This window comes from Salarias fasciatus, chromosome 11 (genome assembly GCF_902148845.1).
Source record: "Salarias fasciatus chromosome 11, fSalaFa1.1, whole genome shotgun sequence".
NCBI classification, from domain to species: Eukaryota; Metazoa; Chordata; class Actinopteri; order Blenniiformes; family Blenniidae; genus Salarias; species Salarias fasciatus.
In genome coordinates, this window is record NC_043755.1 from 3,328,295 (window position 1) to 3,472,473 (window position 144,179).

At 42.1% G+C, this 144,179-nt stretch overlaps 5 protein-coding genes across 7 annotated transcripts in view; 1 reads left to right on the top strand and 4 right to left on the bottom strand.

Annotated features, from left to right (window-relative positions):
• The window catches only part of LOC115396838 (transcriptional repressor scratch 1-like), a 25,713-nt gene extending 6,445 nt beyond the window's left edge, over positions 1–19,268 (bottom strand). The window contains exon 1 of the mRNA XM_030102897.1: positions 19,218–19,268. The gene's annotated coding sequence lies outside the window, so the exon portion shown is untranslated. The remainder of the gene's footprint in view (positions 1–19,217) is intronic.
• A 29,147-nt stretch (positions 19,269–48,415) lies between these two features.
• ino80c (INO80 complex subunit C) lies at positions 48,416–54,216 on the bottom strand. Its single transcript, XM_030102788.1, has 5 exons — positions 53,927–54,216; positions 51,449–51,568; positions 51,239–51,350; positions 49,295–49,362; positions 48,416–49,183 (listed from the first exon to the last, which is right to left on the bottom strand). Exons 1-5 carry the CDS (start codon positions 54,116–54,118, stop codon positions 49,052–49,054), a joined length of 624 nt encoding a protein of 207 aa, XP_029958648.1. The 5' UTR covers positions 54,119–54,216; the 3' UTR covers positions 48,416–49,051.
• Positions 54,217–62,533: 8,317 nt separating this feature from the next.
• Positions 62,534–107,875, top strand: galnt1 (UDP-N-acetyl-alpha-D-galactosamine:polypeptide N-acetylgalactosaminyltransferase 1). Of its 2 annotated transcripts, XM_030102077.1 has the most exons (15): positions 62,534–62,931; positions 79,916–80,028; positions 88,610–88,749; positions 88,903–89,071; positions 95,477–95,643; positions 96,257–96,384; positions 96,482–96,561; positions 96,919–97,089; positions 100,567–100,684; positions 101,043–101,223; positions 102,600–102,739; positions 104,429–104,527; positions 104,677–104,811; positions 105,795–105,949; positions 106,969–107,873. In XM_030102077.1, the coding sequence occupies exons 3-14, from the start codon at positions 88,611–88,613 to the stop codon at positions 105,939–105,941; spliced, it is 1,674 nt and encodes a 557-aa protein (XP_029957937.1). In that variant the 5' UTR covers positions 62,534–62,931; positions 79,916–80,028; position 88,610; the 3' UTR covers positions 105,942–105,949; positions 106,969–107,873. The 2 variants fall into 2 exon arrangements, with proteins under 2 accessions (XP_029957937.1, XP_029957936.1); XM_030102076.1 differs by having other exon boundaries at positions 105,795–107,875.
• A 3,326-nt stretch (positions 107,876–111,201) lies between these two features.
• On the bottom strand, positions 111,202–126,986 carry tmem245 (transmembrane protein 245). Of its 2 annotated transcripts, XM_030102075.1 has the most exons (18): positions 126,349–126,986; positions 123,839–123,956; positions 123,222–123,317; positions 122,609–122,716; positions 121,034–121,237; positions 120,775–120,944; positions 119,044–119,067; positions 116,771–116,875; positions 116,601–116,683; positions 116,417–116,507; positions 116,237–116,335; positions 115,883–116,014; positions 115,446–115,568; positions 115,142–115,287; positions 114,938–115,038; positions 114,676–114,850; positions 113,740–113,934; positions 111,202–113,641 (listed from the first exon to the last, which is right to left on the bottom strand). In XM_030102075.1, the coding sequence occupies exons 1-18, from the start codon at positions 126,946–126,948 to the stop codon at positions 113,596–113,598; spliced, it is 2,616 nt and encodes an 871-aa protein (XP_029957935.1). In that variant the 5' UTR covers positions 126,949–126,986; the 3' UTR covers positions 111,202–113,595. The 2 variants fall into 2 exon arrangements, with proteins under 2 accessions (XP_029957935.1, XP_029957934.1); XM_030102074.1 differs by lacking the exon at positions 119,044–119,067 and having other exon boundaries at positions 126,349–126,969.
• Positions 126,987–128,441: 1,455 nt separating this feature from the next.
• Positions 128,442–132,785, bottom strand: frrs1l (ferric-chelate reductase 1-like). Its single transcript, XM_030102364.1, has 5 exons — positions 132,578–132,785; positions 130,992–131,076; positions 130,601–130,739; positions 128,974–129,220; positions 128,442–128,882 (listed from the first exon to the last, which is right to left on the bottom strand). Exons 1-5 carry the CDS (start codon positions 132,783–132,785, stop codon positions 128,710–128,712), a joined length of 852 nt encoding a protein of 283 aa, XP_029958224.1. The 3' UTR covers positions 128,442–128,709.
• Between the last annotated feature and the right edge of the window lie 11,394 nt (positions 132,786–144,179).

A 144,179-nucleotide genomic window follows, 5' to 3' on the forward strand; every position in this document is an offset into this window, starting at 1 on the left:
CCCCTCCTCCTCCTCCTCCTCCCCCTTTCTCCATCTCTTCCTCCAAAGCATATTCTGTCTTTGCTTTTTTCCCGATGACATGAATTTTATGGGGGGATATTAACTAGCATGCTGGGAGCCTGGTAATTATCATTAATGTGGCCCCAAAGGCAAATGGGTGTAGACCAAATGGAGTGTTTTACCGGATTAATATGAAGGTAAAGTAATATGTGCTCCAGGGTCACACCGGGTTCACTGACGAGTTTTACTGCAAGATGTCTATATTATGCAATGCTAACAAAGATAATCTGAGAGATTAATGAATCACCTTCAGTTGGACTTTTTCCCGTATTCTCCCACTGAATTAATATACTGTAAACAGTTTATCCCTGTCCTGTGAATTTAAACAGAGTTGGAAAAATGTTGTGTGACAAATCATCACAGTACTCAAAAAAAAAAAAAAAAAAAAAAAAAAATCTTCATATGAGTAAGGCCCAGAAGTCAGGGCAGCGAGTTTTCAACTGGAAATCTGCAGGTTTTAAACTCACTGCAGCTCAACTCAGTTTGCATCAGGAGAGGCATCCAGCATAAACTCATACATAGTGATCATGTTTGACAAACAGAAAACGGAGCAGCTGAAGGAAACTTTGATACAAACTGCAGATTTGGACCTGTGAGCAGTGTTGCCAGATTGGGCAGGTTTCCGTCCTGTTTGGCTTCTTTTGAACCCACCGGGCTGGAAAAAGCACTGGGCGGGTTGATAAAATTTGGGGCTGGTTTTCACAATATGTGCCGGGGTTTTAGAATTTATTTAAACCCGTTTCCAAACCCCCGATGCACTACTCAGGGTGATATTTGAGTCATATTGAATGCCATGAGCCACCCTCCACTGTCTCTGATTGGCTGGAATTCATTACATTCACTGATGTGATTGGTTAGTTTCATGCGTGTGTAGGCATGCCTGTGGGTCAGCAAGAGAGAAAAGTTATAATCAGGCAGCCTGCATAGTTTTTAATCAATAATTTAACAGCAGTAAGTTCGATTTAGATATTTTGTTGCTTTCATGTCGGTATTGGATAACTTTTTTGCACTGTTTTTTGGGAAGCCTGTTTTACTGCCTGTTGTCTTTCTTTATTCACTGCAGCTACTTGCTCATGATGTGGTCTTTAAATAAGAATATTATGGTTTTAACATAAGTTTCGACAGCGATTGAGATTTGGGCTGGTTTTCGCTGCATTGGGTGGGTTTTACGCCATGTTTGGGCTGGAAACAGTGAGTCCAATCCGCCAACCCTGCCTGTGAGCAAATGAAGGCTGGTTTAGACAAGAACAGCAGTGTGTCGTCTGCAGACATTAGTTCCATTGCCAAAACTTTGGTTTATAACTTTTGATAAGGATTTAAAATAGAAAAGACACCCAGTCTTGTTACAATCCTAGATTGCTAATCCATGCATATATTTTATATATATATGCAACAGAAAAATCAGCTTTGAATTCTCCTTCACTCAATTTTTCCATTCCATTCCTACACTGATGATCTCTTTCAGTCTGACAGTCGATGGACACTGGAGATGTGACGCTTAAGAGGCAGCTTGAGGATGAGCTAAAGAGGGATGAACTCATTTTCAGTGGTGATGGGGAGGATGATAACGACGGGGACCAACACAACAGAGGTGTTAGTGTCGTTTAAACTTGATGCATGGATTTCCAGAGGCACATATAAATGAGGGTGTGAAGGTTCGAGGTAACACAGCATGAGTCAGTGTTTCAGTCTTTCTCTGATTGCAGGTCACGTGATCAACACAATGTTTTTGAAATCAGTGTGTGTGTGTGTGTGTGTGTGTATGTGTGTGCGTGTGTGTGTGTTTTGCTACCAGTCCATCTGTTGTCCTTAATCAGGGGAAGAGCAGATGAGTTCCGTCACCTGGAGACTGGCTCAGGGTGGTCCAATTAAACACACACAACTGACTTAACATGCACACACACACACACACACACACACACACACACACACGGTACACAACCACCTCTACAACAACTGTCAGTCGACTGAAATAACCTACAATATTAACAACATATTTCATCATCATTAGAGGCCGTGTGGGTACGCAGACACAGCCTAACACACACATAAGGACAGAAATAAACATGCACTCATGTACACACAAGCTTCACACTCGATATACAAAAGGACAGATCTCAGTTCAGGCAGACTACACACACACACACACACACACACACACAGAGTAATGTGTTCACACAGTATTCCACAAACTGATCTAAAGTCTCACATGTTCAGAATGACCTCAAGTGGATTTTTCCGAACGTGACGTACCAAAGTGACAGCGAGTCGCTCCTCGTGTCACTCTGGCAGACCGAGGATGTGAGAGTAATTTCCAAAGATAAAAGTGACAATATTTCACTGCAGCGCACGTGAGTGCGAATATCAACCAAAAGTAGAAAGCTCTAGGTGTTCACTGGATGGTGTCAGCCTCACACCTCGCTAACAGCTCCTCACTTTATTTTTGGCAGGAGAGAGAAAGTTTTCATTTTGTCAGGAAAGCTCATGAGAAAATTTCTTTCCTAGAATGATGTTAAGACACCAAAACAAGCTCATGTTTTCCACTCGGCCCATCAATTTTTTTGGTTATACTTTGATATTTGATTTGAATCAACTGTTATGTTCCTGTCCTGTTGTTGCTTACAGGATTTGTCGTGTGTGCTTTTGCATATAAGTAGACTATTCAAAAACTACTGGTCTTATTGGTGGATCTGGGACTTTCACTGAGTGACCATCCAATCACGGACGATACTCAGCAGCATCTCACAGTGTGTAAATTGAGCTTTGCAGCGCTTTCAGTTCAATAGTAAATAATTGTCAGAGATTGAAAGTTGGTGTTATTTATGATAAATGGGCAGTAATACTCACTCAATGCACATTTTCTTAAATAAGATCATCATTACAGTCATATCAGGATTGAAGAAGCTCTGTAACAAAAAAGTTCTCATACACGACACATTCTTGCACACATTCACAGAGAGAACATAGAAATTCCACAGAGAAAGGCCCAAATCTCGACTCAGATTAAACATCTTGTGATATTTTATCTGATTACAGTTATTTTAAAATTTCTGTGAGGATAAACTTAGTAACTGTTGTAATTGCTACCAAGCTCATGTCAAATTTTAAATATCAAATCAGTATAAAGGAGGAATATTTGCTGTCTTTTTTTTCGTGTCCAATCCAAACTTCAGGAATGAAACCCGTCTGACGAGGCAGATTTCTCAGACTACGTAGCTCCCAGGATGAATGTATCATCGTGCTTAAAAATGCATGAACGAAATGCAAAAGGAATTATGTAACCTCGGAAAATGTTTTATTTAACTAAAAAAAAAAAAAAAAAAAAAAATGAAGAAGAAAGTGAGTGAGTTCAGCCAATATGTACAGAACGAACCCTTCTCTGTAGTGTCCTCCTTTTTATTGGGTGGAGGCAGAAGCTGCAGGGCTCCAGAAAAAGCGACTTATTTTGATTGACGTAACACACGTGTGTGTGTGTGTGTGTGTGTGTGTGAGAGAAGTGTTGCAGGAACATATTTTTGGGACTGTGTGTGTGCGTGTGTGTGTGTGTGTGTATGTGTGTGTCGGGCCTGAGGTTAGTCGTGATAGATGTCCTGTTTGGTTTAATTGATGTGGCGTCACACGGAAGGCCGACACCTGTGTTGTACTCCAAACACAGAGCCGCTGCCCAGCTGCTCGCTCAACGCTTGCGAGAGCATGCGTGTAGGTGGATGTGGGTGCGTGTGCACGGTGCATGGTGGACGGGGGTGGGGGGGGGGCGTGTGATCACAGGAGGGGCAGCTGCTGCAGGTTCTGCCGTTTCCTTTTCCCCGGTTTCACACATGAACTCGCACATGCAAATGAACTGCATGTGACTGGAGTAAAATGTTAATGTTCCAGCGTTGTGACTGGTTTTCACACATCACTCTCTGAATCCAACCAGCTTGGTGAAACATTACAATTTTAAAACTGCAGCAGTTGTTTTCAGTTGTATTTTTTTTTTTTTTTAATCTCACGATAAAAATGTGAATTTAATGTGACATTGTCAATGCCCTTTGTGTATTTTATGTTATGAAAAAGCCTGTTAATATATTTTAATGAGTGTTAGTAGGGGTATATCAGTGGAGTTCCAGGGTTTGGTAGTTTAATTTCATCAAGATCATCAAAAGTCAAAATATATTTTGGTCTCTCTGTCTGTCTCTTTGCCTCTCATTTCGTCTTTTCTGAAGGTGAGCCTCTGTTCTGTCCTAAAGCTGTTCTGTCGCAGTAACGCTAAATATTGCTGAGCAGCTCTTCTCATCAGGCACACACACACACACACACACACACACACACACACACACACACACACACACACTTGCAGACACACGCAGAAGTGCTGGGCTAGGGGAGAAATGTGGCCTGTTTCTTTGCAGTTTTTGATGACTCCCGCTGTACTGGTGAAACAGAATGCAGCGTACATTAGCACAGGATAGAGTGTCCCAAAACAGAGCAGAGGAGAGTAACTCCAGTCTTCTTTTACAACATAATGATCTGTGTTCGTGACGTTTTTATTCGGGTTTTCTGTTCGAAGGTGAAGAATAATCATATGATCTATTGGGGGTACTTAGAGAGGCGAAACTACAACTGTAAATCAGTGTGTGTAAAACACAAAAAAAAGTATTCTTGTCTTAAGGATTTTTGACAGAAACACAAACCTTTCTTCGCTGTGGGTTCGACCACAGAGAAACAATTAATTTGTCCAAGCTAATGATATCTGCTTTTCAGGATCCCCCTAATTAACACTTCATATCTGGTTTGTTTAATCTGAAGCCAAACAAAAGCAAGTTGCTGCAGGGGTTATGTGTGGGACTATTTTTTTTTTTCTTTGATGCAGTTACTCAAATCTCTACAGACTGCCTTGCACCTGGCAAAGGAACAGAAATGATCAGAATTCCCCTGAAACTACTAATTTTTACATTTTTTTTTTTAAACACTGGTTTGTAAAAAATTAAGTAAACCGTACTTGCTAATTAATGACCTCTAAGGCACCTGAGGGATATGTTTTGTTTTTTGTTTTGTTTTTTAACCTTTGGATGAACACATACAAGTCGCTTTGCCCTCAGGTCTCTGTGTTCAAGTTAATTGGCTGCTCACTGGGAATTTTATGTAAACTTAAAAACAAAAGAGTTCTAATTGATTTTCTAAGAAGGAGAAAATGTGTATTTACTGTGATAAACATTCATTATTTCAAGAAAACCTATAATTGTATGCTTACCTGTGTCTGTGTCACGGTGCTGTAGCGGTGTGTGTTCATTAGTGAAGGGAAGGTCAGAAAAGTCCCAGGTTCCACTAAGAAAAACACATTTGATTGTGATCAAACAGTGAAATTTTCTACTGATTTTCATCAATATTGTTGACCAAGTAAGACTTTATTTCACAAAACAATTAGTTCCTGCATTTCTATGAAAAAAATAATTTTCGTTTACTCTTACAAATGAATGTTTTGAAGGTATGAGGCCTTTTTTCACTAAAACATGTCAGTGATACAACTATGAGAGGCTGAAGCTATTATCTCACTGTTCTACAGCATTCATGACAAGTTAAAGGAACTAAAACTTGAGAAAATTTCTGAACAAGATTCACATGACATTTGCGAGTTAGAAAAAAATGGCAGTTCTTGATAGAATTGACTGAAAAAAATAATTGATCTTACAAAGGATGCATAAATAGAGTAAAACAGATTCTTATGAATGCTGTTATATGCCGCCGTCCTGCTCCCTCAGCAGGTTGAACACCTGAGTGCAGTCTGTTGTCAGGTAGAGGAGTGTCTGAGGGGAGAGAGGGAGGAGGAGACACACACACACACACACCTGGGCTGTGCAAGGTTTGGCTTGTGGCCTGTTTTTCTTCTCTTTTTCTTTTTGCTTGTCTGTTGTTCACCTCTACCAGCTGCAAGTAGCCGACACTCCCATGTTCAGTTTAATTTGTGCTCCTGACATTACTTATTAGTTATTTGATTCACAGCAGAGACCTTGGACTCATTACTGGGGTGACCTCTCCACAACTTCCATTTGAATGTGTTTGGCCACTACCTACAGACATTTTAGATTTATTTGACTGGATTTTTAAAGTGTTTTGTTAAACTTTTGTTATGATCTCCAGCTCCAGAAACTGTAAGTGCTGTCATCGGTTGTCTCAGATAATTGAATGTAAGCTCACACATGGTTATCTTCTCAGTCATTGGTCATATTGGCTATATATTTACACTTATCAAGATGATGATGGACATAATATATGAGTTTATGTTTACTCGTAAATAAACAAATGATTTCACAGTTGTAAATGTGAAGGTTGGGATGATATCTGTGACATTTATTTCTCTGCGAGGAGCTAAAGAGCACATACAAACTGCCGGAGGACCGCTTCTTTCTCTGTGTATTTCCCTAAACTCCCACTGACCCACAATGCCACTGTGAGAGATATTTCTCTTCCTCTCTCTCGATCTTGGGGTAATTGTGTGAATCAGGGCAGATTGCATTTAGCCAGACAGCTGAGTGGCGAGCTGGCAGGGTAACAAATGGCCTGATAACCGGCACCACTCTGATACCGCTCAACGCAGAAATAAGAACAAAAAAAAAAAAAAAAATCATTACCTGCCCGCGACAGGCCCATCCTGCGATGTCACATGTGATCAGGAGATACATATTTCGGAAACACAGGGCAGGAAGTAGAGAAAGAAAAATGGAAGAATGGATGAAAATCACAATCATGGCCTAAGTAAAACAGCTATGACATTTTACGTAATGGTTTTATTTGTTGCAGTGATTTTTTTTTTTCCATTTGCTTAATGTTCTTGGGGCATAGAGCAGAGAGACGGTGAATGAAGTCAGATAAAACAACAGATCAGTGAACTCACGAGGTGACATACCCCCGTGTCTAATCTGTAAAACTGAGAAGAATCCCCGACAGTAAGATAGCAGAGGAGTTCTAAATGACACACTTCCCCTTTGTTTGTTATCCACTGATTGCACTATAATGAGAAGTTCAAGCACAGCAAGCAAATAATCAAATATCTGCAAATGAATTGCACCAGCAGACATAAAAGTCTCAATAGGGTGTGCAAATGCAAGGCTTGGCTTTGAAAGAGACATTACTTATTTAGCTTGTATCTATGTACAAATTCAAAGGCAGGCAGTGCAGTATCAGGTTGATGGTTTTAGGTTTTGTTTGTTCCAGGACGGACTCGCACAACAACAAAGCGCAAGTGTGTTTGTGCTGCAGCCAACAGTTTGTGTCAGAAGAGAGCCGATCTGTCGGCAGCTCAAGACTAATAACCAAAAAGAACTAAAAAATAGACTACAAACGAAACATATACTCAACTTAAAGTGACTATAACCTCTATTTGCTTTGTTAACCATGGATGAAAGGACCGTTTGTGCAATTCCACATGTAGATCTACAGTAAATGCTTCAGCTCAAGTACACCACTAGCATCAGAATCTACATGGATGAGACACAACTAAGTGGCAGGGATAGTGTACAGAAACATCTGTGCCCAGTCGGGACTCGAAGTACCCAAATCCTGGTGGGAAAACACCCCTGAAGGTGACTGAGAACAACGGGGCCAAGATCCTGTAGGACTTCAGCTCCCAGACTGACAAACAGCAGCTGGCTGACCGGGCGGACATCGCGGTGGTTGACAAACAACAGAAGAGGGCAACAGTGATAGATGTGGCAGTACCAGCTGACGGCAACATTACAAGGAAAGAAGGCAAAAGTACCAAGGGTAGAAGGAACAGCTGGAACAGATGTGGAGGGTTAAAACTGACGCGCGTCCCTTAGTAACAGGAGCGCTCGGGTCAGTAGACCCCCAAACGAGGAGCGTGGCTGCAGCAGATCCCAGACCAGCATCTGGAGCCAATTTCAGAATGACATTTTCAGCTAGTTTTTTTTTTTTTTTTTTTTTTTTTTTTTCGGTTTGACAATAGATTCATAGTTCTTTCAACTAAATGTGTTGTTTGCATCACATTATCTTATCAGTTGCTTATATACTGTATTTTTGAATCTGATTTGTACAATTGATGGAAAAATGCAGCAGTATTGCAGTTTTTCAAGCATGAAACACCACTGAGATTCCACTGACAAACAGGAGGTTTACTATAGCTAAACAGCCAAACACATAAATGTTTGTTTAAATATAAGAACTGATGAAAACGTGTGCATTTTTAGAATTTCTACTGTTTTGACCAACAATAACTGTCTCATTGTGTGGCCCAGAAAATGAAATGAGTCATGCTTTCAGAAGGCGTCCACAGCTGATTACTGTTAGTTTGATAAATGGCAGTGATAAAACATGACGCTATTTGTATTCCTCCCCCCCGTGCAATGAAACTATAAGTAGAAAAAAAAATAGAGAGTTTAGTGTTGCGGGTGATGAGAATCTGCGGTCGGTATGGTTTCTGGATGTTGCAGAGAGGGCTGAGGGACCCGGGTGTGTTTTACTATAGATTGCATGTAGATTGCAGTTGTACTTTTAGTCTGTTTTAACACTGCAGCAGGTGCTCTGGAAAACAAAAGGTGCTGAGTTTTCAGCAATCTCTCATCCCTCACCAGAGTTTGATGCAACAGGCTTACAAAGGTTTGACTGATATTTGTGATTTGTGTGATGGACAATGAGGAATAGTTTCAGTATTCTGCCGCATAATTTTTTGGGACTGTTTGCAAATATGTTTCCAAGATTAGATGTGTTTTCACAGCTTGTTTTCGCTGCTCCCCACTGGCCAACAAGATTGGTTCTTCCAGGTTTAACTAACAGGAGCTGAAAGCACTACTGAGAAAAACTCTCCAGTTTGTGAAAATGCTCTTCCGCTCCATCTTGCAGCGCCGTTTGTGACATGGATTAAAATATGTTTCTTTTTTTAAAGTAGAAATGGGGAAAAGAAGCCAGCATTGTACAGGAAACTCCTCGGTGGATTCATAAGCTCTTGTTCCCCTCGCTTCTCCTCCTCCACCTCTGAGTCTTTCCAATATTATCAGAGGTTTCATCCTTTTGTTCCATCCACACCAGCACCGCTTCTTACATTCTCTCTTCTTTTTTTTTTTTTTTCAGCTCTCTCACACACAGGCAATCTGGAACATGCACAACACACACACACACACATGCACATTCTGACAACTATACATGCTGACATGATTACAGATACACATAACCCCACACATGACTCAAATTCATGATTTTACACACACACACACACTCACACACTGAGAAGCGCTGTATAGATGTATCCCTGAGGCAGTGTGCAGTAGCATCAGGAGCTGCCTGATGTTTCATCAGCAGGACGGCACATTACTATTCGAACACACTACTGTTCAAATGTTATAATGTTTTGTCAATACTGCTAAATCAACTTTATTCGCCCCCAGAGGCCAAACGGTTTACAAACACACTTCCTATTATGAAGAAATGAAATGAACTTTGAATGAACCCATTACATGATGCTATGGTTTTATTCCCTTTTAATGTGTTTCAGAATGAGTATCAGGCCTTTGTCCATTTTCTGATATTATCCTTAAACTGTCTGTTTTATGAATGGGTGCAGACGGCCAGCTTGTGAGCGAGCCCGCTCTGTCAAGGCCCCTCAGTGTCACACTAACACTTAATAAGTTTGGCAATACGAAACAGGATGTTTAATCAAGTAATACCGATGTGGTTACAGTGTCAGCAGTTATAGGAGGAGATTTTGCAGTTGAGAAACCTAAAAGGAAGAAAAGCATTTGCATAAACGAGGTGGAGTAAGCTCGGAGAAGGTGAACTGTAAAGGTGAATGCTGAGTGAAGACTTGACTGTTTCTAATTCTGGGACGCGGGCTCTGAGGTTTGTCTCCAGGGTTTCCCCCTCAGTGTTTGGAGAGTGTTATGTGAAAATGTCGCCACTGTGGTGCGTTTTGTGTGGCAGTGACCTTTTATGGATCACAAGGATGCCAGAGCTCCGCTGCACAAAGGAGCTACACTGTGGTAAGCGAATTATGTTTAGGTTTATGCATTATATTACAAAGTGCTCGGTATATAGGTCATTCTATCAGGAGAATAAATGATGGCAATATCACCTGAAGGTGCGTTGTCTCTGTGCCAGCATCAGCTTTATGCCACACTTTAATCATTTACGTCCTTTGATGGTTTGTTATCTTTTTTAAATTAAAGAACAACTTGAAAAAGGCTGCCAGAGAGCAGATCAGTTACTTGTCTCCTCAAAACTTTCCTCTGCGACTCCCTTTCATTCTTTCATGTTCGTTCCTTTAAAGGATTATAACCTCACATCAGATCAAATGGGGAAGATTCATGTAGACAGTTTAGTAGCACTAACTACATCTTTAAAGGAAGTAGTTTTACTCTTTAAGTTGAACACAAACAACAAATGCGAACGGTATCTTTGTATCCATCCATCCATCCATCCATCAAAAAACAGTCCAACACACAAATTCACGCTTAAGACCAGTTCAGCCAACTAGATCCACAAGCATGTCTTTAAAGACAGAAAATGGACAAAAAAAGCCCAAAACATACACATTCCGAGCATAAAGGCCCGGTTGTCAGTCTGTGAGGTGAGCGTGCTAACCACTGCACCACTTTACCTAATATATGAAGGAACCTCTGCATGTTGCTTTAACTGAGATTCTGCTGATCTCAAGAGTCCATCCATCTATTGTCCATACCCCAGATATCTAAAACACAGGCACGCATAAGGATAACATGCAAACTGAAGGGCCCCATCCTCAAACTTGAATCGTTTTCCTGCAGTGAAGTGAGACTGCGAACCACTGCATCATAACGCTGCCCTGAGCAGATATCCATCCATTGATCCCTCTTTTCTTTGCTGCTTTGTCTCACTTTTAGTTGTGGAGGGCTTCAGCACACCCTGGCTCACATTGGGCAGAGGCGAGCTGCAGCCAGGACATCTCTCACAGAGAGACAGAAGTATATGCAGACAAAAGAATAAATGCATCTCAAAATTGGTCAAAATACATCAGAAATGCGTGTTTTAATTCATACTGCCACAACAAATGGCACATTTGTGAAGATTCTTAGAAAGAAGGATTAAAAAAATGTAAGTGAAACACGTATCTCTCAGTGTTTTTACCACCAAACCACAACACTGGAGTTCAGATGCCGATAAACTAAAGAATGACAGTCAGTGTAATTTCGAGATGCAGGATGGAGCAGCGGCTGGTCGGTTGGGTCAGAGACAGAAATGCAAACTGCTGGAAGGGCTGAACTACTCATTTTGTCTGACAAATGAACCAATTTAAAAAGATGCCTGAAAACTCCCTGAATGATGATGAGACCAAACACCAAACCCAGGATTGAAAGAGCTTTTCTCTTCAGATATTTCTCCTCCGACGTTTCCCGATTCACACCACTTTTCAAAAGTTATGTGTGATTCTTGCTTCATGCGAGTCTTGAGCTATTTTAAAATAGTGCTAATTATGAAATGACCATATGATCATCCATATGGCTCATTCTAATTGCAGCTCTTCTCATCTGTCATTACACACTGATAATAAGCTTCAGCCTTTCTCTGTGTTTATACCTGTTCTCTTTCAGTCAGCCCTCTCTGTGCTCATACCTCTGAGTTAACAGGAGAAACTGAGAAACAAATAAAAATATCACCTGGACGTGTTCCACCTTCCTCTCTTTGTCTCGCTCCTCATCTGTTTGCCAACTTCTCTTTTATTACCTCTCTTTTCATGCTCGTTTTTTTTTTTTTATTGTTGTTGTTGGTGTTTACTCATTTCTTTCCTTCTGCTCCTTCTCTCTGAAGATGCACCCGGTTTTCTGCCAAGACATCCGTGTCCTCCATAACATTGCCGTGTGCAAACGCCAGAAACCTGCGGAGATGAATTGAAAGTGTATCGTTTGCCAGTGGTCGTTGGTGTCAGGGCTGATTCTGCACAGCAAACTGTGTAGTTCAGGTTGTGTTGATGATAAGTTAGCTGTTTTATTGGCAGAGTCACTGAGACTGAAAATAGTAGAGATGGGAAAATATTCTGATTCTGTCTGCTTTTTCGCTCTCAATTAAGAAGCATTAATAATGTGCGCATAATATCGTTTTGTGTTGTAGCAGAGTGTGACACATTAGCAGAGGCGTCAGCAGTGTGTGGGGAAGTCTGATGATCAGCTCATTCTTTAAGGTCAGCTGAAGTTACATCAGATAGTTGGAAGAAAAACCATTGTTTTGGTCGGTTCGAGCTTTTCAGTCACAATGAAGACAAACACACGCATGAAATAATTACAACAAAGAATATGAGATTGTGGAAACATTAATAACTATAATGGTGATATATTTTTATGTGATGATAATCATTCGAGAGCACACCACTGCCATAAGTAATTTCTTGATAGTGGTACATAAAACATGTTCTTCCTAATACTGCTAGTTCATCATTTAACAGGGAAGCAACATGACAGCACACTGAGCAACAGCAACCTGTCCCCGTCTGTTTAGTTGTAAAAACCTTGTGTAAATTTAGGTTTACTGTCAACATGATCGGTACAAACGAGGTGGTGCACTCAGTTCTAAGATCTCGCGCCCGAGCGTGAGCTGCAGTGGCTAATAAATGCTAATACGTATCTCTCAAATAAAAGTTATAGCAGTGGGTCTAGAACAGAGGAAACATTTCATGTTTTAACTGCAGATAATGTATGTATTGCCCCTTCCGTCATTTTTAGCGAGACGCTCAGATTGCATTACAATGATGTTAACGACGCACTTACAAAGTGCTATTAATATCCATATCTTCTATAACACTTTACGAGCGCCGCTTGAAATGCAGCGGCTCCGTTTGAGGGAGACATTAGTAAGAAATGGCAGTTGGTGGCTGGGTGGGCAGTTGGTTTACACCACAGCATTACTATTAGCAGTAAAACAAAAAGCATGGCAATAAAAACCTCCTCTATCTCCCTATTTATTTAAGCTCCTCGGGCAGCGGCGAACTGTTGTCCTGTCAGCCACATCAACCAGTTGAAAAGCCCCGTTGTGTGCGTGCGTGCGTGCGTGCGTGCGTGCCTGCGTGCAGGTTGTTTGTAACCACAGCAGACAAGAAGAGCAGCTAATGCAGACCAGGGCAATAATAACTCTCTTCTACATCCTCCACTTCTCTCAGACCTCCCTCCGTAGGCATCGACTTTGTCCCTCTCTTTCTTCCGTGCTGTCATTCTCCTCTCACTCTCTCTCTCTGTTCCTCTCTCACTCCCCATCTGTCGCTCCCTCTCTCTTCCCTCCTCTCCCTGCACTCAGTCGGTGAAGATGGATCACTCTGTGTCTGTCAGCACTAGTATCACAGAATGAGAATGTATTGTCTGCTGTCTCAGATAATAAATGCTGCTATCTACGCCACTGTTCCCGGTCATAATAGATGGCCCATATCTACACAGCTACTGTTTATGAGATTATCACAGCCCTCTGCCGTCCCGCAAGCCCCCAACAGGAGAGATGGAGAAATTACTTTATCGCTAGGGGGCCCAAAAGTTATCATTTGTGAGGAATTCGTCGAGTGGGAGCTCTGTGAATTGGCACTTACTGCCAATTGTACTGCGGCGTCACACGCACCGAGAGTGTGAGCACAGAAGCAGGAGAGGTTAAATTGTTCTGTGATTGCTCTTTTATGCTGCTTGAATCTGTGATGTGTTATTGAGAGAGGCCACCTGAAGGAAGGAGAAAGAGATTAGCATCAAACAAGACTCTCTCCTCCCGTCTTGACGCTACATCACCATTTATCATGTTTTTATCTTGTTCTGATTTCTCTCAGCATGTACTTAGTTCATGCAGGTAATCACGTACAGCCCGCAACACACAGCAGAAGCACCGCTGAGCGCGCTTATTGAGATATTTGGAGCCCTTTCCAAATGGCTTTTCTGGCTGCTCATTCAGATCAGTACGAGTCATGTGATAAATGAAGGTCTGGGCAGCAGAAAGAATCAGTCACAGTCACTGGTCACTGTTGGACAAGGTTGCTGGTCATTAGAGAGGGTGTGTGCGCTCGCGCGTGTGTGTGTTCGTGACATTTATCGCTGCTGGTCACTGAGGGAGTCTGTTGACATTTGACCCCGGTCTTGACTGCGCGGCCCCGGCCTGACCTCTGTGTCTGGCTCGGACTGCAGAACAGAGGGTCTCAAGCTGCTGACTGATGGTTCCGCTCTCCTCTCTTGGCTAAAAGCCTCGACCTGCGCCTGTCCGCGACAGGACAGAGCAGGGTGAGCCAACGGGAGCAGGTCAACTTCACCACCGTGTTCAGGCGCTGTGCACCAGTACAGTGAAGACCGGTCCGCTCACAGCGCAGTGCACACCGAAGTAGAACAGGAATTACAAGGTAGACGAAGACCCACAAATAATCTGGAACGGAAAAGCAGCAGGCAGAAGCAGCCTGTGCTTCCTCTGCTCACCACCTGTGTGTAAAAACCTCCAGAGTATCCGTGTTTGGCTCAAACTATCATCTCACTTTGCAGCAGAGCTTAAATCACCACTGTTTACTGCAACGTACCAGGGAGGTTTATCCCAGAACGTGTTGTTCGGATCATCTGTTGCTATTTGTTTGCGTTCTGAATGCAGTTTTTACTATTTATTGATTTACTCTGAACTTCAGCTTTTAATGACTTCGAACAGATTTTTAAGATTCCTATAAAGTTTTATTCACTGTAAATCCGAGTTCCTGTAAAGCGTCTTGGACGCCCACGTGTCTGAATGGTGCAATAAAAATAGGCTTTCCTTACCTCAGTGGGAGTCTCCGATGTGTGAAGAGTAACTTTCGTGACTTGTTTAAACTTGAAGAGTGAAAGTCGTCAGTAAAAAAAGTTAAATCATGCAGTTTGCGCTATAATGACATTATTAATATTACACCTGCATTCAATCCTGTCTTCAAAACTGAACTTGCTCTGACTGACGCTTCATACTTTTCCACTGCTCTGACCATTGGATCTAATTGGCCGGAGACCTGAACAAGGGCTTTAATTGGCTGTTGGCCCTGTCCGTATGAGCAGAAGGGTCTGTTGGCTCTCAGCCACACCGCCTGCTCTGTTGCACATGGCTATTAATCTGAACTACTATCCAGTTTTCCGAAATTTCCTTTCCACACAAAGCCAAAATCATCCAGTTTAAGACATGTTTTGCACACACAACTTGTGCAATTCATATTCTAATAACATGACTAGTTTCAGTCCAAAGCAAGACAGAAGAGCAAAGACCCCTGATAATGAAGCTCATGAGAAGACAAACAGGCTAACTGACTCCGAGAGGAATATTTAGTGATATTGTTCCAGTTTGCTAATAACATGGGTGATCTGTGTGCACCCATTCACAGCATACAGCTCTGCCTTTTTGAGGGGAAACGCTGTGTCCACGTCTAGCGTTAAAAGTCTGATTATTGCCAAAAGCTTAAAGTTACATTGAAGTTTAACTTATAAAGGTCATCTGTGCTGCATCTGGCTTCCTGCCATGCAACTTCTGGAAGAAAGGGCCCTTATCTACTGTAGATAGCAAATGCAGGGAGGGAAATGGAAAAAATAAATAAATCAAAGTCGTATTCAGTGTTTTGATGCATGCAAATGTGATCTAATTAAATTTAGATGATTCAAGTGACATTGTTGCTGACAAGACTCCTACAATTTTTTTTATATGTTTCACAATTAACAACTTCTGTTTATACAATAAAGTATAATTCAGTATTTCATAAATATGAGATTCACTCTATAAAACTGTATCTTATCACAATCACATGAAATAATATGATGAATTATTATAGTACTTTAAATATTCTACTGAACTATTAATTCTTAAAGGAAATTTAACCTCCATCTTCCAACAGTTTAAAAGTGTGAACAAGTACAAATAAATACAAGTGATCAAACTGGTATTTAGTCTATTATTTTGCTTTTATTAAAACTGCACCTTAGGGAAAAACCATTGAGAACAATCAGCTGTTAATCTAAAACTTTATAGATTAGGTTTGCCGATTAGATTAGATTTTCAATGGTCTTTGTCCTGAAATGTTTAGTTTTTTTGGCAAAGTAACGTACCTAAATACAGCATACTTTGAAAGTCAAATCAAGTTTGAAAGGTGGTATGAGTGTGTAGCATTCATGCGATTTATGTTAAGTGTGCTCCGATCTCAGCGATAATATCATAGAAAACAGATGATGAAAATCCGAAACAGGCCTGAAAAACCTCATGTAAGTGCTGTTGGCATGCAAAGAGTTTTGATACATGCATGATGTGGACTCAGCAAAGCCTGTGACAATGGTTTACCATCAGACCCTGCAAAACGGTGAGACTGCACCTGATAAACAAATGGATAAATTGACCAAAACATTACATATATGTCATGTAGGAATTACAGAATCATGTTTAATGCACTCAAGGACCTGTCACCGACCACAAAGCCCAGTCTTTCTCAAATAAGTGTGGTATTCTTATATATACTGTACATTTAATTGAGAATATACTATATTTCAAGCTGAAAGCTAAATGAATGAATATTTTCTTCAATCATGGACAATATGGATTAACAGTGACCGTGTCACCAGTTCAATTCTGAGCTCAGAGCCCATTCTGTGTGGAGATTGCATGTTCTCCTTTTGCATGGATTTCATCCCATGGTTGATTAGTGACCATGAAGTTCACGCTGATGTGAACGTGACTCCAGCAGCTGTCATATAAAACAATACAGAACAAGGCTCTGAACATGTTAAGGAGGCGCAATATTTAAATGTGTAGCATTTTGGATCATATGGTCATTTCAGATGATCAGTTTTCTTCTTCTTTGTGTTAATTCTCTTTTCTGATTGAATTTAACACAGAGTATAAGATAAGATAATGAGCTTATTCAAACCAGTGAGTTAGCAGCAACATAGCTGTTTTCCATATGACGTCTCCAGATGGGTCCTTCATATGCAGAGTGAAAACATTCAGCAAGTTTAAGTCGGAGGGGCACTTTGTCACATCTTTGTGTCATGTCGCTGCACGCTTCACTGGTGGAAGGCTTCACACAAACTGCTGTTTTCCACTTTAATTGACTTTCTTTTGGGACAAAAATTAAAAATCCAGACGTACTGTTTATCAGGAAACCTAAAGGTGTTTGTTGAGTTGAGTTGAAAGCTACTTATTGCTGTATTAGTGTTGCTCAGCTCGTTTTGTTGCATCAGTTGAAATCAAGGTTACATGCGATGACTCTGCTTTTTAAGCCCCACTCTTAAAGAAATTAGCTTTTTCTTTTCCTCTCACCAAGTGATCTTCATTTCTTCCTTGCTTGAACGGTCTAGAAAAGGTCAGACTTTTCCGTTCTGAGGGTGATTCAGGATTTCTTAAAGCTTATAAGCTCACCGTCTGAAGAAGAAACCTGTGCCGATCTGATCTTCAGAAACGTGGGTCCTCAGTCGCTCGTCTCCGGCTCTCCTAGTGGGGAAGGAAAAAAAAACAAAAAAAACCAAAAAGAGCCAGCGCCTCGATTTGCAGACCTTGACAAATGTCAGGCCACACCAGGTTCAAGGCTGACAGTTGTACACTGTCATCTGCTGTATGTGTTTGTTTACATTGGAGAAAAGACAACAATGAATGTGCACCACATGCTCTGACACACGGTCAGTCAGCTCGGCTCGGCTCGCGCATGTTTTGACTGCGTGTGTAGTAATCAGCTGGTGTCTGAGGGGAACATCCATCTAGTTGTCACACTATATTCCTTAGGGAGAGACACTGGGACTAGACACGCACACACACACACACACGCACACACACACACCTTATCTCTGTCTGGCAGACCATTGGTTACTCATTAGATACAGGGGGTAAAGGGACAGGCTGCAGACAAAGAGCAGCTATGCTAATGCTCTTTGATTTTTGTCTCCTCTCTCTTTTATAAGCAGTTGTAAAATCTACTCTCTTTTTTTTCCCCCAATCTGTATCACTTTCTTATTTTTACATTCAGGATGTCGAGGTACAGACACTTAGTGCAGCAGACAAAATTTATCTGGCAAATAAACAAATGCATTTTATCATCCTGCAGACTAATAAAGCTCTGGTCCCATTCTTTGAGTTTCTATTAATAAAAACTGGCTTCTTGTCACTTGTTTTCACTGAGACAGTCCACCTTGTTTAAGCATGTGTTAATTTGAAAAAATGATAGCGAACCTTCAACTGTTCATTGTGGATGGAAGTGTGTTTTTCAGCACTTAGCTCTGTCCTTACATAATCGGTAACGTTTTCCCGTTCACAGCCATTCGCTGCAAAGTGCTCGCACATCACTGGAAGTAACTTGCTCAAGGACACTTCAACACACGGTCAGGATGTCAACCTCAGAATTGTGCTTTTTGAACTGCAGAAACTGTTGTTATTATGGTGAAAAACATCTGACATGACTGCAGTCATCACATGGAAGGCGGGGGCATCGTGTGTGTGCATTAACGTGTGTCGAGGTTAATTTCATGACACAGATACTCCGGGATCCGTGTCGGCACTCACACTACAAGCTTCAGGATGAGTTGAAGCTGTGAGGCAGATACATTGGAAAGAATGAGTGGCTGATTTGTTCAAAAAACAGGATGTTAGTAGTACGAGCAGCCATGTGTTTGACTGACAAGATCATTTAGTTTACAGCTGAAAACATGTTTGAGGAATCAGTCCTCCAGTAACGTCACGGTTTAAGTCTGCTGTAGCTCAGATTTGATGTGTGGAGGTGGAATATCTTATCTGATATTTAATAACATATTGAACCACAAACACTCTTCCTGGCCACAAACACCACCGCCTCGTCTCCACCCAACCACCCACCTTACATAGTACATGTGCATGAGACATTCAAAAATTACGGATCGTTATAATGCGTTTCACTTTGGCCCATAAGTGTGCTGTGAAGGTCACAGAACAAACTAAAAGTCTGCGTTCACAAAAACCTTATTAAACCTTGAATTATCAAGCTGTTCTTTGAAAACGCATAATAGGCTCACGTTGGATCCGCCGTCTTTGTTGCTTCATGTTGCTAAAAGACTACAATGAAAGACTTACTGTTTTATTACTATTATTATGTAATTTTTATTGTGTTTAAATGAGTGGATTGCTCCAGCAGAGTCAGTGATATAATTGAGGGGCTGCAGGGGGTCAAACACAATGGCAGGGCACACATCGCCTGTCTGCTCTCAACTATACGTGCGCACACGCACACACACACACACACACACACACACACACACACACACACACACACACACACACACTCTCTCACCACCCCATGTGGAGCTATAAGGAGGTTTGGTGAATGGATTGGTCGGATTAACAACTAAACAATAGCGTGGAGAAGCTACACAGACGCATTCACACATTAGCATGCACACACATACACACAAAACCACAAGCCCAGCAGCAGACACTTACAATGAAACCTATCTGTGTGTTATTTTCATGTAGATGAATGGCGAAAGAACCTTGATCTCACAAATACACTGTTTTTATGATCTGCTATCAATTATCAGTGATGTCAGGAGCCACATTTTGGTCGTTCCGCATTTGTGTGACTTTATGCCTCGGCGGAAATCCACACGCCGTGCACGACGATCTGCTGAACTGGCCTTCTGCATGTGGCTGCAGTCATCATTCTGAAGCCTCTTCCTCGTTGTACAGTGACGCCTTCACTTTCAGGCATCTGAAACATCCCAGCTGCAGCTCATTCTCCCCGAACTACCCCCAAAGAAGTCATTGGATTACTGTAATAAAATTACTGAGTGTGTTCACAGAGAAAAGCATACAAGGGAACCCTGGCCTCCAGGCTGCAGCTGGCTGCATGCGCTGGTGTTTCTCTGGGCCCCCTGAAAGATGCTCTTTCAAACATAAATCACACTTTCAAGCAATGATGAATTCTGAAGAGTTTCCCTGATCAAGGTTATTGTCCTCAAGTGTGTATGCTGCCTCCGACTGCATCGCTCTATATGCTAAGCCCTCCCTTGCCTTGGGACTTCACTAAATTAAAGGCATGCAGGCATCTCTTTCAAGACCTCAGGTCTCTGTGAACAAGCTTTCAGTTTGTGTACAGCTCCAGTGAATGTAAATTTTTCTCATGTTCATTCACATCCTGCAAGATAGCCTCTTTGTTTGTCTTTGAGCTTTCTGTTGAGGACATTAAATCTCAGACAATAACGTTAGAGATTTGACATTTTGGAACAATGGCCTAAAGCTGCTCTTCTGTTGCCCCGAAATTCATAAAAGAATGGCATAAAAAATAAGATTGTATCCACCCAATTTGTCACAAATCATCTAAAAGTACTGTCCACTAAATATAGATGTAATTTCAAGCCTACATGTGTAACCTGCTCCAGCGTTCAGAAACATACACAAAGAAAGGAAGTCTTACCTGCTCATCACCCCGGAACACCTACAGCTTCATACCAGGTAAATGAACTTACTTCCTGCTCCGACTGATAACTCGAGGTCAGTTTTCATTTACACCTGAAGTGACACATATTCCTGTTTTCTCCCTGCGGTGAACCAACACAGCATTAAATCTGAATACACAAGCACAGCTGTGCAGGACTGATGTTTTCAATCTCACACTGAGTAAATATGTATGTCAGGTTCTCTGTGGCTGCTGGACGATTGTTGGTGCCACAGATAAATAGAAAACCTCTTCAGCTGCTTGGATTGTAAATGCATTCGTCCAGTTTCATTAAAATAACTTCTAGTATGATAATTTTAATAAGTTGAATTCATTTAATGATACAAATTTCACAATAATGTGGCTGTTTAAAGTTTCAGCGCTGGTCTAAAGCCACGATCATAAGACTCCCCGTTTCTAAACCTTATTTGTACGTCATTCCTCGAGCTTAAATACAACATCTGTTCCTCAAAATATCAAGTAAAGGTCAAAGATGCATTCGTTGTGACTCATCTCATCTTTTCTTAGCAACACTATTTACATACAAACACACACACACACACACACCCGTGCACACTCGGCTCGGATCACGTAGCAGAGACAAGAACTCAGGTGTGAGATGTAGACTGTGGTAATGACTAGTAATGAACACATAAATCTGAGTGTGTGAACATGTCTGCGTATGTGTGTACATGCATTCATCTGCATGTGCACGTGTGTGTGTGTGTGTGTGTATATGTGTAGCAGCTTGAGGGGGGTGTTAGAATGTGTCTGTGTGTCTTCAGTGGACCCCCTCTGTGCTGCAACATGATCTTGCACACACTTCAATACTCCAGATGGTGTAGGTGACACACACACATACACACACATACACACACACACACACACACACACACACACACATATATACACACACACACTTGCTAGACAGTCTTATAGTAAGTAGCGGAGATGTAAATGATTACAGATTGGTGACAGGATTTGATTAATTACTCCTGATGCAGGGTGAGTGTGCGTTGATGTTCAGCAACATGCATAATGATCTGCTTTATATGAAAAGGCTCGCATACTTTTGCTGTTATGCAAATATTAAGCACACAAACCTTGCCAGAGAGCTGCTGTGAGGATGTTTCGGTGCATTAGGTGTGCTTTATGATACCGGCTCATTATATCTCCTGAGCAATGAGTGGCGAAATGAAGAAATGGAGAAGCAGAACAGAATGTAGATACAGTCACATTGTCAGATGATTAAAAAGAAAGAGGAAGACAAAGTAGAAAAGAGAAGAAAGGAACTTGCTACTTTTGAATATCATAATGAGAAAGAAAGGTTTTAGTGACTCTACTCAATAAATAGGTCAACATTTGGGAGAAAATATACCTAAGAGTTAGATATCATTCTCTACTCTGCAGGTTGGAGCTGGAGCCAGGAACCAATTAGGCAAGTTATTGGCATGAAGAGGGAGGAAACCACAAGAATGACTCTCTCCAAAGTTCAAAAATCCTCTGCCGAGTAATGATGTGTCTTTCTTTGTTTGATCCAAGCACAAACCGGCATGCAATAATGATTCTGGTCAATTTAACCATTTTTTGAAGAACCACAGTTTATTTACCACCACAGAACTTCCTCAATATTATCACCGTGACAGTTTTATTCAAGGAACACAACCAAAACCTCCAGAAAAACATTAATTTAGTGAGCTCTACAGACACTACCTGGGTGATCATCTTCTTGCTTTTCAGTTTATGCTATGATGTTAAGTTCTTCTTGGCTCTAGAGTCAGCCTCACTCATCCAGCTTTTGGAAACTCAGCCGATATAATGGTGCCATCACGAGTAAGTGCTCCTCTTTTAGAAAACTGCATCAGAACACATTACGACTGGGAGCTTTTCTTCGAGAAAGTGGCAGGACTTGGACAGCCCCAAGAAGTGGGTTCATCTTCAATCAGTACAGCAACAGTTTGGTGAAAGATGACAAATGTACCAGCTCTTTCCACAAATAAGTTGTTTTCATTTTGTTTTTGCTCACATTGGACAAAAGTAATGTTTCTCCCTCATGCCACTTCAGTGAAATAGACTTTCAATCACAGGGCAGCAGAGAAAGTCAAAGTCATATGCGGACTGTGGGAGGAAACCAGAGCACCTGGAGGAAAGAAACAAACCCATTCATGCACAGAGAGAACATGCAAACTCCACACAATAAGACCAGGCCCAAACTGGAATCCGCAACACTGCTTGAGATGCATGATGATCGAGCTTGTTTGCTTCCTTTCTGTCTTCTTACAGCAGCAATAAAGCAGCACCAGGAGGTGATATTTTCCCAACTGGTATCTCTCCCAGTTCTCAACAGTCGAATCATTCCATCAGTATTGAGCATGAAGGGAATATAAATCCTGAGCATAATTCACTTTATTCTTAGTGTTTAACTTCACTCAAGTCGAGTTAGAGGCTGTCAAAACACAGGACTGCGTCATTTGTTGCAAAATACTGGTACATCCCATTTGTTAAATGTGACATGAGACACAGTGTTTTCTTTGGGCAGCAGTTAATTTGTTGGCACAGAAATTCTTAGTCTTATTTTGACTGAACATTCCCCTCGTGTCATCGTGAGTAAAGATTGTGAAAGAAAACACTACCAGCTCACTTTGTTTTGATTTTCTTAATCTACCAAACTATCCACGGATCAATAGTTCCTTTTTACTTCCACTCCTTAGAATTAACAATCACTTGTACCTATCTGGAGCCAATGAGCTTCAGCCGTAAGAACTTCTTTCCGCAGTGTGCCCCCAGACTGATAGATTGAAAATGTCACTGTATCCCTTTTAACAAGGTAGATACAATCAAATTGCGCTCTTCCAGCCTGACAGACCAGACATTTGGGATTTCCGAGGATTACATGAAAGGTCTGCCGTGCAAAATATGAACCCAAATCAAGTCACTCCGCAAACTTCAAGGAGAAGTCTCCACAACTCGTTCTGTGGAAATCCGGCACAAAGACCGAATTTCTGTGCCCTTTATTTGTTGGAGTGAGTAAATGGGTCCCTTCAGACCGAGCTGTGTGACCATTGAGACAATGGGGTATTTTACAACTCCCTCCAGCCATTTAGACAGCAATTTCTAAAGCAGTTGCAGCCACTTTAACCGGGGTCCCACATGGTGCTGTGGGCGGATATGGATAGACAGGGCAATTACAATGGATTTATCATACACACACACACACACACACACACACACACACTCACCCACACACACATGAACACACATAGTTACATGCACTTTTAATAGCACTGTGATTCCAAGCACCTTGGGAGGTGACCGTGAGACACATGCACGACTGCCCTTTGTCTCAGCTGAAAGCCATCCTGTGTCATCTAATGCGATAATCTATGGCATCATTAACAGCAGTAATTAACATATGTTATCCATGAACATCTGATCCCAAAAATTACCAATCGGTATGTCTCTCTCTCTCCCTCTCTCTATCTCTTCTTTGTCTCTTCATCCCTCCATGTTGTGAGTCTCCTCTAATCATATCAGTGTACGGCTTTAGCGTCAGCATCAGCGGCCCACCTCTTCAGCAGCTCAACACCTCCACAGGAATATACAGTCTAATCTCAAAATTCATAAATCCTATTTCTACTGGAGGAAAATCTCAGATTGAGTGGTATGCCACTTAAAACATCGTGGCTAAAGATAGTGCTGTTGCTGGCAGGACCTTTCTCGGTGTGTATCTGTGGGTGGCTTCGAAGCTCCTTTGAACCCCTGCTGTTATTCTGTAAAGAACCGAACAGCCTGCAGCCCGATAATGACTCTGCTGAATAGCTGCATGATTATACCTCTTTCTGTGAAGTGTTTGTCTTTTTCCCCCTTCTGTATTTTGTCTCCGTCTCCCCTTTTTGTCTAGTCTTCCATCTTGTATTCTTTTTATTTTCTCCTTTTCTCGGTTGCTTCCGCCTCCCTTTTATTGTCTCCACTCCCACCTCTCTTCTTCCCCGTTGACCTCGCTAGAGTTCATTACCCTCAAACTTCACCAGTTGTTTCCATGTTTGTGGTATTTATCTGCTTTTCTTCAGCATTGTAGTACACATGGATGTTGGGAAAAACCAAGAGGGGTATTATTTATTATTTGTCCAAAATCTTATCTGTAAGACCTTCTTGAGGCTGAGGATATAAATTATAGCTGGTAGGAACACAGAACTGAGTAGAAACCTTACTAAAAAGCTATTAAACCATACACTGGATGCACATTTTTTTGACATATTCAAGCTGCAGTTGTGCTTTTGGTGGCTCATAGTAGTTTTGTATTGTATTTTGTATTTGTATTGTACGTTGATATGCGTTGGTCTCACACTTTTGTGTGTTTGATAAGTGATCTTGACTTTCTGTTCTGAAATGAAACAACGGCATGGACCTTTTTATCATGGAGACTAGAGTTGTATGTGTCAGCCTGGTGCTGCAGCCATTCCTCCATTACATATTCTACATATTCTTTGTTGTGTGACTCAATACCGATTGGTGCATCTTAGGTGACTTGCTGACATTGCAGACATGTCAGAAGCACATCATAACACGAAGACAGTGGCGTCAGGACTGTTGCTTTGTGTCTTTTGGTTCATCACATTTGATTATATTGATTGACTTTAAAATTTAAAGTATTGTTCCATCAAACATCTGTTTCTTATCCTAAAACAGGCACTTTTATCCAACTTCTCAATACCTCTGTAGTTTTTTGAAACACAGGAAATGATACAGCCTTGTCGATTCTTCATCAAACAGGGGATTCCTTAAAATTTCACATTTTTTTGGTCATCTTTCTTAGTATCAGTCAGTATATGATGTAAAAATACAAAGTCTTCATAATGCAGATTTACTCACTCGGTTTATGCTTTGACTTGATCACAAAAGGTCTTGAGCTTAAAGGCCTCTGCTTATGTTTGTTTTATTTACACTTCAAATGCAAAAGTCAGTGATTCCATCACAGTTTTTGCAATGTTGAAACACAAAAATACTCTTATCACCAAAACCTATCTTGGTTTTCTTGTAGTCAGACTTCACCGCAGCTCTCCGTGGGGCCGTCATAGTGATGTGCAACTTTCCAGTTTTTGTTCTGCTCTACTGTTTTATTTGACCTTCCATTGGTGTATGAAAAAAATGACACATCCTTGTGTGTGTGTGTGTGTGTGTGTGTGTGTGTGTGTGTGTGTGTGTGTGTGTGTGTGCGTGTGCGAATGTTGATAGCTGCATGAGTTTCCTGCTGCAACTAATGCATGCTGCTACACACTCTGCTAAACCCCTGTGCCAGTACAGCCTCCGTCGTCCCTCCTTCAGTGTCTCCAGTAACCTTCTATTGTCTCTCCATACATTTTCCATGATCTGGTAATGACACTTCCACACACACATGGGCCCTCGTCCTCATACTGTATCAGTGTCAGTACAGACACACATACACACACATGCACACAGAACAGAACAGACAACACATCCACAGTCAAACGCCTTATGTACACAGCGAACACTCACGCACAAACATTCATCATGCATGCAATGGTATTATAATAACTTAATGCTAATCTTACTGCATCGCATTATTAGCTTTTAATGTATTCTGGGACACTATTAGCTGTGAACACTAATGCTGGGGCACTATTAATGCTTAATGCTAATGCAGTAACAGTGAGAGTCCTGAGCCTGCCCGCCCATCTAGGATTATGTGGAGCTTTATAATCCCTTGTTAGCTAGTAGCGGAGGCATACATCACACCACCAAGGTAATCTGAGAGCTGTGTGACAGCTATACACCTCGCCTTGTCCTCATCTACTCCCATAATCTACTCCTTCTGGGGGAGTTGCTCTATCAGCTGCTGTGGCGATGATGTGCACACCCCACACTTGTTGAGAAAAGAGAGAGCCCTTCTTTTCAGGAAAAAGAAAACCGCAAAATTGCAATACAAACTTTCAAGTGTATATGTTGGTATTAGCCGTTATCTGCTCGCCAGAGGGGAGCCATTGTAGGCACAATACCCATTTTGTGTTATATTGTATAGCTTTCAAAGTTCCTGCGGTCTGTTAACGCCTTCGAAAATGGAAGCTCAGACAGTGTTTTTGTGAGTCAGCGGATGGATGTCTGTTGCCTGCTTTCTCGCTCAGTTCTGAGCCTTTGACATTTTTAGGTCAAACCTTGTATTTCCAATTGAAACAGCAGGTGATCTTTCTCTCTAAAGCTGTACCAGCCTGCATTAGTCCCATTTTCAAAGGGATCAGTGTTAAATGACAACTACTTGGTCTAATCTGTAACAAATATATAAAATAGAAAAGATCATTTTCACCTCACAGTCATCAACAAGTACCATGAACAGTAGAGGCTGCCTGATGTAGTCCTTCCTTAGACGTTTGTTTATTTGGAAACAACAAACACAAAAATATGGCATTTAGTAAAGTAAGAAATATATACTTTACAACCGTTTGTCTGATGCGAACTTCTTTTATTGCTGTTTCCACATTGCTGGTGTTATTTTCATTACAACCACCAGATGTCATCAAACACGGTTGTTGCTGTTGTCGTTGGTGTTGAGCAGAATACCTGTGATCGATTTCAAATTGCAAAGCATGAGCCATTCAATTGACCTGATAGAATTTGGACGATGATGCATAACTTATCACAATATTATTCAGATTGTCTAAATAAAGCATTCCAGTTAGCTGCCATGTGGCACCGATTGCATCTTAACTTTTCCAGACTCTGGTGCCCATTTAAACTCCAGTGAAATGAGAAGCATATAGTAAGTTAACAGTAGCCTGGATAACTTGTATTGCAGATGTGCTGGTAAATGTGGACTGTAGCTCAGCCTGTGAGACAAAGTGTCCTGATTTAATGCATCTTCGTGGCTAATCACACGAAAACCTCTTAATTCTGTTCTAAGGAAAATGATTGGAACGATGGAGAGAGTATCTGTGATTGGTAATAGTAAATTCTGACAAAGCTATTAGGTATTGTGGTTTTTAGTAATGGATATCTTCCATTTGATCTAAAATTGCATATGACCGATCATATATATTAAGTCACAGCAGTCAAAATTGACAAGTTTTTTTTTTTTTTTAACTCTCAGCAAACTTTGTCGGTGAAATTTGCTTTCATCAAAGTGTCCACCAATCAGCTCACAATGATGCTGATGATAAAGTTTCACCAGACAGTATTTTTTTTGCATCAACAGTCATTTCAAGAACAAGGGGAGAGCTCTCATGTTATTTGATCTATTTGAGGAAAGTTTGCTTTATTGTGTTCAATCTGAATATATTTCCTCAGACAGTCTTCCTTTTGAACAAATTCTGATAAAACTTGACAGGCGAGGCTTCGTCTCCGCTGTAGGCAATTAACACGCTCGTCCTTTTTCTATACCGAGCCACTCCAGCCGAGGGCACGGGGAGTCTCCATCCCGTCCCATCATCGGCCTGCGCTGAGCAGAAGCAGGGTACAGTCCGGTCATCGGGACGCTCCATCATGTGGATGTTCAGTACAAACCGGGGTCGAGTCAGTTCACTTGTGGCAAAGACAAATTTAAAACAAACATTTGCTCTTACAGCCTTCTGCTACCAAACTGTGTTTGGTTAAACATCTCTTCTAATCTCACCTGCTGGTCTGACCTTGCCGTATTGTGACTGCTATATTAACTAACTGTGAAGAGTGTCAGGCAAACAGCTGGACGGTGTATCTCGATAGCCATATGCTCAGGTGAGTTGAACATACATACTTAGTAATGCCCTTTTTCTCTCTTCCTTATCGTGCTTTGATAAGAAAACAGAGGATGGAAAGCTTAGAGGCTTGATAGGAGGGGACAAAGCAAGGGATGGGGAGGGCCGCAGAGAAGAGAGGAAGGAGGGGGCAAAGAAAGGCAACAGAGGGGAGAGAAAAGAGGTGAAAGAGGGGCGATAGGGATGAGAGGAGGAGCAGGAGGCAAAAAGAGGGGATGGGGGGCAGCAGAGGAGCGGGGAGATAATGTACTGTAGGCTGATTAATGTCAAAGGCGCTGAGTCCTGAATACTTATGAAGCAGATGTCAATGGAGCTTTACCCTGCAAGGTTACGCAGAGGGAGGGGTGGGATGACGGTTCGCAGGGGGGGAGTCCAACTCTGTGGCAGGAGATGGGGATGAGGAAATGAAGGTGAGAATGAAACAGAGGTAAGAGTTGAATGGAAAAGAAAAGAGAAACAAACAAAGCGGGGATTGTGACAAGCAGGGAGGTGATAGAGGCCATGTCTGTAATTTGAAAATGCCACTCCAAAGTTTCCCCCAATGAAGCACTTTTAGGATTTTCTCTCTCTGCTGGAAAAAAAAAACAAAAAAAACTAAAAAAACCTCTTCCTCCTTCTGCCATGTGCAGGCCACTTAAGCCAGCACCCATACAGGAACTGAATGCAAGCAGCTTCTTGCAGTTATTGAAGCTTTTATTCACTGTTTACAGAACATAAAGCTGAAAATGTGGCTGACAGCTGGTTCGTCGATGAAGTAGAGCCATCAGCCACGCGTTAACAACATTGATGCGTCAGTATTTTGGAAAAATTTGTGTCGCTGCCTGAAAGAAACAAGAACAGGAAGTGAGTGATCCAAGATGTGCACGCTGTGTACGACGTAAGTGTGTGTGTGTGTGTGTGTGTGTTTCTGAGATGACCAAGAAGCCTTAGAAGAAAGAAACCTGTGGGCAGAGTCTGTAAATTCTGTCTGTACAGTCTGAATGCGGCGCCATACATGTCTGGACTCCACAAGGTTAACATTCATCTAAAGTGAGTGTATTCAGCACCAAAAGGGCAGCTCACAGTGCAGCTGGAGCGCCTAATGTATTCAGCTTTTAATGCTGTCATACTCAAGGCAACAAAAAGAGAGCTGCACTGCTGATCTCGCTGTGTTCAGACCATCTCAAGACAACAAGAGACCTTTACAGTCCGTCTCTTATTGATGACAAAGCAAAGACCTTTCACCTATGACCTTTTAGGGGTGGCCTTGACCTCCCGGGGACGGTTGTAATGATACTGGGATACGTCTAATGACCCCTGGGTGGGAGAGAGGTCATTGAAGAAAGGTCAAGAGCAAAGGTCACACATCTTGGGTGACCTCAGGAAAGGAGCACGCCGGCTTATTAGCTGACTGGACAGTCGATCCAGGAGAGAGGGAGCGCAGCGAGTGAGGTCTGCTAACAAAGATTACAAATCAGAGCTATTCAGAGAGCTTTCAAAAGAGCCTCTCTGTGTGAAACATGAGCCAGAAAGTAGAGAAGCAGAGGGGGTGGAAAACAGCAATGGCAGAATCTCCTCTGTGGGATTAAATGTATCTGTTTTCGCAGTTTTTGACATTATTTCCCAGGAAACATGAGAGCAGAGTCAAGGATATTTCTGTGCAGATGAAAACCTAAAGAATGAATGTTCTGTGAACTGCATCAAGTTGTTGACAACTTTAAGAAGAGGCAGCATTCGTTTCTGATTTCTACATCAGATTTAGATGTAATTTTGTGTTGTGATTATCTATAAAGATCTCAAACAAAGGGATCAATGCACCATGTCTCTGAGAGGCAAGAAAGAAATTAAGTTCATGATTTTTTCTTGTTTGTATTTTCTTGCTGTTCTCTCTTTGTGCATGTGTTTTTATTTTCTTTTTCTTCAGAAAAAATCTGCTATTTGTATCCAAAGGAGGTGAGGTATTACAAAAAGGCATCATTGAAAGCATTAGTCACAAAAATAGCTGTACTATAGCTATACTTCTGAAAGTCATCTTCATGGTTCAAACAAAAACTCTTCAAACCAGATTACGTTTGTGAACTGGTCTTAATCTGTTCTGCCCAAATTGAACCATAATACATCCATCACTGGTGCTTTCACCTTACATTAATATGACCTGAGTTCGAATCTGGCAACTGGGAACTTTCTGTTGAATCCTCCCCGTGTCTGTTTTGCTTTATGTCTCTGTACTTCAAATCCTCCCCATGATCCAAAGACATGCCTGAACGGTAAGCTGGTGACTCTGAGGTGCCTGTAGGTGTGAATGAGGGTGATTGTCTGTCTCTTTGTGATGGACTAGTGCCTTGTCCTGCGTGTGCCATGCCGTTTATTGTCAACTGAGATAGCCTCGAGCTCCCCTGCGACCCTTGTCTGGATAAAGTGTGGACAGAAAATGGATTGACATCGTCCAGAAGGATGAAGATAAAGCTTGTTGTTCCGGTGTGGTTGTTTTGTGAAACCTCCAGTCGAGTCAAACTTACATCGACATTCACACCCACCATCTGTTTTCCTCCAGTTATTGTTACATTTCATCTTGTTTCGAGAGAATTGATTAGAACGCTCGCGAATTTGAAAGTTGTCATAGACAGATTTGAATGCATAGAATAAATGTTTAGCATAAATACTTCTCCATCCATGAGAATTGTAAATTTGTCTCAAGAAAACTCATACATGACAACAGTTCAGTTTGTGGGACACTGTGAACTAAAACCTAAATGTAGATAATTGTTGAATAGATGAAATGGTATTAAAAGATGGCCATCTCTGTGTGTTTAAGTCAATAATGAACACATACGGTTACAAATACATATAAATGTTCTCCATTTTCACTTCTCAGTGCTTCGATAAGTTTGACAGAGCAGCCACAGGTGTGACAGACAGAGCCTCCTCCCATTGTTCGGTCAGATCCGGGGGTAAAGTGCGGTGCTGCTGACATTACTATTCCTCTCTCATCTCCTCCTTCCTCTTCTCTTTCATATCTCTCCGCTACTATCCTCTTCTCCACTCCTCTAATCTCTCGCACTATTAGTAGTCTATTTACAGCATATTCAGTCTGGAGTCCGCCAACACTTACTGCTCTCCAGAGCTTTATCAAGCCACTGATAAACTACACACACACACACACAACACACACACACATTAACATACAGGCACCTGATTTTATGAAGTGATTTTATGGAGTGTGTGTGTCATGTCCACGAGCATGCCTCATGTGGATATTCCCGTTCGTCTAAAAACATGTCGGTGAACTCGCGCAGCTGGATGTAACGCAGAAAGTCTTAGTTTCCGAGTGTTGCGGTTAAGGATATGCATGTACACGTGTGTTTGTATGCATCGTTTTTTTTTTTTTTTGCGTGTGTCCGTGCTCGTGTGTATATGTTATCAGCAGTGTCCCAGTGTGCTCGCCGAGGGCCAGTCTATTTAGTGTTCATAACAAAGCCTTTTACTGAGGCTGCAATCAGGATTAAACCCTTATCAGCACACACAGACCACAGGACACAGCCAGGCTGTGTGTGCGTGTGTGTGTGTGTGTGTGTGTGTGTGTGTGTGTGTGTGTGTGCGTGTGTGTGAGGGAGAGAGAGAGAAAGAGAGACGTAGGGGTAGGGTAAAGGGGATTATTTGCACATGTGTATTGTATACTGTGTGTACCTCTGTTCTTGGGTGCGCATAAACTGTATATAGAAGCTCATGGGTAAGTGTGTCCTTGTGTGTGCACACTGTTTATCTTTTGTGTTTCTGTGCATGCATGTAGGTGTGTGTGTGTGTGTGTGTGTGTGTGTGTGTGTTGATGTGTGTCAGTACACTCAAGTGTTGCAATAAATATGAAACTGCATTAAATCCAGATTCAAAGAGCTGGCATCCCCCCTGTGGGTTTGATAATTATCTGTGCATGCATGTGTGTGTGCGTGTGTGTGTGTGTGTGCGTGTGTGTGTGTGTGTGTGTGTGTGTGTGTGTGTGTGTGTGTGTGTGTGTGTGTGTGTGTGTGTGTGTGTGTGCGCACGCGCGTGCGTGTCAGAAAGACAGAGACAAACCAATCTTACTGAGATTCAACCAACAATAACACAAGGTTAAAGAAACAGTGAAGTGAATGAAGATATGAAGATAATAGGAGGGAATTTGGGGAAAGAGAAAGATCAACAGATCAATAACAAAGTGGACAAAGGTGCAGAACTCTGCTGCTGAAATGAAAGAAGTTCCAAACACAAACAAAATCTAGCTCCTCTCTAATATCTTCTAAACTCAAACTGCTCTCCTTGCAGATGTTATATTGTTGTATCCAACATGTAAAAGAGTCTCACGCTGATGTTTACACAGCAGGGCTCGGCTCAAAGTCGACTTTACGTCCCGCATGCTGAAACAATAAAAGTTTTGCATGCGTCTCGTCAGATCCGAGGAGGGATCTTGGTGATACAGTCATCTTTGTTCTTTTCTAGGTCAAAGCTCAAAGATCTGATCTGAGGTCTAGGATCTTTTTAGAGATACGCTGTACTGTAGGCCTTTATTATTGTGATAACGCTGCATGTAATTATGTAGATTTGTATCATTAATATTCATGAGCCACGCTGCCGCCAGGGAGGAGCCTGCAACAGACACAACAATGAACCGGCAAAATAAACTGAATCCATGAATAAAAATCTCAGACCGCAGAGGATTATTTACACCCGTCTGTCTGCTTACTGTGCATACTGTACACAAAAAGGTGACCCACTGCTGAAAAAAGGCGAACGATAATAGTTAATGGAGTATCTTTTTAAGTTCCTTTAATAGATTGGTTGAATGAAGTTGATCAGATTGATTCTATCGATTAATTTTCCCTTTGTGTCTGTTTTTTTTTTTTCCGTACAGCAAAAGAAACTTAAGAATTTAAGAAATTATCCCACAGAGGATAATTTAATATCACCAGTCTTTTCCTAATTTGAAAAACAGTACTTATTATGCAATAAGCATTGTGTTAACCTCTAATTAATTTCAGCAAAAACAAATGCCTGAAGAAGAAATCCCCCCCATTCAAAGGCTCCCCAAGGATTTTTTTTTCCTTTGAATAAGAAAAGTTTTCTTGTAAATATGACTGAATAAATGAAAAATTGAAATGCAGAAATTTCTAAAAAGAAAACCAGTTTTCTTTCTTTCTTTCTTTCTTTCTTTCTTTCTTTCTTTCTTTCTTTCTTTCTTTCTTTTTTGACTTTGTTGTACAATTTTATTCAAATGACAATATGAAGTGATCCACACAACACAAAATATGATCTCTTGTATGAAATGGCTGACTAAACTCAAACAAAATATTAAAATACGCTCTGAAAGATAAATTCATTCATGCCTTAAAAAAATTGGCCAGTGTCACAGTTTCAACACATACTCGACAGATGAATCCTGAACTGATGCATCTGTGAGAAAAAGAAGCATGTTTTCATGTTTTCTCGTCACATAAATAATCTCCACAATGATTCTGGGAGCCCTTAATGTTAAACGATGATGAAGATTTATTATGACACTTTCTGTCTGCGATGTACAGTAAAGGTACATCAACACGGAGTGTAAATTAGGCGGGCCATCACGCTGCATTTGGGTATAGAAACAGAATTAGGCTGAAGTGAATCCATGAATAAATATCCGAGTCCTCAGAGGATCATTAACACCTGTCTGGCTGCTCATAACCACTACGGTATGCAAATGGATGGTACATTTATGACCTGCGAGTAGCGTTTAAAGGCAGAATAATAAAACTCAGGTGTATTGTGAAAATGTGCCGACTGGATCAAAAGTCTGAAGATTATTTCTAGTTAAATTCAGTCATAAAAAATGGTGGCAAAAATCACTTTCCCATTAAACATTGATGAACTGAATCCATGAATAAATATCACGGCCTCCTTGGAGAGTAATGTGTGTCTTACTATATGCCCACTGTTGCTGCTGTACAGTGAAGAGGGGAGGGGGGGGAAAGAGAAAGAGGATAGAAGAGGAAAATACTCACAAATGCATCCCAGAGGCATATTTAAATCACAGTTAAATCACAGTCGAAACCAGCCGCTTCAACAGGAAATGTGTTGGCGCTACGTGTGAATGAAAAGTATGAAAGACTGAATTCACAAAGCAGCAAACAAACAACACGTGTTGGATTATAATCATTCTTCTGGGAGAAATAATTGTGAATTGTGGGTGTCAAAGAGCCGGTTCTCCCCAGCTCCCTGTCTGATTGCTGGTGGTAAATTTCCATTAATGAGTGGGACTTTTCTCAGCAGAAACCGAACCAAACACATCAAAACAATTTCAAAAAACAGCTCATGCATACGCTTTGCACAAAATATGTGTCGCGCATTGGTAAGAGATCATTTCATTATTTTCTGGCTTCAGCGGGAAGCGTGAAGCCTTCACGAAAATGTTTTGTTTTGGATTCCATGAAAGGGCAAGGCTAGCTTTCAGAGACGAGGCAGTCAAAGGCAGAGGGAAGTCTTTACTGTTAAGTGTGAAGAAAGTTATCTCTGAGTTAGAGGGAGGGAGAACGTGTGTGCTTGTTCGTCCTAATGAGCATCTGTCAGTACAGAGCTGATAGCCGCGGTGACACCCGGGGTGGTTTTTCTGCCCGTGTTCACAGCCGCTCTGAGGCTCCACAGCGAGGTCAACATCTGGGTGAAGAGAACAGCCCTCACACCCTTCAACGCTGTTTTCGCCGCTGTCAGTGAAATATTGTAACTGAGCTGCACTGACTCTCCATCCCTCCTGCTCAGTAATACTTTGATTTAATACACACGTCTGGATGTGAAGGGCCGTACAAGAGGTCCAGAATGAATTATGTCTTGTACGGTCCCTCATATCTGGACTCCGTTTCACTGCAATGTTTGTCAACCTTTTCCAGTGAAAACGTAAAAGTTTTGTAGTGTTTTCAGTGTCTGTTTATACGCCAACGGTGCTCAGAGCAACTGAAAACGCAACTTTTGAGACTGAGAACGGCATCCCCAAGGTGGAACTTTTTAAAAACGCTCCATCTCAATGCCAACGGGGAAAAACACAACTTTTCTGCAATGATCCTACTGCGCAAAACTCAAAATGATGCATTTGAAAATTAGAGTGAAGTTGACGTCTCTTCTGGTTTCAAGTCAACGTCATCATGTTTTAAATGCAACACAAAAAGCAAATGTATTAAATTGATTATCCAAAATGCAGAGACCCCATACATTTTTTAATACCTCTTTATTCACGTCAGGACTGTTGGGAGTTGGAGTCGATTCCAGCTGACTACCAGCAGTGGCAGTAAACCTGGACGGCTGTCCACTCCCTCATAGAGCAAACACAGAGAGAGAAGCAATCACACACTCTTGTGGACCTTTGGTCAATTTCCAGCCATCGATTAACCTCAAATGTTTTGTTTTGTTTTTTTTAATCAGAGTACCTTGAGAAATCTTACATGCGTGATGGAAGAATATGCAAGCTACGTATATAAAAAGGCTGTCTAGCCCCAACCCAGACCCAAACTGGTGAAATTCTCACAACGAAGCAAGATTGCTAACTCGATATGATATTGTAATTTAGTATTTCAATCAATTGTATGTCCACATCACTGTGGGATCCATTTCATAGTGTATATTCTTTCTAAGAGGGTCAGAAATTCTCGCTGCTTTCGGACCATAAACATTTTGGCTACGGTCAGTAGCAGCGGGGATTGCCCAAGTCAACTGGAGGAAATATGTTTTCGGAGAATTCGTTTCTGAAACATTCAGTGTCAACATGTTTTCAGCTCCCCAGAAATGTCAATTAAGTATGTTTACTCATTACATGAATGGAAAGTGCAGCCCAGGTCTGTTATGGCATGCTGTTTCAGTAAACACACTCTGGCAAGCAGGATTTGTTGTGACAGGATGTCTGTGGCGAGTTTGTAGGTCCATTAATGAAACTGACTAAAACATTGAAAAAATAAAAAATAAAGTTGACACAGTTACTGGGGTAGCTCTGCTCAGTACAGTCTGATCCAAGTCATTTTCCGCTGTGTCATACAGTAAAGCATGTTCCTTCGTGTCAGGAGACAGTCGAGTCTTTCATGTCACTGAATTTGAGTATCGTTATTTCAAGGCGAGGATTGAAATTGCCCTCGTGTTAATTAGCGGCAGTCATTTCCGCCTATATTTGTACAGATGTTCAGCATGTTCACTGTAAGTCCATGCTTCTTATGATTGCTTCGCTAGCACAGTAAACACGGTTTGCTGCCACGGTTTCTGGTGTCCGTTGCTTTAGTGAGATAAGTCCCACTTTTGGCAACGCCTCTGATGTGTTCGGCTCACACGGCGGCTGAAAACTGAGCAAATGCTGCAGATTTTTCTTTTTTTTTTGACTCATACAAATAAAAAGTGCTGATCTTTCTTTTCAAGAGATACATCAGTTCTGAAAATGCCACACTTTAAGGTTAAGGTGTGTCTGCGTGTGTGTGTGTCTGCGTGTGTGTGTGTGTGTGTGTGTGTGTGTGTTTGTGCGGTTCACAGCCAATCTGTCAGAGGATTTGCTGGTGAAAGGTGGTTCTCTTTGTTTGGACACCTGTGTGACCAGCAGCTAAAGCCTCGAGGGGTAGAAGTGGGAGCTACATGTTACCGTGTGTGTGTTTTGTGTGGTCGGCGGCGGCTCGTGTGTACCGTTGTGGTGGTTTGTGTTTCTATTGGTCCATTAAAGTGAACAACACAGGATGTCTGTCAGTTTGAAACATCGCAGGGGGACAGCGTGCGTTATCCTGAGGCCCCAAAGGGTGTGTGTGTGTGTGTGTGTGTGTGCGCGCGCACGGTGCACAGAAGCGTGACTGAGCCAGAGGCAAAGGAAGGTCACCTCACGTGCACAGCTTAGTGGAACAGCGCCTGGCGAGCGTGCACGAGGAGCCGAGCACCAGCAGTCTCCCAAGGACAACAAAGTGCTTATCCAGGAGAAAAAAAGAGGAAGGCAGTAGAGCCCTCTGATCATAGACACACACACACACACACACACACACACACACACACACACACACACACACACACACACACACACACACACACACCCCTCAGTGCTCAGTATGTAGGCTCTCATGCGCAGTCATAAACAGAAAAACAAGCCTCTTAACTCACACGTGCAGCCACCTTTTGCTCATATCTATATCATTGTGTCTCCATCTGACCAGGATTTGTCTTCTTCAAACGCCTCTGCTGCAATGTCACACACTCCCTTCCTCCGACTGGGTAATAGAATGAATTTATATTTGACGACTGTCAAAATGAAGTCTTGGGTGTAAAGCACGAAACGAAACTCTCAAAACACAAAGGGACACTTAAACAGAAATGGTCAAACATTGTTTGTTGTCACATGAGCAGAACTCTGTTTTGAATCCTGACATCTTTTCTACAGAATAAAGTGAAGTTCTTTATTTATGTGGAAGTTAAATTCAAGCGTGTGGAGAAATCCTGAGGATATGACCTCGGAGTTCTCAGTGGTTCCTGTCCTGTGGCTCAGAATATAACTTATTTATGTACGAGGCAGAGCAGCACCTTCAGATTTCTCTTCAAAGGTGAGGAAGTAACCAGTTTCCAGTCTCCCTCAATATTGTTTTTACGTCACCATCTGTCACATAGATTATAACAATGAATTATACCAATACTTGTCACAGAGAGGCAGACCTGTATTCAGGGATGCATTAGATATCTCCACTTACCCCGCTATTTTTTTTTCCTCTAAGTATATCGTATAACAACTTTCTATTTCTGTGCAGAAGCTTGTTTTGTACAGTAAGTGGAGCTGTCCATTGCCTGCAACCCTCCTCACTCTCCTCCCTGCCATCGGTGGTTCAGCTGTTGTTTCTCATTATAAAAAACACCTTATTGTGTTTCTTATTATCCCAACCTGCTCCGAGCAACCAGTATACTCTGTGCATCGAAGTGTGTGTTCATGTGTGTGTGTGTGTGTGTGTGTACAGTAGCTGCCAAATGGAGTCTTTATTTGCCTCCAACCTTATTCCACTCGTTCTCCACTCAGGTGTTTGTCTCTTCTGTCCCCTCATTATAAGAAAAAAAAAAAAACCCACCTCACTCCCCCATCTCCCCCTGTTCTCCTCCCCACCTCTCTCTTTCTCTCCTCATTCCCGTCACCGTTCAACCTGCTCCCCCTCTCCATCCCTCCCTCCTCATCTCTCTTTACCTTTCTCTCACTCATTATCCAACAGCTTGAAGCAACCAGTCAGCCATATGTGAGCGAGAACTGCCACCACACACTGTTAGCTGGTATTATATCGAGCCTGCTCTTCGCCTTAAACTTTGCCCTAAACCTTTGGCTATTTCTGTTCTTTTTAGCAGTCAAACTAATTAACCAAGCAGCTCCCAGTCTGCATCCTACTGCGTGAATCTATCTCTGTAGTTAGTTTTGAACCGATGTTTGCCTGAACTTCTTTTTTTTTTTTTTTTCCCATTCCAAATTTTTTCCCCTCAGTATAACCAATTAGTGAAGGAGCTCGCCATCATCCATGTGTGAAGCTTGTTTGGTAGCCTTGTTTACTGAAGCCCTGTGAGCCACTAGCTGGAGCTCTCCTGTCCTTTTAGAAGGAAATCCATTTCGATTTATACATTCTAGCACTAGATTTTTATTTGTATTTTTTTTAACCTGGCTTAAGTTACCATAAGAAATGATCGTAACAGTGAATCAAATGACTAAAGACTAATAGAAGAGGAGTTTGGCAACTTCTGATCACATGAAATTCACTCAGAGAGGCTTTTTACAGAGAGCTACTCCTCAGTTTTCAGTTTTCAGCCTTATCTGCCAAAAGCTCCTCATGTCAAACAAAAGAATAGGTTTATTTTCGATGACTCCAAAATCATAGGAGCACTGTCAGTTATCTCTGTATGGCCGCCGAGGCTTCATACCTTGCCTCAGATAGCCAAATCTATCTCTGCCATGCTGGGACAGTTTTATAGAACGTCTGGCTCCACCAGTGTATCTTATATGTTCAGAAAAATAAACCGTCTGGCTTGTCTGGTCTCTTTAATCTAATCACAATGTTCTTGGGTGGAGATAAGTCGATCTCACAGTGACTTTTTTTTTTTTATGTTTGGCAGAGATTCGACTGCTACTTTATCGTTTATTCCAGTTTCTTCCTCGGCATCTGCTGTCCCTTCAACTTACGGTTCTCACCTGATTTACAGCAAACAGGTTTAGCCATGCTAAATCACTGCATATGGACCACACAGAGGAACTGTGCTCATAACTTTATATCTTCTCAATAAATCAAGCAGTCATGTGTTTGATACAGTCGTCATTAAGATGGATTTGAAAACCGGCAGCATACCCAGCCAGTCTTTGATCGGGTGGCTCGGACCATCATCTGCTGCACTCAGATGACAGATTAGGTCAAATTTTTGTGTATAAATCTTTGAGACTACAACATATAGACATCCATTTCATCAAATATCCAGAATATCCAGCACAAATATCCAAAAGTCCGAAGCATTTCCACAGATCTTAGTGCACAGTGGAAGAAACCAGCCTCCGTCACTGATTGCACTTTGATTCAGATTGGACCGTTTGTCCTCTGACGGAGTCACTCAAGCAAAAACTGCCATTCAGTTCACTGCTGCTCAGGTTAACAAGATGATTCTATTTCTTAAACAAGCAAGTCAGCAGTCTTTGTAAAAGTCCTCTCCACTACGATGACAACGCTATAATTCACTTCCTGTGTCCCAGAGGGTCGAGCGTGACTCGATCCAATCAGAAATCATGCCAATTAGACGCCTCAACTGGCACTTAATTACCACTCTGAAGAGGCTGATGGGCCATTAATTAGCAGGACATTAACAGGACTGATTGTTCATTAACAGCAGAGCATATTAGAGGAGATAAGACCCGATTGTAATGGACTCTGGTGGAGAAGAGAAAGGCTGAAGCTGCCTCCAATAGAATTAAGTGACCTGCTACGGCGGTCAAGTCTGGGATAATAATGTTAGCGATGGACATTAAAGGGGAATACCACTTAACTTTTAATGTCGTGGCTTTATCACTCAAACGGCTGACGTCTGTGTGACTGAATGTTCCCCACTTGTAGATATGAGGCAGAACATCGACCCTGTTAGTTTCTACAGGGTGTCCAAGGTGGATCGTTAACACAAAAACAAGACAAACTAGAAAATCTTGGAAATACTAGACTCAGTAAATAATGCTGGGAATGTGCAGGTCTTGCAAAGGAAAATAGAAAGACTGTGAATATGACAGATGAAAAAAGTATATATTTTTCAGACATGCCACTATCTTAGGATGGGGGAAAAATATGTAGAAAATATTAGTTTTGTTTGTTGAAGCATGGTAAATGTCTTTTCTAAAAATCTTACTTCCTGTTATATTTAGATTTCAAGAAAATTAAATGTATTTACTTGGTATTAGTATTAATAAAAGCCTCCATCCTATATCATGTGTTTGTTCCGTCTCTTTTTCATCGATTAAACACTTCGGAAACACTTTCCATGTCTTGTTTTTTAATTCAATAAATCAAATAGGCAGTGCTCATCCTTCCTTGGATGTTTGCCAAATTGGACAAAGAACTGAGTCAATCTGAGCAGCTTTGAGAATGGGAACATCTTTCTGTGCCACAGTGAGGAAAAGACAACAGGAAATTTGCCATGAAAATTGTGACAAATTTGGATCACAGTCACAGTGAAACACAATGACTTTGACTTGATTTGCTATGAAAAATGTTCACCAGTGACTGCAGTTTATAAGCCTGCTGAAAATGAGCTCAAATCAGATTAACTATATCTTGCTACTCTCTTGGTTAGGAGGGTCAGGTTAATGAAAAGTCTTATTCCACCACTAGGTGGCGTGTTGCTGCAGAGATATTATAAGGGTTTTGGCGGTGCTGAGCTATCTTGGCCCGGTCGGCGTCTGTCCGCTGTAGAAGATCCCAGGGGAAGGAATGTTCTAACATCTCTGACTCTTCATTTCACGCTTCATTAACCATCACACTCTCCCAAAAAACTGCGTGCGTGCGTGTGCGCGCAAGTTCATGCAAGTGCACATGTGCCTGAATGTATCTGGGCTCTTGTTTGACTGTCTTTGTCGAGGCCTAAACTGAGTGTCTGATCTACTTTGTGGTACCAAAGTGATGTTTCCCAGATATTTCCAAGTTTTTATAGGCTACAGTATCTTGGGGGGGACAATTGAAGAGCAGTTTAGTTAAGAATGGATCAAGAAAGAGGATTGCAAAGCGTGTGTGCAGGCGGGCGGGGGGTGTATTTTAATTCTTTCAGGGTCCCTAAAAACCCTGTCGTGTGTGACGGTAAAAAGGTGCACTCAGGGCTAAGGTCACAGAGAGGTTAAAGCCAGCTGAGGAGTCAGGATCATGGCTACGCTCTGAGATGTGCGAGTAACGTTAGTGGAGGAATCCAGCGATGCGCAGCATCATTTGGAAGAAAGACCGCACCAACTCACTGCACGTTACGCACGTTACGCTTCGGCTCGTTTCCGATTTACGTGACCTGTGCTTCACAGGTCCTACACAATGTCCACCCGCACACAGAAAGCATGCACATACTCAAAAAGTAAATACTTGGAAACAAATAACCAGCTTGTATCTGCTGGAGTCAATAGGAACTGTAACTTTCTCCAAGGGCAGGCAGAGCATGAGACAGAATGAAACAGGGCTCTTAGACACAGTCAGAGGATTGGATGAAAGGTTTCACACACACACACACACACACACACAAAACTGTAACTGTTGTTTTACTTTTAAAGTCAATGCAATTATCTCTTTCCCCTCTCTGTGGTGGTGTATCCAGCGGATGAATATAGCTAGGAGACATGCAGTAAATGCGAATGTGTGTGTGTGTGTGTGTGTGTATCTGAGTGAGTAAGGGGAATAGTTATTGGAGACTTTGTATCTCATAAAGCCTCTGCAGCATCAATACAAGCTTCTCCCCGCTGCTACAAAATAGACAATTTTACAGTTTGGCGTTTGCTTTTATTTTCATTTTGCAATACTTGTTTTCTTTTTGTGCTACGACTGTAAAACTTTGCTGCTCCCATTCATGTGTTCATTTTTTTTTTAATAACTTGTGCCAGTGATTTTTGTGTTAAGTTCTCTAAATCGATATTAAGCAGTCAGAAGGGACATAAAATTTTTACAAGTTCATTCAAAGTCACAGGAGATTATTTTTCCAGAAGACGACTCAAATTCATACAACAGCCATCAGTCAGCCAATTGGCTCTTGGAGCTGAGCTGCTGATAAAATATCATCTCTGAGACACACACGCACACACACACACACACACACACACACACACACACCTGAAAGCACACAAATTCAGCCTTGACATGTAATAGCTTTTAAGCACAGCAAGGCATTGAGTTGCATCACGGGCAGCAGTGTGAATGGATGGGTACTATCATTACACACACACACACACACACACACACACACACACACACACACACACACACACACACACAACACATCGTGGTGGGTAGGTATGAATAGATGGTCTGTCTCGGACTGGTGAGATTGGTTCCATCTGTCGTGGAGAAGGTTGCAGGGTCACATCCCTCCTATTACCTTTCTCCCTGTCCAATGACACTTTATTCACCTGAATGCGATGGATGGAACTAATCTGAGCAACACAGAAGGGATAGATAGATAGATAGATAGATAGATAGATAGATAGATAGATAGATAGATAGATAGACAGACAACAAACATAAAAAGACAGACACATATAAACTTAAATTTCTATATTTGAAAAATGATGTCTTATCAGAGACCAAAGCAAGAATGAAGAAGCAGAGAGATAGGAGGGGACAAGGCAGGAAAATGAAGAGCAGAATGGAGAGGAGACGGTGAATGTGGCTCATTGAAGGACAATCATTGTCTATCAGCATGAAGAATTACCTTTCTCTGTGTCCCTTATGCCCACATGTGAGTGCACATACACACAGAGAGGAACAGGTTGACCTGTGAGGGAACACTGATTGAATCTTCAGTGGGATTAACAGGGATTTATCCCGGTGTAATGATATCTGAATGAGTTGATTAGCTATCTGATGACACTTTGCTGTTTGACCTCCACAGTCCAATAACAACTGGTAACTCATCGCGTTCGCTCACGCTGCATTCAAACAAGGGGAAGAAAAATAAGTGACGCGGGCCTCCTCGAGGCAGCGATCAGTGCTTTTCTGTGGCTAAATGAACCATGAAAGTGTGTCACCGTGTGGGCAGCGACGGCACGATCTGTTATGGCTGAAAATCCGTTTTTCTGCGGTTTGTCCCTGTTAAGACAGTGACGAAGCACATAAGCAGTGACAAAGCACAGCTCAAGGGGGCTGAAGGGCAAAGGCTTCTCAAACCAAAGCAAAGAACAAGAACAAATATAGTTACAAGAGGCGATTAAAGACAAATGCACACGTAAAGGAACTTTAACGATGTTAAATGAAAAAGAGAAGTGCAGTTATTGAAGAAATGCTATATAAATGCAGTTAGTTGGTCCAGTAAGACAGCAATGATAAAGGGGAAACCTTTAAAGGAACGGTTTATTGAAACAGACCTTTCTCCTTTCTCTCTGGCTTAGCTTTGCCTGAATTTAAATGCATCTGCCAGTTTAAAGTTCACTATTTAGCACTGTCCATCAGTACTGTGTTGTGGGAGCACGTTATGTGGTGTAATATTACTTATTGCACCATTCATTCATTTTCAGTCTTATAAAGATCATATCCAAATCTGAAGATAGAACACAATTATATGTTTATAGATGCAAATATTGTTTGTTAGATATGCTGCAATATATTTTTGAAATGATAATATTTTATAAAACTATTTTTATCAAGTTAAGGAATCCAGCTTCGCTTAAAAAAACATCCCTGTTTACTGGCCTTAACATTATGGCCACATCATCAAATATTGTGTAGATCTTCTTTATTAACTCGTAGATCACAAACTGAATTACGTCGTGTGTTCTGACAGCATCCCAACAGCACCAGCATCAACTTCTGGAGCAATTTAAACGATCTGTTGGATTGGACCAAATATGCCAGTGTTTGCTGCTCCATCATTATTAATGAATCTGCCACCAATGACCAGAACACCCTGCAAGAAATGTAGTTTTGTAGATGCTTTGTCCATTCGCTGTCTGATACGTTCCATTCCAGCAGGTTTCATAATCAGTAAGTGGTTATAATATCTATATACAGTCTATAGACAAGCAACTGATCTACTGATATCTGAGCATTTAGGTTTGAATGCATGAGAAAGACTACATTTTTAATTCATAAATCATACGGTTTTGCACAAGAAAGAAAGGAATCAAGTCTATGCTTCCTGACCAAGTTCAGACAAAGTGAATTATAAATTAGAAGCAGTCCTTGGTAAAGGAAATCCATAAAGAGACGACAGAAATGGAATATTGCATTTACAAGTGTGTTCCTGTGGGAGCCTCATTTTCTGTGGGGTGTTGAATACCAGCTCAGAAACGTGCAGCGCTATGCAAACAGATTTTGTCTGTCATCTGCAGGCAGGTTTGGTCCCAGCTGTTGTTTGGAAGTTGATTTAGATTTCAGAGGCACCTCTCCCATCACTAACAATGACGTCTGTAGCCCCTTTTTCACCTCCACCTGCGTAAAGTGAATGTGACTGGTGTGAGAGTTGCTTTTCAGGGAGGGTTTTTTTCCGCTCTTTGACTGTCTGAAGAGCACATCTCTGGAAATATTCATCTCCAGCTCCCCTGCGTTTGCCGAGGCTGTGTGCCGGATCATTGCCCGTAAGAGAGCAATAATGAAGATAATTGACAAATCAACTGGCACATCTTAACACCCTGCTTATTTTTTAAAGTTAATTACTGAATTTGTCTCGGCGTACAAGCCATGTAGAACCAGCACAGACGTGATAATCGGAATCAACAGTGTGCTTCAGCTGCTCGAGCAACACAAATTTCAATGGTGGGCTAAAGTCAAAGTGACTCACATTGTTATCTCTTTGTTAACAAGAAGCAAATAAAAGTTTTCAACGCTTCTTTTTGCAGTTCCAATAGGTCAAAAACATAAATATGAAAGTTCCCCTGCTGGCTCAGCAGGCACTGGTGCTGGTCTATTGATCAGCCTACCAGAGCTAGTAGTCCATTTCTCTGAGCTGACATTTGAGGGTAGCTCTCATGAATTTTTCTCCTATACTTTAAGAAGTAAGACATGTCCAATGAGTAATGGGATAAAGCCCCATCAACAGCTCTCTCTTGTTGTTGTGAAAACCTTGAGTGACTTGTGGATGTGATGGGGCACTGACAGCCTGAGATAAATTGATCTGGCGAAACCAGAAGTCCTGACCCGATTCCGAGACCGTCTTCAGGTCAAGTGATTCAGGTGAAAATCAGATTTGCTATGCAACTCAAATGTCATCAGACTGATGGAAAAAAAAAAACACCCAGCTGCAGTTTTGTTGGATATGAGTCCATCAACGACATGAATTCATAAGGTGTGTCTCCTCAGAGTGGCAGAAGTTCAGCAAAACAAAGCAGCAGACAATGAAATTGGCAACTCGCACATCAATTTTAACTCAGTTTGTGTATTCTATTTCCTCAAACAAGCAAGTTGTGCAGTACAGCAGGTGCCAGATCCTCCACTGAAGCAAGATGAGCCTTTCTTATGCACATTATAATCAATTTCCTAATGACGGTTATTATATGAATGAGCTGTAGTCTCAAATTGCTTACATCCATTTCCGTGCCCATACTGAAATTAGCAATGATTTTCATCAGCCTGTTTGAATCAGCAGACTCATGTTTTCACTTACTTTGTGCACGGCTGCCAGCGTAAGCCACAAATATGTGTGTGTCAGCTCCACTCTGATAGTGGCCTTGGAAATGTTTGATAGTGTTATACTAGAATTTATCCTTGGTCTGTGATAAGTTTATCAGCAACAGGTAAGCAAGAATCCACACAGCAGTGTAGAAGCTAACACTCCCACCTCTCTGGGTTGCCTCTTTTTGTGTTGACGATGCATGCTCTCCATTTCTGTGTTTTCTCCCCACAGTCCAACAAAAAGTGGAGGATCTGATGAGAAACAACAGTTGCTCTTTAGATGGTTTTGGGGTGTTATGTTACTTCTAAGACAGTACAGGGGAATGCTTTTGTGGTGAGACCTCTACACCTGGGGGTCAAGAGTGCAGCTACTTGTTGTTAATGTGGATTTATGCATTAATATCCAAACATGAACCTAGAAAAATGAGCTGTGACTTGAAGAGATAGTCTTTTTGGCTGCAGGTTTTCTCCCAGGCAAACCGCGATGCCTGTTCGATGTTGATGTTATTGTAATAATAAACTTGTATTCTTGTAATCAGGCCGGTGCATAGAGTCTCCTTCATCAACTGCACATTGTCAATGTGTTTGAGAAACAACATTGAAGGTTAATCTGTGCTTCTAAACTGCTTGTAGGTGTATGTGTGTGTGTGGGGGGGGTCTAAGTGTGCATCAGTGCATGGATGCACATATACTGTATTTAACCTTTGCTAGACTCCCCTCATGGAAGATGAATGAAGACATCATTTTATCCTTGATTAATAGTGACTTTTCAACAGTTAAGTCTAAACACTATCAGTTATGATTCCTCGCAGGTGTTTGAAGTTGATGAATGACATGAAAGTGGCCACAGTGCTGTGACCTAACCTGCTCACTGCGGGGCTCAGACCAGTAAAACTCTGCAACATCAGATGGCAGCATGAGCAGGACTCTGTCGCCTCCAGGTGGAGGCAAGATGTGACAGCAAGTGAACGGAGACAGAAAAACTCACAGCTGCAAAATAATGCACTGAATGACATTCATATTCATATTTTCATGTTGATGCAAACATTTTTGACAAAAAGGCTTCGAGGTTAGGATTGAGCTGTGATTTGAAATGTTAATAGTCTATAATAGCCTGAAGACAACCGAATACTACTTTCCAGGTATAAATCACAGTGACTACACCCCAAAATGTAACAGCACACACACTTGCTTGCAGTAGCACACAGACACACTCTGCTGGGCTGTGTGCTTGGGTAGTGGAAAGCCCTGACGCTGTTCATTAATCACCATGTTGAGGTTTTGATGCCACAGCAGGAATGGAAATGCTGCTCTGACTCTCATAGATATACTATACTGCCTCCATCAGCTTCACCGGAGTACAGATCTGCAATGAGCAACACTCAGCCATGAGTAAGAGACATCATTTGCAGAAATACCAATAGCTCCTGTATTTCTGGAACATGTCACCCAGTGCAACACTGACTCATTTGTATGAACCGCTTCTGCACAGCAGTGGGAAATCTTTTGAGGGATAACATACATTTCCTTGTTCATTGTTGTTTCTGGTCTTTTCATAAGAACTGTTGGTAAAAGAAAAGAATACAAACAAATAGAAAGATAATGCCAGCCTTATCTGTATGTGCTAACACATTACCTCCTCATCCGTTTTACTGGCAGGCTTATTGTTTGCTTAGTGTTTAAAAGACTGAAGGATCTTGTGCAAACAAGAGGCGACCGGGCGATGTGTGCTCCCAGAGCCCGGGCAAACAATTAAAAGCACATTGAGATTACTGAGCTCTTCTCACAGTGATAGATGATGATGGCGGAGCACTCAGGTAAAGGTTTTCTGTCTTTTTTTTTTAACATTTCTTTAAAAATCATACCAATCTCTTTATTGCCGTTTTATCGTTTAAGACATATTGAGGAATTGAATTATTCTCATACATTAATTCTTTGTAAACTACATGAGATGTGCGATAAAAATAATTGTGGGCGGCCGCCACACGAAGTGCAGCTGTGGCATTAAAAGCAGCAACATGTGAATTTTGGCTCAACCGGTGATTCAGAACCCAGGTTGCCTCTCCGAAAAGCTGCAGACTTACTTGCCAATTTATGTTTGCCAAAACATTTCAGCGAAGCCATGTGCTGATCCACACACACGCTTTTGCAAACCTTTAAAACAAAACTGTCTTCTTATTAATGTGTATGTGTGTGTGTGTGTGTGTGTGTGTGTGTGTGTGTCTTAAGCCTGCCAGACTCTGGGCCCCACTGCTTTCAAGGTATGATTGTACATCTGCTGAACCTACATACATGCATTTAACAGGACATATAAACACTGTGCAAATATTTATTTATTAATTAACCACAGCTGTCATTGTCAAGTGCTGATTTTTTTAAATATCTGAGGAGTGCTTACAGGTTGTCCAATGTTTTTGATCTGTCACCATTTCTAGCGGAGAACCACAGATGGAGAGATCAAATAACTCCAAGCTGGTTTTAATGGGCACTTTATAAGAAGTAGCTGACAGTCAGTAGAAAACTAACAGGATCCTTCAAACAGCTTGGCAAACTCGCTGACAACTTGTCTCTCCCACAGCCAGACTGGACTTACACAACAGGAAACACATATTTTACACAGCGACACACCACATTGTAGCAAGTATTGCTTGTACATGGTGTTTGAAATATGATATAAGGGGGTTAGTGAAAACATCCCAATATCTAGAATCTGTTCTGGGAAAGTAGAAAGACTTCCTCCAGCATGTGAAAGAGATACCAGGCATGTGGAGATTAGAACAAGTAGGCAGAAGTGAAAATAATTTGGAGACTTTTATTGTATCAATGAGAAATGGATGATGTTAGAAAGATCATCTATAACAATATAAAATCCAACACCTTGGACCCCGCCATGATCAAAAAAAGGTCATGGCATTCCTTCCAAAACGACAGGAAATCAAAATCAACGTTCATTTATTTCGTCACACAGTGACGACCATGACTCAAACTGCCTTTCTGATAAAAGCAGTGTGAATGTTTCAGCAGTGTGAGCAGGTCTGCATCGTCCCATCCCTGTCAATTATGAGCTTGGTTCAGGGTTTTGATGCCTTGCTCTGCTCTCAGGGCACGATGCATGTTGCCTTTCGGAGAGCCAGGTAGCCTGTAACAACATCAGTGGGGAGGAGACGGATGTAGGCGAACTCCTCAGTTGATGTGAAGCGGAGCTTCGTCTGAGGGTCTGTGTAGTTTGCCTGAGGAAAGACAAGATTTCTTTTTTCAGTAAGTGCCTCTTCAAAGACATGCCTGAAAATACAGTTTTCTTTTTTCTCCCCCTCGTTTCTTTAAGCAAACTGCTCGCTCACCGGGAGTCCGGAGATGTCGGAGTATTTTTTGGCAGGCTTCAGGGAGGGAGGAGCGTCAATGTTGTAGTCTATGAACACAGGAGTCATTCATTGAACCGATGGCAGCAAAATGCATCATTAAAGCTTTTACACATACAGCAAACCGATCACGTCATCTATAGTCATTATTTTTTCCTCCTTCTACTGAGGCACCATATAGTCACTGCTTTAACAGAAAGTCTGTTGCTGGGGGATAACTAACAGACAGGAAGAACTCTCTGACATATGTTTTGCTAAATATTCCTCTAATTAGAATTATGTAATTAGGATTATGACACTTTTCGGGTGCAGGGTAGAAGCAGAGATTCAACAGTTTTGTATCGTTTGCCTGGAACTTTAGGGCTTTATCTTTTCTCATATTGGCTTTATTTTTGAGTATCTAAAGGAGGAATAGAATTAAAATGACTCATGACACCACCTTGTGGCACAATCATGTATTACAAGACAAACGGTTGCATGTAGCTGGTTATCTCATTCTCAAAAACTTTATGATGATCGCTCAGATTTGGATTTTTGACATGATTTAAAATGACATTTTTAAGTGTTTACTTATAAGAAAATGGCCATTTCATTGACTGGGAGAACAATCAGAGCTGGAACTGATAAAGTAAAGCTAAGACAGCGAGACAGCCTGAAAAGTTCTTGCGAAAACTTTCTTTTATCTGACACCACATCCATAATTTTCACTCTACTGAGAAAAATGTACTTGTCTGGTATAATCTGACTCCATAAGCCGGAGTCATTGTGTTTGACACATCAAAATGACAGGGACATCAAATTCTTTTCGATGTAATAAAATACAACAAGATGATCATTTTCTGAAAACAGCTCAAGCGGCAGTTTCCTCACTCATTACCCTGTCCATACTTACAACAGAAACCGCAAACTTTCACAATAGTTTGTGTCAAAGACTAATAATACACAGGAGCGTCTGCCAGAGCGTTTTGGATTTTCACATCTTAAAAGGGAGCATCAAGCCGGAGCCAACTGAACTCACCCTGTCTCAATGGCAAACATCGATCAGCAGCTGCACAAATGTGATTCTTATTCATTTATTTATCTTACATGCTGTTTGTGCTGTTGGGCTACAGTTTCAGCCTCTAACTGTTGAACATTCCAGCAGCAGGTAAACTAGAGCAGACTGTAAATAACAGATGACCACAACAGTTGAAGCACAATGTAAGTAGATTTAACAGAAATAAACTGATTGAGTATCATTTCATAACACTACCTAACATTATAGAAATCTAGTTTTTATCATCATAAAATCATTTAAAGGTCCTGTGAAAGAATGTGGGAGGGCTGAGCACTTTCTGGACGGATTATGTATTTCAGACTTAAAAAAAATAAATAAATCAGTTGTTTGACATTGACTGAGTAAGTGTCAGTTATACACCCCAGTCAGTCACAGCTATTATCTGAAGCAGCTGCTCCAGGTGGTGCATGAGAGACACTGCATATGTATTTCTATTGCATGCAGAATAAATGCACATTCACAAGTGCTGCATGACTCATAAGAAATTTAACATCACTTTACCAGCAGAGAAAAGGAGTTAATTTGATGTCAGAAATATTTCTTGACAATTATGTGATGCAGACAATGTGAAAATGAACACTTATGAAAGTGCCATATGTACTTTCAAGGTAAAAATCTCAGGATTGTTGCACGGCTTAGAATATATATATATATATATATATATATATATATATATATATATATATATATATATATATATATATATATATATATATATATATATATACACACACACATATATATATATATATATATATATATATATATATATACATATACACATATACATATATATATAAATATACATATACATATATATATATATACATACATATTTAGAGTAAACAAAAGAACAGAGCAAAGCTCACAGTTTGGGTCATTAAGTTTCCAGGGTAAAGTCCGCTCCAAAGCCAGAATCTGCTTGAGGTTTTTCCAGGTCCTGTTCTTTTTGCCTGCTGCAGCTCCACCAATCCCAGAATGCTGCACAATTATTTATGAGAGAGTAAAAAAAATCTGAGCATGAAAATTGAGAGCGTACCAGTAGATGAAGTAACATTCAGGCGGTCAGATTCACTCACCATAAATGTGGCGTCTTTAAACGGTGGAGGCTTTGCTTCTGTGGTGGTGGTGGTGGCGGCTGGGCCGCTGTCTGTTGAAGTGACTGACTTCACCTCAACCACTGTCTCGACTGCTGCAATCTGAAGAAACACATCTGTTAGACACTTAGTTTATGTTTTAATAACAAGCAGATCTGAGACATATGGATTTCATTTATATAGAACTTTTGCAGCCCTCAATGTGTTCACTTAAGCAATTTGGATCCACCACCCTGCTCAAGGACACTTTGACATATGAACAGAGGGTGATGATCGGATTGAACCTGCAACCTTTCAATTAAGAAATTACTTGTAATGCTCCCATCTATGTAAAGCAATATTATTGACTGTTTCTCCACTGAGACAAACAAAACAATATTCTAATGCCTCGTATATTTTTTGTGAACTGTTGGTTGGTGCAACATCATTTTTTGGGCTGTCCTGCACCAATGTAGTTAGTTTTACACTTTGTGCCATAAAATGTGTTTCGGAACTTCAATACATCAAAACAAGGCCATAAGGTCATAAAGTAAAAACATTTTTAAGATAGAGGTAATGAAATTGTTTCATGGAAAGTCTAAGCAAATAGTGTTTTAAGGCCTGTTTTACAAGAAGTGAATGTGTGAGCAGTCCTCAGGTGTTCAGAAAGTTTGTTCCACAGGTGAGCAGCGTAGGAACTCAAAGCTGCTTCATCTTGTTGGCTTCTGATGGTGAGAATAATCAGTACACCTCTTCCTGAGGACCTCAGGAGTCCAGGCATTTCATATTCTAGTAGTATTCACTAAGAATTATTCAGAACATTCAACATGTAAGATTTTGAAGTGGATCCTTCTGCCAGTGCAAAGACTTTAACCTTGAACAAACACATTTTTAGAGATTTCTCCAGGTATGCAATCACGCTGAACATAACATCAGAAAGGAAACAGACCTTAATGACCCGATATTGATCCATTTTATTGTTGATCACCAAAGTATGTCAAATTGGGTATCTTCTCTTGAATTCATAAAGGCCTACTGACTAAAAAGTACCCCAGTAGTGAATATGTTACCTATTAATAACTGAGGACGACTGACTGCACATATGCCAATCCCAATTCTCTTTCTTCATTACACCAAAACAAAAGGCATATTTTACTGGAGACAGTGTGGACACCAGGAAGCCAATCACTGGTACATCTTTTGGGAGAGTCCAGTGATCCAATCCTTCTGGACAGAGTACACTAACTATTACGAGACATATTTATTACAAATCAATCAATTTTTTAAGAAATTTAGATTTACAAGTCAGATAAACTGATGAATTTGTTATTCTGATAACCACAGCTAAAAAAAGGCATCAGTTGTTTCCTGAACCACCCACAATACAAGAGTCGATATGTAATAATAAAATATATTTGCCTTATGGAAAAGATTACCTTCTCCCCTTATCTTCAGAAAAACATATTTGTTAAAACTTTGGAATAAAGTGGGTTAGATATATTAGTCCCCTACAGATACAAGTGCTGAAGATTGATTCTGAAATGTAGTTTTAACATTCTACGACCAAATGTTTCAATGGGCCTGATAAATAATACTGTATTACTTTATTTCAAGCACCCAAGTTGACCTGTTTTTCTGATTTATTTATTTTGTCTTCAATGCCCATCCTTACCTCTATGTTCCAAGTTCTCAAATTCAACGCATTTGACTTTCCATATTTTGGTATTTATTTTGTAAACCAACAAATAAATAATAACTGCATAGCAAAAGAAACATATTGTATGTTGTCTGAAAGTAAGTACTGAGTTTTCCCAAAATGAAAATAAAAACGCCCACAAAAAACAAGAAAATGAAAGTAGTGAGATTACAAAAATCCACATCAGAAATATGGCCTGGCAACATGATTACATTTCAAGGGCAGGTAAATAAAGGGTTTTTAATCAGATCAGGAGTGCATCTCAAGGGGTTACTCCTCTATAAATAAATGTTGAATAATAATAATAATAAGGAGTGTGAGCTCCACTATCTCCATATGTCTGGTGGGAGTGATCTAGTGATTGTACTGAGCAAGCTGAATTTTTAAATATATTGTCAATCCGTCGAATGTCTCAACATACCAATTTATATGGACATTCTATCATGGAAACTTCACATAATGTACAAGATCAATATACTGCACAAGTATAAACCTTTGACATCAATATGTTGCGACCATTGCATGCTAATTTGTATTGGGAAATTATGAAGAGCGATGGAGAGATTGTAATAACGTGATAACTTAATAACTAAATAACCTAAAACCAACGGATCAATTATTTGCACAAGGCAAAAGGCAGATCACGCAAATCGCCCTCACGCGCTACATACTGAGGCATTTAATCAGCTTTATGGTTTCCCAGATAGTTTAAAAGTAATGGATGCCTATGGGTGATGTAGCAGAGTTAAAGCAGTGATCAGGAGTGTGAAGCAGTGTGCCTCCACCTGTGTCTGTGGCGTTGTCTGCATCACAGCCACCGCTCCCTTCTTCTTCTTGCCGCCGCTGCTGCTGTTGCTCCCGGCGGCCTGCTGGACGACACACAACCCCGGACTAACAGGACGTTTCTTCCCCCGCAGAGCCGCAGAGCTGGCGGCCGGCGACTGAGTCCTCACGGTAATCGGGATCTGAGAGGCCATTTGTTGCGACGGAGCCTGTAAGTATAAACTATCTGCAGATATTTCTCTCGACAGTTAGCCGTAGCTCGCCGCCATTGCGACTGTAAACATGGACGACCCGGAAGTGGAAGTGATTCACTTCCGGTTTAGAATAAAAAATTGAATGTGATACATGAATTTGTTTTAATTAAATTATAGATGCATAATTTTAGGATTTAAAATAGAATGAATATGAAAATGGTATTTGTAGAAAAACACTATTTAAAAAAGTTATGCAATCTGACGCTCACAGATATAAGTATATATGTCTAGAATAGTTGTATGTTTTAAACGAATTAATAATAATAATAATAATAATAATAATAATAATAATAATAATAATAATATAAAATCTTGGTATAAAAGGATGTCATTTTTTTAATGAATTAAGGGAGACAATATTTTCTATTTTGGGGAATAAAATCACACACTCTTGGTCTGTGGTCACCACAGCGTGGTGTTTTCGATTTTTGGCTTGCTGCTGCAGATATCTCAGCAGCGCTTCCACCTCTACCTACTACACTTTTGGTGCTAAATCCACTGACTCTCAAATATGGTGGTGTTCTTCCGCTGGGGGGCGCCAGAGAGCTTCAGGGGTGACAACCCAGAGGCAAAATCAAGGAGTGAGAGCATTTTCAACTTTGATCAACCATAAAGGGCATGAAAAGGTGTTAACGGATTTTATCATCCCTCACATTTTCATTACTGCATTTAGATTATATAATTAAAATGGCTTTGAATGATGATTTTTTTTTATATTATCCTAAAACATCAGAAGAAAATGGGGGAAACGACTGCAGAATCTATTGAAGTTATGTGTCTAGAAATGACTATGTTGTAATTGGCACTTCATAAATAAAGCTGAAGCTGAATTGAATATTCTGGAGATGAGTAACAAATCATTGTTTCACATAAAAAGGACAAGGAGGAACTGTTCAGTTCCGCATTCTTTTTTTGCCCTTGAGGTTTCTCGACAGCTCCCTCTCCTTACCGTGCATACATGAACCTATTTTAAAGTGACCGTCCTGAGAGGAAACTGTTCACATCATAGAGACTTTAGAAAAGAAAAAATATCCAAGTGAATGGACACCCTGATAATTCTATCTTAATAAACCCATGTTTAAAAGGCAGTGGACAATCTAGGTTGCGAGTTTGTTTTATACAATTTACAAATGCTTCACAAGAGGCAGACAAAATGCATTAATTCAACACACCAGAGCATGATAAGTACGAAAATAAAACCAACAAAAGGTGAATAATGTCAAAAGAATAGATTATTTAATAGCTTCAATGTATTGCAAGATAAGATGACTAGGGTTAAAAATGGAAATGAATAAGATGTAATACTATTCTTTTTTTATTATTAGAGCTGCCAGTACTGAAACCAGTACAAACATACATAATATATAGCAGTTAATGCCTGGTAGGGACTAAATCCCTGAAGTAGAATAATGCTGCCATCTTGTGTTTTCTGTTCCTGGACACAAAAACCCAATGGAATACTTAACAACTTTTAATAGTAAAAGGAGGATCATGTTACTGGTGCCTGCTTCCTGGTTCAAGTTTGTCTTTTGACCCCATCCCTCACATGCTTTCAACACAAAACAAAATCCTATCATCATCGGAATATCAAAAATATGAATGGTAACATAAATTTTTACAAAAATATTACCTGCATGAGCTTTCCCCATTAGCTCAATTCATCTGAAGGAATTCCTATTAGTTTGCAAGATTGACTACATTACACTATATTACGCTAAAGAATGATGTTCTAAGGCAGTCATAACCCTTTTTTTCATGTAATGAAATTCCTCCCATGTGAGAGCAGAGGCAAATAAAAATCATTGACAGATGTAATTTTACACAATATCCCTTCTATAAATGCCCTTTAAATTGTTTGAGGTTAGGTTAAATAGATTATTAGATTATGAACTATGAATTAGTAATAAATTACATATTATAAATCATTACATGCAACACATTAAATAAAAAGCAACAGTGACCTGGTTGCCGAACAGAAAGCGTCACTCATGTTTCTAATTACCTTACCAGTCGCAGTATTTGTACTTAATTCAGTTATTGTTATATCATTAGCATTTAATCACATATTTCAAGTTGAAAATTGATTGAAATTGAAGATAATATTACAGAACTCACCTTAATAGCACTATTCACACACTAATAGACTATTCACACCATGAGCTATAACCATAAAATAAAAAAATATGAATAATCGTCATTTCAGTTTGGTGTCTGAATTACTGCTTATAGTTGTTGTATGATGATTTTAAAGAAGGTAGTGGTGGTGGGTGGGGGTGGCGGAATGGGGGTAACTCTTCAAAGCTATCAGACTACATTGTGATGGGCAGTAACTTTACCTGCCAACATATGGTTGTTTTTCTTCTTCTCACTGTCGCCATCGGTCAGCTGATCACCCCTAAAGATAGCCATGATGTCAACAATGAAAAAGTCATCCCATCAAAAGGGTTCAAATTATTTACTTGTGTCTGGAAGAAACTGAGAAGCTTCCTCAGATGACCTGCATTGTGACTCAAGTGTAGACTTGATAAATAATTCAGAGCCGTCCATTCAGATCACTTTGAAACAGATGTGCCCTGCAACAACCTGTTTTTCTTAGTTTGAAGGCATATGCTATGATTATGTCTTGAAAAGTGATGTTTATTCATAAAGATTAAAACATATTGTCATTGTAATCTCTCAAATCATAAAAGCATCATGTCGTACAACATTACAGAGGGTCTAATTTGTGGTTTGACTGTTTTATAATTAATATATTATTTATATAATTCAGAAGTTGTAGATATAGTTGTCTGTATTGGCTAATACAAAAGACAAAAGTCCATCAAGAGGTCACAAAGCGAGTGGATCTGCTGAATTGAATTGGGAATTTCTTCCCCCTTACCCGAACCAGCATTTGAATCCCTACCCACAGTCTGTCAGTCTTTTCCTTTTCTCTCTTTCTATTCCTTCATGCCAGTCAGAACAGCAGAAATTCTCCACCTCTAAGCCTGGTTCTGCAGGTTTCTTCATGTTAAAATGGAGTTTTCAAATTTTGAAACAACCTAAACAACCTAACCTCACAAAGATTAGAACAGCATTGTGGAAAATTATTATTTTTTTCCCTTTATATTTTTGGGGTGAAATGCAAATAAAAGGTTGTATTGGAATCTACACTTGTTAAAGAAAAAATAATCTCTTTGACCTGATCTGTGATGGTGTGAAATTGAGAAAATTTCCTTTGCTGGAATCTATAAAGTTGTTGAGGTAAACAAGCTCACCTGTCAGAACAAGTCTGCAGGCTGAGTTGGCCTCTGGTAATCTGCCGGTTGATTAGAGTTGGATGCGATGCCTTGGGAGGTACATGGTTACTCTTTTGTCATTCAGTCGCTGTGTTTTCACACAGACACCTTTGAGGGGAAACTGCCTCCAGCAAATCCTTCAGTCTGCAGCGGCCCACCGGGGAAGAAGCTGTCAGTATTCAGCCAACCCACACAAGAAACTCAACACTGTGCCCTCTGAGCTGTTATTTAGACCTTGATGAACTCCGGGATGCTGATGTACGGCTATGTGGTGGAAGTACTCACACACACACACACGCGCGCGCGCGCGCACACACGCGCACGCTCACACACAAAGAAGCATTCTTCCTGCATTGCCTCCACTGTCCTTATAGTGACTGGAGGATCACACTCATGGGGGAAACACTGGTTCAGGAAAACGTATTTCCAAATGTCTCATCCATTTTTCAGTGTTGGCCCACTGCTGCTGCTAGTCGCAACATGAATAAAGTATATTTTGAGACTCTGCTCAAGCTCAGTAGCAAACAGATATGAATGTTTTATGGTTCCGGTTATGACTATGGACCGTAACTGAGGGACCTTGGACCTGTGGTCACATTTCTCATGAACACATCACCAGTCAACTGTAGATGCTTGAACTAACGCTGGAACTATCTATAGCAGTGCAAAAGTTTTTTTTTTTTTTTTTTTTTTTGCAGCCGCTTTAGTCAAACTTCCAGTCCAGACGTACCTGAGCGCCACACAGAGTTCTTCTGTCAAGAGAGCCAAGTCGTTTTGTGTTGTTCTCAGCCCTCTGCGATCCGACTGAACCTGTGCCGTCATAATGAAAAAAACATTTTTCCAGCAAACTGGACTTTTCAGTCGAAGCACACATATATGCTGCGAGGCGGTTGTAATTTCACAGCACATTATGTAAGCCAGCTGGTGGAGTTGTCTGCTCCAGTGACTCCGGGTGGTACGGGAGGCAAACATGTAAGCCACAGCCTAAAGCGAAGCCTATTGATCTGTGTCAGCAGGCCATTGACTGGTGCTGGATATGTGTCAGTGTTTGTAATGTGAATGGATAGCACTCACGTGTGCACACATGCAGGCATGTGTGACCGCCGCCTGAATCCCGCCAAATGAAAGGCTTTGTGAATATGGAGTAATTACTTGAATATGAATGAGTGTGTGTGGTGAATATAGGCTATATTAAAAAAAATTATGTGTTTTTGTTCAAATTGTTTTTTTGGGGATTTGTGAGACTTCTCTGAAAATTAAAACTGTACAATATTTTAAATGAGAACTGTATATTTCTTAATGTGGCGTTGTTGTCTAAATTAGATTGGTCCATGTTGTAAATCATAATATAACCATAGAAAAGAAAAAAACCAAGGGACAAAAAACACTGAATCAGTAAAATCAGTAATGCTTAAACAAGATCTTTCTGTTTTAGCCTGAAATCTAAGTTAGGTCTAAACTAAATTATGGGAGATTTGCTTAAGGGCGTTTTATTGGTATTTTATCCCAATAAAACCTGTTTTGTGCTTCACACTACACTTATGTGCATCCATTTCTCAACAATGACTCAAAGTAAATGGCAGAATTATATCAAAGTATTCATAGTCGAAACAGGAATTTGTTCCATCCGAGTTGACAAGGGGTCAACACTACAAAACAAGAGAAACAATTATAGAAAACGACAAAAAAAGCCAAGAGTGAAAGATTCCTTTGCAAACGTACATGCACGCCTGTAGGGCTGAATGCAAATTGGCGGTGCCTATTACATATATATTAATTCACTGATGCTGAATCTTGCCTCTTGAATACATTCTGCATGACCTGACCCAGAAGTGCAGCTGTATTGCAATTCAAATGCCATCAAGTTGAGGCAAAGTGTTTTCTGTCGGTGCAGGTAGAACGTTGAGTCATAAAAATGAGACACAGCTCCTCGCTGACTTCATTAAGTCCAACAGGAGTTTGGCGGCGATGCTGACACAAACCAATTTGCATGTGTAACTCAGGCAGCCAGTGGACTGACACGATACATTGCGCGTCATATATTGGATGCGGTGAATCCTCCACACCTGGAACTGGAGTCAGAAACAGAATCTGCCTTCCCAGTGAATGAACAGTCAATAAATTGGTATCATCAGAAGATAATGAACTCAGTGAGTCAGGTAGCTGGCTCTGTCTGGCTCTGGCCACAGTCTGAGCACTCTAAAAGGTTTCTCTTATTCTGGTAATAAATTGTGACAAAAAAAGGTTACGCCTGAAGTCAAGACATCTAAACACTCCCTTGATAGAACAGCGCACAATACTGTTGACATCTTATTTGTGGCTTCTAGTAACTGAGAGTATCCCATTTGTCGTAAACACTTCTCCTTTTCCTTGTAGAGGGGAAAAAGGTACAGATTCATTTTTCTCTTCTTTTTCAGTCCACATTTTTGCTCACGGTATACAGTAATATATGAGAAGCTCTCTGCAGCAACACAGGTCTTATTTTATCAAATGGATTGTATGTTTGCAAGTGGTGGCCCATAAAAGCAGTCAGAATTATGACCCTCTGTCATACTGACCTGTAGAGGTCCTTACTGGCAGTGCCTTGTGGTTTATTTGCAGACATTCCATCAGAAAGTTGTATTTTATTGAAAATGCAACCAATAATGGCTCAAAATAAACATCTATGTACTGTATCTTCCTATTGGATAAATAAATGACAATATAGCTAGTAGTTGTATATCAAACCGTATTGAGGAATTCAATCATGAAACTGTCCTGCTAATAATAACCAAAAACACAAAATTGCTTTTACTAATTAGGAAAATTCAGCAGAACTAGACATGCATACTGAATTACAGACAAAATATAAATATCTCAACTTTCTATTAAACTTAACTTCAAAGAGAATGAAGCATGTGGTAAATAATGAAAAAACACACATATAACACATACGGAACAAGCGTTGGGTCGCCTGCATCGTGTTTGAAGACAGCAGATCTGTTTGGCTCTTTGGAGACGACGTCTGCTTGGTGTATCAGCGTGAATCAAAAAACAAATCTTCATGGTGATATTCACAGCAACTGCAGCTCCCACACAAATTAAATGATACAGGAATACATCATCATATAACAGGATAGATGCTCAGACTGCCAGGGAACCTGGTACATCTGGACAGGGGGGAAGCATCTATCTGTAGGCCAGGGGGTCACCCAAAAGTACGCGGACAGGGGTTTAAAGACAAAGAGACAAATGTTCCACTTGTCTAAAGCCACAGCATTCAAGTAAAATCTGATGAAATTTAGGGCGATAATAAAGTTTGAGTATATCTAATCCTGTTTCACACACAGTTTCAGTGCTGAATGGTTAGTTTTATATAACATGGCTACAAACTGAGCATAACTGCAGGATTCCAGTGGTTTTCAATATTTGTAGTATGACATATAAAACTGATCTTTGCATTACAGACACCTGTAGCCAAAAAGGTCAGAGTTGCTTTTAACCAGTTTCTTTAGCTAAAACAGGATGAAGGCATTCATTAGGCAACTAGGTAATTCACTACTTGTAAACCAATGTTTTTTGTTTTTTGTTTTTTAAAAAAAGGACCTCTGGGAGTTTACCAATAAAAAAAACCTCTAATAACCACCAACTCCATTTCACAGCTGGGTGTGGTGACATGTTTTAACAAGTATGGGTGTGATGTCAGACGCACGCCAGGTCTGTAGGTTTTTTTTTTCTTCTTCTTTTTAAGTTTGCTTGGTTTGCTTTAACTAGAGGTTCATTCCGGGGTAAGTATTATTTCCGGTGTGACAGATGTTCACATTCAGTAACCATGGCTGCGGGCTCTAACATCACTTTATAACGATAAATAGAGCTACCGACTGCTGTCATTGTTTTATATTGTAGCCTGCATGAGTTTATTTACGAACATCCTCCCTCTCATTCATATTCTTGTTGTGTATTATCTCATTAAACTCAATTAAACCACCGCAATTGCATTGTTCAGTAATTATGATGCAAGCGATACTCGAATGTTTTCTTGACTGAGTTGACTGACTTTTTGAGTTATGCCAATTGATTTACAATAGCATTTTCTAAATATAGACAATCTAAAATCAGAGACTGAAACAAATGTATTTTTGATATTTGGACATTGTCACAGTGTTTTATTCTTTGGTATTACTACATTTTATCCATCCACCTTCAAACATCCCTCTCACTGTACCAGCTTGGTTTCATTTCACCTAATGCTTCACTTTCATGACATTTTAACCCTTCTTTTTTTTTCCTCATCTAAAATAAAGCTAGAAAGTGACAGCTGAAATTCTACTGAAAGTGTGAGAGAGCTGCTTCCCCAGGGCCCTGTGAAATATCAGAGTTTGGGCTAAATGAAGATCTCTGCCAATGTGAAAAGCTGAATAAATTTCCCTTACACTTTTCCTGAATGCTCAATGCTTTTCGAATGAAATGGAGTGTCTGCACTCTGATCGGTCTTGTCTGAATCGTCAGTGGGAGTAGGCATACTAATACAGGTGTATCAATCCCAACAGAGGAGATACTTTTATCTTTTTTGCAAATCGGAGGAAACATTTGTGCAGATATTAGTAAGACAATACGCCAAAAACAAAGTGAGAAAGTTTTGATGTTGGAAATGCTGTTGGATTGGTTGTTAATTCGCCTCAGAACTAATGGGCTTGGGCAGCAGATTTCTGTAAATCCATATGATAGAGGTGCTTGGGCACAGCTCAGCTGTGACAACATTTTGTGGCCCAGACCGCAGATGCTCCACTGATGTGCCCTACTCATTAGTATTGATTTGGCTTGTCATTTTTATTATTGCATTCAGGAAAACACATTTACTCATGCAGTTCATATTATGGCCAACGCATGTTGTCTATCTGTGCAGATTTTGATGCACAGATGAAACATGCTTGTGTTATATGTCCTCTGAATAATCCTTGATTGCAATAATTTTTGGAGCATGTAGAAAAAGGATGGGCTGAGTTGTAGTATTTTCTTCCGGGTTGAGGTAGTGAAGGGAGGGATGAGCAGTGATGCTGCCTGTTTGCTCCGCACATCAGCAGCAGCAGAGCCGCTCTCTCCCTCAGTCAGACTCGCCGCGGCTCGGGGAGGACGTCCGCCCGGAGAGAGAGCCCGCTCTCCCCGTATAGCGTTACTGCCCGACCCGCCCGGCTCCCGCCTTCACTCCGCTCTCCAAATGGATGTTTTCTCCTGATACCGTCTTTCTGACATCGCACGGTCCTCCCGCGGCCGTGACGACCGCCTCCTCCCCGGCTCGCGTGTTATTTGAGGTTTGTCTCGACGACACGGAGGGACTCACTCCCCCCATCGTTAGCTCGCTAAGCTAGCTAGCCCGCTAACTTAGCTGTGATACTTTGAACCGTATCGGCGTCAGTTTTCCGCCTCGCAGCTAGCCTGCGGTCTCCTGCGGTCTCCTGCGCCACGGCGGCGGATTGAGGTGACCCGTCACTAAAGGTAAGCAAACGTATTAGGTTCTGAGAGAGCGTGGGGTTGTTGTTCCGACAGGTTTTGGCTGTGGTTATCGGAGCGCTGGGGGACAGGAGACAGTGGCGGAGGGAGCTTCTTGTTGACAGAAGCAGCCAAGCAACGGAGATGTGATGCGACTCGCCGTTAAACACACCGATCATCACTTCACTCCCCGGATAACTACCCGGAGGGTTTCTGCCCCACAGCCACCCTGGAACACGTCAAACCCTTCGACGATCGTGCCCATACACACTTTTTTTTGGGTTGCGTTCAACCTTGACTGTTGATGTGTGATGAATGGGCCACTGCCAGGTTCATATTTTCTCCCACTTGCCGCATTTGACTGCGGCGACTTTTCGTAACGGTCTCCTGAAGAGAGAGGGAGAGACAGCTATCAGACAGACAGCCTCCTCTGTCAACATATGCAAAGACATGGAAAAAACGCGGTGCATCACTGAAGTTGACCGTAATGCTTCTCAGAGGAGCGTGTACTGTACTCTCTTCCTGGAGCTCCTTTCCTCTTATTTTTCTCTCTCTGAATATTTAAAGAGCGTCAGTGTTGCATCACAACCTGGAAATATGAGCTATAAACCTGGAATTTAACCTCTGCTTGCTGCTCGTTCTTTTTCTCCTGTGTCTAATAGAGGTCAGATGATTCAGCTTAGCCTGACACAAACATGGAGAGAACAACACTGGTGGCCAGAATTAACCTTTTTCTTTTTATTGGACTGCAAATCTCAACCTGTCTTTCACAGAGGTTAAGCGTGCGTGAGTGCGTGTGTGTGTGTAATTGCAGATGTAGGTTGTGGTTGAGTCGTGTTGTCTGATGCGTGTGTGAGGAGAGAGTGAGCATTTCAGACTAAGCATACATTAAACATTGTATTTATCAGGAAAGATAAGGAAATGCACTCACCATCAATCCTGCAAGAGCCCGCAGTTGCAAAGGGAGAGGATGAAGGTGTGGGATTGACAGGGGCCCAATTAAATGAATCTACCATGTTCCTTGAAGGGGGCGAAGAGGAATGCAAAGCATATATAATTTATTATGTGTTTGCACGTGTGGCATGCCTTGTAAGAGTGCAAGAGAAGAGTATGCTGCGTTGCTGGAGGATAGCGACTGCACCTTTGTTTTACCTGAAGCAAATATTCAGTCACAAACAGAAGCTGATGGCTTTGATAATATTTGAGTTATCCGAGTGGTACATGAAAGAAGAAGCAACTTGACTGTGCTTATAAATATAGTATCATGCTTTGAAGTGCGTAGAGCACATGTGAATTATAAGTTCTCTTCACAGGCATTTCTCAGACGGGTTTGGTGTATGTCTCATAGGTGGGATCGTGCCTCAGAGCTGTGTATCTGCGTTCGGCCTCGTGTTAAAGCATGACCGTCCAGCATGAAAAGGAAATGAATCATGTTCCTCATTTCAAGGCCGTGGAGTCGGCATGATGCGTTTCCTGCTCTGCATGTGTGTTCGGTGGTCATTCAGGCCATAGCAGATGTACTGCTGCAGTGTGTGTGTGTCTCTGTGGTATGATGATTCAGATGATCATAACCTGGCAAACATTTCAGCAAAATTTAAGATATAGTTAGACACAAGTTTTTATAACAAAATAGGTTTCTTCTCAAGGGACGAATGACATCAATGAAGTCGACTTCCATGTCTTGAAGCACAAACATGTCTTTAAGTGAGTCCGCCTCAGTGACTTTGACTTTTATTGAGGGTACATTGAAGTCATTAGTTGTGATTGCGCTCACAGTGCAATAGAGTTTTTTTTTTTTTTTTTTTTTTTTTTTTTTTTTAAATAATTAGAGTTACTGCACACAATGTTGCCTTTTAAAACCTGAAGGAGTATGAGTGGGAATGCAACTGTGGCCTGAGATTAGTAGCTGGGTATCCAGGCTGTATCCACGGCTTGGTTACCCAGGATATAACCTTCTACTGATAACCGTGAAAATCTCCAACATCCTATATTGGTGTTTGTCATCGAGCATGGCTGTGCTGCATTTATTGCTCTGAGCTGCTCTGGAACAATAGCTCTATTCTGGCCCGTGTCTCCGGAGGGAGGCAGCAGCATTCGGCGTTCCCGGCACTCTGTGTGCCAGCGAGGCTTGGTTTAGGATTGGGTTTCCACAGCCACCTGGAGCTCAGAGCACAGGAATGCCATTGTTCCTCCTTCCAGACTATTGCCGGATCAGGCACACATGCAAACAGACGCATGCACATAAACAGACACATGCAGAAGGCGCTCATACCAACTTGCCTGTCCTCCGAAAACGGAGGTGACCCTGCTTTGTTACCTCACCATTACTTACACAGTCGGGAGAAATGTCAAGCTTTCTTGTGCACAGCCATTAAGATCTGACATTATGAGAAGAGGTGCATGCTTATACAAGTGGCTGAGTTTTTTTTTTTTTTTTTTTTTTTAAATTAAGAAGCTAAGTACCAAAAAAGTAGCTGCATGTTTATTAAGTATCTCCTCTGGGGATAAGTTTGTCCTTCATTGTGCTGCAAACTCCGTATTATACCTAACTTGCTCAAGCCACAGCAGCAGCCGCAGAATAGGAGAGCTGGCGTCAAATTACAGACACTTGATGCTACATATCTGCCATGGATTTTCAGAAAACCTCAAATGGCTTGTTTCAGACAGGAGATGGCTTGTGGTGTCGTGTAAATAACCTCTATGGGACAAATGAGCATTAAAAAGATTCTCCTGAAATTGAAGTACTTTCCAAGTGGCATCAAAGAATTTAAGTGAACCACATAAGTTATGATGGTATGTATGTATTCTTTCACAACATGAATGCTTCTCAACGGTAAAGAAGTTGATAATTTTGTTGATATTGCTCAAACTTCAAATTTTCTTTCAAAATAGTTAGACCTGTTATTTCTCCAGTGTGGGTTTTTCTCAGTTCCCTGCTTCTGTCTGTGATCTTCAGTTAATTTGTTTTTCTATATCAAGCATGAAAACGTTGAATCAACAGCAGCAGTCAGTACAAGCTGGGAACACTGACTTCTTTCCAGCCAGACACTTCAATGATGCAAGTTTCTTTTTAAATAATATTGTCTGATCATCCACGCATCAGACGGACTTATCACTTCATGTTACATCAGCCAGTTGTGGCAAGGAGTACACATATATATATATATATATATATATATATATATATATATATATATATATATATATGTATATATGTGTGTGTGTGTGTGTGTATATGTATGTTTTCCCCCTCTCTCTCCATTGACTTAAGTCAGCTTTCCTCTCAGTATAATGCTGTTAGACACATGTCAAATTACATTTCCAGCCTACTATCCCATAAGCAATAATTTTCTGTCTGAAATAGCGTCCCTGAAAGTTTCAGAAAAATGCACAAAAAGTGCTTGGTGTAGTTATAAGATTTTTCTGTAGAACTTATAGAATGTATACCACTGGGGGATTCTGTAACTTTAATTCATTATGCTCAGTTAGTGTGCTGTGATAACTGAGGATAAGTGGCTAGTGGACACTTGGAGACAAAAAGGAAAAACAAAATTAAGAAACCAACTTGATCTCAACAGAGGTCAAGAAGAGAAAACATCCCCTAAAAGTAAAGTTGAGTTTATTTATCACATGCATCTTCTCCACTGCTCCCTCCTGCTCTTCTATTGCTGGGCCAAACTTCACACGTTTTTGGATGTTTGGAAACTGGAGGAAATTCACTCATGCATGGGGAGAGCATGCAAAGTCCATACACAAAGTCCCAGCCTATATGAACCCATGACCTTCTTGCTGTCTGTCATTAAAATGATGTCATTATCATGATGCTATCCCCGAAATAAAAATCTGACAGAGTGGCAGTGTTACTGGGATGCGCACCCCGTGTAATATGTCTTTAGTATTAGCTATTCTGCTTTAAGCTAGCAACCAGATTTAACGCGGAGTCGCAGCCTGCAGAAACTAACTCTGGATAGTTGAGCTGGATCAGATAGCAGAGACCTAAATACTTGCTTTTTCAGACAAAGTGAGAGAAACAGAAAACGGAAAGGGATGAGAAAACAGAGCTACTGGCAACATTTAGCAGTTTTTTTTTTCTGCCTCTCAGTCCTCTAGGGCCTCTAGGCAGACAATTTCAGCTGTGTCTATGTGTGTGCGCACACACGTGCGTGCACGCATGTGCATATGTGCATGCACTCGCCGATGTGTGTGCTTGCGTGTGTGTGTGTGTCCTCTGGCTCTTCCAGCGGGTCACATTAGGGATAGAGTTGCATCGAAGTGGGTCAGCCAGTGCCACGAGGGAGTCTTGCCAGCTTCCTTCTCCCTCTCAGGCGGGAACCATCTAAAGGCCACCGCAATCACACAATCCCCCTTTTTGTGTGCTTGTATGTTCCTCATATATGCATACAGTTGTCGAGTATTTTAAGTATTAATTGTTGTTCTGAAGATCCCTCTGTCATGCATCGGACCTGCCATCTTCTTCGCACTTCGACTCTGGAAACTGCCTTGGAGGAGATGTTGTGTATGTGGAGGCAAAACGAGCAGCGAGCCTAAGCTACGGCGCATTATGTTGCTGCATATAGGGTCTGTACAGATGATTCACAGCCTGTCACACTCAGTGAGTCTCAGCTGGATGGACACAGCGTTTCTGCTGGTTTAATGATAAGGAAATAGGATTTAGTGCAGTATTCAGCAGAGGTTTATTTCAACTCCTGGCTGTGGTCTCTTTTTTTTCTGCATTGGTTCTGTTTTCGCAAGGAATTAATGGTTTATTTCTGTTTTCAGTGTGGTTCGTCGTGTTCCCGTTTTATTGATTTGAGATGAGATCACGAGGTAACAAGAAGACAGTAAATTAAGGAAGCTTTAAAACATGATTGTGCCCCAATCTGGTGAAAATCTTCATCAAAGACAAATAAAGATTGTAGCCTCCAGTCACCATGTGGGCGAGTGTCATTCTGAGCCTGTTTCTCATAAGATCAAGGTATTTTCCATGACAACATGGTAGAAATGAAATTATATTGGAGCATGAAAATCATAAAATACTCCAAATTTTATCCCTCAGGTTTGTAAGACATGCATACATAGCACTGTAAAGTTTTTTTTTATCTATAATGTTTTATTGTTTTCAAGTCCAAACAGGTGTCTTTTGGCTCTTTATTTACAGGACAACAACATTTTGAGTCCCTTGAAATGTCACTATTTGACAATGGCTTCTAGAAATACCTCAGTCTGCATCAAGAGGGAAACACAAGCTTTCTGAAAACACTAAGTACTGGCTCCTTCAGTGGCAGTCAATGGATTTAATGCCCCAGCATGAGGAGATCAACTACAATCACAATGATTCCTGAGTAGTGCTAGTGCTGTTCGCTCTTTAGACTTTAAAAGTGCAGATTTACTACAACATGAAATAGATCAGTGGTATGTGTCGTGTGTTGTTAGTCGACATGACAAAAAAAAAAACAGACACACATTGCCAACTCCACCAGTGACATCCTCATGTGTCTGTTTCCATCAGGTCATTTTCATCCAAAAAGGGCCCGAATAAAACGTTTCCTGAATTTTGGTAGTTTTCAAGGTCAAAAACTTAAACTGTTTTTGTTTTCCTCCAGTGTGCAGTTGATAACTTAGCTGATAAGCCTCATTTCTGTCTGTTTTCTCCAAAAATGTTAAACCTTTCCAAAAATATGTTTTCATTGTCTGATAACACTGTAACAGTTTTTGATGTTGAAGTGTATAAAAGGAATATTTCTCATGAGGACATCACAGAGGGTTATGGAAACAAACAGAATGATTAATCAATTTAGCTTTTTGGTTAATTCTCACCACCCTCATTAGCCGCGTTTCCTTCCGTAGCGGCCAGCTGTTCTCGGCCTAAAAGCTGTAAAAGCTGACTGTTCACTGCCGGCAAAGCACAAATAACAGAAAAAAAAAAAAAACCAAAAAACAGCCAGTCAACACTCTGGAGCATTGAACAGCTCCAGAGCCAGATGTTTCCTTTATGACGCAATAGGGAACACAAAGAAAGGGCAAAAAAGGAGAGTGAATAATGGATTCATCCTCAACAGGTGGTTAGAAACACGTCTCCTAAACACAGTTTCACGTTTGCCTGTTGTGAAGAGACGCTGTTGCGTCAGTGTTGTTTTTCTTCAAAGAGAACTGAAACGCTGAGATTGAAGACATTACTAGGTTCAGTTTTAGAGATGTGACTATTTTTTGCAGTGATTCAAATGAAAAATAGCTTTTGCATAAGGTGGAAGCCTTAAAACATATGTTTTCTGTTGTTTCTCTTTTTTGTACCTGCTGCATGGAGTCTAGGGTCACAGAGGCTACAGTCGGTTTGAGCAAACAGCGTGCACGAGCCCGTGTTTTCAAGCAAGAGATCGTTTGTCCAACACAAGGACGACGATCAACTCTGTTCATTTACATTTTTGGTTATTTAGCAACATCAGTGCATGATTCATAATTTTTCCCTATTTTTTTTAATCTCCTCGTGTGCAGTTTTGTCATCTTGTCTAAACTCGAACTAAAAGACGGAGGTGTGGTGGAGTGCTGCTTGATATTGGTTGATATACTTCACAGAGAAACTGCGTACATCGTACACCGCTTCAAGAGTCACCTTGAAGACTCGGTGGAGGGAGGCGATACGGCCAGCAGCCGCTCGCTCCCATAGAGTTCAGTAACCTTATAGGTTGTCTTCACCTTAGCTCCAACAATTCCCTTCTTTGTAGAAGTGTACCGTTCATGTGTGTTCGTATCGTTTTTCTGCCTGAGATACTACTCGACGGGGGGAAAAAAAAAAAAAAAAGAAGGCATAGTTTCCATGGTGACAGCCGTGCTCCTTCCCCATCCCCCCACACTCTCCATAAGAGGAAGTGGAATATGTCCAATTTCTGCTGACTCATGGAGAAACAATTGCATGACACGTACTACACACACACACACACACACACACACACACACACACACACACACACACAACTCCCCACCGTGGCCTGGATGTTAACTGTTAGCGTGCCTTTTTTTAAATGTGCTACACACTGTTCGTATGTGTTGGCATCTCCATTCAACTCCCAGGCATCTCTCTAATGTGAGACCTGAATTTGATGGGAATTTTCTGTGTCATTTTTCTCACCTCGTGTGACAGATTTCCTCATCGATCTAAATATAAGCCAGTATATTTGTTTTTCTTCAGCAGGACAGAGGCATTTTCAGTTTTTTTTCTGTCCTGTTCTTATGAATGTTGTGCCTCTGGATCATGCTGTATTTTGCTCATTCGGGTCAAAATTGTTACGTTTCACAAAGGTGTAGTATCACATGTATGCAATACTTGACAGTTAAAGGAAAGCGTGCACAGTGGCCCGGCCAAGTTACACATTATTGATCTCTGTGGAGATGTTTGTCTCGTGTGTTTGATCGAGCCTTTCTGTTCAGGAGCAGTGCGCAGCCACAGCACAGTGTACAGAGATTAACGTCACTTCAGCCCTTTGTAGTGCCTCGGTCAAAATCTAATGGCAGTGCTGTTCCTGTAGTGATGTGTGTTTGTACCTGGATGACATAACCTAATGAGCGGTCTCTGTGTTTTCGTGTGGAGGAATTGGTTGCACTTTTTTTTTTTTTAAAAGGGCCTTGTGAAGAAAGCGATCCTAAATAGTAATAACAGTCTTTGTGGATCCACGCTTGATTCCAGCAGCTGCACAGCAAACGAATACCACCTATTAGATTCATCTGAGTTAATGAGGAGGGAAAAAGACTGAACAAATTAAATGAAGAAAATCGATGAGAAAACACATTGCAGTAGTGTACAAATCTACTGTCTTATTTAAACTGCAGAAATCAAAACGATACACACATGGATGCAGATCATTTGCAAACTCTGTTGTTGTATTTTGGCCTGGTTCATTTCATTGCAGAGTTTTCTCTTAATCTTTTGTGTAATAGTTTGAGGATGTGTTGATGTACATTTGGGTTACACTGTGTACGTCTACCTACCTCACAGTGTTTTATGGCAAACAAACTAAATCCATTCACACTTTTATTCTCAACACATTACCTGGAAAAATGGATTGTATTCAAAATCACACAATAGACAGTCATGTTGAAACCATGAGTTCAATCAATCAATCACACACATTTAATTACAGCACTTTACAGATAATAACAAGCACGTTCACAAGCGATGGATAAAAAAAAAATTAAAAGTGAAATTGCTTGCATATAACCTCATCTGCACGTATCTGAGACACAAACACTTGCAGGCAGAGTAATAAAATTAAAGGAAATTAATCTGAGAAAGAGTAAGGTAAGGAAAGATGGATAAATTGTCACTGACATGAGAAAACAACTAAATTTGATCATAGGGAGTAGATATTGAAATGATTTTTAACATACACACATAAGTTATGCACTAAAAGTAAGGACGTTTTTGTTTTATTTGACAGAAAAGGTTTGACAAATCCTTCTTGGATGCTACTGTGCGTTGTGAGCAGTGGCAGCCTGCAGGTTGGAGATACAGACTTGAGATCTAAGGTTCAATGGTTTGAATCACATGGCTGACAAGTTACCAGCGTGCCTCCCAGAGCAAAGTCCTTGCCTCATGGGCTCCCTGGGTGCAGCAGTGTGGCAGCCCACTGCTCTTAAAAATGGGTTCATGAGTCAAATGTGGAGATTGGGAGCAGTGGTGAGTTTGAGGTTAGAAAAACAGACTTGGGCGTTCACAGGTTCAAATCTCACAGCTGACAGGTCACTACTGTGGGTCCCTGAACAAGATCCTTGTCGCATGAGCATGGCACCATAGCAGCCCACTCCTCATAGCATGGATACTTAAGATTAACTATGAATAGGATTAGGAATAGGATAGCCAATTCATTTCCACAAGGGGTCAATCAAGTATGCATTCTTCTTGTTCTTTGCACAAACGCGTGTTCCTTGTGAATGTGGCACTATTTGACAGGGAAATAAACACGCTTTTTCAGGGTGCAAATTTATTAGACAAAAACTTCATTGCTAGAGGGAAATAATCAACCAGAAACAAATTTATTCATTTCCTTTTTGCGATTATAAGCATGGACAAAGCCTCAGCCTCAAACAACAGTGCGTGCATGTATGCGTGTGTGATTTTTCAATTAATAAGGAAGTGGAGGGCAGGAAAGTGTGACCCTGCTGTTGCAGCTCTGCACTCTGTCTTTAGTTGTGTGACACTGTGAGCTATCTGCCACGGGCTCATCCCAGCAGATGTGGTAGCCCTCTCCTCTCGGTCTATGGACACACACACACACACACACACACACACACACACACACACACACACACACACACACACACACACACACACACACACACAGAAAAAACATCTCCAGCTCTTATCTGCTGCCAGGCCACTGCTCTGAGTGTCTGTATGTTTGTGTGTCTGAGGACTCTTTGAGAAAAGTTGTTATGGCCTGGTCATGCTGATAGCCGTATCAACAGTTACTCCTGGTTGATGGACTGCAGAACAACACATCCTCTGTTTTTCTGAGTATTAGTGGGTGTGTATGCTAAGCTATCAGAAATTGCTTTTGTGCAAGCCACAAATGTCAGATGCACTGTGGTCAAGTAACTTGGGAGTGTGTGTGTGTTGTATGTGCTGCAGTGTAATCTGCCTTAGGCTGGGATGTGGGTCAGTGTGGCTGCAGCTTCACGGGCCGGGGAGAGAAAGCAGCAGGATACTGCCTCTGTACTGGCTGCAGGGCGACTAGCCTCCCTAAACTAATTCAAAGTTAAGAAGGGACCAGCCTGCGCTTCCATAATTTGTGCATTTTGTTTGCCTTTTCACATACCCTGAAGCACAGTACCTTGACTGTTTTTGTCACTCCGATCTCATTTTTCTGGGTTTTTAGATTAAAAAAAAAAAAAAGACAGACTTGACATGGGTTTTGAGAAATGTATTTGGAGCTGATCTTTACAGTTATAGTAGAGGAATCACAGGATAGAATTTGAGATGAAGATGAATGTGGTTTCTTGATAAAGTTAGATTTGAGAGAGGACGCCCAGATTAGTCATGCCTGAGCCTCATAGTGGATTTCACCTGCAGTCATTAAGCCAAAGTTATTGCTGAACATTTACAACTCACAATGAAAGCTTATTGGAGGTTATGTAGTGTGACGAGGGGTGTGTGCGCCCATAGGGGCTATTGACCTCATGAAGGAGCTGCTTAAATGAAATATTGATGGCGTCTGCTTAGTTAGTTAGTGTGTGTGTGTTGTGTGTTGTGTGTGTGTTGTGTGTGTTGCATAAGTCAATAAGTTCTCATGTATTGCAGCATTTTAGCTCGTTATATTGAAGTATTTCAGAATTAATAAGGACAAGAGTTTTGATTGGATGTAAAGGTAGAAGTTAGGACACCTTTGTTTAAATGGTCTTTAGTGGCTTTTTAAACGATAAGATTCTCTCTTGTCAAAGGACAGCACATGAGTTGTTTGTTAGTCAGTCCCTCCAGGACGTTGCACTGGTGCAATTTCAACAATTAATTTGAATTCAACCAGTCTCTATGAATTCTGGGCGACCTTTATTGCAGTGATTGTATAGTTCGCTCAAAATTCACTGCTTAATTAATTAACCTTTGAAATTGCGGAATCACAACTTCCTGGAGTGACTGGTTAATGGCTGGAACTGTGATGTCTTTATAAAATATGTGTTAAATTTACTCTCATCCCATTCACGGGATTGGCATGTTTCTATTGTACGACCTTGTAGTTTTACTCCAAACAATCATGATAATATTAACATCCTCAAGTCGAAGCCTAAACTGTTCAAATAATAATAAAGCAGTGTGTGTACATGGCAGTACCTGAACCAGATTCACTTTCTCAGTTTAAAACATGCCGTGCAAGACCACAGTCCTAGATTTTTATGCAGGAACACCACGGGTTCAATTCCTGGTCAAGGCACTTCTGAGTGAAATCTTCATGTTCCCCTGGCGTCTGTGTTGGCTTCCTGTGGACATCTTCCACTTACAATCCAAAGACTTGCTTGTTAGGATAATGGGTGTCTCTGAAGTGACCGTAGGATTGTATGTGCATATGCGTGCAAATGCTGTCTTTCGCTCTTTGTTATTCCTATGATAGGCATGAGACCTGTCTAGGCTGTGCTCTGCCTGTGCCCAGTTTCAGAGACTGACACACTCCTCTGAATAAAGAGCATATAAAAGATGAAAGAATGTTTCTCATTCCCTTAGAGTGTTGTTGTCACGTGAAGAGAAACTGGACTCAGTGCATGAATTTGAAGAACAAGTGCAAATTCTGTCTCACAATTTCATGCAAATAAAAATTTTCTTTGAGTAAATCCAGTAGCTCCCATGTGTGTGCAGCAACATGTTTGCACTAATGTGTGTACATTGACAAAGTAGAGGCAAACAGTATAATCTATCTGTTAAACAGTATGCAGCCCATTTTGGTTGTACAGTCCTATTTGTTGCTGATATTTTGAAATTTGTTAGAATTATGTTTTAATAAAGGCTTTATTTATTTTATTTTATTTTTTTTTTTGTGCAGCTTGAAAAAGTTAAAGCTTTATCATTTTTGTCCCAGTGCGTCCAGTTAAAAACTGAGGCCTTGCTGCTGCACCACAGCATGAGGACTTTTTATTGCTGCGTAGAATTGGTAGGAAGTCTGCTGGATTGGGAATGTTGCCGGGAGCGTTTGAGCACGCGGCTGGGGGCAGGCATGCACTTCAGCTTGATCCTGTTAACACGGCTGCTGGCCCGCGCTGATGGGACAGCATAGAAATATGGTACCAAGAACAAATCACGAGATGTCACTTAGATAAGCTGAGAAAGATGGGAAAGGTCTGAGGCTAAATCTGGACCGTGTAATCACTCAGGACACAGAGGGAGCGTAGCGAGTCTGGGTGAATGTCTGCTGTGTGTATTGTCATCACTGTTATCCAGTTTAACACTGGTCTTGTGGCCTGCTGCCCTGTTTCCTGTGTTCTCTGCTCTCTGTAAACAGGAAGCAGATCTCTGTCTTTCTGTCTCTTATGCTCTCCTTTTATCTGTCCTTTTCTGCCCTTCCTTTGGTACCTTTTTTCTGTCTTTTCCTCCCCTGGCTACCACTGAGCATATATATACACTATATCTAGATGGTGGCAGGCATGCAGCACAAAGTGCATGCCATTATAATGGAGAGCAAAACAAGCTCTTCTGTGAACTGTTTCATCTTGGATAAGTGTGACTTATTTGAGTATCAAGGGAAGTTGAACCGGTTGCTTCTTACCTATTTTCTCCTCGTTCTATTCCTGGTATCCCTGTTTTTTCCTCCTTGGGCTTCCCCTGGAAAGCTTTCAGAAATGGTGAGTTACATGTACAGTTGCCTGCAATAGAATTGTTGTCTTTTTTTTTTTTTTTTTTTTTTTTTGCCTTTCATTCCCTCCCTGTTTACCGTGAATCCAGTGTTTGCCTGTGTTTGGGGTGCTGAAGGTCCTTCCGTTCCCACAATGTTTAAGACGAGGTGTTTGACAGACAGGAGAGGTGCAGGGTTGTGCAGTTGGCTGGGGACTGGCAAAGCTCCATTTGTTGTTGCGAAGACCAAAGTTGTCATCTTTGGACTCCTTCTGTTACAGCATATGCTACAAACAGAGTCACATAACACATACACAAACCCTGGCACAGAGCCAACCACACACACAAACACCCACATACACACACACAAGCGAGCCATGCTCATTGCAAGCTATCACTCGGCGTTAAGAGGAGAGGTCTATCTGCTTGTCTTGCCCAGTGTCTCCCATTTTCTCTCTGGCAGTCTTGAAAGAGAAAGCGAGTGGAACAGTTAGGTTTAATGCTCGGACATGGCTGGTTGGTCGCAATATGTTCCGAGTGAGCTCAGGGGATTGTGAAAGACAGATTTGACTGTCTGTTAGCTTTAGCTCTATTCACACTTCCCTCCAAATTGTCCAGAACAAAGGTTATTTCAGACTCCTAAAACTTATTTGGCTTCCAGTCAGATGTGAGGCCCTCTCATTTTTATGCCAACTTGAGCTGGCAAGTCATTTAAGCGTTCTTAAACTTATTAATGTTCTTTCAAATGATGTGTTTGCTTCCTGAAAGAGAAATTGTGCTGCTACTCACCACTATTTGTTATTCTGCTGCAGCCACTTGGCATTTTGGATTTACAACAGGAAATGGAAAGAATGAATAAGCACAGACATGGGAAAAGACACTGACTTCATGGATTAATAATAGGGAGTGTTTTGTGGGGACGGAGATAGAGGCAAGTTGGGTGAGATGTTGAGAATTAAGCCTTTTGGCTGCCGTTCTGCATTCTCTATTGTGGCTTACAGCTGCTCATCGTGAAGAGAGAAGTGAGACATTTTTGCAAAATCAAGAGACGGCAGAAACTTTGCCAGGAAATTATGTCCTTTTCTGTTCCTTAATTCTAATTTTGACACGTTCTTGGATTTGTTATCCGTTTTCTAAGTTCAGGCCTGTACATGACCTGTCCAGTAATACGGATGTATTACAACTTGTTAAACAAAAAATGTTAGCTGTGCATTCCTACTTTTCTTTCAACACCATGAAAAATGTACTTCAGACCTCTGTAACTACCCTTAGCATAAAATATAGCTTTAAAGTATTTGATTAATGAATAATGCTTTTTCGCTCAAGAGAAGGTACCTGTGCTAATTAGCAGCCAAATGCACATTTTCTAACTCTATGTAAATATTCATTATAAAATTGTGCATGTTTTAATTATACTATTCACAAAAAGTGCCAATTCTTGCAGTTTTTAGAAGCCACTTATCTCTCTTTTTGCAAAAGGTGCATTTTTACCTCAACTCGATTGGGGGATTTAAGGCAGTTACATAAGCATCCAGCAGTAGGATTGGGTCCAGCGCAGCTGACCAATGCACGATTTGCTGTGAATTATGAGCTCTAGTCACTGTTTGAAAGTACTATGGTCTTGGTATCACACATTAGAATATTTTTGTTGTAGCAGGAGAAAAAAACAAGGCGGGCAAAAACTGCCATGTTTTCTTTAATTTAAAGGATTGAAAACAGTGGCTCATAAAGATCTCTCTTCTTTCTCAATATTGCTGTGTAAACACTACCATATTGTCTTATAGTGTCCACTTAACCATTAAAGCTTGGCATTACTTGAAAACTATTGGGCAACTGTGGCTGGCTTGGTAGAGCAGGATGTGACTCTGGAAGAAAGTTTCAGATTTGACTGAGGCGCCTCCTTTGATGTGTGAGTGTGTGAATGTGAGTAACACTGCAAACTGCTTCTGTCAATCAGTGGAACAGTGCTATATAAGTGAACAAAATTTACAGTTAAGTTCAATTGTCACTGTGCCATCCTTATTATGTGAACTTGTTCAACTTGAGGCTGTGAAGGAGATGGAGGGTGAAAGGCAGAAAAACTGCTAAATGTATACTCAGCGTTAATTGTGTTGGAGCATATGTCAACCAAAAAAATACTGCAGCAGACTGTAAGCATGAGCTACATTTTCCATATATTCAGTGTTACACCCTTATATTTCAGTGGTTACACCCTTAGAGCTGTCATTCTTCAGATTTCCTATGCAAACGTCGCAAAATGCAACTCTTGAACTTGCAATACTCACCAGTGGGAAAATACTTACATATAATAGACACAAAAATACTTAACCACACTGTGACCAAAACGAGAGGATGTCAGCAAATGTACAGAGCAAATATGAGTACGGCGCTCAGATGACTTTCTTCTCGATTTGTCCTGTGATGGAACTTCTTTTTACAGACATCCTGAGATGTGTAAAGGTGACCCTTTGACATGGAGAACACGGCATTATGGATGATGTTTTTAATTTTAAATAGCTGCTATGTCTTTATATATATCATATGTCACATGTTACCCACAATTTAAATAATTCTGATTCCGAGTTGCCACATCATGCATGATTAATACAACTGTCTACCAGTGAATCTGAAACTGTTCAGAAAGTGAAAGTTTAAAAATAGAAGTGTGGTCCTCATAACCGAAACGGGTCTTAATGTGGGCAGTCATAGAGTGAATTTCTGCCTCTGCTATCTGAATCCTCATGTCAATGCAGCACTAGCCTACATAATGTCATGTTCCACAGGCACAGTACTGTGTGGACAAGTCCATCCGAGCTCATTTGCTCTACATTACACATCAAGAGTTCTGTCTGTCAGCATCACATCATAATGAACGAGGTGTGGGCTTCATGGTGTTGATAGCCAGCAAATTGGTAAAATAAGCTTGTATCCTCCTTCACAACTTCCACAACAACTTTTTGTGGTTTTAAAGGTTAAAGTTCAGAGATGCCAGAAAGCAGTTATGATGTCCAGCTGTAGGAAAAGCTGAGGTAGTTGCACATCTTGGAAGATCTCCCAACTCCGCTGCATGCTGGATGGGAGCCCAGGAAAACACAGCCTCCCTCTCATTCACTTTTTCATATTCAGATTGAGCTTTAGCATGACGCCATTATTAAAAGCAGTATTGCCGCAATCTATACTCCCTCCTTAACTTTGCCTATCTGTCAATTGTTGCTTTTATTTGCTTTGTGGTTGCCCTTTATGTTCTCCTTGACATGTAATAGTCACGCAGCAACTAAAGCATGAGATGGTAGGAAGCAGAACGAGGAGAGGAGGAGGTTTGCACTGCAGACAAAGGCAGAGATGGGCTGCTGTTTGCACTGCAGCGTTGTGAGTGATTCTCCAAGTTTATTTTGTGATTGTCAGGGGAATCTGATGAGTATTTATAGAAGCACTTGCTCGTCCTGCTTCTAATTTGCAGATGGATTACATTCCACTCAAACTTTGCCGGGTTTTCTGCGTGATGAAGGGGGAGCGAAACAGGGTGACAGACACATGATATGCGTGTAAGATAGAGGAAGAAATATAAAGAGAGCGAGAGCCAAGTGGGAGAAGAGGAGTGATGACTCACCCACGAGGAGACAGGCTGACACCTTTGGTGGCCAAGACCCTTCACATACTGAAGCACACCTGCACTGCAGTGCAGCCTCCTCACAGTCACCAGCACAGGAGTGTGTGGGCTGGCAGCGAGAGATTTATGCTGTGGCACTTTTTTTGCAATAGAGGCTCTTAATACACACATATACTATACACAGGCTGGCAAAATGAAGTCCCACTGGATCAGAATGATGACTTTGCTTTAAAGTAGGCCAAGGGCCAGATTGAAGGACACACAGACACTCATGCATACGAATACACACACACACACACACACACACACACACACACACACACGCACACACACTCGGTCATATTCACTGTCATCTTTATTCTCAGTGGATTTTTCAAAAATAGCAGATTAATCCTGTGAAATGAGCAGTTCTGAGAATTTGTCAGTTGTCTATCCTGATTTCTCTCTGCCCCCTTCATCCCACTATCTTCTGCTTTGCTTTTTCTTTTTTTATTATTATTTTTGCTCCAAAGCGGAAATGGCGCCTGTGTTACTGTTTGACCTTTTGATGGATATGGAAAAAAGAAGATGATTGATTCACAACACAACACAAAGAGAAACAGTTCTTGGCTGACAATTTTAAATCACTTATGACTTTCTGAAGTCCGCTATTCAGACACGTTTGACTGAATGATGATGCTGATGTTTACGCCATTGCAGGGAAGTGTTGGTGCGACTGGAAACTTGCCTGATGACATTGTGACGCTGACATTATCCTTATGTGAGTGACAGGAGTGTATGCACAGCCAGGAAGTGTTTTTTATTTAGGCCACAAGGTTACAGCTCCTCTCTACTCTTCCTGTGGCTGCTGTATGATATTCAAACAACAGATGTGAGCTCAATCCTGGTCTGCTTCCTGGAGCACCCAAAGAGTCACTGCTGGCGTTGTCTACATCCGAATTTTTAGGGAAAAACAAAAAGTGTTTCCTTATTTGCTTAATCTTAGTTTCAAGGTTGCACAAGGTTTTTGCTGCTTTTTAACAGCCCAGTTAAGCGGATATCAAATCTGCATCCTTCTCTTTCCTTTCTTTAAGGAGCATGTTCGAGTGACAAGCAAACGAGGACGTGGGATCTCTGAAGCTCCGCCTCCTCTGCTGGTGGAGCCCCCTGCACATCGAGTCAGAGACCCCTCAAGTCATTTGTAAAGGTAGGAGTACAGGAGTGATTGGGATGGCTAAAATGAAGGAATATGTTCAGAAAAAACAGAAAAGCAGGTTTTAAGGTTGTTTTCTGTGTGACTAAGTTCTGGAGTTATTGTAAGAGTTCAGGGGGACATAATGATTAACATAAATAAACAATTCTCTTTCTCTCTGTTGAAGTGAATCACATTTGACAAAATAATCTCAACTTTTTTTGAGATGAAAAAAAAGGAATAGGTTCACTTCCTTGGTGCATTTAGTCATATATTTTAACCTTGTGATATGAAGAAAGAAATGGATCTGGTCAGAAAAACCTGTGTTAATATAAAAAAAGCACTGTTGTCCATGTGCAGATGTAACAGTGAGGCCAATGGTTCACCTTTCATTGATGCAACATAATTTTCTTGACTTCTCTCTGGTGTTTATGCTTGTTTTGGTTTTTTTTTTTTGCACTAAGAGTAATGCTGGACCCATATATCTGACTATTCAGTCGTGGTGGCATCGTGATATTAACTCTGAGATCCGAATATTCACCGTACCCCAACCGCCATGCTGCCCTCATGCTGCAGTGCTACTGTCAATACTTTCACTTTCGCTTTCCACTGAAATGAACCCGCCATTACTTGGATGATGGAAACAGAACTCTGACCACCATCCGAAACTGGCATTAGCAGCCAAATCCTGCCTGTGTGTTCAGTCACTTCCACCCACCCATACTGCCTTCTTTGGATAATATTGCACAAGAGATAAAACGTGCAACATTATGTTGAGTTCTTTAGAAAACCTTGTGTGTGAACTCATGTAAAGCTCAGACATGGACATTTCTCCTTTGTAGCAATGGTACAAAAATGAGACATAAACAGTCAAAAGATACCATGAATTCAGTGAACAAGGACATAGTGGGATGCATAACTATTTGCAATTCCATCAGAGAAAACATCCAAAGTAGATTTTCTAAGACTAAACATATTAGTAGTCAGGAAAACTCTGTTGTGATGGCAGTGCTCATAAATCCTGCCTGCTTGCTGTGAGTTGTAGTCGCAATAGTTGGTGCGTTAATAATAGTGGAGGAGAGCTGCTGACATAAAGCAGAGGCCAGACAGTCGAACCTGCGAGGGCAAACAGTTTGATCTGTGTTCACTTGATTCCAGTCTATGCTTGTAAATGGAGAGACGCTGTCTCTGGTGTTGTTAATTGCATCAATTGTTAGGATTTTTTTTTTTCTTTTTTTTTTTTTTTTTTTTTTAGAAATTGGTGTCAAGGCTTTGACTTGATTCCTTTGTGAGGTCTGTCTGAGAGCCACACCTGAAAAAAGATGGATGGAAAGATGAATGTTTCTGACATGAACAGGCAGATCCACTCCACTCAATCATCAGAGCAACACAGTGGCAGTAAAGTGTATTGATTTAGTTAAAAAATGCCCCTGTGATTGGAGATTGAAAGGTTGGATTCCGCTTTGCTCCTGTGCCAAGTTTTGTATTGGTAATCAATTTCAGCTGGGACTTTTACGCTGCCATGAGCAGTTCTCTGTTTTACTCTTTGCCTTTGTTACACTTTTTTAAACTTTGTTTTCACTCTTTCTCTCTCTCTTCCTCTTTCTGAACTGTATCTGAGCGTAAATGGTATTGATCATTACAACAACATAATAGCGCTATATTGATTGTTTCAGGTCCTTACAAAGATCACTGTTATTGTGTTAAGAAAAGATGGTGATAGAGATTCTGTTGATAGGGCTAAATGCGTTCCACAATAATTAAATATCGTATTGCTCTTGATGTAGTGTGACCTCACCTCAGCAATGCAATTTTCCCACTCCTCAGCCATTTCCGCCTTACATACAGTTGAATGGATTTTATGTGCGGTCTCTGGTATTCTGTCTGTCCGTGCCTCAGATCTCCTGCCTCACTGGTTTGTGTCAAGCTATCATTGCTCTCATGCTCTGGTTCTGCCTGCTCTGCCCCGATATGCAGCATTTTAAAACTTTCCAGCAAAGTGTGAACAACAATATCTAGTTGTGAATCCGTGGGCAGAGCGGGTCACTTCAGATCAAATCGTCGATTTGACTCTCCATCTTTCCCCTTTTGACACGCTAAAGTATACTTGAACAAGACAATGAACCCCAAAAAACTCCCAGTGTCTTGCAAGTCCAGGGGCCTGTGGAAAAAAAATAAATAAAAGCTATACAAGTGAAATCCCATTTAATGTTGGGTTCTGAGCTGATTATAAGATGACCCCACTTTATCAGGGCCATTCTCAATCAATACACTAAAACACAAGCCGATATCAAAAATTTGATATCCACTCCAGAAAGTAATATGATTGATTCATAAGAGCGGGTGGAAGTCTATTAAAGGAAACCGTCATGAGCGCCCTGACATCTTCAGAAGAAATATGAGCAGACTTGAGGTGGAATGCCCAGAACACACAAACACGGCCTCTTAGCAGCTCACACAAATGACCCAAATAAAGATAAAGCTGTCGACTTGCTATCACATCACACATAGGCTGCGTGCTTCTCTTGTATCTTTGGGTGTTTGATATCTGCATATCCAGGGTTGCTCTGGCCACTGTAAGAATACTAGTGAGCTCCACCTATGGAAGAATTTGACATTGAGAGCTGCAGAGGTCAACCTACAGGAGGAGCGGAGACATAAAATTCCTCAGTAGAAACCACAATCAGCTGAAGGTTTTTTTTTGTATCGGAGCACACTTCAGCTGCACTGTCTCATGGCTGGATGATATAATCGGCACGCAGACAGTAGAGCCAGGCTGGTAATTATGTCTCAAGGCCTGATGCTTGGTGAAATGAAACAGGTCAAATGTGATTGGTTTGTTGTGTCCATATGTCAGAGGAGGCAGTTGTATAAGAGAGAGAGAGAGAGAGAGAATGTATGATATCAGCAAAGCTTCTACAATAACACATCCCTGCTTTGCCCAGCTCATTGTTCAAATCATTTCGAATTTTGAGGCCAGATACACTGCTCCTATAGACTGATATAAACTGTGTTAATATGCAGACTCTTAAAGCTGGTAAGTCCAACTGCATTCCCTTGTAATACTACAAAGAAATGGCCATCTTGCCACGTGTTTGACACCCCTGGCCCAGCCGATGAAGTGCCACAACCCTATATACCTTCAAAGCAGCTGCCCCAGGCTAAACTCCAGCGGCGTCCGGCATAAATCTCATGTTTCACATGTGTTAATGGCTCCGGTCATGATCTGTGATGTGACAATATCGTATTTCTAAACAACTGATGAAAGAGAAACGGAGTCAGGAAAAAAAATCTCAGTCGTAGACTTATCGCGCCGGGTAGTAGTGGCAGCATTTTAAGAGCTTCTGGTTCAAAGCAAGTTTAGCTGAATCTTCTTCATTCACCTCTGGAGTGGTGAGCGTTGAAGCAGTAAATGTTTTGGGTTTTTTTTTTTCTTCTCCACTTCCCTGTGATGTTCCCAAGTCATTTTAAGAGGAGGAATGCTGTGCCTGTAACTTGGCATGGTGTCATCCTGTGATGCTCCAGTAGAAATGTTGCGATTGAACGGGTAAAATAGGCAATAATACATTTCTACTGCGGCCTAAATGTGATCTTGGAATACTTTTATGTTATTGTGTGAAAAATTGTCTCTGCTATTTTGCAGAATTTTCAGTGTGTTAGTTCATTTTTTAAGACCTTTACCAGCTAGATATGAGCAATGGACTGTTTCAGGAATCATCATTCCAAAGCAAAGAACAGAACAATAAATTGTATACTTTAAAAAACAGTACACTAAATGTGTGAATACGTCCACGATCAGATACAGGGCATTCTCTCTTGCTCTCCTTTTCCGTCCCAGTTCTTTCCTTGTGTTTTTTTTTTTTTTTTTTATGTCCTCTATAAAAACCAGTTTGCAGTCAAGATTTTGATGTGGACATGAATTGACCCCAGCTGTTTCACCAGTAGCCTCTGTGTATCTCACTGACTCCACCGAGAGTCTCAGAGATGGGGCTTCGGGCCACCTCGTTCTGTTTCTCTCCCCTAATATTAGCCTGCGCCTTGTTCTGCTCCAATTGAGACGCATTACGACAGTTCAGCAAATCAGCGCTCCCATCAGTGTTGTCTTGGAAACTGTTGAGCTTATCAAACCCATATGACCCAAGGACAGCACGAACCCTCCAGTGGCTCCGTGTCTGGTGTTCTCACCGAAAATGTTTCAAACAGCTGGATACTTTTTTTTTTTTTCCAAGTCACCGGTTTATGTGGGAAAGAGCGTTGAAAATGAAAGGGCTCTGTGTTTGTAAAAAAAAAAAAAAGAAAACTGTGCCATACAAGACAGCAAGCAAATAAACTGTTCGGAGTTTATCACATGGATTAGCAGGACAAACTTTGTCTTGATGAGTAACACACTGATCCTCCTCTCTCATTGGCACTTACTCATACAAATACTATCTCCCCCACCATCCTCCTAATTGTCTTTCATACATATAAATATAAAAACCCCGAGGGGAGGCTCCTCGCGCTCGCTCATAAATTGTGAAGCTCTCGATTGTCTTGCAGAGTTTTTCCGAGTGGTTGTGAGAAACAGCAGTTGCGCAATCTCTAAAAGGGGATTAAGCTTGTGGAGAAGAGGAGAGGAGGGGAAGATGAAGAGAGTCACAGAGCAGGATGTGAAGGGGGAAATTGTGCTCTTGTATAGAAGTAGTGATGGCAACCGCTCTTGAAACACAGCCTCCCCGAGAGACAAACAGGGACCTGGAGGCGGGGCGGCCGGGAAGCAAAGTGTGCGATGCCCAGGACAGAGATATAAAAGACAAATGGAGGGAAAGCGATATGTTAATGAATGAGCCAGAACAAGTGTCGTTGAAGGGATGGAAAATTTTGCGTCTGTTTAATGTCACAGGGAGCCAGGCTGTTTAAAAGAGACTTCAAAGAGACTAGCGCCCCACATTAAACTAAACTGACACACGCTCGCACACATGCAACACACACACACAGAGAAGCAAGGCCCAGGGCGGCCGTGAGCACGGAGGAGACCTGAGGTGTTCTCTGCCATGCCTGATTAGAAATACAGTGAGTGGAGGGGCAAGGCTGAGAGACAGCTGTGGGGAAGTGTGGATGTGCATGCTTTGATTTAATGTACATGCATATAAATGATCTCTGCCGCCGCTCCTGCTTCGAGCGCTGCTGTCTACTATTTTTACATCCTTTCTGATCAAATAACATTCAGGGAAAACGGCTGACATCCCCTTGACAGCATTTTGACACGACTTTGTGAACGAGAATATGCATGTGTGTGTCTGTGATAGCGTGCTTTCATGTCGGCGTCTGTCTCCTTTTGAGAATTCTGTGTTTGTTATGTGGACCGAGCGCTGTCTGCACACTGGAAAAGGTGAAAAGCGCAATATCCAAGTTTTGTTCTGTGCTATCAGGTCTTGTATAGAGGTCAAAGGAGGCCAGCGCAATGTAGCAGCAGTCAGTGAAAACAGAAAAGAGATTTTGGAGAGCAGGGACTGAATATCAGGCCTCCCACTGCTCATGGAATTCTAAAAATTTTGAGAGGAGTGAGACAAATAATCTGATGAGCCCTCTTTCTTGACAAAGCGGCAAATTTTATGAATTTCCCAAAGGTCGCCTTACAAGTTATATCATGAACATACACACAGTGCTAACCTCATCTAAAGAGGTTGAATATTAAGCATATATCAAAGAAAAACCTCCAAGGTTGAGAGCAATGAGGAGACATAATAGCACATGCACTCTGCAGAAGATAATTTCTCACAGCGTGCAGCCATCACTCTGCTCTCTCAACACGTACTGCACTCAGAGTAACACCTGCATGTGTGAACTGTAACTACAGTCAGTGGTGTGCGTCTGCTACGCTGTGCAGCATTTACAGCGATGGCAGCGTAACAGAACCCAGCAAGCCATTAAACCCTCCTTCAGTCACAGACGTGTGCAGGATACCTAATGTCAAAATCATCACCCACTGTCCAAACGGCTCTTCTGTCACTGCAGCGAAAGCAAGCTATAACTACAACTCATGAGTTGAAAAATGCTTGAGAATTAGTTTTTTCACTATTTAGATTCACTGTATGTGTATAAGTAGACTGAAAACCGCATATTTGTGAACTATTTGCCAAAAGTGCATCATTTACACATTCTATAAAGTATTTTACAAGCTGTCATTTTACACAGTAATTTCAACCCAAGCTCCACTTACCAGCTTTTTAATTTTCACATCGCCAGCTTTTACAACAACTGAGCGTTACCCCAAATCTCTAATTATATTAACAGTCGTGAAACGGTGCAATTTTCTCGTCAGACAAGTTAAAGTTTCAGTCTGAGTGAGACTTGGAGCTTGGAAATTAAAACTCAGGCAATATAAATACTGATAAAAGGATGTCAAGTATTCCCAGAGACATTTAGAGCACTGGTAACACTTTAAGTCTTATTCATTCTGAAACAAACCGAATCTGTGGGGGATTTTGTGCTGAAGTAAGATGATGCTGTTGCGGTAGATTAATTGATTTGGTCAGACTTCGTTCTCCTCATGAGAATACAGATCACATCAGTTAAATATGGACTGGTGTTTGCCCTGCAGCAGTTTCTATTTATGGAACTGGTGCATGTAAAAGTTAATCTGAGAGATTAAAAGTTAAATTAGTCAAATTCCTAATAAAGGCCTATTTAGTTGAAAACATTGCAAGAGAAAATGAATAGTTTGTGCATTTTTGTTTAACAAAAATTTTGCATTTACACAGCAACCATTTGAGAACGATGTTTGTTTACCTATGAACAGCGGAAATGCTGAAAACTGTTGTTGGCAGTTTCAGTTGCTCTGAGAACCAGACACCCCAAAATGTCAGATTATTTTTTTCGTTTCACTTGAAAAACGGAACCTAAATAAGCAATCTTTTAACCATTTAGTCCACTATTCACACGCATCTCTTTCAGGCGACATATGAAAACTTGGAAAATGTTAAAATTTGAAGCTTAGCTATTGTATCTTAAGAAGAGTTTTGTGTTCATAGATCCAGCTGTTAGCAGCTGTTAACAATACTGTCTTACAGAGTGGTGGACATTAGGAAGCCATTCACCATTCAGCCAGAAATGACCTTTTGGGCTGGGCTCGTCCTTCCACGCTTTGCAAAACCCTGATTTACTCAGTTGTGATTCCACTGGTGTTGAGCTGGAATGCATTATTTTGTTTGGTCTTAGTAGTTGTGCTCATGAAAGTACCAGAAAACTCAGTGTGAATGGCTCCATGGTGAAACTGCCGAGTTTTTAGGACACAGAAACTATTCCACTTTCAGCATCAGAATTCCAGGAAAAGACAAATCTTTTCTTTTCTGCTGTGCGTCGCGCTTTGTGTTCACCGAATCCTATCAGGTGGACTTTAGAAACGCTGCTCTGCAGTTCTTTCTCCTCTCTGGCTGCTAAAGCAAAGCTAAACTAAGCTAAGCTAAGCTAGCTATGCACAAACACCTTTTTTTTTCACCTCCCAGAGGCACAGGAGAAATCACCATGGCCAAATTAATTTTCTCCCCTCTGCTTGTGCTGCTGCAACCTGAGGGATCATTGAGGCAGAGAATCAGCCAAAGAGAGGGAGAGATGGTGCTGGAGGAGAGAAGGAAAGGGGAGCAGTGGAATTTTAATGTGGCTGTGTCTTGTCTCGCTCTGCCTTCCGAAGAAAAGCAATTACTATCACACAGCTCGCCTCTGCGCCGTGTGTGTGTCTGTGTGTGCTTACCTGTGAGTTTGTGTCTCACCGCGCTTCAGCACACAAGATGTGGTATGTTAAATGTACAAAGGCCAGGTTGGTTCATACACTGCAGGCCGTTTGGGAGCACTGATACAGTGGCTATCTGAGATGTTTCTGTAGCGAAGCTTTGCCAAAATCTTGAAAGGACTCAAAATTTTGCTTTGAAATATTGATTTTCTTTTTTTTTTTTTTTTTTTTTTTTGCTTTCCCATTGGTGTAAAGCACTAACTTAATTGACTAACTTTAACAAATGCCCTCATCATTGTATTGCTTTCCTTCTGGAGTGACGTTAGGCAGAAGTTCACTGAAAGAGGCTCTGTTTGTGTGGAGGAAACCATTTGGAATGATTCTGATGAACACCTCACCTGACAGATAGGAGTCTGGAGTCAGACTGACAACATGGTGACGGATGGGACTATTAGGAAGACCTTCAAATATAAACCAGTGTGAAGGGTGAATAGTAAATAGAATAGTTGGGAAGATATGAGAGGAGGAAAAAAAAAAAAAAAGAATCTCTCCAGAATTTTAAAAAACTTACCGATGGACATTATGACTGCAGACTGGTGAAGTGAACAACACTTTCTTGTTAGTCTTGGAAACTGCAGTTGGACGAAGTCCAGAAAAACATTTCCCCACAGGGAAAGTGACTGAACACACATTAAAATTGTAATAAAGTATTACAGGGTGGCTGTGCACCGGCTATTAGAACAGCTTGTCTTCTGATCCTAGCAATGTTAGGCCAGGTGGTCATATTGTTGTGGCTGGTCTGTGTACATTAACACTCATCCGTTTCTTTGTCTTCAGCACAAACTTAAATATTTTCGGTCCTCTCGTTCTTTTCTATGCGTTCAGGATGCGGAGGTTTGCCTACTGTAAGGTGGTCCTGGCCACCTCTCTGGTCTGGGTGATGCTGGACATGTTCATCCTGCTCTACTTCAGCGAGTGCAACAAGTGCGACGACAAGAAGGAGAGAGGACTGCCAGGCAGAGACGGTGGGTGCATTCAGCCACGTGCTCGCATGTAATTTATGGACGCGTGTTTATTCACGCCTCCAAACAGAGCCTTGAGTAACGACGTGGTGTGTGTGTGTGTGTGTGTGTGTGTGTGTGTGTGTGTGTGTGTGTGTGTGTGTTTGTCTGCTGCAGACGCTCTGTCCAGACCGCGAGACGGGCCCGGCGAAGGGGGGAAGCCGGTGGTGATCCCGAAAGAGAACCAGGAGAAGATGAAGGAGATGTTTAAGATCAACCAGTTCAACCTCATGGCCTCGGAGATGATTGCTCTGAACCGCTCACTGCCCGACGTCCGCCTGGAAGGGTGAGCAGCCTCCCCGAGACTAATCATCTGTCTTGTCACTTTGTCTCACCGCCTCCATAACATCCAGCCTAAAGTAGCTGTCAGGTGGCATCCATTGTTCCAATACGCCACATTGGTGATTTATTGGAAACCGCAAGCCAGATGTCTCGCTTGAAACCCTCACAATCAGTCACATAGCGAGCCGCTGTTATTTGGTAAAGATTAGAAAGATTATGAGTAACGGCACAGAGGGAGGGGGATGTATAAGTCAGAGCAGAGAGGATAAACTCAACAACACAAAATGGAATTGCTTTTTCCAATTGATCTGTAAGTATAATATTTCATTGTCAATGCTAAAGTAACATGAAATGCAACTTAAAAAGACACCAATGGAAGCAAACTAGGGAAAATGTTTTTTTTGTGTGTGTGTGTGTATCTGTGATGAAAGCATGTCGTACTGTCCTTTTAAGAGGGTTTTTTGTTTTGTTTTAAATGCGATACACAGACAGTGAAGTAAACAGGGTGTGGTGGCCTGAAAAACCTCATGGGAACTTGGACTTCCTGAAAAACAGTCAGCGTGGCCCAATTCGATATACTAATTGTTTGCAGTAAGCAACAGATACAATCCCTTTGTTGTTTAAAGACACACGCGCACCAATAATAAATCACAAGACGTATGTGCCACAAGTCAATCAGACAAGGCCGTGAAACAGCTGAATTTTGGTTGTTTTCTTAGTGATCACCAAACAAATTCAGAATTCAGTTTAATTTTCTCCAGGTTCTGTTTTTGTTCTTCCTCAAAACAGTGGAATCAAAAAACTGTGACAGCTCTTTGTTTCTTTTTCTGTGAATAGCACAACCTGTAGTGGAGACTGATCGAACTGATGTGAAAGCTGTCACGCTCTGAGGGGGCACGACTCAAGTTGAGTCGTTGAGTCACTCAACAGAGACCATCTTAAGGAAGGGCTTACTACAGGGTTTTACCGAGGTTTTCAAGCAACTGACAAATTTGATTATAAAATATGAGTTAAGAAAACAGTCTTCATCACCATGTCGGTGCATGAATTCTCGACGACTGTTCAGACTCTAACAGCTCTAAACTTGTGCCGTGTTGTGCTTGTGTGCATCCATCCCAGAAATCTCTAGACAGTCAACCTGACAGTAATCCCATTATATTTCTCTTCTGGTTTCCTCCTTTTAATCCTGTTTTTGCCTGTTTGCAGACGTTCATAACAAACCCTAATAAAGCCTATTAGAAATTAGTGTTGCTAGAAGTGCTTAAAGCAATGCGGTCTATATTAATCAGAGCTTCAGTTGTATTGACAGCTTCCTGTGTTCAGCCAGATGATTATTTGAAAGTGGAAGACATCCAGCATTTCACTCAAGATCCAGCTGTGCAATACTAGTGTAGGACTTGTTTTATTTGTTTCTGTCATTGTTCTGAAATATTTGTTTTTATTTTTACGGTATTGTGTTGATGTTCAAGTGTTGTGACAGCTGTATTATGAGGTAATTTGTGTGCTTTCTGAGACGCTCTGGAGCAGAAATGGACTTGTTTGAAACAGCTCCGGTCTCTTAACTCAAGCGATTTAGATTTTTTTTTTTTTTCCACATGTAGTTCATATGAAGCAAACAGCACCACTTTGTTCAGTGAACTACAAATAAAACTTGCATTATTTATTATCCTCATTCAGACCAAGTGGACTTAACTGCAGGTGTGAAAGTACCTTTAGCTGAACACTGTGAGCTTTTAGTGCCTTCAGTGTTTACTTGTCAACTGGCAAGAATGGAAACTTGCTCAGAATCATGATGAGATATGAAACTAAAAACACCACAGAGATTTATGCATTGACTTCATGCTGCTGCGGGTGCTTCTGAAGGCTCAACCCATGAAGTGAGCACTGACGTTTTCAACCGTAGTGCCTCTTCACGAGTCACAGCAAATCAGACTCCCCCTCTTTTCATGACTGACGGCCTCAATAACCCTGATGATCGATCCCTCGCTGTCCTGTTTCAACAGGATATACATCACCTTAAGAAAGTAATGATACCCTTTCATGAGACTTTGACGGTAACAGCTCGTTGACCTCTGGTCAGTCAAGCTTTAAACTCCCTGACTTGCAGTTTTTGCTCTCGTCTTTTTCATTCAGCTTCAGAATTATGCTTTATATGTGCATTTTACACATCCTCTTTCCTCTCTTTGGACAAATATTTAATCATGTTTAAGTGTCTGCCTGTGCCAGTAGCTGTGGTTTGATTAGTCATTAGACAAAAAAAAAAAAAAGAAATGCAACCACAGCCGTTACCACAAACTGTTACTATCCCAAAACCACCCTCTCTACAGATATGTCAAGGTCAGTTCAGGCAGGTGCAGACCAGCTCAGCCTCCCATTCCCCTTTACCCCTTCTCCTGCCTCCATATAAGACCATGCATAGATCCGTAATGAAGGCTCGCAGAGCGATGGAGGAAAAGACTGACTGTGAAATGCAAGACTGACAGGCAGGGGCACATGCACGCCAGACAGACAGGAAAGAAAGAGGACATTGATCCGTGAAATGGGTTTTAGTCTTTGAGCACAAGTTGATTACTAGGTGTGTTTTCACTCAGCCTTCCCTCCGTCTATCTGCTTTTCCAATTAGGAGATAAGACAGAGTCAATATCGGGCAGGGGAATGTGTGCCTGTGTGTGTTGGCATACATATATTTGTGTTTATTTGTCGGTGTGTGTTTTTGCGGCCACATACGTGTATTAACATCAGAAGCTTCCACTGAAACTCGGTCAGTGAGGAAGCTATGAGATGAAACTTCAACAGCAGAGATTTACGGTTTATTTTATTTTCTGTGAACAGTGCATTCACCGAGCGTAAAAAGAACAGCGGAGAACAGGTCATTCTGACATTACACTGAAGCCTGTGTGTGCTTTTGCTCGGAGCAGGGTGGATCTGCAGTATTTGAAAACATTTTCCAGGACCACACCTTTTAGAAAACTTGACATTTTTCTCACAGACTGCAGTTTTTCTTCAAAGGACAGAATTTATCTTTAAACGTGCTTTTGTTTGTGTGTGTATAACGTGGCAACAGTGAGGCAGTTTAATTAGAATCGGTTAGCCCACCCATCTGAAATATCCCTACAGCCCCGCGTCCGGAGAAGCAGCCTGCAACTCATTACCCTGCTTCACTCCTGCCAAATGTTGCTCCGCCACCCTTTGACTATTTGGACTCTCTCTCTCTCACACACACACACACACACACAAGTGCGTCTTTTGTAAAATCTGCGTCATGTGACGTGTGTGTGTGTCTGTGCCATAGTGGACACTCAGAAGTTCAGTGCACACCCAAATCCATGTCAAAGAAGAGAAATTCGTGGGTTGCTCTGTTAGACTCATGCAAAACATGGCTGGGAAAAAGTAATGAGCAGCTGTGGATGCCGTCTCTGTTTTTACAGTGAATCATCTCATGTGCTCATCGGGCCCTGCCTTCTCCGGGAGAGTGTGAGCACATGCAACTTAGAGCGACTGTGTGTTATTTAACATGCACCAGAGGCAGCTGCAAAGTGGAGTATGCTCTTGACCTCCTCTGCGCCGTTGCCGTTACATTCCTTCTGTCAGAATCAGCTGCGGAGAAACTGGAATCGCTCCAGAGTGATCACAGCGATGAGGCGAGTCCGAGGAGATGAAGAGAGATGGTTTTCCATTCGACTGCTGTGAGAGTCGAATTTTAGAGAGAGGAAGTCAGAAGCTGGTTTCAGTTTTGTCTTGATTCAGCATGCACGCTGAGATACAGCACGAAGACTGTGAAGCATGCACGCATCATGGCAGACTGCACTGTCTTTGCAGCTTTTCTTCAGCCTATCTACGTGCGTTTTCTCTTTGAAATTGATGGTTCGCGAGTTTGTTTTCATTAACTGCGGTGGAGAGAACATGATGTGCACGGTTCTCATCTTGGAAGCAGATAAAAAAAAATGAATGTGTTCAAAAAATGCAATTTTTGTATATATTCATGCAGTTTAATACAAGTGGAAGTGCATAAAATTTGATTTACAAGAGAAAATTACTATGATTGAAGAAATGGTGTAAACGTAGCAAACCAAAAAGAACTATAAGTAGTGAAATACACGTAGTGAAATAAACTCAAGTAATGAATATATAAAAGAATAGAAAGAGACAAGATGGTAAAATTACAGACATTTAAAGTTAAAAACTGGACTGAATACCATTTAAAACAAAGATGTTCTAAATGAAACAATAAAAAAGTCATTATTCTTGTATTAATGTTTCAAGACAGATCCTCAGCCCCACTTGAGCTGAAGGACGCCTCACTCAAGGTCTTGGTCAATTCTGAGGCTGTCAAGAGTCACGCTCAGAGATCCTTGGGGTTTCATTGGCTCGTACACTGTGAGCATGTAGGTCAGATGTCCTGGTAGGAGAAAATATGAGGCTTTAAAAATGAATAAAATGATCTAAAAACCAATCTTAAACCTGGTAACCAGTGTGGGGACAGTAAATCAGCTCCGACGTGCTCGCTCTGCTCCTCGTTCTTGTCAGCAGTCCGACTGCAAATGCAAAAGGTGAGATGATCCGTCTCTAAAGGGAAAAGCACAGCGATCATAGAGGTTTAAATATAAATGACACCTCAGCCGTTAATGAGTTTATATATGGAGTTATTTTTGACGCTAACATCAAACTGAGTCGGTAATGCATGTGTTACCTGTAGTTATTTCCTGAAGTATATTTCTACCTCTAGTAATATAGAGAAGAATTCTTATGTTATAGGAAAAGATGGGTATAAAATGAAAAGGCAGAGCAGTGATGACGTTCATTGTGATACAAAAATACTTTTTAAGCATGAATATTACAGTGTGGTGATCTGTGCAGATTCGACTGCAGTCTTCACTGTGCTGAAATAAAACTGCCTCAATGTCATCAATCAGTCTTTTATAGAGATCCACAAATGGAAAGACTTTCTTTCTTTCTTGTAACCCCAAATCTGATTTTATAGACTAATGTGTTTATAAGCTGAAAGCAAGGGATGGGTGATATGGATGGAGTCTTCAGTTACAGTGAGTGATGGATCCCGAAAGTGATGAATATCATAAAAGACTTCAGTGGATATAGTGGGATTCGTCTGAAAATGCTTTTATGCTTCAAATAAGTAGATGGGAATGTGCTCAGTATAACCGTTGGGTGTGATAGAGCGTTATGAAAGTATAAAGGGGCTGAAGTGACGGATTGCCGTGTTCAACATGGAGGAGCGTTTAAAGACTAAAATGAAATGAAACTGCATCAAGGTCTGAATGATAGTTCATCAAGTTTGAAATTGTAATACTACATCTTAAGAAAAGCTCAAAAGCTAAACCACTGATCCATCTTCTCGTAGTTCAGCCAGTCACAGTCTCACATTCACACCGACAAGCAATCTAATGTCATCAATTATCCAAAAATTAAAACTTTGGGACTATTGAAGGAACCCAGGTTGAATTTATGCACAGTGATTCAAACCAGGGATATCGCACTGTGAGACCGCAGTACTAATCACTAGATGAATCCACTTTTTCCAAAAGCTCACCTCTTTAAAATGTTTCCTTGAGAATGTGACGGGATCTAAATGTGTCTCTGACCCAGTCTTGACTGCTCCATTATCTATTCTCTCATGCCTGTTGTCCTCCGTTTGGCATTCATATCCTTTTCTGTTTCCCGATGGGAGAGTGTGATATGTGTGTGTGTGTGTGTGTGTGTGTGTGTGTGTGTATGCGCCCCACTCTGCGGCGATAATGACTCACACTCTAATTAGGATCACTAATCAACTGTCATCACGCTGACCCACTATTTCTGTTCATCGTTCTCTGTCTTAAATCGGGGATGTACGCTTCGATGCTCGCTCATTGTTCGCCCTCATGTTTCTTTGTTGAACGCTGATAAAAATACAATGTTTCACAAGGCCATAAATGATGATCTCAGTGGTTTGGTGGCTGTCTAATGCAGTTTAGTTGATTTTTAAGTCTCAGCAATGTCTCTCTTGTTCTGCTCTTGTTCAACTCTCTTGTGTGGACTCACTTTAGCTGCAGTGCTCTGAAGCGGTCTCTTACAATCAGACAGAGGCTGGATTGTGATGTCTCTGCTAGCGCGGTTTTTCTTTTTTTTCCTTTCTCTCTCACTCTGGAAGTTCAGTGTCTTCTTAAGCTCAGCTTAAAACTCATTTCATATGTTCTGGTCTCAGAGAAACAATATTGTCTTTTCTTTTTGATGCAGTTTGACTTTCGTCTTGCACATTTATGGTCTTTTGTTGTTTTCATGATTAATCTAACATTTGCTTTATTTGGCCATATATAAAACCAAATAAGCTCTTGTTAACTATACTTGTTTCAGGTCATACTTAAAGCAATTTGTCAAGACTTTCATTTTCATTTGTTTGTTTTTTTTTTTCCAGGTGCAAGAACAAGTTATACCCAGACAATCTTCCTCGCACCAGCGTGGTGATTGTATTTCACAATGAGGCTTGGAGCACACTACTGAGAACCGTCCACTCCGTCATTGACCGCTCGCCACACACACTGCTGGAAGAGATTGTGCTGGTGGATGACGCCAGTGAGAGAGGTGAACGCACACACACACACACACACACACACACACTCACACACTCTCTAGATAATTCCTTCACTTGCCTCTCATTTGAGGCTTAGCCTATTTTTAGAGGTACTGTATGATTTTTTTTTTTTTTTTTTTTTCTGGGTTGTGTGTGTGTGTGTGTGTGTGCACACGTCACTCAGCATATACATGTGTGTGCCATTCCAACCCGTGCAATACTGGTAATCCCTGTTTGGGGGAGATTAGGTCTTTAATTCGCCAACCGCAGGGATTACACACTGTTATTACCCTCAATCTCCCCCCTCCATTCGCCACCACGCAGCATCGTTTCACCCCGTGGGACCTCAGGTTCGATGCTGTAAGTCAGGGGTGTGTGGAGGTGCTCAGAGGGGAGCTCTGTGCAGGAGGTGGGTGAGGTGGAATACTAAAGCACACACACACACACACACACACACTCATGCAAAAACACAGGCATGCACTAACCTTTGCTCTGGCTGCTCGGAGCAGCTGGTAATCCAGCTTCTGGTGTGTGTGTGTGTGTGTGTGTGTGTGTGTGTGCGCGCGTGCGTGCCTGTTCTGCCTGGGCTTATGTGTCTGTGCTTTCCTTTCATTTGTGTGATAGATTTCCTCAAACGGCCGCTGGAGCAGTACGTCAGACGGTTGGAAATCCCTGTCCGAGTCGTCAGGATGGAGCAGCGGTCCGGACTCATCCGCGCTCGCCTCAAGGGAGCCTCCATCTCCACCGGCCAGGTGTGCCAGCGCATGTGTGACACTTAGCGCCTGGTGGCCCGCGCTTGTTGTTTCTGCACTCCCGCACTTGTCTAACATCTTCTCGCCGTGTTCTCAGGTCATAACCTTTCTGGATGCTCATTGCGAGTGCACTACGGGGTGGCTCGAACCGCTGCTCGCCCGCATCAAGCAAGACAAGTAAGACGCATTCGCTAGTAATGCGCACACAATCAGCAAGCATAAAAAAACAAAAAAAAAAATCAATAGCTGTTGTGGAGCCTGCAGGGGGCTTGCCCTTGTGTTTATCTTATGCTTATTTACTCATGCTCCATTTAAAGCTTCCCGTTAGAAGGCACTCTTAGCCAACATGTGGAGGAAGCACACGTGGAGGATGTAGTGAGCCACTGAGTGGAGACCGTTTAGAAGTCACACAATGCTCTAGCGTTAGAACATATTTGTCCATGGGGGTGCACCGTCTGTAGCTCATGAATACTGAAATGCATGCTGTGTCTTCTTATTTCCACACCGATGCGATTGTGTTCCTGCTTGTTGCAGGAGGACGGTGGTGTGCCCCATCATCGACGTCATCAGCGACGACACCTTTGAGTACATGGCCGGGTCCGACATGACGTACGGAGGCTTCAACTGGAAGCTCAACTTCCGCTGGTACCCCGTACCCCAGAGGGAGATGGACCGCCGCAAAGGAGACCGCACACTTCCCGTCAGGTGGGTCCAACAAGACGGCCCCGGTTCCTCCTGTTTTAGTCTTTAGTGGTTGAAGGAGGAATGCAGAAGAGAAGCACATTCTAAAGTTTTGAAGGAGCACAGATAACTTGGCTTCAAGACAACAACTGGTTAGGATAGAAGTGCGATTTGAACTTACTTTCTGATTGAGAGGTAAGAAAAAAAAAACTAAGCCCTTTTTGAAGCAGATTTCCTGGAGGGGAGTCTCTCTGTTGCTTTTGATTTACTTGATTCTCTGTCTGATCTGGTTCACCTTGAGCTACGTGTCTTGTAATTTTCCATCTCTCTGGCGCTGCATTCTATAATATATTCTACCAGTTGGTTCTGCTCCTCTTCTTATCCATTTTTTAAAGAATATATATTTTTGAGTTTCTGCATCAAATAGGTGATTGTATAAAATATGGTGACCTTCCTGGACGACCACCTGGGAGCCCGCAGGCAGCTCTCTGAGCAGTGTGTTGGGCCTTTTCTGAAAACAGATCAGTACAAATGATTTGAAAACATGAGCGTTATTCCCTTGAATTTGTCTCCAAAGTAATCTTCATTTTTATAAAAAGTTATTGCAGAAGTGATTTTGATCGAAATTGTTCAATTACGCTTCGTCATTTGAAATTCAATCAAAAAAAGCTATTTACAAAGTAATCAGCGATGTGTTCACTGACCCTTCAGACATGGAACCAACTAAGATGAACACAAGTAAATTATATTGCATGTTTAGAGATATCTGCATCCTACCATGGTAAATCATTAATGACTTCTGTCTGTAGTGGTGAACGGTGCAGCTGTAATTATTCAGAAAGTTTGAAACTGGAAGCTATTTGTATATCAGATTCTTGGTCTGAAAATGAAGTTGTTTCATGTTTGGAGTCTAATATTCAGCTTCTGGTGTTAAGTTGAGGTTTTGCATAACCGTATGGGGGACTAATAGATAAGGAATATATTATATATGACCAGCAGATGCCTCACTGAGTGGTTTAACCATCAGGTCCGCACAGTCAACCATGGCCTGTTGATCAAACTGAGGGGCGGACTGTGAAGCTACAGGTGCTGGACATTGCTGTTAATAAGACCTTTCAGAGGCTTTTAAGTGCTGCGTCTCGAATGCTTCAGATGGCGGCGAGGACGGCGAGCTGTTGAAGGAACGGTTTTAACCGCAGTATGAAAGCAATTAGCCAGGAGACGTGTGTAAGAAATAGGCTGAGGACACGGGGGACTGTAGGCTTATATAAAGCGGCACGTAACGTAGAGACATCGGAGCAGTTCAGCAAAGCTGCAGCGTCACCTGCGTGTCAAAAACACGTGAATTCCATTTGTGTTCCTTTACTTCTATATTAATATATATTTACCCAGCAAAATCTTTTCAAAATAGCTGACGTGTAAAATGGTATTCGACAGTGTTACCGTGGTAACCTTGAAGCGGCTCTCACTGACAAAAAGGTTCCTGTTATTGTGGTATCCTGCACCGTCTGGATCTGTGTCGTCCAAAAAAAAAAAAAGAAAAAAAATGCAACAAGCACAGGTAAAAATATTCCAAGTAATACGCAGATATGTGAATACTTTTCTCGGTATTTATCTTTCACTCCTCCTCACCTCTGTTGTTGTGTAGCCGACTCTGACCTCTCTGTGTTGGGTCAAGTGAAGAAAAAAAAAAAAAAGGGATTTTCCTGAAGAGACAGAACAGAGGAACATTAGCAGTGTGATCACACACCAACTGTGGCAGTCAGCTGTTTACAACACATCCTGTGAGCCTCAGCGTCTCTAACAGGCATTCACTGTGGATAAGCTGAGAGTAATCGCACGTTGCCATTTAATTTTCCACAGTTAATCGTAAAATGTACTCAGGGCAGGAAAAAAAAAAAAAAAACCCCGCAACAATTCACTGAGCTCTCCTCTGCATTCAGAGTCGAGATGTTTATATAAGATCCAGTGCTTTTTCGTTTGCCGTGTCGCTTTTCGTGGCGCAGACCTCGCGACTGAAATCAAGGGCTTATTTCTGCCCGTCTATCATCTCTTCTTCCTGCTCTTGTTTCGAAGCATGCACGACGGTAATATTCAAGGTCACACTCATATCTTACGTAACACTGCGCCCCTGTTATTGGTTGTTTTTCACAGTTCTGCTTGACAAACTTTTCCTCCGGGTGTCCTGCACTTGGCCTCAAAAACAAAAACTAGGTTGTAGTGTCAGGGCAGGCTAATTACTTTATAGTAAAGACTATATTTGCATAAAGCCCGTTCTGTCATGGAGCACTGTTGGGAAAACTCAAAAGCTTTTTGCTCATATGGAGCTTTTACCGTTAAACCATGAAACAAGTAGATACAGTGAGACAGTCGGAAAAATAACAGATGTGTTTTTAGCCTTTTTTTTTTTTTAACTTCTGTTTCTGATGTGAGATCTCTGTGAATATGCCTGTGGAGAAATGCCCTTCATTAGGCGCTGCAGAGCAAACTGCGCTTCCTTTGCTGTCACACTCCGAGCAGCCTGGTGCGTTGACGGCACAGGAGAAACCCTCCGCGGGGAAACTGGTTGTTACGGACTCTTCTACCTTGTAATTTACTGTATTGTGCAAGAGTCTGGACTCACTTGAAAGGATTCTTTTTAAAACTGTTTGGCAAAGCAAAACAGAAAAATAACTTTAAAAAAAAAAAAAAACGTCCACTCAGAAAATTAAATGACATTGTCATTAGATGCTGTAAATCTGTTTTAGCTTCAGGATTTGCGGAGGCAATAAACACCACCTGTTATCGAGTTGGTTTTGAATTTAACGAACCGGTTCTGTTTAGATAAATGTCTTTAATCAGGAGCAGGGATTTGCATGGAATGACCAGGTTTTGTTTGGTTTTTGGGGTTTGAGTTACATAAAAACAGTGATTTCGATGTAAGATGAGCATTTTTAAAGGCTTTTTATTACCTTCCCGTAAAAAGAAATGCACATATACTTCTCATCAAATGTCTTTGTCCTTGTTTTACATCCAAACTCGTATCCTGTTACACAACATGTGTTCGTTGTCCTATTTGTCTCTCTGCGTTACTTATTATTTCGGCTCTCGGCCAAGTGCTTGCGCTCACTCCATCATCCTGTGTTTTGCTCAGGATGTATTTGGTGTGTCTGTGTGAAAGTGTTGTGTTTTTTGAAAGTCAACCAGAAGCAAAAACATGCGGTAGTGAGAACGAGCCTGTTTTACCAAGGAGGAAGTCACTCAGTGTGGAGGGGGAAAGAGCCTTCAGGCCGTTTAGCACAACAGCCACAACAGCAGAGAAGTGATGGAAGAAAACAGGAAAACGGCAAAGAACGGAGTGAGAGCAGTGAAATGTAAAACTCTGGTGCGATCTGTAGATACCGGGTGACCTTTAGAGAGCGGGCCGTCGGTGGACTAAGTGCCTCTAACCCGTCAATGCTCTTAATTTACGATCTCTCTCTGTCTCTCTCTCTCTCTCTCTCTCTCTCTCTCTCTCTCCAGAACTCCCACCATGGCAGGCGGCTTGTTCTCCATCGACAGAGACTATTTTCAGGAGATCGGCACGTATGACGCAGGCATGGACATCTGGGGTGGAGAGAACCTGGAAATCTCTTTCAGAGTGAGCGAACACACCCACAGCCAGTTGACATGACTGTGTTCTTCCATGCGCTGCAGGCAGTTAACACACACACACACACACACACACGCACACACATATGGATGTTAGAGTTTGAGCCTTGTGACTTCTCTGACTAAATCGTTGACTTGACTAATACTTTGTCACACGTCATCCTGACCGGCTTTCAATCCAAAGTTACTCAGGCTGTCAAAACACAGACCGGCCCGGCCTGCGTCATCCGCCTCCCGGCGGACTTCACTGGTTCGCCGATGTGAATTCAGTTCCCGGGCCTCACGCGCGGTCTTTATTTCACAAGGTGTAACTCAGTGTCGGGGTTGACCGGGCCTGTTCTCCACAGATCTGGCAGTGTGGCGGGACGCTTGAGATCGTCACCTGCTCTCATGTGGGTCACGTGTTCAGGAAGGCCACGCCTTACACTTTCCCCGGGGGGACGGGACAGATCATCAACAAAAACAACCGACGCCTGGCTGAAGTCTGGATGGATGAATTTAAAAACTTCTTTTATATCATCTCTCCTGGTAAGTCAGGTCCTTGAAAAATGTACATATATGTGGGTGTACAAACTCAGTATCTGAGCATTGATGTCCTTGTGAGGACAGAAAGTGAAAACCCATGACTATGGTCTGGAGTTGTATAGTAAAAGCTGAGCTTACAGTTGGTCTGCAGGAAATCAATATAAGTCAATAAGTGTGTTTTTCTATGTGTTCATGCAGGTCTACAGTTTTGTGCTTATGTGTGGAGGTTAATTTATGTGACAGGTCTGATCTGTCCATTAACCCAGTAAAAGTCCCAATATTGCAATAGTGGTCGAGCAGCGCAGGACGAGAGGTGGCGAGTAATTTCACGCTACAAAGCATCTATTACCAGGCACACACACACGAGCAGGCACTGTATCACACAAAGTATCAGGATATAGAGAGACAAGCAATAAAAGTAAAGTAAAACTCTTTAAATGATGTATTTTTCTCGGTGTAAAGCACCGTCTTATGTCCATGAGCACCTGCAGGCGTCCCACAGTCGGAGCTGCTCTCCATTGTTAGCTTACCTCCAGTGTCAAGACTGCTTTTGTGATGTTTTGTGTAGAGGAGTTATTTCCCTGCTGCAGTCTGACAAACACCATTAATTAGATCATTTCTCCTGCGCTGTGCAGTGATCAGCAGATTTGTAGCTGTTATTACAGTTGTGCTGACTGGTCAGATGGTGTTGATATCTGCGCTTTTAATGTATGATGATGATAATTTGATCATATAATGACGGAGCCGGTCTGAATCTGCACCCTAAAACAGCATTTCTCCCTCTAAAACAGTTATTAAGTTATCAGCAAAGTGCATCAGCTCAGCAAGTTAAGCTCGGATGTTCCACACTTACCGCTGGAGGCAACATGATTATTTTAGTAACTCCCTCCTCAGTCTGATCTCTGCAGTGTGATACAGTCAAGTCAGGTCATGGGATCTTTTCCAAAAACTGAACATTTCTTGCCAGCTTTAGCTATTCAACAACATTTTTATACTGATCATGACTGAGAGTTTTGAGTTTGACTTCCAGTCATAAGCAATGATTAGCCCGAGAACAGAGGAATCTGAACACAGTGTACAAACTCCAGCGTGAGCAAACAGACGCTTTTGAACATATTGAGCCAAAGGAAAGGTAGATTATCCTGCTTCCTTTTCCTCGGAGTTGGAAATCCAGAGGAAGACTCTGCAAAGGAGGAAGCAGCAGCAGCATCATATGAAACTTTGGAGCAGCTCCTTAATTTTACTGAATGAGATGTTTCATTTTATTTCACCTCATCAGTTGTTGTGTGGAAGTAATGCTTTTTAACATGATCTTCACTGCGTATGTGTGTGTGTGTGTGTGTCTGTGTGTGTGTCTGTGTGTGCGTGTGTGTAAACAGGTGTGACCAAAGTGGACTACGGTGACATCACGTCTCGGACGTCTCTGAGACAAAAGCTTCAATGTAAACCGTTCAGCTGGTACTTGGAGAACGTCTACCCCGACTCCCAGATCCCCCGCCACTATTACTCCCTGGGAGAGGTACACACACACACACACACACACACACACAGCTGACTGATTGACAGTGGGTTCTATGAGTATGTTTCATAGTTTTATGTCTTTATTTTATGTTAGTTTTTAATGTTTTTAAAACTTTTTTTTCCCCCAAGAAGACAGTGGGATTCTGTGCACAGCCTGTTCTCCAGTGAGCCTTTGGCGCCGTCGCCACTATTCATTTATTACAAACATGTCGCAAGTCTCTGAAAGCAGCTTTCTGAAAACGTTTTCAGAGTACTTTCACATGCACAGAGTATCGTAGCAATCAGTAGTTCTTTTTCTGCAGTAACAACGGTAGTAGCTTCAAGACTGTCGTTGCCCCCACCCCCCACCCCCAACCCCCATTTGTTTGAATGTAAGTGCTCCTCCAACAAAGTGTGCATTTGTCACCACTTACCAGCTAAAATCCTCATCCAGAGCAGAGACCCCTTTCTTGACTCTGTCAGATAGTGAGTGGGCCTCGGACAGCGAAAAAGAGTGTTTAAACCAGACTGTTCTCTACACACTGCAAATCATTCTTGTGTTGAAAAGCCAACCACACACACACGCACGCACGCACGCACGCACGCACACACACACACACACACACACACACACACACACACACACACACACACACACACACACACACACACACACACACACACACACACACACACACACACACACACACACACACACACACACACACACACACACAGACAGACTCGTGTTTGAACTATATTACGTCAGGGGTCAAGTCATTGACATTACACACTCTCAAGCTACCCTCATATTTAGCTGTTAATGCGTCGCCCTGAACTTGTCCAGACCGTCTGACCGGCTGATTCAGGCTCCACAGGACTGAACGTCCAGATTGTAGGGCCCACAAGGAGATTTATGGAAATGTACTTGTGTAAACATCTGTCTTCAGGTGCTTTCACACCTGCCTTCACAAGATTGAAGCAGCAGATCATGAGCTTTGAATTCCACCTTAACCTACAGCAGCTTCATTAGAGAAGGGTCCAGGGTGGCCCGAACCATCCTGAACCATCCTGAACCAGCCCGAACCATCCTGAACCAGCCTGAACCAGCCTGAACCAGCCGGAACTGTAAACTTTAATGAGAACCAAGGATACTGCTGGGTCATATGGGACGAACAGCTCTTAAAGATATGCAGGAGCCTGGCTGTTAGGAGCTTTTCAAGATTAAAGAAGAATTTTAAAATCGCTTCTAGATTTTCTGGGAGGATGGAAGATCTTCTGCCTCCTGATCCGAGTGGTTCATCACTTCACGCTGTTCAATAGAATAGAATCATTAATCTGATTCAGTTCACATTAAGATGTCTGGTGTCTGCATAAGTGAGAATATGTTTAGACAATCAAATGATGGCTTAGTTGTTTTTGCTCATTTGTTTTCTTGTTTTTTGTGCCACACCAGGCATACAATAATTAGGGATGATTACATTTCTTATAATTGATTAATTCCACGTTTTTATAAGATTGCAGAGCGTGAACGCCCGTTGCAGTTAAATTTATTTAGTGTAATTATGAAATATAATTTGTCTTAGTCCATTCTGTCTTTTGCAGTACGCTGTTGACGTATTGCTCGGCCGCCTGTCATTAACCTCGTAGACGTGATCGTGTTCGGGTTAACGGTGCCGCTGACCGCTTCCCGTACGTTTTCACTCAGATCCGCAACGTGGAGACGAACCAGTGCCTGGACAACATGGCCCGCAAGGAGAACGAGAAAGTTGGCATTTTCAACTGTCATGGCATGGGAGGCAACCAGGTAACGGCGAGAGAAGGCAGACTGTGAATAATTAACACCGTGCAGCGTTCAGCGGAGTCTCTCCTGGCAGCAGTCACGAAACACAGAAGTTGTGCTTGCAGACGAACGGAGGGTTGTTTTTCTCTCTCTCTCTCTCTCTCTCTCTGTAGGTTTTCTCCTACACCGCCAACAAGGAGATCAGGACAGACGACTTGTGTCTGGACGTGTCCAAACTCAACGGACCCGTCATGATGCTCAAGTGCCATCACCTGAAAGGAAACCAGCTGTGGGAGTACGACCCCGTGGTGAGTCCCACACACTGATCGAACCACGTGTGGAGATTCTCAGAGGTCGTCCTCTGGAGAAACCGTCTGCTTGATTTATTAAGCATCGAATTTAACAGTTTTCACAAAGACAAACAAATTTTTATCTGATAAAGCATCAGCGCTGTTCAAACCAGCTCAGAATAGGCAATAAGCGTCTTTGTGTAATTTCTGGATGATAACACATATTTCAAACCGGCTGTCAGTGTGGCGAGATTATTTACTGTCTTTAGTTTTACAGCGATAAGTCCGAGTTGATGAATCACCCTTCAGACCACGGCGCACCTGTTACTCAGCGCCGGAGCCTGACTGGCATCTTCAAATGACCAAAAGAAAGTATTTAAATCAAAACTAACAATGAAAACCTCTTTATTTTCACATTAAATCACAAACATTTAGGCTATTTTAATCACCTCAGTATATGTTTTTACTTCCATTTATTGAAACGGTTTCTGAAACAGTTTGGAGAACCACTGTTGAAACATTTGTGTTGAATAAATAATTTCCCGAGTCTGGTGAAGGGTTGCAGGAAGAAAACAAAAGTTTGTCTGAAAGTACACAACGTGAAATGCCATAACTCATAAACTAATGCTTTTTATTGGGCCAGATCAAAACATTATGTAAACTGTAGAATTTTAGAATAAGGCTTTCTCTTTTATAAGAAATGCCATTCATAAAAATCTAGTAAAGTAAGTATAGAAAACTGCTTCCTCTTGATCAGTTCAATAAAGTTATGTCGTTAAAATTTGTGACAAAATTCTAAGCCTAATAATTTAAAGTTTGCTGCCGTTCAGCACGGCGCTATTTAAACAATTGTGAGTCAAATTCATGGCGCAGTCCTGAGTCATTACACCCCTGCAGCATCGCACTCAGATACATATTCATGTGCATGCTCCTGTAAACTCTGAGGACGGCAGCTGAGAGCCTGATTCACCTCCGCTCTCCCTGTCCCCCCCCCCCTGCAGAAGCTGACTCTGGTCCACGTCAACAGCAACCAGTGCCTGGACAAGGCCAGCGAGGAGGACAGCCAGGTGCCCAGCGTCAGAGACTGCACACACACGCGCTCCCAACAGTGGCTGCTCCGCAACGTCACACTACCGGAGGTCTTCTGACCGCGCTCGGCACACTCGCAAACACACACCCTCACACACACGGCGGCCCGGAGCGAGCGATCGGGGGAAAGGACGCGTTTGTTGGAGACGGGCGGCGGAAGAGGAAGGACTTCCCATGAGAGGAGGAGGAGGGGGAGGATGAAGGGGACGGTACTGCCGCTGCCGGCGATCAGAGGGAGGCCTCCTCAGAGCCACAGGAGCAGAGAGACTCCTTCCCAGAGACCATGGCTGTTGTTCTACATTTGTTTTGTTTTTCTAAAAGAGATTTTAACACACACACCGAGAGAGAGAGAGAGACTTGCTCCCTGGGCGTGGACACGAGACTGACCGACCGACTGGCGGAGACGTTCTGCACTCACAGCTTCCCCGGACGCAGCAGTCCACCCCTCAACTCATCACTTAACGTTTACTGACTGCCTCTTTTCAGAATGTGTGCACTTATTTGTATGGGTGAGCGAGTGTGTGTGTGTGCGCGCGTGAGTGTGTATGTCTGTGTGTGTGTGTGTACACCCTTTGATGAATGTAAGTATGCCTTGGTGATTTTCCTTTTTTTTTTTTTTTTTTTTTTTTTATTTAATTTTGTTACAGACTTTAAGAATGAGCACCTCTATGAAGAAGGATGTGTGTGTGTATGTGCTAATACTGTTGTGTATGTGTGTGTGCGTGTGTGTCGGAGCCCCTCCTACAGTCCTGCAGCAGCGTCTGTCTCCCCCTGCTGCTTCTTCCTCTGCATTTCATTTGACCGACTCCAGCCTGCACTTCCAGGATTTTTCAAAAGGACAGAACATTTTGGGGGAAAGGAAAAAAATAAATAAATAAAAAGGAAAAGGAGAAAGGAACCACAACGCAAGGAACCCCCGACGTCGGCGATCAGCAGAGATGTAGAGATAGAGAATTCTGATGTTTGTGATATCTTGAGATTTCTATGTCCAGTTTTTACATGGCTCGTCTGTTTCTACTGTTTCAGTAACCCTAGTCTGTCCGTCGGTCTGTTGTCTTGAAAGATGTTTAACATAGAGCTAACACACACACACACACACACTCACACACACATACATGGGATACATGCATATGTTACTGATGTTCACTGCCTCGTGTAGTGTTCAACCGCTGGGAACTTTCCCATAAGGCACTGCATAGTCACACACACACACACATACATAAGCCGTACACATATAGGAAATAAGGCTGCCCTGGCCAACGACTTCAATCCATTCTGTCATATCTTCTTCTCAATGACCTCTTAAAAAAGAAAAAAAGTACACTCCAAGGGCTTCTTTCCAAGAGCGGAGTGTGTGTGTATGCGTTGTGTGTGTGCGTGTGCGTGTGTGTCTCTTGAGTCCATCAGCTGTCTGTGTGAACAAAGAGCGCTCTGACTCGTCTCCAGCGGACAGCCAGCAGCCCCGAGCGCAGGGCGGCAGCACATTCTCCATCCTAGGAAATAAAAGAGCAGAATGTGTCATTCTTCAGACGGACCAGTCTGCAGCTGTCGGGCCGAGTGAGGATGAATCGGGCCGGAGCGCTCGGCAGCAGACATATCTGAACCCCAGAACCACATATCTCGCTTCTCACCTGCGGCGTTTCACTGCTCATATCTCGGCCAGGGGGTCAGCCGTCGAACTGTGAGTCGGTCTCACTTCGTCCACCGTGTTTTCGTCGCTCCTTGAGGTGTGTGTCCCTCCTGCCTCTGCGAGTCGGGGAGCGAGAGGTGACGTCCTGAACATTTCAGCTTCCTCCAGTGGAGGAAGGGTTTACACATGAACTGCTTGCTCTCCTGCTGCGGACGCAGTAGTGGGAGGAGGCCGACGACCCCGCTTCTGTTCTTCTGTTTGTTTCTTCATGTCTGAGTGGCTGTGGCCATCATGTGAGCGTTTTCCTGACTGTGAGACCAGGGGGAGTGTTTCCATTGGGCAGATTTTTTGGGGGGGGAAAGGGGGCGGGGCTTTGAAAGTAACTGACATGTCCAGGCTTCCACTCTGAGCTGATCCAAATGTAGAAAATAAAAGTGAAAAAGTTTACAGAACAACTGGAGGAGTGTGTTTATTACAGTCCACACACACACTTTTTTTATTATTTATTATTGTTACTTTATTTTGTTCTGTTGTTCCGAGAATGATCATTTCTTCTCTGAGCCTCGCAGTCGCCGGGCGGGAACACGAGCTGCTGCTGCTGTTTGCGACCGTAAGCCTGACCTCTGACCTCTCGGCAGCGAGACGTTGCTGCCGGAGCGCGTGAAACAAGGCGAGTCCCATGTGGGATTCGGGACGAGTCCCCGTCCTTTTAATAAGCGCGACGGTCGGACGTGAGGCAGCAGAGCCGCTGCAGACTGTGTTTTCTGTGGAAAGTGGATTATTTGAACTCCTTGACTTGAGCTGCTGAATTATTCATCCGTCAGGGTTCGGCCCACCGAGAGCCATCAGGAAGACATATTAGACAACAATGCTTTGCATACACATAAATAAAACATGTTGATGCCCCTGCATCTGCTTTGCTTGAGCTTCTGTACAGTGAAGAAGACACTGGGATGTATTCGTGCTAACACGGACTCTCATCACAGCGTTCGACGAGGCGCCTCGGGCTCTCCCGACCGAGCGGGGAAAGTAGGAAAGTGAGTTTTTAGCTGGTTAGAGGAGACGAGGACTCCAATGATGAAGTGCAAATCTTCAGATTGAGAATCTGATCTGCTTCCTTCAGGTTCTCAGTGGAAACTAAATCTCCTGAGCGGAGCGGGGAAAGGTCTTGATGGAGGCGCCTCGCCCGGCCGCGGCGTGCAAATGAAATGAATTAAGAGCGTTTAGAGCCTCGTCAGCTCGGGAAGGCTTCGCTCTGGCCCGTCCGCCGCAAACTTCAGAAGAAGTGTGCGCTCTTTGATGTGTAGGAGCGGATCAAAGCCGCGGCCCAGAGCGAAGCTCGGCCATGAAACAGAATGGAACAACACCGTGAGTTTATCAAGCCAGACGTCTGTTCGTCCAATGGTTTGGTTTTAATCTTTTATTGAACATTTCTTTTGTTTTTTTACATCAATACCAAAACACTTTATCACTGCCGCAGGTTTCCACCTTCTCCCTGTGTGTTTCATGGCTTTTCTCTTGATCCTTCAGTTTCCAAATGACAAAACTTCCATTTGAGGTGACTGGTGACTATGAAATGGGCTTAATCTCTGAAGCTGGTCTTCGCATCTTAAAAATGTCTCCCTTTTAAAAACAGTTCCATTGTGGAGCTGCCTGGTTTTATCTGGGATCATCTCTCAGGTAGGAAGATGCTGCTTGTGATTCATGAAGTCGCTCGGCGGTGTAAACAGAGCGCATGAGGAGAATCGCAGAGAAATATGCGGCAATCATCGACAGCATGATGAATAATAAACTCCTCAGACGCTCGTCTCAGGATGTTCTCCATAACACATCTGGTGTACTCACTGAATTCGGTTCTATTTATAAAACATCAGCTTGCCACACAAGTCTTCTCACATTATTGTTGGAAAAACACACCAACCCTGATAATTACCACATAAACTCAACAGGCAGAAACCTCGGACGGCTGGACCGGTGGTGCTGAAGGGACAGTGGCGATGGAGAAGCGTCGACCTGGTGAGATCAGGAACTTCTGACCTCTCAGATCGCTGAAGGAAAACATCACAAAGTCAAAAATACATCCTGGAGAATGAAGGAAACTGTAAAGCAGTGTGTAATAAGGCCTGAAGAGAAGCAGAGTTTTTACAGGTTCCATTCCCACAGTGCACCGGGTCACCACTGTGGATCTCTGAGCATGACCCTTGACCCCCGCCAGCTCCCGGAGCACAGTAGTGTGGCTGCTCACTGCATCCGGGAAACAGGGTTAGTTCGTTGGTTTAATCGCCTCGATGCTCCTCTGCGTGTCTTGGTGGCGATGGCTCCGTCACTCCCAGAAAGCAGCAGCTGAAGGGAAGCGGCTGTCACTCCTCTCACTCTGCTGACGCCCGCAGGCTCTCCTCCCCTGAATCACTTGGTAGAGGTCAGGTCCAAGCCTCGCTGAGAAACTCTACATTTTATTATTACTGCCAATCTCGTGAACTCCCTCCAATTCAAGGGTCGACACTGTTTATGAATCTAAATGTCTCCAGTCAAAAATAAAATCGTTTCTATTTTTAAAGGGAAACGCTTCTCTTTGCTGTAGCAAAATGAATGCCGCAGATGTTTGAGGGCTTTAATATCATCTGGTTAAGAGCACGGCGGCAGCGGTGTGATTAGTCAGTGCGTTTACTGGAGGCCAGCATGGAGATACGGCTCCCCGGCTCCAGCAGCAGCCACGATCTGCCCTGGATTTGGTATTTATTTGGTCCATCTGTCCGCGGCGTTGCCGACATGATGACAATCTGCAAAGCCTTCAGAGAACAGATGACACCATCTGACTCACAAACCCAAAGGAAGTTCAATTTCTGTTTACCACAGAGATATAGAAAAACCTTTCATTGCTTATCCTTTTGATTTGGGCAATTAATGCTTGTCTAATTCTTTATAACTCTTATTCAAGTTCAACCTACTGGAGATGTTTAAAGGCACAAAATAAACAATGTTTCCTGTAGTGTACTCCATTTAAATTGTGATTTCTAATGAGCTCCAGTCCACTGGTCAGGGTCGGCTGAGGGGCTGTTCCATCCCTCCATCCGTCCCCACAGATAGAAACAAGAGCGGCCTCATTGCAGCTCTGACAAATATCGTATCTCACGCTCAATTTAAAATGCGCTTTGAAGCATTGGAACAGCTTAGAGGTGTAAAACTCAGTTTACTTCTTGATTTCAGTGTAGAAGTGAAAGGACAACAAAGAGATAATCTGTCGTATGAACAACCTGGAATTCCTTAGGAAAAAACATTGAGATCTGAATCCATACTTCCATCTTTATTTTCAGACTGTTTCCAGAATTTGGCAGCCGTTTCTGCAGGATTCAGTTTGCAACATTTAATAAAACTGCCCTTAAAATTGGTTCTGACTGTTTTTCTATTATAATAAGTTAGTTTGGCTCACAGGCCAAATATTTCAGCTTCTCCCTCAACAATATCTTTTAAAATATTTCTTTCCATACAAAACTGTGGCTCGTGCAAAAACCAATCAGCTCCAAACGAATGACTCAGAGGACAAAGGTCACTTCAGTTCAGATGATGTTTATTGTGTCAGTGCAAATCACGTGTTTTGAAAAAAACACAGCAACATAACCAAAGCCAAACTGAAGTGTTCTCCTTCAACACTTCACCCCAGAACAGGTCGGTGTCCCCCCCCCCCACACACACACACACACACACACACACACACAGACACACACACTCACCCTACCGTGGGGCGGCTAACGCAGTAGCCAAGCACAATTCATCTGTACAGCTTTTCTTCTTAAAGCCTCAGACTCTGCTCTCAGCACATTTGTGCTGCTTCTCGCTAAAGTACAGAGTATGAATCACAAGGGTGAGGAGAGAACATCTGAAGTACATCTGAAGTGCTGATAAAAACCATGAGATGAAGGAAGGAAGACAGAAATTTGGTTGAAAACCTAAAACGAAACTGCACACAAACACACTCAAAAACCTGTTGAGAGTGCTCTGAGGGAGCATGTGCTTTAATACTGAAGGACTAAGACTGTTGGCTCTGTGTGTGTGTGTGTGTGTGTGTGTGTGTGTGTGTGTGTGTGTGTGTGTGTGTGTGTGTGTGTGTGTGTGTGTGTGTGTTGCACTCACAGTTTGTTAAAACATATATATTAAACTTGAAATAAATAGAAATGTATAAAAAGACCAATCTCGAACCATCTACCATCAACGTTCACATGAACTTCCCTGAAGCGGAAATCCAATGAAGTGCCAGCGGTTCTCAAACGAGGGCGCCGCAGCGCCCCTAGCGGAGCTCCCCGGTACTGCAATAGGTACAGGAGGCTTGAAAAATAAAGTTATGGAAAGTCTTAAAAAATATATTATCAATTTAATAAAACCGTTTTGTTTAGTTCACATATTAATCACGTAAAATAAACCGTTTTTTGGAGTTAGTAACCATGAAAAATATGGCTTGAGAAAATTTAAAAAAAAAAAAGATTTTTTAACATTTTCACCCAAGTTAGAATTTGGACAAAAAAATTAGATTTTCTTGAATCAAACATCAATAATTAAGCTTGAAATTTATGTATTTTAAAGAAAACGTATGTGTGATAAAAATTATAGGTCTCACAATGACTAAAGTTATGTGAAAAAAAATTGCTGGAAGAAATTTACAATTGTGCAATTTTAGCAAATTTTCTTTTCCAGGTTGTGTAAAAATACCAAAAACTGATGTTTTTGGTATTTTTGGTAGAAGCTGCACCTCTTGTTAACCCGGTGTCGCTGGGAACATGAATGAAAAATATCTTTCAAAGGAGCTGTGCCATTAAGAGACATTTGAGAATCACTGGCATAAATCTTACATATTAAAAAAAAAAGGGGGCTTTGACATTTAAATACACAGACACACACAGAGAAAAATAAAAAGTCATATAATGGAAAAACAAAATCTGGTCCAGGAGAGCATAAGTGTTATCATTAAAGCCAGAATGTTGTTGCGAAGCTGCGATCACTGAAACGTGACTAACGCGTCAAAGCAGCGCTGTGTAACTACCTTACTTTTAAATGTCAGACTGGAAATCATGCTGATTAATCTGCCTGGTGATATGAGAAGCTGGCTGCGCTTTGATTTCCACTCTGCTGTATGTTCATTGGCTCCGTCACTGGCCTTCATGCTGTTGGGCTGATCTGGGAGAATAACCGGCTCGCTGAGGTTTGTGTTGTTGAACTTTCAGGACAGTAATCGACTCGCTACCTTACTGAAAAGCCGGGTTACCCGGGTTCACTTGTCGATCTTTGTACTTGTAATAAGCGCTCTTGTACCGGCTGCTTTACAGTTGCTTATTGGCACGATTTACGTCACTTTATATCAGGAGGAATCCAGGTTTCGTGAGGCTTTTTCTGAGGTAAGCTGTGTTTCACACTCAACAGTGCATTCGCTGGTCTGGATTCTTCCTCGTCCGGAACGGAAAGCTGCTCTTTCCACTGCTTCGGGGTTACATCAATTTGCTTTAAGTCAAACTAAAAAACAAAACAGTCAAAATAGGTGCCATCTCTCGATGGAGTCGGTTGTGGTTCATAAATCGGCCGTCACTGCGAACTGGAGCCTCCGTGTGGAGAGAGGTAGGGCGAACGCGCGCCGCACGGCCGCGGCGCAAAGTGCAGGGTGGACGAGAGGGGCGCAGCAGATTAGTGTTCCTACAATTCGCCACAAACTCTGAGATGGATTTACAAAACTAATTCAGGCACTGAGTTCAGAGGGATGACTTGATTGGCGTGCAGATCTCTGATATGCATTCTAGTCAGAGACCCGACGGGACGTCGCCCGTCTTAATTTGGAGTTGAGTTGTGCACGAACACGCGTTTGGGTTTTTAAGGTGCCAAACGGCAGGAGCCGGCGCCACAAAGCTCAGAGACAAACGGCTCCATAGAGCGGAGCATTGTGGGTAACCAGCTGCTACCTACACCGCTGCCGCCGCAGCCGCCGCCTCTTCCCGGTTTGATGGAGGGGGCAACCCTTCGGAGCCCCGCGGCGCCGGGAGGGGCTTCTAGCGGGGAGCGCTTCCACCGAGGGGTCAGCACGGCGACCCGCCCGCTCGCCGTCACTCACTGTTCTTCAGGATGGACGGCGTGGATTCCGCAAACACCCTGAGATCCCAGAGAGCAGAGCAGGTGGTGAGACTGTGCCTGGGTCAACGCTGCAGGTCACACATGCTGCGGGGGCACGGGAGGGTGGGGGGGTTCACCTCATGGTGTGCAGCGGCCAGTTGGGCTGCACCGGCGTGGGCAGGGCGGAGCTGGGGCTGGTCAGCATGGCGCTGTAGATGTTGGCTGCGACCACCAGGATGCAGAGCAGGATGGGTCCGATGATGGCCCCCTCCAGACCCAGGTAGTAGGCGCCGCCCGCCACCGCCAGGCCGGTCAGGTACGGGTGCCCCCCCCTGACAGAGCAGCGCGGGAAACGGGACAGTGAACGCAAACTCAGGAAAAAACTCTGAATCTGATTTTTCTCCAAAATACCTTCAATATTATATAAATATAACACTCTCACAAAGCAGGATGTGAGTTCATGCTCGCCTGCCACAAGCGGCCAACTCAGTGGAAAGGAACTGAGCATTTCAGTCAGTGTTCATGTAAATGTAGAGTCGACAAACAACGTGAACGCAGCTACTGACTGTGTAGCAAAATACTGCGGCGCAAACAAGAGGGTAACAAAAACACACACAAAAAGTCATTTCCATGCAGAACAGGCGCATCCAGTTCAGTGGGCGGTGAAAGAGTTTTCTGTAAACTCTCTGTAACTGATTGCCACAGTTCCTGCCTCGCTGAACAAGGCGGATCCCCCGTGTGCGCCGTCGACGGTGCAACGAAAACAAATGGAGCCGTAAATGTGCGATTGCCAAAGTTAACCAGACGTGTTCATCACGCTGTTGTTCGTGACACTTGCGCTGATTTGCAGCTGTTCCAGTTTGTCACAACATTGCAACAGTCCGAACCGGTTTTTTTCACGCTGCTCTTGTTCAAGACCTTGTTGAGAATATAGAAAAACATTATGTTGCATTTAATCACGAGGACGGTTTGACTTTCTCAGCGCAGGCGAGGCTGCAACACAGCTGCTCACACGAGAGATTAATTAGCATCGCAGACGTGCTGCGAGGGAGAACTTACATAACCGCACGTACCCGGATATGTCAGAGTAGATGGCCGTATCCACAAAGTAAGTGGGCAGCAGGTGGCAGACGAGCAGCAGCAGGGCCTTGACGCCCTCGCCCTGGGCCAGCCACAGGTCGCACACCGCCGGCACCGCCGCCCAGTACGTCCCCAGAAACGGCACGGCGCCCAGGATGGCGGCCAGAGCTTCAGGACGGGGTCAGAGAGCGACAGAACCGTGAGTGCGTCCGGGCGAGCTGAGGCAGAAAGACGGCCCGGAGCGAGGCGACTCACCCGAAGGGATGAAGACGATGTTGATGCCAAAGATGGTGTGAGTGAGCCAGGTGTAGAGGCCGTAGAAAGCGGCCATTTTCAGAGAGGCGTCGAACACCCCCCTTCAAATCACACACACACACACACACACACACACAGAGTCAAGAACTATTCTCCTGGAGGAATATGTAATTAAAACTATGGAGTTCTGACTCGTTTATCCACCTGATGGCCTCTTCTACAGACTGTCCCACGATGTTGGAGGAGGGTCCAGGCTGCGACAGAGGGGTGAGGCTGATCACCCACTTCACTGGCTTGTAGTACTCACCGCTGGAGCTCAGTAGGTAGAAGAGGGTGGTGAGGAAAATCACCTTTACACAGAGAAGGAAGAACAAAACAACTTTGTATTCCACAGCGACAAAAAGGAAAGTTGTTTTTTTTTTTGCTTTGTAATTATAGAGACAGATCTGTGTGTGTGTGTGTGTGTGTGTGATTCACTGCTGTGTTTAAACTCCTTCAGGTTTCCTACCAGACTCAGAGCAAAGTTGAGCAGAGCCGTGCCGCTGTGGAATAAGACGGTGAGCAGCGTGGTGGTGGTGGAGAAGAGGAGGCCGACGTTCCTGCTCATCACCACCCACAGAGACTCCAGGATCTACAAAACAACAAGGCTACAGTAAACACGCCAGCCGCAGGAAGGCTGTGCTTCCCTTTGAGGCACGCGGTTAAAAATATCTGTGGACCTGCTGTTCTTATAAACACCTATTTCGGGCCAAACATGGAAGTGCTGCCACGCTGCATTTCAAGCACCTTTAATCACAGACATCAACTTCACCGAGTCCCTGAAATCTTGTTTTGACACGGAGACGACGCAGCATCGAGATTCGCCCGTGCCCGTGGCACGTGGCGGCGACGATGAGCTGACAGGCCGACGACAACAAAGCAGATGTTCAACACGCAGATACTCACAGACAGCAGAGTCTCGATGTTCTCTTGTAGAAAGGAGGCGATGTCCTTCCAGTCCAGGATGTCCCCTACCCAGCTGTGCTGTCTCTGCGGAGACATCTTGTTCCCTCGATGTCGTCCGGCGTGGGTCACATTCTGGAAACGTATATATATATATTGTGTAAGTTCCTCATATGAAACAAACAAGGCTGACCTGTGTATCTTCTGTCAAATTTCTATTTGTCTCTGTTAAACACACTGAAATTTTTACATTTTTCTGCCTTCAAGACAAAACAGTTTCTGCATCAGTGGTCATAATGTTATGGCTGATGAGCTATTCAGGATGTAAGAGTTTGAGAGGAGGGACACATTCTCTACCTTCACAAACCAGGAGTGGTAAAGTCGATCCCAAAGCTCCAAAACCTGCTTCTCAATGACGGCGGTGTGGTTCACTTTATCTCCCAACATCTTATGGAGCTGCACAGAAAGAGAAACACAAGTTCCATTCCTCTGTTTCAGGATTCCTGAGCAATATCCTCACGAAAGACCAGGTCGGACCTTCTGCGTTATCCACTCTCTCCCGTGTTGATAGACGTTCGTGGCGGCTGAGTTCAGAGCTTTCTGGACGACTCGAGCCTCAGGAAGCCAACTGGAGGACCACGAGAAAAAAAAAAAGAGAGACGAGACGTGAAGGTTCTCTGGAAATAAAACCTCTGGAGACAGATGGAGAGAAGCGTCGTACTTGGCCCACTCTGGATGGTTAGAAACAGTCTCGTTGATGAGGTTACTGGTTATCTCGATGATGTGGGCGCTCTCATGATGCACCTGAAAAGACAAACGAAGAGACGTCCTCATCCAGATCCATCTTTAGCTCCAGGTAAGTTAAAGCAATTCAGAAAGAGGAATCCGTACCATGGCGGTCAGCAGCAGAGCCATGAGCAGGGTTCCTGTGACCAGGAGGAAGATGATGAAGATGCTGATGATTTTATCCAGCGATCGCTCCAACCACACAATCATCTGAGGAAGAGAAGAGGGGAGCGGCGGGGGAGGGGAGAGAGCAGGGAGGAGGTCAGGACGGTGCTGGAGGAGCTCAAAATGTACAGCGATCAGACACATTAGAGAAACCTGTGTTGTTGTTTCCTCGTGTGCACAGAGTCACTGCTGCATTGCTAGATACAGAATGTGATCATTCTAACTTAAAACCTTAGCCTAAAAACAAGTCATTTTTGTCGATCAGTGAGGATAAAAGGTTTGGTTAGATCAAAGCCGGCCTAGTCTGATGAATCCTTACATCAACGCCAAAACAGTTTTTCAAAGCATTAACTCAGGTTTCTCAATGCTCCAAACCTGTATCAACTACATATCACTAACCTTGAAGCTCTGTGGTGTGTGTGTGTGGTGTGTGTTTGTGCTTCTCTGTTAATGTCAAGCTAAAGGGAGACGCTCTGTTAGATTCCTCTGGATTACTGGACCGAGCTGTGATGGTTCGGCGTTACAGGGACGGAGACGTGATGTGACGGTCAGTCACTGCCAGATCAACACGTAAAGCTCAGAGTGATCTGTGAATCCACTGTCGTCTGCCCCCCCCCCCCCCCCCCCCTCCTCCCGAGAGCAACATTATGGCCTTGAAAGGAGAAGCAATAGAGCTGACAGACTCACACAGCATGAACTCGGTTAACAAAAGAATGGAAACACCAAACACCAAAAAGGGCTTTCACTTTGATTTAAGCGACTCTGGAAGTTGATTAATATTTAAAGTATGAATTATCAGCGAGCGTCTGCTTGAGAAGAGCTCAGACATTAAAAACAACCCACGCAATGAAGCTCCAGGTCCAAGCAGCCACAAATCATTGCTTTTGTAAAGCAACATAAACATTCTGTACCTAACCCCTTTATAAGGAAGTTATACAAAGTTTTTATGTTGTTTTATTTTCAAGATTTAAAAAGTTTATATAGTCTCAAACCTGTTTTTAAGAGTAAAACTAAAATCACATTTTTTCACCATTTAACGCTCAAGAACTCAATAGTTGCCTGTGTGTCATTTGCAAAAAAGTAGGATAAAGAACAGAACCATAAAGTTTGTCTTCATAAGAAAAATGAATAAAGTCTTCCTTGCATTGGTTTCATTAGTTCAGTGTTTTATGATTTAAAGGGAAATGTTTTTGGTGAGGTTCAGCATAAAAGTGACCACGACTGCTCTTCTTACTGCAAGAGAGAAAATCTAAGGAGTCTGCAGAAATCAGACGTTCTTAAATCATTACAAATGACAAAAAACAAACCCATAGGCGTCAGTTTCATTTAATCAAAATTATGTTATTATAAAATAAATGAGTGAAAATTACAAATTCAACATGATGCGGTCAGTCAGAGGGAAACTCTTCAACACGCTGCTGCAGGAACCTCATCAGATGAGAAATGAAGTGTACCTGCTGGCGAGCTCCGCCTCTGGGCCGTCTCACGCCAGGGGAAGCCACGAATCATTAAGACAAACTTTAAACGAGTAGTTGGATGAATCTTGAAAAAAGACTCGGTCAGGTCCACCAATAGAAGCTGCAGTTTTTTGGTGTTATTCTTTAAGACAATCCAGAGTGGGAATATTAAAAATAATGAGCTAGCTTTGTGTTAATGAATAATTTAAGGACAGAAGCACTAAGAATTTAAGCTTCGTGACGATGAATCCAGTTAAAAAGTGGCCCTGGCGTTTGCTGAGCTTTGTACTTCACACCGTGTTTCCATTGTTTTGTCCACACAGCCTTTCATCCGCCCGTTAAACCTCTTTTATCAGTGAAACGCTTCATTTAGCGGCATATCTTCCCTCTCCCCTGCTCTGCCTGCATCGGCCGTCGCTCCATGCAGCTCAAACACTCTGGAAGCAAAGCTGCGGGTCAGAGAAGATACAGCCGGGGCGAGGGGCGGCCGAGCCCCTCCCTCCCCTGACTGTAGCTTCCTGTCAAATGAAAGCAGGGAGCGGGAAAGCAGCAAGAGACATGACGATGAGGCAGGATGAGAGCGGGATGACAGTGGATGGGGAAAAAAGAAAATGCCGGTCCAAGCTACTATCAGGTGTGCTCACGCCTTCACGCACGCATATCTACACTGGTTATCCCTTCTTTTCTGGTTACACAGACACACTTTCCGTCAGTCTCTCGCTCTCTCAGCAGCACACTGCTCCTCCAAGTCATTACCTGCTTGTTAAGCCAATGCCAGAGCTTGGGGAGAAGACAGAGAGACATTGGGAAGATTATTATTGTAAAGATCTGTGCAGCAATCATCACATGTACCCGAGTGACAGAAGCACAACCTTGGTGTGTGTGTGTGTGTGTGTGTGTGTGTGTGTGTACAGGCAGTGAGGGATCACGAAGTGGGCAGGCAGGAGGTCACTACAGGCCGTACGGGGAGTGTGGACTGCAGGCAGAACGATGCAAATCAGTGTGTTCACAAAGACACAACAGCGAGTTTTACAAACCCAGTACTTAGATTTGGACGCTTGCAAATCCCAAGTACCGATATGAGTGTTTCGTAATATTATTTCTATTCTGTTAAAAGGAGTTAAAAGATTCATTAGATGATGTTCCTTTCTGTTCATCACTGACACATGAATGAGACTTCGCTAAAACACAACCACGCTGTGAGAAAGTGCTTTAGTGCCTCTGACTTCTCTTTCTTGCCACCGGGCGCAATGAAACTTTTATATAATACAGTGACATTTTTTGGAAAATTACTGGATTTACTTTGTGGGTTCTTCCTATGTGATATATATGTTACGTTTTTATGGTGAATTGTTGCATTCTAAGTATCAAATGTGTTGATTGTCTTATATTGTGAGACAAACAAGAGTATATCAAAGATTTAAATCAGTGCATTGTCTTTCAATTTGCACATTTTCTCAACCTTTTCTAGAGTAGTATGACAACATTTTATTGTATATTTGGCCAGTTTATAGCCAAAATGTATGTATTTTGTAGTTTAGGATGTTAAAATTGAGTCTAAAGAGTCGTGAAGTTGTATTAGAAAGACTGGTCCTGTGCTGTAGTGACATCTACTGACAGAGTGACTATTTGCACTTTTATTCAGGGCGATCAGCAAATGAGTATCCATTTACAGCAAACTGAAGAAAATACGAGCTTAACTGCAGCAGACATTACAGCGACTCGTCACTGCCACCCAGTGTAATAAATTCACTCGGTCTCAGTCAGCTGGCGTTTCAGCCTGAGCAGAGGATGACTTTCATTTACAGCGCAGACTTTTTACAATCAGTCCACTTTTCAACTTATTTTCCAAGATGTGATTCCTAGTGTAGCTCCAAACTGTACTGCTGAATAAATCATGATGCTTTTAGCTCTGATTCTGGGAAAAGGTCCTGTATTTATGAGCTACTTGCTAATTTTATCAGCCTGCCATTCTGCACTGTGTTTATTACCGTTCTTTGCTGAAACCATCTTCCAGTGAGTAGCAGTAAATTACACTGAAGAAAGTGTTGAAAATGGGTCGAAACAATCCAAAGTTTTCACTAAATGCCCCTAAAGTAGATTATGGTGATAATTTGTAACGGCTGTGGCACTTTATTCCATTACATGAGCCAATTTAATCAATTATTAATATAAACCGATTACCGAGAGGAGGCTATAAATACACCGGGCTGCACTGAGGACCGACAGGAGCCACGATGACCGATAAAAAAAGCTTCAGGCTTCAAAGCAAGTGAATCGAGTTCAAATGACAATTCAAACAGGTTTCAGAATCACAGATGTTCGTGTCGAGACTTGATGATGTGCACTGAAGGCTGCAGAAAGGACAGCACTGAATGTAAAAAGTGAGCAGGAGAAAGACGCTCCTCGGGCTTTGTGTCTGGAGGAGGATGTGTGAGATCGAGGGTCGTTCCCGGCAGCCTTCGGCACACCGGTCGGAGGCATTACCTTGGTGTCGATACGCAGCAGGAACTGAGCCAGGCCTTTGATGGGTCCGGGCAGCAGGGCCTCCTCGCGCTCGCGCCCGAACTTCTCCATCACCGTCCACCACGACGCCAGGGTTCGCTCCGCAAAGCCCTTCAGGCCGAAGTGGACCACCAGCTTCTTCAGCACCCACACTGGATCACCAAAGAAACGTCAAGAGAGCACTCGTGATTTCCCTCCTGACCCGACACTGTAAACGGAGGCGTTGGCGTTCGGGGGTTACCGGCTACGGGGATGGGGAGCAGCTGCAGGATCCAGAGGTTGAGCCAGACCTGAACCAGCACTATGGCCCAGGCCAGCAGGACGAAGTAGATGTTGCTGGCTCTCTGGGAGCTCCTCTCTCGCTGGAAGAGGCCGGCCGGCAGCGAGCGGGTCCCCCGGGGGAAGCTGGGGGTGGCGGGCACGGGGCCCACCGACTGCACGCCGCCTGAAAGGAGGCGGAGGAAGGGGAGGACAGAGGAAGAGAAACCAACTGAACAAAGTGTTTACTGCTGCCAGGCTTAAACTACTGTGGTGTTACAAAAATTGGGAAAGAAGAAAACTGAAGCTGAGCTGAAAAAAAGAACAAACGTTAAAGCTGTAGAAGAACATATTGGTGCTTTTCTGTCAGCAGCAGCAGAGCGCTTTTCACGAGTGAGTTAAGAAAAACATGATGAAACTTGATGAAAAAGGATAAATGCATATGGGAAAAAAAAAATACATTTCAGACCGTGCAGATACAAGTCAAATCGACGCCTGTCTGAGCAGGCAAGTGTTTAGCTTCCGTTTAAATGAGTCAACAGATTGAGCCGACCACAAGAGCAGAGGCAGACAGTTTAGGGGCCGTGACCACAAAGGCTGAAGCAACACAAGTCGAGATTACCTCAGGTTCTCTTACTGAAATAAGTTGAGACGTTTGTTTCATCCACGGTTATTAGTGGGATGCTATGTAAGTTCTGTAGAACTCTGATTATAATAAAAATGTTGTAAAAAAAAAAAAAAAAATCACACAATCACAAACAAGCACAGTATGTATATTCGGTGCCAAGTTTATTCATTTATTTGAACAAATCAGCTCCACATGTCTGAACTGCTGCACCAGGGGGGGTCAAACATAAGGCCCATGGGCCAAACCCAGCTTGCAAGAGGCTCCAATCCGGCCCACCAAACCAAGAAGAAAATTGTAAAAAATTCCAAATAAAATATATATATATATATATTTTTTTTTTTTTTTCCTGAATACATTTCTTAAAAAACCCAAGCTGAGACTTCAGTGATGTTGCCACGGAAGCTATTTACCACACTGTGAGCAAACTAGCATTAGCCTGAAAGCTGTGCTGTCATGTTCGAATAAACATGCATACTGCAACAGTCACAGGACAGGCTTTTGGGATATTTCACTGTATTTCACACCAGAAGGTTTCATCAAAACTGACTTCATGTTGACATTGTAGCCATTTCCGGGCGTAAAACAGACATTTTCATCACCCAAACCCTGTGCCATCACAAAGAAAGAAAGGTTATCGCGGCACTATTTCACCAGCTCGGCACACTCATGATGAAACTGGGCTGCATGTGACCCTTGAACTAAAATAGGTTTGCTACACTGTAAACAACTATCAACACAATCTTATTTCAACTCCATTCAATGAATGAGATAACAACATGCTAAAATTCCTGCTCTAAAATACACACTCTCGTTTAATAATGGACTCAATAAACACTCCTATTAACAGGTCTTAAATGCATTTTTGCAGCTTGGAAGACATGCAGCTGTTGAGGAAACATTAAGACATTACCTGCTGGACACTAATCTCACCTGTGGTGTTGTTCTCGCTGGCCTCAGTCTTGGGCTGCAGGTTGCTGCAGGAGATGGCCATGTAAATAGTGTTGGCCGCAAAGGACAGCACCTGCCCGGACAGTTCTCCTGAGGAGGGGGGGTGGGGGTCAGTCAGTGGGTGTGGAAAGGGTGGAGAGGATTTAGAAATTTTGTTCCCTCCTAACCAGACTGTTGAGACAAACTGTTCCTGAAGTACAGCTGGGCTGGATGTCAGCTTGAGGATGAATAAGACGAATTATAATAAGGGCTATTTTAGGAGGAATACTCTTCCCCCTGTTACAGGGATCATCAAAGGCCAATGAGATACTTTCCAACAGCAGTTCATATGATCCTTTTGACTTTTAAAGAGGAATTATTTGATTTACTGCAGGGTTAAATAAGAAGACTGAGATCACTGACATGTCAGTAGCAGAGTTTGAGCTCCATATAAAAAGTTCAGTCAGAAACGAGCCCACAAGAGCATGTTCTCTCTTCACTCTTCAGTGTGAGAAAAGAAGTCAAACACACGTGTCCATTTTTATGTCTGGCTGATGCACAGTTGAGGCTTCACACTGTGTAAAATATCAGTGTTTATGCATCCGTAAGTTTTCACCTCTGCCAGGAGCAGGAGGTTTCTCCTGGGAGCCCACGATGAGGAGCGCAACCACAACCACGAATATGGGAACTCTCCACGATCCAGTCAGCGACACTGAAAACACAAACAGAGACCAGAGTCTGTCAGGCGCTTTCAATCCTGCAATATTTTTACTGAACCAGTTAAGTTAAATCTATTTGAATATATTTTCACATCAACTATGTGGTAATATCCACAGAAGAAGACACTGACATTTTTTTTTCTTCCAAGTTACTCCCTGAAAACTATCTCCTTGCCGAACAGAGCCGCTTCTTAATAGCTCTGTCATTTTTAACATTTCACACCCGGAGGCTGACACCTTTTCCAGCGTGCCTCAACTGAGCTAAAAATACCGTCAACTTACTGAGTAGCATGTGCTGCAAGAACTTTTTAATGGACACGCCTCACTGGAAGCCCACTTCAGGCTCTATTCTTGTATAAAAAAAAGCTCTTTTTTTTTTTCCAGATTATTTAATTTAGCTTCATTTTAAGACCTCAGGAGATCAGGATTACATAACACGGCCTCAGGGGGGAGAGAGAGGTAGAGAATTAGGAGAGCACATGACTGAGCAGGTTCTCCAGAGACCCTGGCTCACCGATGTAGAAAAGCAAGACGGCCCACACAGGAAGCGCCAGAGTCCGCAGGTAGCGCTCGGTGTGAGCGCTCCACTTGCAGCAGACAGCCAGCAAGTAGCCAAACACCACCGTGCAAACCTGGGAGGAAGCACAAGAAGCTGAGCGGCACAAATCAGTCACTTCCTCTGCTGCACAACGACCTGGTTAAAACTCCAAGCTTGCTAATTTCTGTTAATTTGAGTCTAAGAGAGAGAAAGGGAAAGAGAGAAAAGAAGAGAGAAGAAGAGAAAGAGAAAGAGAGAAAAAGAAAGGAAAAGAGAAAGCGAGAGAATGAGAAATAAAAAGAGAAAGCGAGAGATAGAGAAAGAAAAAGAGAAAGAAAAAAGAGAAAGAGAAAGTGAGCAGTCATTACTTTACATTTGGAATATTCTTACGTGATTAAAGCCTCCAGGTTTCACTGGACTCAATCATCACATTGATCTTTGTTATATTTAGATTTGGTCAACATATTTCAACATTGACGTTGTAATTTTAATGTCATATTTTCTTTAGCCATCTTCCTAATAACACTTTCATCTACTTCTTTTTCTCTCAGTTTTATTATTTATTCTCCGTGTTTCTTTTTGGTGCCTGTCCCGCCCCCTCCATTCATTGTCTTTAGTTTCTTTGTTTCCTTGGACAATTTGTCCTGTGATCAACGTATCTTTTGTTCTGGTGAGCATTTTAAACTGTACCAACTCACAAAAAGTGGGACTGCTGGAAAAATAACTTTTTAAAATATCAAAACCTAAATGAAATATTGTTAACTTTAAGTTTCCAAAATGTGAGCTTCTCAGAAGCTTTGCTGTGTACATGACTGTGAGAGCTGTGGTTTTAATTCATTTGATTTCAAATCAACTTTCATCAACTTACATCTATTTTTGATTACCTTTGTTCTATTCTAATATTGTTGTATCGATAATCAGAAGTGTGGTTGTTGTTTTTATGAGCTCCAGGTCAATAGATAACTTTCAAAAGTTCTATCAATCTTTTTCAATGCTTGTTTAAAGAAATAAGGATAAAATATTTGGGCTTGAAGGTTTTTAAAAATAAAGTTTTTTTTAAAACCTTTAAGGCCGAGTAGTCATGACTGAATGTGGTCCTCTGACACTGGTCCTTAAAAACTAGTGAATAATATAAAGCTTGACAATAAGGAGCACATCTAACTGTTAATTGAACACTACAGCTACTTTAATAGTGACTTCAAACATGCTGGATGATCACACACTGTTCAAAACTGCCCTCGAGTCAAAAGGAAAAATAACAGACATTTATAAAGATACTACGGTATAACTATGTATTGAACGCCTCAGTCAAATGCATTTCCTCTGATTTACTTTGTTAAAAACATTAAGCCTTAAAAATGAAGACAACAAAAACTTTCAGCTGCTGCTGCTTTGCCTGAGATCCGATTTTGAGTGTGTAGTGAGCCGGCCACAAAGCTCTCAGCTGATCTCCCTCCACACAAAGACTTCTCTCCATGTAATTCAATATTGAGTCCTCCCTCCTATTTATAAATTTGGGTACTGTGTCAGTCTACCTCTGTGTTTAAAGAAAGCAAATGCTGTCTGCGAGGAACATTTACTGCAATCTGGGTCCAAGGAGACACGGAGGAGCAGGACCCTGCAGCTGTTCTGCAATAATGAGCGACTGATTGATTTGACAGAAAATTGAATCAACTGATGCACAAGTTAAGACACATTTTCCCAGAAACTGAAGCTTTTGCCCCAAGGTTAATACTATGGAACAAATGCCATTTAAAACATCTGAAATCATACCATATAGCCTGCACAGCTCTTTACTGTCTACATTCACTAGAATTATTACTTATCGGCAATGTTGTGGCTCTATGAATAATTTAATAGGAGTTTTGGTTTGATCCTGGACATTTTTATGTTTTTCAGATCATAAAATATGATTAGTCTCATCTATTGAGATACATTGGTAAGGAAACAAACCGTTCTTGTGCTTATTAGAAAATCTTGTCTGGAATAGTCGGTCACAACTGTTACAGTCATGGTTTTGCACAAAAATGGTATTTCATATGATCAATTTGCCACAATCAATTATACTCACAACAAATGAAGTTACTGAAGGGTTTTCATTAGAAATGACATCCTTTCACCTTTCACAATAGCTTTTTTTTATCATTTCATATCGAATCCAATGAAAGAAGTGATACAGGGAAAAGCCTCCCCTCAAACCAACAGATTTTTATTGCTGTTCTGAGAATTTTCTCTGCTGCCCTCCAGGCAGGGAAAGGCCACCTCACACTGAGAAACTGGAAGATTGTCCATAACATATTACTAATAAAAGTGAAGGCTTTTAGACTTGATTGTCATTTGATCGACTTAATAATTAGTTTATTACACAACTAAAAGTAACTTTTCTAAAATGAGTGCATGAGCTATCAAACATGGTCATTAGAGTTTTTAATGCCTGTTTGGAGAGACTGTGGTCTGACAGCTGTGTCCTCTGTCCATTCACTCACCCACACAATGTGGAAACAGTCCAGCATGGCCCCGATGACCCCGCAGATGTGTCCGATGATCACCTGCATCCCGATCACGCTCCAGAACAGGTAGAGGAAGTAAACCAGCGGCGCCCCGGCTCCGATCACCAGGAGCACCGTGAGCCGCTCCAGCACCAGCCGGCCCATCGCCTCCACCCCGTAGTTAACGCACCGCACCGGGACGAGCAGCGTCCCCACCACGATGGGCGTGCCTGTGTCCTGCAGGCCGCTGAGCCAGGAGCGGCCCAGGCGGGCCAGGGAGTACTTGAAGGGGTGGAGGAAGGTGCCGCAGAGCACGGCCCAGAGCAGCGGGCGCAGGAAGGCCTCCAGGATGAAGTAGACCAGGACGGCCGCCCCGCAGCAGATCGCCACGAAGATCATCGCTCCGGTGTTGTAGAAGGCCTGCTTGATGTTCTTGTCGAACTTGAGGGACGACGGCTGGCTGAGCAGCTGGCTCACCATCTCGACGGCCGGCTGCACGCTGTCCGTGAAGGAAACGGAGTGAGGCCGCTCGGCGCGGGGGCTCTCCCGGGGAGAGAGGGCAGCGGGCTCCGGCGCCGAGTCCTCCTCGTCTGCCATGTTGCCCGCTTCCGCTCCGGTGGTCACTCCACAAAACCACCGCGTGAGGGAGGAAAACATGTGACGTAAGCCAGCGAGAGGCCCAAAGGCACCATGGGAAATGTAGTTCAAATGAAAACAACCGCCACCTACTAGTAACACTGCTACTACTACAATAAATCAATAATAATAATAATAATAATAATAATAATAATAATAATAATAATAATAATAATAATAATAATAATAATGGAGTCAAGAAACTTCAACTTAATTGCTTCACTCATGATGCATATTACATTATTAAATGACTCTAAAAGGACAAAACTGTCTATACAGCAGGATTTAGCACAGAACTTCTAAACTTAGGTGCAGGATATGTTTCATAATTAATTTTATTATATTTAAAAAAAAATGAAAGTAATGGATCATTGTTGTGGAAAAGCCTAAAAAAAACATTTATCTTCTATACTGCTTTATTTTGTGCAAGAGCCAATCCCAGAGTTAACTGGGCAAACTGGAGGAGTGACAAGTCCAACATGGCAAACACAGCCAACCACACCCACTTAGGGGCAATTTAGGGTCACCAAATAACAACACATGCATGTTTTTGGACTGTGGGAGGAAACTGGAGAACCCAAAGGAAACATGCAAACTCCACATAGAAAAGCCATGTCTCTACATGTCTAATTTACTGAAGTCATATCCTGAGATCAAATGTTTCAAACACTAATCCACAGCAGTATTCTTTTTTATTTGTTGCAAGATTTCTTCAAAAATCTGAGAATAATAACCACAGCCAATGCAGATTGTTTCAGTGAGCAATATTTTTTAACATATCCAGCCGTTTTTAATAAAGAGCAGAAGGCTACATTGACAGTGTGGTGGACAAATAGTCCAAATCCAAGCAAAACTATTTTGTAAGTGCACAGTTTGCTCCTGCTCAGTCTGTTATTGCTGGGGTAAACAATGCTAACATGTTATCAGTCTCAGTTAATCTGTCAAACCCAGTCACAGTGTCACAGTACCGAAAACAAACAAAACAATATCTGCTTGTAAAAGAAGGGAAAATAAAGCAGTCATGAATGAGTGAAATGTGATGATCATAAACACTTGAAAAAAGTTAATTTAAAAAAATGACATGAAAAATGCATACTCTGGATTGTTAAAATACTGGAAACAGTATACTTTTCCACACATGCCTGAAAATAAACTATCTTTTGGTTGTGTTTGCAGAAGCTCATATCCACATAAACACAGCAGGCTACCGGAACAGAGAGAGTGTATTTGTGACCGGCTTTATTTTATTTCATCCTCAGAAAACCTTTGTGTTTTAGCCAAGCTCCACATGAGTCACCAGTGAACAGAAGGTTTCTGAAATCGTTCCCAGAGTGCATGCAGTATTTGAAGAGTTGTGAGATTTTCTTGTTTGTATTGGTTTTCTTAATATTTTGTCATGAACTGAAAACTAATCTAAGAGCTTAAGATAACTGTCTTGTATAAACTAATACTACTTTTTAATCAGGCATCTTGTTTTATACTTAGACTTTTAAGTGACCCCTCTATAGCATAATAAGTTTAATAATCTGTCACGATTCCTTGTGTAACTTCAGATTAGTGAATATAATACTATATCATGTTGTTTATATATTTAATACAGTCTCTGTTTGTGCAAATCGCACATTTAAAATGTGGCATTAACTTTTCAAAATTGGCAACTTTTCTTTATTGCTGTGTGTTCTTTTCCCTTTTTCCCTGCATCTCATGCTCTACTGTGCTTCGTTATGGCGTTCCCATCAGCAGGTAGAAGGTGAGCGCTACGATGAGCAGTAAGCAGAGTGGGGAGTTGAAGGTCTGGTAGGCTGTGGAGGGCATGAAGATGTCCTCATACTTATAGATACTGATCATGTGGTCGCTGACCGGGGGGCTGTCGATGTCGTGTCTGGTGATGGAACCTGCCGGAAACAGTAAGACGATATCATATGTCTCAAAGGATAATTGAACAAAAAAATACTTAAATAAATAAAACTTTGACAGAGAGTTCACCTTGAATGGCAGGCCCCCATGCAAACAGGTAATACCACGACAGGTGCAGGTCCACGAGGGTCTCCTCTCTGGGGACGTACAGCGGCCGTTTGAAGCGGCAGGTCACGCGGTTGTTCTCAAAAATACCCTCCTCGTCTCTCGCTGGGTTCCTCTTGATCTCCTTGGCCCACTGGCCCACGTTGTAAAAATGATGAATCCTGACGCGTCCATTATCGTCATGCACACAGCCCATGACATCGTCTCCTCCCTGACGAGACAAAATCGGGATATTTATGGGACTATACATTTACATCAACACAGGTGCGTATCAGAAAGTTTTTACATTGAAAAGTTTAATAAATATTCATTTGATTTAATATTTATAACATATAATATATTAAACATTTAATAAAAATGTATTTCTTTTTTTCTGGTGAGTAACTGTTTTCTGTCATGTGTTACACATTGATAGGATGTACATGAATTTCAAGATATATATCCCTAAATGCATGTTTCTGAACTTTTTGAAGCAAAAACATTGAGAATAAATAAACTCCACACAGAAACCCTTGATATAAAATGTTTCTTATTATACACATCATGGAAGTTCTACATAAAGCATAAGTGTTATAAGACTTTTTCAATTGGGATCTTTAAAAATATCCTTTGTACTAGACCGAATAATTATCCAGCTTCAATATCTATACTTTCAGACAAGAAACAATTTGATGTGCTATTTGTTTGTCATCATGCAAATCTAAATGGTTCAGTTTCATATTCATATTGGCCATCTTACCAACCTCAGCTGCATAATTAATGAATTAATTACTGTGACTTCAACTCATTAAACCAATGATTTATGAATGAACAATTTTGTTTTTTCACACTCTAATGAAGCAGTGCGTCATAACAAGCTCTTTAGTGTGGAAGTGAATTATAGGGACTGATCAGCAGCTCAAAGTGTTTTTATTTCTCCCTTTATTTTTCCTTTCTTGAGTTTTTATTACCTGAATTACCTACATCAGTGATGTTCAACCAAAAATGTTTTGGACCTTCTGTCCAACCTCTGATCAACCAAAATAGTGAAATGAAGCCAAGTGCCTGTTGACACACCCATTGTCACCAAGATACAAGAAAATTAGTGATTAAAATGTGAGCAATTGTCAGTTTCCCAGGTCGAAAAATGGTCTTCTTCTCCTTGTTTTTTTTTTTTGTTTTTTGTTTTTGTTTTTTTGTTTTTGCTCAGAGCAAACCAGTCAAAAAAACCGCAGAAATATTTGAATCTTTATTTAATATGACTTAAAATTCTGCAGTCCCTCAAATGAATGTCTGGAATTAAGATAAACTCCATCTCTGTCCCATATTTAATATGAGGTGTATTCAGTCCTAAATATTTTGGATATAAACTCATACAGCAGATGAGCCTTTGCACTACATTTGTTTTCCAATAGATTCTGATGTTTCGATGTCTTCCACAATGAATTAACTGGACATACAGTTGAAACGTCAGTGTGTTTGAAATTACTTTTCCAGAAGTCTTACAAAAAGTAGAAGTGAGACTTTTTGGAAATGGAAATCCACAAATGCATCACGTTGATCGAAACTGACTATAAAACTACAGACATGGACAGACTGGTCAGCTGCTCACCATCTTCTTGTCAGAGGAGAAGCCCACGGCCACCCAGCCGTCGGTGTCTGCACTCATCTCATACTCCACATCTGTACCGATGCGACGATAACTCAGAAAGTAGTCACACGTCTCTGCATCACACCCTGGTTTCCCGTACCTGGATATGGAGGAGAGAATAAATGAACAGACCATAAATAGTTTGCCTGAGAGACACTGCTACATGAAAATTAGGACACAACAAACTTCCTCCTGGTTTTGGAGAACAGAGATGAGACTGTGAAGAGCTCCTATGTTTAGCTCGGGCTCTCTGAAGTCTGTCCACAGCGTGCAGGATGAAAGAGCCCCGGGGACTGCAGCTGCGCTGAAGCTCAGCTCTCGGAGATGCAGCGCACACATTTTGTTCTCTAACCTTATGCAGCCTTTGGTTACACCGCAGTCGCTGACTTTGATCTTGGCAAAAGGGTCGACCGGCGGGGCAGTGGGGAATGGATAACCTGAGAAAAAAAAAGCAAAATCAGTAATTCTGTTGGCTCCACACTAAACATCTGAGGCTTGTTTTCCGTCCAAAAGGACAACTACAGAGAAGCCATCTGCACTGTGTGTCTGTGTGAGACCTGACGGCGTTTACAGGCACATGGTGAAGCTGTGTTTTCATGTCGGGGCCAACAGGCATATGATCATTAAGACATGTTTTCAAGTAAGTTAGTACAATTCTTCAGAGAATTACTGTCATGATTGCCACATCTTTAGTGTGAAAAACAAACCTTTGTCTAATTAAAATCCCCGTACTCAAACATGTAAAAGTGTAGCTGAAATAGTCCCGGTGCACACTGTGCCCACTGATGTATGTCCTGGATCCCTCTAATCAGACTGAACCTCTTTACAATCACAAAGGATTAACTGAAACAGCAACAGCAAGAGGGGAAGAAAAACATACATAATTACATATTTTATCTAGTAATTTAAATAGTGAAGAGATACATTTGTGGCAGTTTTTATTAGTGGTTGAACTCAACTAAAATTGACCGCTTCATTTAGGGGCTTTATAAAAGCATCTCAGTATTTGACATAAGATGCAACATTCAATTTCATATAGACTTTAGGAGATGAACAAATCAAATAAATGATTCTTAACATATACTCCTTTTACTTCTAAAGTTGACAATTGTTTGTTGATCTACAGGAATATCTAACATTAAATTGGATATTTGTGGCTGTGGCTACAGTACATGTTTAGTACTTAAATGACACCAAAGATTTAAACTGTTGTAGTTATATGAAAATTGTGCGTTGCATATTTTGCCCCTCACCGTGGTCCTATTTACACTCCCTTCTCACAGTGTTTAAAAATGAAATGATCTACTGGGCCAAGAAACACAGTCTCATCTGTTTCTTGCATCACATCCATTAGCTAAAGCCTCTTACAGTTCTCAGCATTGGAAAGGACACAACTTCCACTTTAATTGTAGCAACTGTTTACTATGAGATGTGACCATGCAAATAAGCCCAACACAGGATTGCATGCTTAAAAAAAAAAAGTGCATTTCAGTTTCCAATAGAATGCAATACTGAATATGGTTGCTACCGTAGGGCTGGCATGCCAAGAAGTGAAAGAAACTTTCTCTGATGCGATGAGAAAAGTTCCATGATGGAGGGTAAAAGAAAAGCACAACATGTATCAGTATTTCTCTATTCACCTTTTTTTTTTCTTCATTAAATTCAATTAAAAAATACACTGTAACCAGTTTCCTTGTGTTTTAATCACGTCTGTTCGCCCACCCTCAGCTGAGCTCTTGCGCCCCCCTCCAGAGCAGCTCTGGATCCGCCCCTGGGGCAGCTGTCACCAGGGGAGCTGGCCTCGGTGCTGAAAAGCCCCTTTCAGAGGAAACGGGTCAGTTTCACGCTGAACAACACAGCGGTGCTCTTTTCCCTCCACGCCTCCCTCTCGCCTCTGCTGGGCCTGAATCCCAGCTGACTGTTAACATGCATCTTTACCGTCATCCGACAGATATCTGGACTCCAGGAACTCCGAGGCGAAGGTGCTGTAGGAGTCCTTGTGAGGCTCCTGGTGTCCCGGCTCCCCGTGCTCCCCGTGGCCGGTCCGGAGCGCTCCCTCGTCGGTGGGGCTCGGCTCGACCCCCCGCCACCCGCCGTGGAGGAGCAGCATCAGCAGCTGCGGCAGCAGCCTCCTCAGGGAAGCCATGGCCCGACGATGGCGCAGGCAGCGAGACAACGAAGCACTAAACCGAGCTGAGATCAGACCGGATCTCCATTACTGTGAGGAATCCTCGGCAGACATCCATGGCAGCATCACCACCACCACCATCCTGTGTGCATGTTGTTGTTCTTCTTTTCTTCCCCGCAGGGCTGTGATGAGAGGAGGCACCGCGCTGCTGGACCAGAGGCTAATTCTTCTCCAGATTACCCCGATTTGTAATCTTACCATCTAATTCACACGCGCGTCCATAATCCTCTTTGGAAAATGCTACTCTCGATAGCAGCGGAGGTGAATGGATGCTCTCCCGGCCTCCCTCTCTTCTCTCCGTCCTCACTGCAGCGGCCAATCAGCGGCCGCCACGTGCTCCGATCAGGATCAATTAAGTGGAGATCAAAAGTCTACACAATACCTCAAAATAACGCGGGTTTATACATGTGCACCGAAACGGCAGAGACAGATTTATACATGACTACTGTAGAAATCACATCCCGGATAGGTTGCTTTACAGAGGAAATAGACAAATATTCACACACTCCAATTTACCCCAATTGCTATGGGAATGCTGAACGACAACCTCTGAGTACCCAGAATAAATAAAAGTAGCGATGATACTGAAATATCCATACTTCAGATAGCGGATATTTATGCTCTAAAATTGATTCTTCAATCAAAATATGGATAATTTTGACTCATGTGAGGAAATATCGACCATTAATAGAAACGCAGTGGAAAGTAACTAAACTATAGAATGACACAGTTTGTGGTTAGTTCTTTTTCTGCCACCTGCTCAGTCAGACAGTCTGTAGACACAGTAGCAAAGCATAATGTGTGCATCTCTTTCAGCTTACTCCAGTTACTCTGATGTCTTGCATTCTTTATGAAGCTACTGTTTGAAATACTCTACTTTTTTTTAGATTTTGGGTGGATTTGCACAAAGTATCGGTATTGGATCAGGACCGCTTATACAACGCTGGATTTTTAATCAGATCGAAAAAGACATCTGTGGTATCTAAACTCCTGTAGAGACAGGCCCACAGAAGACAGATGGTTGGCTGATAATGTTATAACGACCTCTGGTGGTCTGATCAGGAACTGACAGAATCTATCTTCAGCCCCCCAAAAAATGTAAGGTTGAAAAGCAGATATAACAGAAACTGGGCCTTCTGATAATTAAAAGCAAACTGAAAAAAACTGATGGAAACTGAAGAGCGCCGAATTGCTCTGGACAAAAGTGGGATGAAGCTGCTCAGAGACAAACTTCCAAAACAGACTCATAAGAGCACTGTTTCTGTCGACAGGACAGAGCATCTTTGATTCTTTCTTAAAATAACCTCACTCTGTCAATCAACAACAGGATAAGAATGCAACACAAATATATTTTATATTCTGCAGTTGTTCTTCTATTTTAAACATTTATGAAGAGTGTTTGACCCATGCACAGTCCCTATTGCTTTATTTATTTAGTATTCTGCAGGTAAACATGAATTCCTTTAAAATATTTGTCATTAAAAGTCTTGCTGCATTAGGAGCCCTGCAGGACAAGCGGAATACTCGAGGGTGGAAACTTAATGATTCGATCAATGAGGAGTTGGAGACCAGCTATCATATCTATGGAGATTTCTCCTATTCACAGCTGACTGAAGAGCAGCAGAGTAAAACTGCAGGTCTGTGGTCAATCACAGGACAAACAGAGCAAACACCTCTCACCTTGCAATTTAGAGTAAATTAAAATTGAACTTATATGTAAAAATTTAAATCTGTTCACAACAATCAAAAAATAAACAAACTGGGGAAAAAAAAATCAATCTGGTTGAGACTGTCCTCCCCCAGCACGTCCCTCCCAAACTCTGCTTGTCTGTAGCCTTTTAAAGTTGTCCCACTAGATGGAGACAGAGAATCACAGTTTGCCTGCTGGAGCATCGCTTCTGTTCAGGCTGCTGCCAATGTTCGTTTATCACTAATATTCAGTTTTACCTGAGAAAACTTTTTCTTCCGGCTTATATGGTGTGGTATAGTACACTGATTCTATTTGTCTGGAGTCATAGACAACATTTTCACTTGAGCTTTTACCCCACAGATTTCTCCTTGTATAACTTATCTTTTTATACAATTCCTGAAAAGACAAAAAAAAAAAAAAAAAAAAAAAAAAAAAAAAAAACTGCCGAAGGACACATTTGTCACTGTGTCTTCAAATCATGAAAACAGAAGAAATGTTGGGAATCTACAGCATCTGTAGAGACTCGATAAACTGCTACTTCACCTCTTGTAGCAATGAATATGATAGAATTGCAAATGGCTGTGACTCATGATGAAACACAAGGGTGGCAGTGACAGTGAAATTAATACTTTTACACTTCGTTGTTTAATCATTCCTCCCCTGACACTTTCCAATAGATTGAGATTTTAGGAGTGAGTCAATGTAGTCAGCTCTCCCAGTAATGTCACCAAAACACAGAGATTGAAACTAGAAAATGACTGTTAAATAATGGAATCTGATTTATTGCATTTGTCACATTATATCACAATTATTATACTTCTGTTTAAAAATAAATCAACGATTCTAACTGAATGAATAACATTGCCCTAATTTAAATTATTCCAATCCAGAAGTTGGTCAGAAATTTTGATAGTATTGGGGGTTTTGTTGTCACTGGCACAACAGGTGAGAACTGAAAAAGTACTTGCTGTTCATACCTGAGTCCTGTGGGTGATGCTGGTGTTACACCGTGTGAGACCGACTGAAAGTGTCAAATTACTAAAACTGTTAAAAAAGATTAAAATCTCATATCCACTCACGTCTATACAAACTTTGTCTAACAGTGATTTTTTTTTTTTTTTTGCCTGAAGTCATGCAGAAGTTTGAGGAACATTGAAACAAAGTTCATTAAATAGAACAAACATATATTATGGACCTAATTATTTCAGTGCGTCTCTTTCCAAGCGTGCACGAGCCCGTTTCCCCCCTTTTACAGCTTGTGTCAAGTGGAGGTCTGACAACACCGCTTATGCATGTAAAGCATGTGTGTATCGAGCTTGTAAACATACGTGTGTGTACATACAAGAGTGTTTGTGACCTTTAACCTTTCCGCTCTTCAAGCCGTCCTTCCGTGCAGTCACAAATCAACCTGATCAATCGCTACTCTTGGTCTCAATCCACCCAATTATCCCTTGTTTATCCTCCTATTATTTGCACTTGTACCTCAGCCCTCTCTCTCTCTCTCTCTCTCTCTCTCTTTCTCCCTCTCTCTCTCTCTCTCTCTCCCCCCTTCCCAATTACCATTCCGTGTAGGGGGCAATGCTTGCTGGGTAATGAGGGACTCTGGGCGTACCAATCTTAGCTTAATAGCCTTAAAGGGCCACTCATTAACACAAACACTTACTCCATCTCTCTCGCGCACACATACACACATATCCACACACATCTGTCCCGGCACATTGTGCCATAGAGAGAGACGGAGTGACAGAAAGAGAGAATGAGCGAGGGACTTGATGGAAGCAGCAGGAGAGAGAGACAGAGAGAATGAGACAGGAGAGAGGAAGGGGATGAGTGTAAGGAGGGGGGAGGGGGAGGGGGGGGGGTTCTGCTAAATGTCAGCGGTGTGTCTCCTGGGCCTGAGAGACGAGTTAGTGACAGCCCAACAATGGCTGCTGGATCCATTCAGAAACACAGCTGCTGTGAGAGCATGCCTGGATCCGTCTTCTGCTTAGCCGTCAACGCGCACTTGTAAAAGCACGGCGAAACGCGCAGGCACACACTGCAATAGAAAAATGTAGGCCTGGCACACTTCCAGGCTCACACAGTTGTGTGTGCGGACACACGGGGTAAGCCCTGGATGTTATGGGGGATCAGCAGCAATGTGGAGGGCTTAGTCAGGGCTGTCAGTCACCGAGAGCCCCTCCAGGCTCGCAACTGGCCATTCGGACGTCAGGCCTGCATATTCATATCTGGCTTGCAATCACTCCTGTTCATCCCACTGTCATCCTAAAGCACAGATGCTATGAATAGATAACTCTCTCACAAATATATTTATGCTGTTATCCTCTGTTTTGGTACTGAGCCTCAGATATAATAGCAAGAAGGGAAAATGCTTAATAAGAACACAAACTGTAGATACTCGTATGTCCCCAAAAAAATGTAGAATGCAGAATTAGTCTCTGCTTTGGTAACTTTCAGGTTGGAAAAAAAACTGTTTGAACAACCATTAAGAATCTTTTTTAAAGTCAAACTGTATACCGGTATCTACCTTGTTCAACTTTCTTCATTAGTATCAATTGTATCAAATATTCTTCAGAATGAGTCCCATAGACTAAAATGTTGTCGATTTAAGTTGTTCAGTTGAGCTGGATAGCTGTCACAAGAGTTCACCTGTACCGGGTGAATCTCAAATGACACTTCTGACTGTTCATTTGGTTTCTTTACATTTTCAAAAATAAAGCTTTTAAACTGAAAAACTAAACTAAAAATACTCATTATTCACCTTTTGATAAAATGACTGGATACAGAAATACCTTTTGAAATGCTCTTTACACTTAAATGAAAAGAAACTAAACCCTTTATTGATGAAAACAACACTGATGTCACGTCGGTGTTGTATCCTTCAGTAAAAACCTGGAGACCAAAATACTTTGACCAATTCAAGAAGTATTTTTGAAACTGGGTTTGCTGTCTCTGTGTCATTTTTCCATCTTTCTTCTGCTCTGCGTTGGCTGAAAGTTCACACTTTATCTGCGGAAGTTACAGAAGATTCATTTATTTTCTTCATGCACCTGCAGACGGCAGTTCAGTAGCAAGACCTGCACCCTGTAAAACCAAACCATTACCTTCTTCTTTCTCTCTCTCCCTCACACACACACACACACACACACACACACACACACACACACACACACACACACACACACACACACACACACACACACACACACGGTCATAAAGCAGGCCTGTGGGCTCGCAGCAGGCCTACCCCCTCGCCCCCAGGAATTCATTTAGAAGTTGTCAGAAATCACTTTGCTCACAGAGGACAGTGAACACTATTGGCATCTTCTTCTGGCTGCAAATCAAGCGCATCTCTGCCTCACCCTCCCATCCCCACACCTACAAAGAAACTAAAAGACACCCGTCTCACAGTGTACAGCACCTGCTTTGTAATCCTCTCTAACAGTTCGATCTGAACAAAAGCATGTCTGTCTTTGTCTGATTTGCATACACGGTTGTTTTTATGCTGTTTGTCTGTTGGGGTCTCTCTGTGTACCAAAGGCTGAACAGTTTCATTGTGCTGATGAAATGTTTACCTTAGAGATCAGGAGGCCCAGATGAGACATCGATCAGCGCTCATTAAACACCTCCAACTGCTGTGACACACACACACGCTGACAAAAAACAATGACGGGCATTCATATTCTCCTTCTCAGCCACAAGCAGAGGTACAGCCATCAGACATGAAACGATTTTAGGCTCTTGAACGTATTTGAGCTCACTCGAGCCCCTGACACAGGATCCCCTCCCAGGCTGTTGACTCTCAAAGCTTGTATTGACAGCTGACTTAAAACGCTTGTTGTCAGTAGACTTATCCATTAAGCTGTAATGCTGCTCTCTCTCCATATAGACATGCCGACTGACCGGGGCCTTAAGCAGTGATTATGGTGTTGGGTATTGGGAGCTGGGGGCTGTACTGTCATTAGTCTGGTTAATCAGAGCCTTGCTCCAGGTTAAGCTTCACAGCCTCCAGAGACGCGCTGATGAGCTGAGAGCCGTGCCCAGCCTACAGTTCTCGGGTCTGGACTGTAGCGGCTCCCCTGGCCCCCGCCTGCTCCAGCCAGTAATCTATAACTCTCCCCTGGAGCAACGTGCAGAGGCTCAGCCTCCCGGACAACACTGACACACCATGCATGGTAATGAGACACACACAGAATGACACACTGTCACACACACCTGTTCGCACACACCCACACTCACCGCTGATGCAGTGTTGACGATCATCACTGAGTTTCTGAGAGGTTTTTTTTTTTTTTCAGTCTGGTTTCCATAAGCGGTTTATTCTGCTCGGTAACAAACCAAAAACAAACGGGTCTCTCCGTGTCTTACGAGCGAGCAGTGACCTTGACTTAATGACCAGCGTGATTCCACATCTAAATGTTTAACTACCCCTGTCCATGGAGTGCAATAATAACCAGCTCAGCAAAACGAGTGTATAATGACCACAGGGACTGCTGGGTTTTCAAACAGGAACTATCCAGACACACACGCACACACACACACACACAAATAAATTCCCACAGCGTCACGAGGGTCTCAGCTAAGCAGGGACCCTCCGGGGAGGTGTCTCTGAGTCCGCCCTGCCATTGGATAGCCTCCTCTATCCCCATGTCCCCTGTGAGCTCATTAGCTCCAATCATAACCACTTCCCTATGTCTACTTTACACACTTCATCCATCGCCACCCTGCCACACACAAATTGCGCCCTCCGTCAGATTCAGTTGGATAGTGTGTGTGTGTGTGTGTGTGTGTGTGTGTCGGCAACAGCATGTGTGTGTTTAAAGGACGAGGAAGGTCGGAGAGCCCAGAGAGCCCCCGACATTTCCCAGTGGACTTTGGAGACCCTACAAGAGCAGAGAGAAGTGGGCGGGAGAGGAGACAAGCCAGGGGTGAAAAGTGGGTTGAAGGAGGTTAAGAAGTGCATTTTCAGGTGATGAAGTGGACAACAAGGTTTCAGTTTGGGTCCCCAGTGCTGCTCCTTTGTGCTGTGTGACCCAGATGGGTGGGGATGGAGACAAAGACTAAGGAGGGAGGGGCGGGGAGGGATAAAGGAAGAGGGGTTTCATTTAAAAAATGCATGTTTGCTGCAGACACAGGAAGGACCCCAGAGAACCACAGAATGGGCTGAGACAACAAAGAGCCCCATCATCAGTTCAGTGAATAGATCTGTCTATCTCTCCCTTTCATCTCCCTCCGCTTTCTTTTTTCACCATCTCCTCCGCTCTTAATCAGCCTCTCATTGTGCCATTAGCCTGAACCTGTAGTCTTAATCAGAGGCTTGGCACAGACACCATCACTATCAGCTGCCCTTCTCACAAACACTAAATAAACACATTTTAATGCGACACAAATCATGTCATCTACTCAATAAGGCCTCCTCCCCTCCCTTTTGTAGCCCGCAACCCAAACAGAACACATGGGAGGCATGGCATGGTCCTCCTGTCCATCAGTCAGCCAAACACTCTGCCAGTCTAAATATATACCTGTGTGTCTTTTTGGTGTGTATCCCGACGGGAGAGAAAATGGTTTTAACTCAGTAGCCTGCATTACCTCCCAAATATCTGCTGCTTGAATACTGTAAGCACAAAAGCATGAGCACACACACACACACGCACACACTCGTACACACTTTCTATCTCTCTCGTGCATGTCAGTGAGTGTGTATTGATAATGGCCATTAGCATATTTATGATCATTGCCAGCCTCTTATTGTTTGCTCGCTCCATTAATCTTCATCTGCTGCCTGCCGACTGACAGCTCAATCTAGCAGGCCATCAGTGTTCACTGGGCACACACACACACACACGCACACACACGCACACAAACATTAAGATTGCATAGTTATACATAAAGCATACTTGCATCAACAATCGAGGTGCATTGTCTGGCACGTACACACTTTCAGGCAGGCAGCGTGATTGACATTCACCCCTGTGAGTGTAATCACCGGAGGTTATCCCACCCAGCTGTGTGGGGGTCCGCTCAGCCTCTCCTGCACAGCGCTGAGGCGTCACGTACCCGCAGGCTGAGAGTTCCTCCTGGGCCATAGGTGGCTGGCGGTGCCTTTTGATCGGGGTGTGCCAAGCCCGCCTGTCTGTATACATTTTTCCGCACATGCACCTCACAAATGCAGCGGCGGGTGTCCCATCCCTGACGTGAAAATACCATGAAAGTCCTCCATCCTGAAGTCCTGTGGTCACATTCAAATCATTTTATATCAGAAGCTTATCAAGCAGATCCCCAAAGGTTAATAATAGTAAAGAAATAAGTACAGCACAGATACGTGTGTGTGTGTGTGTGATGACAGCAGGTGTTTGTGTGTTCATGAGCGAGCGCTCCGGTAATGTGTGCTCTAATGTTAATGTGTTTGTTTAAAACCAGTATGACTGACTGACTCACAGCTGATTACTGGGCGGATGAGGGCTGGAAGCGAGCCAAGTTCAATGGGAGGTCTGTTCTCCTGTTGCCACTTCCTTTCTCCTCCCTCCCCTCCTCCGCCTCCCCCCTTTCTTTCCTCCCTCTCCTCCTCCTGCATCATGCTGCTGCTCCAGGAAGAGCGACCTGAGAGGCAGGATATCTGTGTGAGCTTGTGTTTGTTGAGATATAAACTTTGCTGGGAGGTAAACTTAACACTGAAAACGACTGAAAGCAGAAAGTTTCTGATGTTCAGCTCTTTGTGCCAGGTCTATCTAATTGATTGCCGTCTTGGTTGATTAAATTGACCAATAATTCGCACATTGACATGTCTTCAGGAAATAATTCAGCACTGTGAGATATAAGCTTATTTGTTTTCTTTTTGAGGGTTAGGTGAGAAAATCAATAGCTTCTTGTATTTGTGACTTAATTATGAGGCTGGAGTCAGGAGGTGATTAGCCGTAGCCTGATAATCAGTCCGAATTGCCATTTAGTTTCACTTGAGTCCTGCAAACTGACACTGTGTTCTTGTTAGTCAATTTCTTGATAGCTGTGGTATTTACTTTTTTTGATTTGTTTGTTTTTTCTTCCCTTCAACCAGTCAAAAGTAGGAGACAAGCAGTGTCTATCTCACCAACGTTAGGATGGACTTCTATAGAAACTCAGTTTAATCTATGAAATATAAAGGAAAACATTGATGCTTAGGGAATTTTAACATTCATTCTTGCAATTTGCCTTTCTTATTGAATGAAATCGCGAATTGGATCAAGTCAGTGAAGTGTACTTTCCTTAGTGTGAGGGGTCAAGAGTTTGCCTATGATCCTGTGTATTTAACCAAAGATTTCACATTTTGATTCATCAGTCCATAATACATTCTTCACCTCACAACTGAAACTGAGACTCACAGCGACCACCATCTTTTCGAGTAACCTTTACCTTGTTTAACCCCTGGCAGTTCATCGCCTACTGAAGTTATGTAAAAATTAGGGCGTTTGGAAACTTTTTTCCTGTAGCGTGTGTTAACATGTCTGTTCATCAGATTTACAACTAGGAGGCTTGTGACAACATTCATTTGGTTGTTTTTCCTTATGACTTTAAACATATAATGGTGCCCACATAGTGAGCCGCCATGAAGCTCTGAGTAGTCATTGTTTCTCCAGCTGGTGGAAGCCATTAACACCAGACCTGTAGGAAACATTAAACCGCACACAAGTTGAAACAACTCAGTGAAATGGTCAACCTATAATTCACTGTTTGTATCACGATGTTTATCGCTTGCCTTAACAGAAATATTTAAATGATTTCAGGAGGAGTTAAGCTGTACCTTTAATTCTCGACGGAGTAAAGCCCATCTGCGTGTCCGTCTCCTCTATTTCACATGATTGCATGGAAACATCAAATAAACTCATAGACTGCCAAATTCCCCCCCCCCTCCAGAGCCAGTTTACCCTTTAATCCCTTGATGGAGATGCATGCAAAAATAGTTTATAGCAGGTAAGTAGTTTTTAGTGCTTTGGCTTTGGCTCTGCAGAGATTACCTTCATTACCAAACAGCAGGGAGGGTTTGCAGTACCAATTGTGGTGTGGTTTTAAAATGTTACAAGGCTGTCGTGAGCTCCGAGAGTGTACAAACAGCTCTGATGTGTGTAAACTTGCAACAGTAATAGCAATTGTAGCTATAAACTCGGGAAACTGCCTGTTTTGTTAGATGGGATGTAGAATAACAAGCAGGAAGAAGTTTCAATGAAATCTGAGCAGTAAACACCAGGAGAACATGATTACTCTGTGGAGGGTTTGTTGATTATTTCATCTAATCATTAAGTTATAAATCATTCTTCAGTTATTCTTTTTTTTTTTTATTGTGCTATGTTGTGTTCTTTTATATCTGACTACACATCATCATTGGTGGAGAACATTTCCTCATAACTTTACTTTTAAAACAAGGCTCCTAACGTTTTTATTGATAAATCTCATGTGAATTAGACCGGATTTGATGTCTGAAATGTATGGACTCATTTGTCTTTAAGCTATAAGATATTTCAGACCACAATATACAGCATAGAAAAAAGTCATAATGTTTCTTTTTCCTGTGCCATAAAGCTGTTTTTATAGAGCCTATCTATAATATTTCACTAGCAGAGATTATAGAAGTTTTATTGTGATCTTCCACAGATAGAAGAGCTTTATGGAGCTTTAGTAAATCATTTTTTCCTGTTGTGATATTAGCGTCTGAGGCTGTGTCACTGTAAGAGTTGTGCAGTATTAACATTTATGATGTGTAAGCTAATATATTTGAGTAGTTTATGGATGCAGTAAAGTATGAAATCCATAATTTGCTAACATGTACCACGTAAAACCGCTCTTAAAGATGAGCTGTGAATACAAATGCGGACTTTCTACGGTTAAGGCACATTCTATCTTTCATGATGAGGGAAGCTCTTTCTCCTCGCTGCGTTTATCCAACACTAAAACTCCTCCTGTGCCTGCTGCAAAATGTTAAACTACCCGAGGAGCTGAAGAAAAGATATAGTCTATGAACAAACTCTGCATCAAAGAAAAACAAAACAAACAGAAATACCATGTCATTCAAATTTTTTACTTTGTGAAAACACACATGTATAGTGTTTTTCATGTATTTGATAGAAATGATGTTGTCAATAGTAATATTTAGAAAGTCTGACTTTTTTGAGACCTTTGTCTGCATTTTCATTTTTAGTCATTTAAAGCTGTAAAAAGGATCCTTTTGTAAAAATCTGTCTGTAAAAGAAACTCTGAATAGGACTCCTTAACATTTATCCATGAATGAAAGTTTGCTAAAAATGTGAATGAGAGGGTTGATGCATCATTCGTTTTATTTTCCTCTCTATTGCTCTATTCAGCGGAACTCCTCTTCTTTGGGGGTGGACAAACAGAATGTTAAAAAAAAAAAAGAAAGAAAAACACTACCATTTTTACATTCGTGTTTTACGACTCACAACACATGCTGCTCAAAACACCGCCCGGTTATTTTCATATCTTTATATCTGGAGTGTGTTTCTCTGTTTTCAGGGCAGCGAGTCCATGACCTGGTTAGTTGTGCGGGAGGAAGAGTTCAGATTGATGCATTAACACTAACTGTGCTTCTCTCATCATCACCTTCATTTAGCCCATGATTAACTTCCAATCAGGAGGCGTGATTAAAAGTCAGAGTAAAAATATTCCATACATAT

Bases quoted from the DNA above. Each gene is read 5' to 3' on its own strand.
- ino80c (XM_030102788.1), bottom strand. From the start codon at position 54,118: ATGGCCTCTCAGATCCCGATTACCGTGAGGACTCAGTCGCCGGCCGCC. The intron at 51,569-53,926 runs GTGGAGGCACAC...GTGTTTCTTCAG, and splicing joins AGACAACGCCACAGACACAG to ATTGCAGCAGTCGAGACAGT. The intron at 49,184-49,294 runs GTGAGCGAGCAG...GTCTTTCCTCAG, and splicing joins CCGACATCTCCGGACTCCCG to GCAAACTACACAGACCCTCA.
- galnt1 (XM_030102076.1), top strand. From the start codon at position 88,611: ATGCGGAGGTTTGCCTACTGTAAGGTGGTCCTGGCCACCTCTCTGGTC. The intron at 96,562-96,918 runs GTAAGACGCATT...TGCTTGTTGCAG, and splicing joins GCCCGCATCAAGCAAGACAA to GAGGACGGTGGTGTGCCCCA. The intron at 102,740-104,428 runs GTACACACACAC...GTTTTCACTCAG, and splicing joins ACTATTACTCCCTGGGAGAG to ATCCGCAACGTGGAGACGAA.
- tmem245 (XM_030102075.1), bottom strand. From the start codon at position 126,948: ATGGCAGACGAGGAGGACTCGGCGCCGGAGCCCGCTGCCCTCTCTCCC. The intron at 123,318-123,838 runs GTGAGCCAGGGT...TTGTGTTTTCAG, and splicing joins CGTCTTGCTTTTCTACATCG to TGTCGCTGACTGGATCGTGG. The intron at 116,508-116,600 runs GTACGACGCTTC...GTGGTCCTCCAG, and splicing joins AACCATCCAGAGTGGGCCAA to TTGGCTTCCTGAGGCTCGAG.
- frrs1l (XM_030102364.1), bottom strand. From the start codon at position 132,785: ATGGCTTCCCTGAGGAGGCTGCTGCCGCAGCTGCTGATGCTGCTCCTC. The intron at 131,077-132,577 runs GTAAAGATGCAT...TTTTTTTCTCAG, and splicing joins CAGATATCTGTCGGATGACG to GTTATCCATTCCCCACTGCC. The intron at 128,883-128,973 runs GTGAACTCTCTG...TGTTTCCGGCAG, and splicing joins ATGGGGGCCTGCCATTCAAG to GTTCCATCACCAGACACGAC.